This window comes from Bolinopsis microptera, chromosome 11 (genome assembly GCF_026151205.1).
Source record: "Bolinopsis microptera isolate Bmic1 chromosome 11, MBARI_Bmic_1.0, whole genome shotgun sequence".
NCBI classification, from domain to species: domain Eukaryota; kingdom Metazoa; phylum Ctenophora; class Tentaculata; order Lobata; family Bolinopsidae; genus Bolinopsis; species Bolinopsis microptera.
Window position 1 is genome coordinate 6,647,886 of NC_087082.1, and position 144,179 is coordinate 6,792,064.

Consider the following 144,179-nt stretch of genomic DNA (forward strand, 5'->3'; position numbering starts at 1 on the left):
TTCTAGTGATAATACAAAATTTTTAAAATTATTATATAAGAACTATTATAAGAGTTATATTTATAAAGAACAAATTTTATGCAAGATGGACAAGGAGAGTAACTTATATATTGAGGCACTTTCCTTGTTCATCGAGAATGACTCGGACCGAAATCTGGTTCAACATTTTTCTAGAAACTACTTTTGTTCATGTTTCATGCTGCTACTCTGATTATTATGAGCCGAAAATATTTGTTCGGTCTTCTCAAGTCCGTACCTACATTCGGAAGGCTGTGGATGTAATTGGTTCCATATAATTATAAAGAACGTGATATTTGGCCCTCGGATTGAAAGGAGAATGCGAAAATTTGGCATGGTATAAAGTCTATAAACCATCAAACATCCTGAGCAATAGCTCAGGATGTTTGATGGTTTATACCAACAACCCTGCTAGCTAACGGTCAGAGATTTAGTCTTATGGCAGCCTCAGCATGGTAGAGCACAGCAAGGCTGACCAAGACATAGCTAATTTTCTATGTTGATGAAGAAAGTTGGGACCAACTCGTTTTAGTTTTACACGTGACATGTGACTTCAACACGTGAATACAACACGTGATTGAAATCACGTGGAGTCAACATATGCTTACCTTTTCTGAACCTTCGGAGTCCATCTGCCCTTAATAGCTTAAAGTTAATGATGATCTTTATTTCTAACACCTACACGAAAAGACAGTAACTAGTACCTTGGACAATCGATATTCAGGATCACAAAAACACAGTCCACACTTATAGACTATAGACTTATAGAGTCTGACGAACTTTGTTTTATTGAGCCGTACTGTCTACCCTTTTAGGAAACTTCCACCGAAGTATCCACCATCGGTTGTACTGTCCTATTCCATACTGTCCTGAAATTCACAATTCAACAAAATAATTTTCAGTACGTTGTTTTAAATTTATAGTAATTAGCATGTCGTCAGTAAATATTATCATACAACAATGTATTGAAAATTATGATGCTGAATTATAATTCTTAAATATTATTAACAGACTCACTATTTCTTTTATTTTCTTACACCGCTTAAAAATTAGAATTATAATCTCCTAAAGCCGCTCACATTATAGGCCGTGTGCTATCGACAATGAGCCGCGCAAACTGACTGTAAGATGGTTTTTTAACGCTAATTTCAGCCAGCAAAATAGTGAATAGAATTACATATTTTGTAAACTTCCCTCAGTCTAATCTTAACAACATTTTTGAAAAAAGAAGCTTTTCGAAAAATGTGGAGCATATATACAATCATCAGACATTAAGTTATTGCTCAAATTAGCTGCTGTTTTGGCTCCAAAAACCGCGCATCATTAAATATGGCACTATGACGGAACTCGCTGATCATTCCAAATAAGTATAACAAATTTGATGGTACACAATTTTTTTAAATCCGACTAAGTTTAATTTTATCTCCTACTCACAACTCAGGCAGGACAATTATAGCCATATAACTGAAACCGGGGGACTCAGTGTTATTTGCTGAACTGTTCCCGAGTACACTTACATTGTGAGACACGATGCAAAAACATTATTTTAGTACGTTGTTTTACAAAAATAGCATAACTACAGTAAATTTGACAGGCAGGACAGCGAGCTACTTCGTCATCATAGTTGTTGAGTGCTTATGGATCTACCTCAAGGTTTCTCAGTAGACCAAACAGATAGTTGTTACTGTAGATAGGTTCCGACAAAATAGTAACCATAATAAAAGTATAAAGATAGTAAAAGAGGGACCGAAGAGTGTTCCTGTATGTTGGGTGTTCTTCTCTTCTTCTTTATTGAGGGTGGGGTGGATATCCAAAACAACGTGCCGGGCACTCGCTATCGTGTAATTTTCATTATACATGTACTGCATAAATGCAAAAAGAATTGAGTGATATATATAATCATGTGTTTATACACTCATTCGGTGTCCGAATACGGGAAAGTTAATCATCATGAAAATTTGTCAATCTTAGGCATCATGAAGAAGTGTCTGTTTAGAGTATGCTGCGAGCTTAACACTAATCAGTTAGTCAGTCCAATCATCCAGGCACCAAGTTGTAACGTTACAACTAGGCAACTTTTTGAACATCCTTTGCAGTTTTTTTATATTTTGTACTTTTTAATTCAATTTCAAACTCTTGTGCTGCAGGTTCATGATTTCTCAGCGTATGTTTGCCTATATCATAGAACATACAATCCTGCATGGTGTGCTTGTGGGCGATTCAGTTTCACAGGCGACCAAAAATCTATATTGGAATAATACCATAATAATATCGTGATATTTTCTATTTTCGAAAATATGTTTTCCGATTACAAAAAGAAATTTGACGCTGTGAAAATACTAACAGACGGAGAAAATAATTCTTTAAATTCGTAGAATACCGGGCCCGACGTCAAGTTCACTACAGTTGCGTTAACGTGACCAATTTGCTTTTGATAAAGGCCCTGAATCTGATGAATAACGATGGACTAGTCTTAGTAAGCCGAGCTTTGGAACATGTGTAGGCGTGAAAGGGCGTCAGATAAATTTAAAAAATGAGAAACATACGAGTATTTAACTTGCTCGAGCACTTTTTAAAATTAAAAGGTTAAAATCGGGGTATCGCGCAAACGGCAAAGCTGACCAAATAATGAACTAAACATGTAATTCAACAGTCATGGCTGTAACTACAGTAGTGCTCCTCGCTTTATTTGTGGCCCTGTTTGCTCCCGGCACAGCCAACAGTGAGGTGAGAGTTTAAATCAGTTTATGAATTTATTTCAACCAAAAACGAATCAGTGATATCATTTTTGTTTTTTTAAATCCATTATCCGTATCGGTATCTTTGTTATTTCAAAGTTATAATTTATGATAATTGCTTTAAAGATTTTAATCTTATCTGGAGTTTCTTTTAGAAATTAGTCACGATTTTTAAAAATACGCACATCCCGAATCCGACATACCTTGGCATAATGATGATCGTTGATTTTTTTCAGACGGAAGTAGCAGACCCCGAAAACGTAGCAAAAGCAGAACTAGTAAAGAAAGAGGTAAGAGTTTCAATTAAAATAAACTTTATCATCTGTTCAACACTAAATTAGTTTAACAGTTGAAAATAAAAACGTTGCACACGTGGGGATACGCCCAAATTGATGGAAAATTGTTCAAATGACTAAATATTGCAATTTTCACGATTTTTTCCTTTTCACCCTTTTGAAAAAAGGCAATAGTGAAAGGTTACGAATGGACGTTTTTGCAGAAAAACGTGGATTTTGGAGATAGCGTAATAAGCCCAACTTGAATGTGGCACGCGTAGTCTACTGATGTTTCAATATTATTATTATAAGGTGAGCTGATTAGAGCTTATATTAATAGTTATAGTGAAATGGAAATCTAGCGTCCGCCAAAACGAAACAACGGGCGCAATTCTTGTTATCAACTTTGGAGTCCCGTTTTAATGTAAGCTCTTATTGAAATCTTTTGAAACTTTGCATGCTTATTAAACTACATATAAAATACCAACATACAAAAATGTACGGGGATTCAATATTGAATGCGCACGCAACGTCCGCTCAAAATTTGCACGTGCGAAAGGTGAGAAATTTGCTCATTTTTGATTTCTATTCTGCTTTCCCACGACAGTAACATGGCATTGTTATACAGGGTGGGCCAAATGTCAGTACCCATACGTTGGCCTTATCAGCTCAGTCACTGAGTGCCCAATTGAAATAATTCTTTCTGGTATGACTTACTTAAAAAGGAAAAACTGCGGGACAAATCTAAAAGATCAGGCCTAGCAGAGGACTATGAAAAGTTCTCGCAATGTAGAAGAGATTTTCAAAATTTGGTCGACCAAAAATTTATCTCCAATTTTAATGATGATAATGATCCAGCTCTCATATCAAAGAAATTCTGGGCACATGTAAAATCGACGTCAAAATCTACTCGCATACCAGGTACAGTAAACTATAACGGCATATTTAGAAACAATCCCTTAGACCAAGCTGAAATGTTCAATGAATATTTTGCCGAACAGTTTTCTGAAGCGAGTAACTGTGATATTGATTTTGACTACAGTAATGATTCTGTAGACGACATTGAGTTCAGTACCAGCAGAATCCGAAAAATTCTAAAAGACGTCAATGTTAATAAAGCTGCTGGTCCAGATGGTATCCATGGCAAAATTTTAAAGAACTGTAGAGATAGTATTGCATATCCACTCTCAAGCCTTTTTAAAATTTCATATAACATAGGTCAGATACCAATTACCATCTGAGTGGAAATTGGCTAACGTAGTACCTGTGCATAAGAAAGGCCCCAAAACTCTAGTTGAAAATTATTGGCCAATCTCTCTCACCAGCCTTGTAATCAAAATTTTTGAGAAAATTGTGAGAGATGAACTGTTGGCAAAATGCCAGCATAAAATACATGACAACCAACATGGTTTTCTTCCTCAGAGGTCTTGTACTACACAAATAGTCGGGTATATAGACTGTCTCTTTCTGTCTATCAACGATAATGTCAGAACTGATGTGGTATACTTTGACTTTGCCAAGGCCTTTGACTCAGTTAACCATGATGTCATCATAAAGAAATTAAAATCGGAATTTGAAATTAATGGTACACTGTCGAAGTTCATTATGAACTATCTCAAAGACCTCAAACATTGTGTTATAATTGGGGGATCCCACTCAGAACTTAAGAATGTTGAATCAGGGGTTCCCCAAGGCTCCATTTTAGGACCTCTGTTCTTTGTACTCTTTATTAACGACATGTCAGAATGCGTAAGTGAAGGTACAAAGATAGCCCTATACGCTGATGACACCAAAATATGGCGTAAAATCACGGGCTGGAGAGACCATGAGATCCTACAAGCAGACATAGACGCCCTGCATTGCTGGGCAGTAAGAAACAAAATGAAGTTTCACCCAAATAAATGCAAGGTGCTCTCTATATCTAGCAAAATGAGCGAAAAGGGAATTTTGAGTTTTTCCCCCTTCCAGCTCTTTGTCTACACCCTAGATGGAATGGCACTAGATTTCGTCCAAAGCGAGAAAGACCTCGGGGTTTTTGTTAGAACAGACCTTAAGTGGGAGGAGAACATAGTCGCCCTCTGTACGAAAGCTAGTTCACGTCTGGGTCTAATGAAAAGAACTCTACGGTTTATTAAGGACCGTAAACAAAAAAGGGCATTCTATCTAGCGCTGGTTAGAAGCCCTTTCGAAAATTGCAGTGTTGTCTGGAGACCAACAAGTGTAGTTCTTAATAACAAAGTTGAAAACATCCAGCGCAGAGCAGTTAAATGGATCCTTGGCGAACATGATCATCACTATAATGACATAAAATATTTGGCTCGGTTAAGAGATCTAGACATGTTGCCAATGGAGCTGAAGTTTGAATACACAGACCTTCTATTATTTCAGCAGATATACAATGGCCAATCTGTACTGAAGCTCCCATCCTATTTAACCCCGATAACAACCAGTGAACAGGGTAGATTGCGTTCAAATATAAGGAAACCCTCGAGATATAATGAAGCTGATACATCTCAAATGCCTGATATCAACCAGAGGCGACAGAACAGACACGACAACTTCTCCCTGAAATGTACTGTGCAAGCAAAGGCACACCCCTTTAAGAGAAGCTTCTTCTTCAGAACACACAGTGTCTGGAATGATCTACCGACTGACCTTAAAGAGATAAGTGATGCCGGAACTTTCAAGGCAAACCTGGCAAAACACTTATAGTTCTGGGACAAAATGACAAACCCCGACTAATAAGTCCTTACTGGGCCGCGCTCAGCCTGTCATTCCGCCGAATTATGAACATAACAGCCTGAGGTCCCCAGGTAACTAAGTCCAGGAATGCAAATGATATTTACAGGTGGGCCCCCGCCACTGATAGATCGGTCACGATGCTGAATATAACAATATAACAAGTATAATAGAACTATATCTATTAAATCACATTTACATTCTGTCGCCAGGATGTGGCCCTCGCGTGGTCCTCAGTGAATATACGAAATTGGATTACGCGAAATTAAATCAGTATCTAGCCATGCTTTTCAGCGCTGTGTTACGAATTCCGCGCAATTATGCATTATTGCTCATTACTGCCACATCTTCGGTCGCATCGTGGTGACATTATCTATCATTATATTATTTATTTTGACAATTCTATTTTTGTGTGTTCTAGATTAATTTTGTGTGTTTAGATGGAGGTGGTGTTAGTGAGTCTGGGGGTAGAAATATTATTTGTAATACGTATATCCCCAGAACTTGTACCACTTACCCATGCTTTTAGTATTTCTACAATATGGTCTACGACTTTTACACAGCATAATACCCCATGATGTCGTTTATTTTAAATTCTCTTTGCTGTATTGTATATGTACTATTTGTAAAAGTTTCAAATCAAATCAAATCAAAACTATACCACCACTGGTTCGAGGAATTTGTCAAATCGAAAAATATTCGAGTTCATTTTTTTCAAATTAACGTTCATTTTTGCATTTATTTGATAGTTTTGATAGCCGGATTGAGCTAAATTTTATTGAATTGTGTTCGGCCATTCAAATTACGTTTGTCCTGAAAAAAAATTAGAACTATAGCTTCTCAGATAACCGAGATATGAAGCATAACGAGTTTATTCATTACGTGTGATCAGGTGATTGGTTTACCTAATCACGTGATTAGGTCACCCCGTTAACCACCCCATTGAACATTATGGGAATTGTTAAGGCTGCCCAATTAAGGTGTCGTGTCAAGGTGTCACATAATCAACCAGTCAATTTTGTTAACGAGATACAGAAAATGCTTGATAACTTTGTCATTTCTCATCCGTTTTGCCATGTTATCAGATCATTTGCAACATTTAATAATCATGTTCAGATAACACAATATAGGTGTTTTAATATTGAATAGGCGTGGTCTAAAATTTTCGAATTTTCAAATTTTGACGACGGAATCCTCGATCCAGTAAATACAGTATCAGAGGTCAACCGGGATCGGAATTTTCAATAAAGGGGAATTCGTAAGCCGTGATAATGGGAAAAGCGAGCGAGCAATTTCATTCTCGGTATCATTTTGCATTTGTAAACGGTTATTCAAATTAATATCATTTACTTTTGTTTGGGAAAGAGTCCACTCTACCCATGATTATTAAATTGATTTATATGATGATTTTGATATCTTAATCTGTTATATAAAAGTATAAAGTGCAACAAATAATCCTCACCACTTTCAGAACCACCACATCAGAATTTCATTACATCTATTATAATAGGAGTCCTAAAATCAGAAGTGTTTCTGGTTTCTAATATGCTTTACACTTCCTCCTTTACACTACCAAGGAGGTGTCATCAATAGATTGAGGCACAAGCAATAGAGTTTTATTTGATCGTGGAATCTAGACCATGCTCAACCATGAGTCATAGACCAAAATACAATATGTATAACAACTCACATGTTGGCAAGAACTTTTATATTCTATAATCGTGGAACTTTATATTTTAATCAAAATAATGTGACCATATCTTATCTTAAAACATTACAGTGATAGTAATATAATAACGTATATTTTAAAGTTATTACAGTGATTTATATGATGATTTAATATTTTTGATCTTAGTCTATTCTATGAAATACCAGCAACAAATAATGCTCACCACTTTCAGAACACACTACTAGAGACGAGAGGAAAGAGAAACAAAAATAAAAAAGATAAGGCCGGTCCAAGAAAAAACAGAAAAAACAGAAAGAGAAAGCCACTACCGGAGGAAGATCCGGTAAGGGTTACATTTCATTACATTTATAGGAGTCCTAAAAGTAAAACCAGAACGGTTTCTGGCTTACAATGTGATCTTAATATGCTTCACATGTCATCCTTTATACTTTTATATTACTAAGAAGGTATCATTAATAGATTATTAGGCACAACCAATTGAATTTAGGTGGATCTATAGACCATTCGAGTACTGATCAACCAGCTGCATTGACAAAAATATCAGTATCAGTATCAAATCACATCACGCTTTGGCTCCAATTTTATATTTTATCTATGGAAATGATTTTATGGATTATAAGAAGTGAATGTTCTCATCATACAAAACATTATTACCATGTTTTATCCTAAAATTTCGCAAGAGTAGTAATAACGTGTATTTTCAAGTTATTTTATTGATTAATATGATAATTTTGATATCTTAATCTATTATATAAAGTGTGATAACAACAAATAATCCTCAACACTTTCAGAACACATTCCTTGAACATGTAGCCGATTGCTTTTTCGAACCAGGAGATCGCATAGAGAGTGACATTTTTAATCTTTCCGGAGAAGAAGAACTAGAGACGAGAGGGAGGAGGGGAAACAATAAGAAAAATAAATCTGCTCCAAAAAAAAACAGAAAAAACAGAAGGAGAAAGCCAGTACCGGAGGAAGATCCGGTAAGGGTTACATTGCATTACATCTATAGGAGTCCTAAAAGTAAAACCAGAACGGTTTCTGGCTTACAATATGATCTTAATATGCTTCACACGTCATCCTTTATACTTTTATATTACTAAGAAGGTATCATTAATAGATTATTAGGCACAACCAATTGAATTTAAGTGGATCTCTAGACCATTCGAGTACTGATTAACCAGCCATTGACCAAAATATTAGTATCAGTATCAAATCACGCTTTGGCTCCAATTTTATATTTTATCTATGGAAATGATTTTATAGATTTTAAGAAGTGAATGCTCTCATCATACAAAACATTATTACCATGTTTTATCCTATCAATCCTATTTTTGCTCTATCAAGTTCTTAGAGGTTTGCGAAAGGTGTTGTTCTTTAACCTTCCGGGGACGCTTTCCAAGCACTTCCATCGAGACGTCAGTGACTGTCTGCTTGAAATTATCCCACATGTCCTCAAGGTTGACCTCATTAACCAGACAATCAAAACGGTTCTGAAGAGCCACGTTGTACTCTTGAACCTTAGACGAGTTTCGCAAATGTTCGATAGCAGGCACATCGTGCCTTTTAGCAGTGATCTTAGCTACCGACTGCAGTTTGATTTGCAGCCGTCCACGAACAAGATAGTGATCTGAACCAATGTCCGCCCCACGACATACCTTAACATTGAGTAGCGAGTGTTGGAATCGTCCACTAATACAAATATGATCTATTTGATTAACAGTTAACCCGTTGGGAGACCGCCATGTACCCTTGTTGTCTCTATGCTGAAACAGAGTTCCACCAATAACAAGTTGATTAGCTGCACAGAAATCCATGAGCCTGGTCCCATTGTCGCTTGATGAACTATAGAGAGATTCTCCACCAATAACTCCCTCGAACAATTTCGCAAGGGTAGTAATAACGTATGTTTTCAAGTTATTTCATTGATTAATATGATAATTTTGATATCGTAATCTGTTATATAAAGTGTGATAACAACCAATAATCCTCAACACTTTCAGAACACAATCGTTGACCATGCAGCCGATTTCATTGGAACCGGTGCAAATGCCGTTGCTGATTTAGCGAATGGCATTTTAGGTGGTATTTTCGGAGAAGAAGAACTAGAGACGAGAGGGAGGAGGGGAAACAATAAGAAAAATAAATCTGCTCCAAAAAAAAACAGAAAAAACAGAAGGAGAAAGCCAGTACCGGAGGAAGATCCGGTAAGGGTTACATTGCATTACATCTATAGGAGTCATAAAAGTAAAACCAAAACGGTTTCTGGCTTACAATATGATCTTAATATGCTTCGCACGTCATCCTTTATACTTTTATATTACTAAGAAGGTATCATTAATAGATTATTAGGCACAACCAATTGAATTTAAGTGGATCTCTAGACCATTCGAGTACTGATTAACCAGCCATTGACCAAAATATCAGTATCAGTATCAAATCACGCTTTGGCTCCAATTTTATATTTTATCTATGGAAATGATTTTATGGATTTTAAGAAGTGAATGCTCTCATCATACAAAACATTATTACCATGTTTTATCCTATCAATCCTATTTTTGCTCTATCAAGTTCTTAGAGGTTTGCGAAAGGTGTTGTTCTTTAACCTTCCGGGGACGCTTTCCAAGCACTTCCATCGAGACGTCAGTGACTGTCTGCTTGAAATTATCCCACATGTCCTCAAGGTTGACCTCATTAACCAGACAATCAAAACGGTTCTGAAGAGCCACGTTGTACTCTTGAACCTTAGACGAGTTTCGCAAATGTTCGATAGCAGGCACATCGTGCCTTTTAGCAGTGATCTTAGCTACCGACTGCAGTTTGATTTGCAGCCGTACACGAACAAGATAGTGATCTGAACCAATTTCCGCCCCACGACATACCTTAACATTGAATAGCGAGTGTTGGAATCGTCCACTAATACAAATATGATCTATTTGATTAACAGTTAACCCGTTGGGAGACCGCCATGTACCCTTAAGTTGTCTCTATGCTGGAACAGAGTTCCACCAATAACAAGTTGATTAGCTGTACAGATATCCATGAGCCTGGTCCCATTGTCGCTTGATGAACTATGGAGAGATTCTCCACCAATAACTCCCTCGAACAATTTCGCAAGAGTAGTAATAACGAATATTTTCAAGTTATTTCATTGATTAATATGATAATTTTGATATCTTAATCTGTTATATAAAGTGTGATAACAACAAATAATCCTCAACACTTTCAGAACACAATCGTTGACCATGCAGCCGATTTCATTGGAACCGGAGCAAATGCCGTTGCTGATTTAGCGAATGGCATTTTAGGTGGTATTTTCGGAGAAGAAGAACTAGAGACGAGAGGGAGGAGGGGAAACAATAAGAAAAATAAATCTGCTCCAAAAAAAAACAGAAAAAACAGAAGGAGAAAGCCAGTACCGGAGGAAGATCCGGTAAGGGTTACATTGCATTACATCTATAGGAGTCATAAAAGTAAAACCAAAACGGTTTCTGGCCTACAATATGATCTTAATATGCTTCACACGTCATCCTTTATACTTTTATATTACTAAGAAGGTATCATTAATAGATTATTAGGCACAACCAATTGAATTTAAGTGGATCTCTAGACCATTCGAGTACTGATTAACCAGCCATTGACCAAAATATCAGTATCAGTATCAAATCACGCTTTGGCTCCAATTTTATATTTTATCTATGGAAATGATTTTATGGATTTTAAGAAGTGAATGCTCTCATCATACAAAACATTATTACCATGTTTTATCCTATCAATCCTATTTTTGCTCTATCAAGTTCTTAGAGGTTTGCGAAAGGTGTTGTTCTTTAACCTTCCGGGGACGCTTTCCAAGCACTTCCATCGAGACGTCAGTGACTGTCTGCTTGAAATTATCCCACATGTCCTCAAGGTTGACCTCATTAACCAGACAATCAAAACGGTTCTGAAGAGCCACGTTGTACTCTTGAACCTTAGACGAGTTTCGCAAATGTTCGATAGCAGGCACATCGTGCCTTTTAGCAGTGATCTTAGCTACCGACTGCAGTTTGATTTGCAGCCGTCCACGAACAAGATAGTGATCTGAACCAATGTCCGCCCCACTACATACCTTAACATTGAGTAGCGAGTGTTGGAATCGTCCATTAATACAAATATGATCTATTTGATTAACAGTTAACCCGTTGGGAGACCGCCATGTACCCTTGTTGTCTCTATGCTAAAACAGAGTTCCACCAATAACAAGTTGATTAGCTGCACAGAAATCCATGAGCCTGGTCCCATTGTCGCTTGATGAACTATAGAGAGATTTTCCACCAATAACTCCCTCGAACAATTTCGCAAGGGTAGTAATAACGTATGTTTTCAAGTTATTTCATTGATTAATATGATAATTTTGATATCTTAATCTGTTATATAAAGTGTGATAACAACAAATAATCCTCAACACTTTCAGAACACAATCGTTGACCATGCAGCCGATTTCATTGGAAACAGTGCAAATGCCGTTGCTGATGTAGCGAATGGCATTTTAGGTATTTTCGGAGAAGAAGAACTAGAGACGAGAGGGAGGAGGGGAAACAATAAGAAAAATAAATCTGCTCCAAAAAAAAACAGAAAAAACAGAAGGAGAAAGCCAGTACCGGAGGAAGATCCGGTAAGGGTTACATTGCATTACATCTATAGGAGTCCTAAAAGTAAAACCAGAACGGTTTCTGGCTTACAATATGATCTTAATATGCTTCACACGTCATCCTTTATACTTTTATATTACTAAGAAGGTATCATTAATAGATTATTAGGCACAACCAATTGAATTTAAGTGGATCTCTAGACCATTCGAGTACTGATTAACCAGCCATTGACCAAAATATCAGTATCAGTATCAAATCACGCTTTGGCTCCAATTTTATATTTTATCTATGGAAATGATTTTATTGATTTATTATTGATATTTATTATTTTATGATTTCGTATATACTTTGGGAGTCCTGGCGTGCAGCTAGCAGGAGTTGCATTCTGTGGGCACGGTGAGAAGGCCTCCATCTTTTAGTAAGAGGCCAGAAACCGTTGACCAGAACAGAGAGAGAGAGAGATTTTATAGATTTTAAGAAGTGAATGCTCTCATCATACAAAACATTATTACCATGTTTTATCCTATCAATCCTATTTTTGCTCTATCAAGTTCTTAGAGGTTTGCGAAAGGTGTTGTTCTTTAACCTTCCGGGGACGCTTTCCAAGCACTTCCATCGAGACGTCAGTGACTGTCTGCTTGAAATTATCCCACATGTCCTCAAGGTTGACCTCATTAACCAGACAATCAAAACGGTTCTGAAGAGCCACGTTGTACTCTTGAACCTTAGACGAGTTTCGCAAATGTTCGATAGCAGGCACATCGTGCCTTTTAGCAGTGATCTTAGCTACCGACTGCAGTTTGATTTGCAGCCGTCCACGAACAAGATAGTGATCTGAACCAATGTCCGCCCCACGACATACCTTAACATTGAATAGCGAGTGTTGGAATCGTCCACTAATACAAATATGATCTATTTGATTAACAGTTAACCCGTTGGGAGACCACCATGTACCCTTGTTGTCTCTATGCTGGAACAGAGTTCCACCAATAACAAGTTGATTAGCTGCACAAATATCCATGAGCCTGGTCCCATTGTCGCTTGATGAACTATGAGAGATTCTCCACCAATAACTCCCTCGAACAATTTCGCAAGAGTAGTAATAACGAATATTTTCAAGTTATTTCATTGATTAATATGATAATTTTGATATCTTAATCTGTTATATAAAGTGTGATAACAACAAATAATCCTCAACACTTTCAGAACACAATCGTTGACCATGCAGCCGATTTCATTGGAACCGGAGCAAATGCCGTTGCTGATTTAGCGAATGGCATTTTAGGTGGTATTTTCGGAGAAGAAGAACTAGAGACGAGAGGGAGGAGGGGAAACAATAAGAAAAATAAATCTGCTCCAAAAAAAAACAGAAAAAACAGAAGGAGAAAGCCAGTACCGGAGGAAGATCCGGTAAGGGTTACATTGCATTACATCTATAGGAGTCCTAAAAGTAAAACCAGAACGGTTTCTGGCTTACAATATGATCTTAATATGCTTCACACGTCATCCTTTATACTTTTATATTACTAAGAAGGTATCATTAATAGATTATTAGGCACAACCAATTGAATTTAAGTGGATCTCTAGACCATTCGAGTACTGATTAACCAGCCATTGACCAAAATATCAGTATCAGTATCAAATCACGCTTTGGCTCCAATTTTATATTTTATCTATGGAAATGATTTTATTGATTTATTATTGATATTTATTATTTTATGATTTCGTATATACTTTGGGAGTCCTGGCGTGCAGCTAGCAGGAGTTGCATTCTGTGGGCACGGTGAGAAGGCCTCCATCTTTTAGTAAGAGGCCAGAAACCGTTGACCAGAACAGAGAGAGAGAGAGATTTTATAGATTTTAAGAAGTGAATGCTCTCATCATACAAAACATTATTACCATGTTTTATCCTATCAATCCTATTTTTGCTCTATCAAGTTCTTAGAGGTTTGCGAAAGGTGTTGTTCTTTAACCTTCCGGGGACGCTTTCCAAGCACTTCCATCGAGACGTCAGTGACTGTCTGCTTGAAATTATCCCACATGTCCTCAAGGTTGACCTCATTAACCAGACAATCAAAACGGTTCTGAAGAGCCACGTTGTACTCTTGAACCTTAGACGAGTTTCGCAAATGTTCGATAGCAGGTTTTAATTCAATAAAGTGAGACAGTAACACTAGTGGATGATAGAAACATAAACTTCAAACGAGGAATACAAATCAAGTCAGACAAAGCCTCCTGGAGTTTCTGCCATCCTGTAAATGGTATATAAGATTAACAGCAGGCACATCGTGCCTTTTAGCAGTGATCTTAGCTACCGACTGCAGTTTGATTTGCAGCCGTCCACGAACAAGATAGTGATCTGAACCAATGTCCGCCCCACGACATACCTTAACATTGAATAGCGAGTGTTGGAATCGTCCACTAATACAAATATGATCTATTTGATTAACAGTTAACCCGTTGGGAGACCACCATGTACCCTTGTTGTCTCTATGCTGGAACAGAGTTCCACCAATAACAAGTTGATTAGCTGCACAAATATCCATGAGCCTGGTCCCATTGTCGCTTGATGAACTATGAAGAGATTCTCCACCAATAACTCCCTCGAACAATTTCGCAAGAGTAGTAATAACGAATATTTTCAAGTTATTTCATTGATTAATATGATAATTTTGATATCTTAATCTGTTATATAAAGTGTGATAACAACAAATAATCCTCAACACTTTCAGAACACAATCGTTGACCATGCAGCCGATTTCATTGGAACCGGAGCAAATGCCGTTGCTGATTTAGCGAATGGCATTTTAGGTGGTATTTTCGGAGAAGAAGAACTAGAGACGAGAGGGGCAGGCCGCGTAAAGGCAGGAATGGCCCTGTCGGTGTTCTCGGAGTAGAATAAATTAAGCGGTAACTATAATTACTAACTGTAGCTTTTGATATAAGTATAACTAACCGCCTTTTTAAAGATCTTAAAATCTATAAATTGGAAATGCTAAATTAAAGATCTATTGACCATGTCCATATCACATAGCCCATATTAGTTTTCGTTTAAAACCATTATAAATCCCTATATAGGGTAGGTTTCAATCATTTTTGATTTTGAAATTTTAACAAGAATTGTAAAATTATTTTTTTAGGAGGTAACGGAAAATCACCTTTACTTGGCTAATTGGACACCATTGACCATCGTGCTGATGGGATGATTCAAAAAGGACTGCATCGCGATACCGGACATTATTACAAATAATACATTAAAAACTAAACCACATTTCAAGGGCTCAAATTAACTTAAATATACATATTTTGGATGAACATAATATATATATATATCAGGTTTTTTTAAATATGGGTTCATTATTTTATCAAGCATGCCTGGCTGCAAGTTCTTTTTAATGTTTTTGAAAATATGATTTATCAACATTTGTTATTACTTTTAGCTTCATTATAACCGTAAAAATGTATAATATTGTTTCGACTATCGATCACAATTCCGTTGCTGGCGATGGCTGATCACAGAATCAAATTAGTTGGTCCTTTGTCAGTAGGGGTCGTTCACATAGTTCGTAATCACTGAAGGGGAGGGATGGGTTTCTTATATGATATATATATATATATATATATATATTACTGTTTCACTGAATGTCTCAAATATATATATATATATATATTATTCACATCTATATCAAGGTGTGTGTAAAATCTTGATATTGTATCTAAAAAGGCTGGTGTGTTATGAATTTTTAAAGTCAAAAAGCTAAAATTGTCCTTTTCAGGCTTATTTTAACAAAAAGTCAGTCAGGGAAGATCGGATTGATTTGATGCTTGACATCAAATTGTTCTCTGAATTCTGGCGCAGTTTTTTATGTCCTCAAAAATGTTTTTACTCATTTATTTTCAGATCTATTGGACCTCAAAGCCAAACAACAAATTTAGGCACATTTTTCGTTTTTAATATTTACTGATTTTTCTAAAATTTTGATAGGAATGTGCTAGTAATTTTTTGAAGGGTGCAAAATAACTGCAACTAGCACATTTATATATGAGTTATGAACAACAAAACACCCTAAAATGCTTCCCTTTGAAGTTATGGGAGGAAATGTGATTTTTTATCTGCAAAGCCAAAAAATCACATTTTCTCTCAAAATTGCACTCTTAACCAGGAAATGCTCGATTACAAAAATAGATATTCTCAAAATAATTTTTTTTGATGTGGAAACGGCCTTTGAGGTCGGGGGTCAATTGTCGTTGATGAATTTTTGAACGCTGATTCCGAATCACCCCTCATGACATAGGGTTAAGGGGACATACACCAAAACCTTTTTTGCCGGGACCCGGGATTTGACTTCATATTATGAAAGTATAGATTACAACTGTAAGATTTGAGGCATTGAAAATTTTTTTTGAGAGTACGCACATTCGAAAAAAAAATTATTTTCTTTTTCGAAAGTTTTGGAAATTTTGAGAAGTCTGTCACTGTAATACCGATATTTCAGTCATTTTAAACGTTTTTTGGCTGATTTTTTAACTGAACATTATTTACAATGCGTACAAGAAGCCCTTTAAAGGATTTTATAATTAAAGAATAGATGACGAAGTTACAGACCAAACAAGGTCGAGAGAAGCAAAATTGAAATTTTTGTAAAAATCAAAGTTGTATATTTTACCATTCACCCAGGTCATAAGATATCGCTTCACAAATTCTTGTGAGTGTAGCTGATGATCATATCCAACTTTTTGGAACAGGATTTCTCTCAATTTTGAGTTTTAAGGTATGAAATGTGGCCTCAAACGACTTAGTAAAATTCATCGTAAAAAAGGGCCAAACATGGCAGATTTAAGGCTTAAAATGCCTATAACTCAAAAAGCATCAATTTTTTTGAAATAATTTTTACAGAATCGTAATCAGCTTGAGAAGACGAATCTTTTAGTACCAAATAGGTTATTTTAGAAGACAAATTGTCTTAAATAATTTTCTAGCTTGAACACTAGGGTCCCCCCTTGTATAAATTTTGTACAAATTGTACACATTTTTTTACAAATTTTGTGTCTTAAACTATTATAAATTTGGTACTCAAAGATTCGTCTTCTCAAGCTGATTACGATTCTGTAAAAATTATTTCAAAAAAATTGATGCTTTTTGAGTTATAGGCATTTTAAGCCTTAAATCTGCCATGTTTGGCCCTTTTTTACGATGAATTTTACTAAGTCGTTTGAGGCCACATTTCATACCTTAAAACTCAAAATTGAGAGAAATCCTGTTCCAAAAAGTTGGATATGATCATCAGCTACACTCACAAGAATTTGTGAAGCGATATCTTATGACCTGGGTGAATGGTAAAATATACAACTTTGATTTTTACAAAAATTTCAATTTTGCTTCTCTCGACCTTGTTTGGTCTGTAACTTCGTCATCTATTCTTTATGCTTTAATTATAAAATCCTTTAAAGGGCTTCTTGTACGCATTGTAAATAATGTTCAGTTAAAAAATCAGCCAAAAAACGTTTAAAATGACTGAAATATCGGTATTACAGTGACAGACTTCTCAAAATTTCCAAAACTTTCGAAAAAGAAAATAATTTTTTTTTCGAATATGCGTACTCTCAAAAAAATTTTTCAATACCTCAAATCTTACAGTTGTAATCTATACTTTCATAATATAAAGTCAAATCCCGGGTCCCGGCAAAAAATGTTTTGGTGTATGTCCCCTTAAAATGCTCCCCTGACGAGATATCTTTGGTCTTAAACATAGTAGATTAGGTCCATTTAACAATTTTGATATTACATCGGTTAAAGGGCACGGATCGAGAGGATATTTGGATTCCGCAGGGGTAATGGAAGTCACTGAAATAGCTTCTTTCAGAAGATTAGGTAGGACTTCACTCAGTTGTCTCTTAATTATGTTTTCTAAAGTTTGGCTGTCCTGTTCCGGAAGGGGGACAAGTGAGGTCGGTATCGCGACAATTGACCCCCGACAACTGACCCCCGACAATTGACCCCCGACAAGTGACCCCCCGACAATTGACACCCCGACAATTGACCCCCTATGTTATTACACTGGGGTCAATTGTCTTGTAGGTTTACAACCTACCAGGACGCGCGCCGAGTTGGACTCGTCGACGGTACAGATATTTTACGAGTATCACCCGTTAATCAATTGTCGCTAAATCTAGGGTTTAGTACGACAACTGACCCCCCCCCACAATTGTCAGGGTCAGGGTCAGGGTCAGGGTCAGGGTCAGGGTCAGGGTCAGGGTCAGGGTCAGGGTCAGGGTCAGGGTCAGGGTCAGGGTCAGGGTCAGGGTCAGGGTCAGGGTCAGGGTCAGGGTCAGGGTCAGGGTCAGGGTCAGGGTCAGGGTCAGGGTCAGGGTCAGGGTCAGGGTCAGGGTCAGGGTCAGGGTCAGGGTCAGGGTCAGGGTCAGGGTCAGGGTCAGGGTCAGGGTCAGGGTCAGGGTCAGGGTCAGGGTCAGGGTCAGGGTCAGGGTCAGGGTCAGGGTCAGGGTCAGGGTCAGGGTCAGGGTCAGGGTCAGGGTCAGGGTCAGGGTCAGGGTCAGGGTCAGGGTCAGGGTCAGGGTCAGGGTCAGGGTCAGGGTCAGGGTCAGGGTCAGGGTCAGGGTCAGGGTCAGGGTCAGGGTCAGGGTCAGGGTCAGGGTTAATTGTATTAAATCATATTGTCGGGGGGTCAATTGTCGGGGGGTCAATTGTCGGGGGGTCAATTGTCGGGGGGTCAATTGTCGGGGGTCAATTGTCGGTTGGTCAATTGTCGGGGGGTCAATTGTCGCCCACCCGTGAGGTCTTTGCTCACAGGGAGACTAAAGTGCAAAGAAACTGCTGCTAACTGCTGTTAACTGCCGCTAACTGCCGCTAACCGCTGCTAACTGCTGCTAACTGCTGCTGTCGCCCGCACACCATTTGCAGCAGTTAGCAGCAGTTAGCAGCAGTTAGCAGCAGTTAGCAGCAGTCAGCAGCAGTCAGCAGCAGTTAGCAGCAGTCAGCAGCAGTCAGCAGCAGTTAGCAGCAGTTCTTTTGCACTTTAGTCTCCCTGTGTATAGACTATAGAGTCTATGTTGTTGTATAGTAATTAGCATGTTTTCAGTAGGTATTATCATACGATACAACAACGTATAGAAAATTGTGATGCTGAATTATAATTCTAAAATATTATCAATAGAGTCACTATTTCTTTTATTTTCTTACACCGCTTAGAAAATAGAATTATAACCTCCGCTCACAACTTAGGCAGGACAATTATAGCCATATTATAACTGAAACCAGGGAACTCCCTCGGTGTTATCTGCCGAACTGGGCACGCGCGCTACAGCAGCAGTTAGCAGCAGTCAGCAGCACTTAGCAGCACTTAGCAGCAGTAAGCAGCAGTTTCTTTGCACTATAGTCCTCCAGGAGGACTCCTCCTGTGTACCGATTCCACTAACATTGTGAGACACGATTCGAAAGTACTTGTGCACGTACTAGGCCTATAGGACACCAGAAACTTGACCAACAATTTTTCATAAAAGAGCACACCAAACCTATATTCAAGCATAATGATAGTCTAGCTATACAAAATCTCTATACATACCACAGCTCTACAAGATAATGAAATTCCGTGCTCCAATATCCTTACATGAGGGTTACACATGTTCGTCAAGGAAACCCTGCCTTCTAATCTGTCAGGCAGACCCACCTGACAACTACACCACTAGATCAACCAAAATTTTTAACATTTTAACCCCAAAGTTCAGAATGACTGACTTTACTACTTGTGTAATGTGCTTGCGAGGAAAGCTAAAACGTGCGCTATTAGCCAATCAACATAACCACGCCCTGCTTGATTGGACCATAAAAGATTTTGACTGCACAAATGTTATTTTCCAAACATTATAACTGGCTGGTCACACACATCTCAATTAAATTCCCTAGGCTACTGTTTTCCAAGTCTTGTCCTGTGAGTAAAGTATGTGTGAGAAAGTTTTAATAAAATAAATGTATATTTTTGAATTTTTTAAATTTAATCTGAGAATGAAGTTATAAAGAAATTTTTAATTAGCACTGTATAGTTTAAGATATTTATAGCTTATTATAACCATTGACACAAAGGCCATAATCTTTCGCTAGCTCTCCAATATCCACCATGAAGCTGCATTTTATATCCTTGAACTACACAATATAAACTTAAGCATGTTTTAGTGTAGACTTTTTGTCACAGCAAGACTGCAACCTATAGTAACAACTATTATAAACAGAACCCCTAATGTCTACTAAAAAATTTCTTCTAGTCCTAATATGAGCCTTGTCTCTAAAAACCTAACTGAACTAGCGTTTCGGTGTGTGCAAAAGCTTTCAGGCACGCGCATTCCTTGCCCCGTTAGTTACCTGTCCTTCCAAACCCAAACTAGCAGTCAAGGACAAAAAGTCATACACCAAATGGGCATTATATTTTATGAATTGTTTTACATCTTTTTATTCTGTAAAATGTGCTAAAATTAAATTTCTTGTTTCATTGAATTTCTTGTTTCATTGAAAAAGATTATTTCAGTACGTTGTTTTACAAACTGTGTCTACCGAACGTTTGTGATATACAGCTTAAGAAGGTCAATAACGGGCAAACCATGGGGCCTCTAATCTGATCCAATCCCTAACCCTGATCCAAACCCTAACCCTAACCCTAACCCTAACCCTAACCCTAACCGTAACCCAAACCCTAACCCTAACCTTAACCTTAACCCTAACCCTAACCCTAACCCTAACCCTAATCCTAACCCTAACCCTAACCCTAACCCTAACCCTAACCCTAACCCTAACCCTAACCCTAACCCTAACCCTAACCCTAACCCTAACCCTAACCCTAACCCTAACCCTAACCCTAACCCTAACCCTAACCCTAACCCTAACCCTAACCCTAACCCTAACCCTAACCCTAACCCTAACCCTAACCCTAACCCTAACCCTAACCCTAACCCTAACCCTAACCCTAACCCTAACCCTAACCCTAACCCTAACCCTAACCCTAACCCTAACCCTAACCCTAACCCTAACCCTAACCCTAACCCTAACCCTAACCCTAACCCTAACCCTAACCCTAACCCTAACCCTAACCCTAACCCTAACCCTAACCCTAACCCTAACCCTAACCCTAACCCTAACCCTAACCCTAACCCTAACCCTAACCCTAACCCTAACCCTAACCCTAACCCTAACCCTAACCCTAACCCTAACCCTAACCCTAACCCTAACCCTAACCCTAACCCTAACCCTAACCCTAACCCTAACCCTAACCCTAACCCTAACCCTAACCCTAACCCTAACCCTAACCCTAACCCTAACCCTAACCCTAACCCTAACCCTAACCCTAACCCTAACCCTAACCCTAACCCTAACCCTAACCCTAACCCTAACCCTAACCCTAACCCTAACCCTAACCCTAACCCTAACCCTAACCCTAACCCTAACCCTAACCCTAACCCTAACCCTAACCCTAACCCTAACCCTAACCCTAACCCTAACCCTAACCCTAACCCTAACCCTAACCCTAACCCTAACCCTAACCCTAACCCTAACCCTAACCCTAACCCTAACCCTAACCCTAACCCTTTAACCCTAACTCAACCCTAACTCAACCCTAACCCTAACTCAATCCCTAACTGAAGCATATGCTAAAACCCTTACCTTAAGGAGAAATTCGACCAACTTCCTTGGCCTTATAGTTATATGGTCACATAACATGATCAAGACAGTTTTTCGCCGATATCTCGTCAGGGGAGCATTTTAACCCTATGGCTATACTATGTCATGAAGGGTGATTGTTGAACTTCAGATTATTGTTGAACTTCTCTGGCTCTTTTGAACAAATTGAAACAAGAATTGGTAGAATAACTCTCGAATGGAAGTGTCTAAAAATGAAGAAAGAACAGCTATTTATATTGATATCTGGCATCACGAGAAAGGGGTTAAGGTCACGTGATGTTATGTATTTGAAGGCTGCCATGGAAACTAGCTAAAGAAGCCAGTTTAATTGTGTTTGCCAGCGAATTTTTATCAGAGCTAAATCATTTATGTGCTGGCAGCCAATGGGCTTATGACTGAACTATCACGTGAGTAGGGTCTGACCAATACTCGTACAGTTGTGATGGAACTAGCAAATGCGTGGGAGGCCAACTTAATTAGGATAAGTTTGGGCAGCTTTATATTAGGACTATTCCAGAACTTTCTGGAACAATCCAATAATGAACTGGATCATTATACTTAACATGATTCGGAATCAGCGTTCAAAAAAACATCCATCCTAGTTGGTTTCATGGGGCCCTTTTAGAAAACTCTCGAAGATCGAATGTTGAGTGATTTAGCACGCTCGAAGGACAATAGTGGGCAAACCAGGAGGCGCCTTTGGTCTCCATCTCCTGGTACTGCAGTTATTAAACAACGTAATATATATATATATATATATATATATATGTATTAAACACATACTGGGCACTCTATCGTGTTATGTTCATTAGACATATACCGCATAAATACAAAGAAGAATTGGGTGTTTTATACAATCATATAGTTATACACCCATTCGGTGTGGGAATACGGGAAAGCTCATCATGTTGATGAATCTTTCAATCTTAGGCATCATGAAGAAGAGTCTGTTTAGAGTTTGCTGCGAGCAGTTTACAGCTTCAGCTTAACACTAATTAGTTAGTCAGTACACGCTCAATCATCCAGGCAACAAGTTGTAACTTTAAAAGTTACAACTTTTTGATCATCCTTTGCATTTTGTTATATTTTGTCCTTTTTAATTCAATTTCTAACTCTTGTGCTGCAGGAATCATTGCTTAATGTACAAGATTTCTTTGCGTATTTTTCCGATATCATTGAACATTATACAGGTGACCAGAAACCTATTTTTGTAATAATATCATACTCATAGTAATGTCGTGATTTTTTATATTTTCGAAAATACGTTTTCCGATTACAAAAAATAAAATTTACGCTGTGAAAATACTAATATACGGAGAATAGAAGTATCTTAATTCATAGAATACCGCGCCCGACTTCAAGTTCACTAGTTGCGTGACCGATTTGCTTTTGATAAAGGCCATGCCTTAGGGACGGCTAATCAGTTTAAAATTTGTAATGCCCGAATCAGCGGAATTCTGTTAAAATACTTATCAGAGGAGTAACGATAGACTAGTCTTAGTGAGCCGAGCTTTGAAACATGTGTTGGCGTGAAAACGGCGTCAAATAAATTTCAAAAATGAGAACCATACGAGTAAATTTAACTTGCTCGAGCAAATAATGACTTAGACATGTAATTCAGCAGTCATGGCTGTAACGAGAGTAATGCTTTTCACTTTATTTGTGGCCCTGTTTGCTCCCGGCACAGCCAACAGTGAGGTAGGAGTTTAAACCAGTTTATGATTTTATTTCAACCAAAAAAATCGAAAACAGATCAGTGATATCAACTTTATTTTTTAATTCATTATCGGTATCGGTATCTTTGTTATTTCAGAATTATAATTTATGATAATTGCTTTAAAGTTTTTAATCTCATCTGGAGTTTCTTTTAGAAATTAGTCACGATTTTTTTAAATACGCACATCCCGAATCCGACATACCTTGGCATAATGATGATCGTTGATTTTTTTCAGACGGAAGTAGCAGACTCCAAAAACGTAGCAAAAGCAGAACTAGTAAAGAAAGAGGTAAGAGTTTCAAATTAAAATCAACTTTATCATTTAAATCAGCTTATGATTTTATTTTGCCCAACAACAAAATTACCAATTTAGTGATATTAATTTAATTTTTCTAAATTATAATTGTTACTCGCGTGTAACCACATAAGGGCGTGGTAACATAACTCATTAACCCTAAGTGTAAGGACTTTGAATCCATGTTCTACCCCTCTAAATGTGATGATTCTGACCATTTTCTCATTTTCATATCCAAGTTGATCTCCTTTCTCCAATCAGAACTGGGGATATGTGGGTTTAGATATCGCAAAAGCGTTAAAAAAGGGCGTGGTACCCATTTTGTATCGCTAGTCCCAGTCCTCAGGCGCAAATTTGGGATTTCTGTATCTCGGCTTCTAAAGCCAAAGGACTTAGAGACTTGGTTATTTCCCCTACTCTTTGCGAAGGCAAAAAGATCGCAGGGAATAAGTAATCGGGTTTGGATATATGAGGTGGCCTGATGGACCTGCGGTGATGACACAAGTCTGCTCCTTCGCGGCGAAATTATTGTTGACTTAATATAACTGCAATAGCCTTATTTATATACAAGTTATGCAATATAATGTCTCAAGTGCCTAGGTTTTAAGGAATTCATGATTAACTGTTTTTTGGCTCATCGCAGCCTGAATTTCCGGATTACTTTTATATCTCGAGCTAGATAGGTCGTAGAAACTTTTCTGATATTGAAAAGTATTCGCAATGAGCATACTTATGTTAGACTTATGAATCATTATATTATGCTCATTGCTCTAAGATATTGGCAAAAATCAGTAATTTTGGCTACACGAAATACAAATTTGGTAATTTGTTTTGTCTTTTTGTTGCAAATTTTCACGTTACAATTTTCAAAATGCGGTTTGTGGCTATCGATAGGGCTTTATAGGCCATTGTATGGTTTTGGTACAATCCTTCAGCACCTGACATAGGCAATAGTGGTCACAAACCTTGAAATTTCAGGAACTGGGCAGTAGCCGAGTTAAATATTTGATAATTAATTGGACTCTTATAACTCTTTATAACTCACATATATCTTTTCAACGGTTAGTTAGACATCTTAAAACAGTATTAAACGTGGAGTAAAACATCTGATCCATTTGTAGCTCAGGTGATGTGCCCCAGAACTTCACGCCTGTGTGACAGTGGGCCTTATTGATCATGAGCCGCAAATCACAATAACTTTGGGCCTCAGAGACAAGGTCATTCGTACTCTTGCCTTAAATTGTCTCTTCGTTAGTATCATCGATCAGGTTTCTAACTTCTATATCATCTGCCTGTCCAGTGTCCATCCGTCTATTTGAGATTCATTATTACTTTAAGTTCAGTCATTTCGCATCTTTTTTCATTCAAACCACGAATTTTAGTTGTCGAACTTTAGTACGTAAATCGTCCGATAGTTAGTGAGAAGAGAAGCAATTGGTTTACAATAGCTCAAAGCTATCAAAATAAGCCCGAAGTGATTCGACTTCGAATGAAATCTACTGGAAATCCATTCTTCACGGCCGTGAATCAAGATAGGATTTCCATCGTGGGAATAGCTACCAGAGGTATGGAACTATGATCATTATGAAGTTATGAGAAACCCCGGCACCGGGCATATCCGGCGGTTTTTAATTTACGAGCCGACTAGCTCTTAGGCAGCTATTGACAGCCTGACAGGGCGGCTCACTCAAATTTGAACGGTTAATTAGGGTTTTTATAATGTATTAACCAGATTCATTATAAATAACATTTATGTCATGATAATCAATATGCCCATCATCAGCTGGTAAGGATAGTGTGTAATAAATATGCAATAAATTGTAGATGTGCCGACTAGCTCTATGAGGCTGGTCAACAAACCAGCAGGACAATAAGAAAATGTAAAACATGCCCCGTCAATAGGTCTCAGCGAACCTTAACATTAGTTGAAATATTCTCCTTAGCAGCGCGAGGCTATTGTTAACAAAAAAAGCTTACAGTTGTGTATAACCGAATAACTTGATGAACGTGTGTATAATAAACGCTTCAAACCACTTTATATTTGCCGTACGGATGCTAATTATGGATCGCTTCCCCCTGGTTTAAAGTCCTGACTGAAGATTGATTAAAAATGGAATTGTCAACTAAGACGATAAATGGGGAAGGAATTTAAACAGGCAACTAAGAATTTTCTTCACGGGTCATGTGCTGACTATGCACCCTGTTAAAGTTCACGTGCACCCTCTCAGTTTCTCATTGATTTCAAATCCAATTAATGATAATTGCTTCATTTTTATGTCATTTTGTAACTATATAATGATGATGTTACAATGTAACGTAGCATAGGAGCATAATTCAAGTATACAGAGTGCATACAAATATTACTTCAATTATATTGCAAAATTTATCGCCGATAACCGATATTATCGCGATAATTTTTTTCAAAATTATCGATTATCACGATAACAAATTTTGTACCGATAATGGCAACACTAGTTCCTTTTTCAGCAGTCTTCCCTATCATACTGGAAGAACTAGAATGAACACCGATGCAACATTAAGACAACAATAAGACAACAATAAGACAACATTAAGACAACATTAAGACAACAATAAGACAACATTAAGACAACATTAACTCAACAAACACCAATAAGACAACAAACGATAAGACAACATTAAAGCAACAAATTCGTGGCATAACAATAGATTCACCTCCATTATCTCTGAATATTATCTTGAACCTGGGCTCTACAGGTTATCGAATGTCCACCAACCTCGTGCCCCAATTATTGTCAGCCACAGGACCTCTGGCACCTGCAACTTTGGGTCTCAGAACTTCGGGAATATCTGTCCCTCAGTGATTCTGTTCCCCACATAATTCTAATTTATGAATTAATGTAAATTGTAAATGCTGAGATGGACATTCGATAACCTGTAAAGCTAAGGTTCAAGATAATATTTAGAGATAAAGGAAGTGAATCTGTTGTTATGCCAGTATGATAGGGAAAACTACTGAAAAGGGAACTAAAAAATGAGCTAAGTTAAGCAAAAATCAGCATTACCCCAGCATCTGCAAAACTTATGTACTTCAATATTAGTAGTTGCCTCTGAGACCCAAAGCTCCTGATCGATAATGCAGCTACTGTCACTCATGTGCGAGGTTTAGGGGCACATCACCTGAGTGTTAAATCATTGGGGCACGAGGTTGGTGGATTAAGTGCTCTGGGGGCCAATACTTTGGAGCAGTAGGGCTGCAATTGTGGCGTAAGGGATTCAGTTGCTGCATGACGGTTACCAAACTTTTAAAACTTACAAACTTGCTTGCTGAACTCAATTACCTTTATAAAGTTATAAGTAGCAAAAACCAGATATTGCTCAATCTAGAGATATTGACTTTATAGCTGGACTGAAGTCCCTCATTACGCCTACAGTTGAACAGAAGCGAATTGAACTTGAAGAAATAATGAATCTCAAAGAGATGGATGGACACTGGACAGGCAGATGATATAGAAGTTAGAAACCTGATTGATGATACTAACGAAGAGACAATTTAAGCCAAGAGTACAAATGCCCTTGTCTCTGAGGCCCAAAGTCATTGTGATTTGCGGCCTATGATCGATAAAGCCCACTGTCACTCAGGTGTGAGGTTCTGGGGCACATCACCTGAGCTTCAAATGGCTCAGAAGTTTTACTCCACGTTCAATACTGATTTTATTTGTTTAACTAACCGTTGAAAAGATACATGTGAGTCAAGAGTCCAATTAATTATCAAATATTTATCTCGGCCACTGCCCAGTTCATGAGTCCTGACATTTCAAGGTTTGTGACCCCCATTGCCTATGTCAGGTGCTGAAGGATTGTATCATTATCAAAACCATACAATGGCATATAAAGCCCTATTGATAGCCACAAACCGCATCTTGAAAATTGTAACGTGAAAATTAGCAACAAAAAGACAAAACAAATTACTAAATTTGTATTGCGTGTAGCCAAAATTACCGATTTTTGCCAATATCTCTACAAATAAAACAGTTTTCGTGAATATCTTAAAACCTAGACACCTGAGACCTTATATTGCTTCATAAGGCTATTGCGGTTATTTTGAGTCAAAAATCTATCGTTGTCCTGAAACAAACCATATGATAAGATGATAGACCGGAATGGTGGCAAAATTTGGGACACAAGAAAACATTATTTAGTACTCATTAACAATAAAGGCTTGCAATTTTAACGATGATTCTTTCTTTTCTCCAAGCTCGATTGAATACTAAACATTTACCATCTACTATTTTAGTCAGATTCAAGTCCATTTGGAACGACAATTAACAGGTTATCGATTGGGCAAGTAACAAATTACAACTACGCCGGGGAAGCCAGCCTCCAAAAAAAGGAGCCTTCAGGAAAACAGGCGTTACAGTTAAAGAAAAAAGAAGAGGTTAGCATTACAACTTTTGCATGACATACCTTATATAATATGTAGTCTATATATCATAGGCGCCGTGAGACGTGAGTGGCACACAATCGTGGCACACAATTTGTTTCCTTCGATTTTGATAAATTTGGCAACCAAAAGTTGTCTAAAAATGTGAATAAAATAATTTCACCATACGAAGTTTGTTTGGGGACCGGTTTTTGGTACACCGGCCAATGTTTACAAAATCATATGATACATAACAATATAATTGTATTTAATATACGTGAATATTAGAATAGAAATGAAATCTTAAATTTCTATTTATTCCCTGAAATTGTTACTAAGTTCAAAATAAATGTATATGATGAAGTCTACTATAAGAATTTATATGAAAGTCAGACCTGCTTCGCGAAAACTAACAGTTCTGTGTGCTAACAGATCCCGACTGATACTAATTTACATTAACTAACTAAGTAACTAATACTCTTAACTATCTAAAAACCAACTAGCTAGCGTGTGTGCTCGTAGAGCAGCTTAAATAATAAAATATGAGCCACAGTTCATGCTGCCTAAATCTCCTCACAAAATACTGCATCGTAAAAAAACTCGTTAAAAACGGTTTATAGAATACAACGGCCACCACTTACACCAAATTAAAATACATACTATGTAAAAACTACACTGTATCACCACGTAGATAACGAAAGTGAACATAACATACTAAAGTTCATAAATTCTGATAACAAGTCAGTGTACTTGTTGATAAGGCTCTAGCTCTCACTAACACAATTAACTTTATTGTCTCTGATAAAATAACGCTTGCTATTGTCCTGCTTTATTAGTTCTTTCATCTGTTTGACAAGTCCACTGTGTAGTATTCTCTGTTCCCTTGTCCTATCCGGTGCAAGATAAACTGACTTAAAATCATCATTTGTTTTAAGTTTGTGTGCATTCCTTAGTATAATGTCCACATCGCTAGAGCTTTGTAACTGAACTTTGACTGGTCGCGTTTTCTCAGGAACTTTCTTCCCAATCCTGCATATCTCATCCGTGTCAGGAAAATGACAGCCGGCCTCAGCAAAAACTGACTTGAAAAAGTCCGGGAGAGGGTCCATCTCTAATACGTCCTCCCACTCCCCTTCTTCCGTCTCCTTCAAACCGTAGATAATCAAGTTTCTCGATCTTTCTTCTTCTTTATTCACTGATCGCACGGCTTCTTTCACAGTTTTTGTTGTCAGCTGATTGTTTTGGACGCTGTTCTTCTTGACGACATCTGCCCAACTTTTCATTTCATTCTTTACAGTTTTCTGCACCGATTCGATCTGATTCTGCTGTCTGTTTATCAGCTGCTTTTGCATGTCTATCTGTTCTGTTTTCATCTGATCTATCTTGCTGGCTGCAGACCTGCATAGCTTCATATTGCTGTCCATTAAATTTACTATGCTGCTGAGGAAATTTACAAGCGGACCCTTAAGCAGTTTTTGTAGAACACCCTGGTTGATATCAGAGAAGGACGAGACATTCACGGCTTTCATGAGCTTTCCAATCTCCGATTGCATATCCTTTTCCACTGTGTGTAGTAAGTCCACAGAGAAATTCATCAGGTTAGAGTGGTGTGTAACACTTGCAGATAACGACTGCTGATAACAAGCTAAAAACGATACAAATGCTAAGTGGTTTACTGCGAACTGTGAGGAGATTTAAACGTATACTCAGCTTACAACTTTACCAATGAGACGAGACGTCATGAGCCTCAAAATTCCTTAAAATATATAGCATATACCCAGTTAGCAAACACTATACACTACATACATACATACATACGATACCAAACAATGTATATGGGTTTTTAAACGTGGTTTTAAACGTGGCATTACTTTACTTAAAGGAAAATATATCTGCTATCTAATTTTTTTTTAATTAAAGAATAAACCTGAAGAAAGGAGAAGGAGAGGGGGGTTTGAGTAAGGTTTGAGTAAGGTAGGATAGGAAAACAACAGGATCCAGTGCCGCAGGATTTAACAATTTTTTGTATGATTCGTTTAGTTCGTCTCTTAGGTCAGATACCCTTGTCATGGTTTTTTGCAATAACACCGTGGTTAATGGTTTACTCATATTATGATTATGATTACTAAATTAACCTATTTAATATACAAACGAGGAAACGGGCAGAGCCAATAAAATGCTGATAATTGATAATACTTGTAATTATGCCAACACAATTTGGGTCGATAGACTGGCCACTATTAAAACTTTGAGTTCACTTCTCATCAAATAAAACTTGGACCGGTTTTGGTGGGTGTTGTGATGGAATATTATCGATAATGTTGCCAAATTTGTCGGTAAATCCTTAGAAAGTTAGAAAGAGTGTTCATTAATGCTTTTCATAAAAGTTAAAACGAATTCTTCATGTACTTTTTTGCGATTTTACCCGGGGAAACTCATGATTCATATAGTGAAGTTACCATGGTAACGTATCATATTCATATAGTTAAAAATATCCGCAGTTAAAACTTGCGAGTCAAAAATCAATTAAAAAACCGGTTAACTCGATGACGTCATCAACGGGTGTTGGACACCGCTTAAATAATAAAGACACTGGCAGCGGTCCACTCTACCTAATTATGGATTTTGTTCAAATATACATATTCATATAGTATCCGCAGTTAAAACTTGCGAGCGGTTCCAATTTGGACCAAAAAAGGGATAAGGAAAATTCCAACCTCCAGCAGAATACTTACAATAATTTGTTACTTTAAAAATGATATTTTTACTGACACCGCACCTTATTCTTGAAGGTCGCTCTGAAGGAGAGGAGAAGGAAAGGAAATAAGAAAGGTAAAAGAAGGAAGTCGGGAAAGTCGGGAGTCGTTCAGCAGGTTTATTTTTAGTTCAAAACATTTTCATTCAATGTCAAAGGTGACAGGAATAAAAAAAGGTATGTAGAGATTTTTAAGAATTTTGCATAAAATGTTTTGCGACAGATTGTCGTTAAGTATATATTAATGCTTTTCATACGTCTTCATGTTATGTATCCTGGGTTAAGACAGGATATTGCCCGCTTAAAATATCATTATAATATGTTAATGTATCTAGTATGTATATATATATAGATACCTTACCGGACCTTATTTGGACGGACATTACTTGAACACTGGAGGCCCTAGCGTTCATCTTAATGTCCGTTCAAACAAAGTCCGTTCATTTAATGTCCGTCCAAGTTAAAGTCCGTTGAATTTTTTTCAAAAAGTTTTCCATTTCGAACTTTTTGTCCAAAATATGACAATTTTTAATTTCAGTCAATTTCAATAGCTATCATTAGACTGAACTAGTAAACTATATCGTTGAATCAATGAAAACAAGTTATTATAAAATTTTAACGATCTAAATTGTAAATATCACATTATGGCATGATCACTATCTTGATCTAAATTTGTTTGCCCATGCAGTTGATCTACAAGGGAAAAACAGAGCAATCTCTTCCTAAATAAACATTTCCGAAAGACTTTGAGGTTATTTTTAACGAGAAACATTGGGCAAATGAATCTACAACAATAAGTTTTATCAAGAACATCATAGTGCCGTATGTTAACGACGAAAAGGTTCTCCTTGGACCTTGGTCTGCCGGAGGCACAGAAAACTTTTCTAGTATATGATGTTTTCAAGGGTCACTTGACGGGAAAAGTCAACGAAATTATGGCACTCAACAACATAGTTCATGAGCTAGTCCCCGCCAACATGACAAACTTGTTTCACATTTCAGCCTCTAGATATTACGGTAAATCGTGTTGCCAAGGACATTGTCCGACGTTGTTTTAGTTCATATTACTCAGGGGAGGTAATGAAACAAATAAGTGCTGGGAAAGCTTTACCGTCCACGTGATGTTAAGGTTAACCTAGAGTTGTCTAAGATAAAATTAAAACCACTTCACACCGAATGGCTTGTAAAAGTTTACACTGAAATGCAGGACCCAGGTAGTTTGATAAAAAAAGGTTTCCAAAAAGCGGGTACTATCACTGATGCTTTAAGCATGGAATATTTAATGCACGAAAACCAATTTGATGAAGATGATATGTGATATTAGACAATAATCGTGTACACATATTTTGATGGTTTTGATTGCCTTCTTATAGCGTTCATATTAATGTCCGTTCATAATTATGTCCGTTCAAGTAATGTCCGTCCAGATAAGGTCCGATAAGGTAGACGCTTGGCAGTCAATTATAGGTTACATTCAATTGTGTCCGTAGATTCAAAAGCTTTAAAGATACAGCCATTTCGGACCACAAATCTTGAAGTTGAAGATAATTATTTAGACTTCAGTTTATATTATATGAAAAAAAGTAACTTAATAACTTTTAAAATCAATTTTACGCCATTAAGAAGCAATTTAGTTAAAAATTTGAGGTCTTATTGAAGTTTGATAATTGTTCAAGCATTCTGAAAATTTACCGGAAAGTTTTATTTGTTCGGTCCTTCATAAGGATATTCGCTATTGAAGTTTATAGTGCTTTTTTGAAGAATAATTTTATAAAAGCACCCATTTTGTGATTTAGTATTCTCTGGTGTTGGGCCATCCCTTAGGTTGTGGAGCTCAGTTCTCCTTCCTATAGGTCTATATTGTGCATTAGGCTAGTTTTAAAGTTGAAAATCAAAAAGTTGCACACGTGGGTAAAGATTGATAGAAAATTTCTAAAATCACTGAAAATTGCTAATTTCACGATTTTCATCAACTTTGAAGTCCCGTTGTGATGTAAGTTCTTTATGAAATCTTTTGAAACTCTGCATGCTTATCGATCTATATAAAAATAATCAATATGCAAAAATATTTACGGTGATTCAATATTGTATGAGCACGCAACTAACGTTCGCTCAACGTTTGCACGTGCGAAAGGTGAGAATGTTGCTCACTCGTGACTTCGAATAGATTATGCTTTCCAACTTGAATGATTATAAAGTGGCATATTCAGTCAATCAGTCAGTGATCGACAAATATACTAACCTAAACAGTAAACACAAGGAAATGTTTTCAAAGGTAAAATTTCGAAATTGTTGAAATTACCTCCTTATTAATGAAGTTATCGGTTTATATTTCGACTTTGTAAAGTACCCTGACATTAATCAAAAAGAGATGATATTTGACCAAAACCCATAATCATGGGTAATCAGTGAAATTGGTCGCTCACTCGTCGCTCATAGTTGCACAGCATAAAATTTTGTATGACATACATTTATTTTTATTTTCCGTCAGTTCGCGCTATAGTTAGTGTTTCCAATTACCATGTCAAATTTTCACGTCCAATTGTAGCCATAGATGAGCGTTATTAACGAAATTGAGTTCCTTTTTTAACATTTGTCCTAATCTGAAATATATATGGATTTTATAATTACCAGGATGTCATACTGCACAAATTAAGAAATAAATTACTTGGAACTATGTACACCAAAAGAAACCAGTTAATTGCGAAAAATGTCCAGTATAAAGTTTCTCTCGTTTTTCTTTGAAACCTATCCCAGGTTTAATGATACCAAGCCATGGTCCAAGCCATCACGCTATGAAAATCACAGATTAATAAACGGTGCATTGATAATTGATAAACATCATGATTTATTATCTTACAGTCTTACGTAGAGACAGAGTTCTTTCAATGTCCTGTTGTGCGTAGTGTTTTCTTCCTTCTCCCTTAGTATATAATATCAGCGATAATTATGAGCGCTGAGTGCTTTATTTTAAGATGCTACAAGAGTAACCAAAACATAAATTGTTCTGCTCTTATTGCAAAACTTAACAATTAACATGATATTTACTTTAACTTAGTGCTATAAACTGGTCAACATTGAATATTTGTATATCTTTCAATATAATTATTATAAAGCTCTAGCAACAAATAATCCTCACCAATTTCAGAACACAACCGATGGCCTTGCTGATTTAGGAAACGACGTTCTTGCTTTAGTAGGAAGAAGGGAAGAACTAGAGACAAGAGGGAGAAACAAGGGAGAATAAATAATGCGGTAACTATAATTACTAACTATAGCTTTTGAGTATAACTAACGGGCTTTTTAAAGATCTTGAAATCTAAAACTTGGAAATGCTCTATTAAAGATTTATTAACCATACCACAGGGTAGGTTTCATTTCATCCGTTTCAATAATTCTTAATTTTGAGATTTTAACAAGAATTGTAAAACTATATTTTTAGGAGGTAACGAAAAGTCAGAATAAAAAAATATTTTTCAGAATACAAGTTACCTTTATTTGGCTAATTGGACACCATTGTGCTGATGGGACGATTCAAAAAGGACTGTATAGCGATACCGGACATTATAACAAAATAATACATTAAAAACTAGACCACATTTGAATTATCTTAAATATACATATTTTGGATGAACATAATATATGTATATCAGGTTTAAACGAGAATTGCGCCGGTTAGCGGACGCTAGATTTCCATCGACCGTACTCGTAGGCATTGCCTTTTAAAATTTAAAATTACAATTTACAAAATCCATGTGAAGAAATGGTTGTTTACAAGTCTACCTAAGTTGTTAGATTAAATAAAATGGTAGTCGTGAAATCCGTAGTAGGTTACCGTTATGTAACTCATAATAACATTTATGGTCCCCGTCCATTTCGTATAACAAATCAATCAGAGCCTAACAATGTTTGACATGACTTTAACATTTAACACTAAACATTAAACCTACGTAAAACGGGAATGAATTTATATGTAAATCTGTTTTAAAACAACATATCAAAAATAAATCATTGAAATTACATACGCTGACCGTAACTTCCAGTCAGCTTGGCGCCGCGCATTTGAAAATTTAATTCAATCGTCGATTCGTGCAAATGTATGCGGAGGGTAACCGTGGCGACGATACCATTACTGACCTGCGCGTGGAGGATATGCATTAAAATGGCTATGCAGAGGGTAATGCATGTTTTCCTTTGTGACACGACTCACCTGACACGAAAAACCTACCTACCTACTATACCCATTCTCAAATCCTACCACTTCTAACCATCTTATGATTTTTTGAAAAGTCGATGGAAAAAATATGGGTTCATAATTTTATTAGGCATGCCTGTGAGTTCCTTTCAATGTTTTTGAAGATATGATTTATTAACATTTATTATTAGTATTACTTTTAGCTTCATTATAATCGTAATGTATAATATTGTTTCGACTATCGATCACAATTCCGGTGCTGGCGATCGCTGATCACTCCACAAAATCAAATTTGTTGGTCCTTGGTCAGTACTCAGTAGGGGTCGTTCACATATTACGTAATCACTGAAGGGAAGGGAGGGGGTTTTTATATGCTATTGCTACCTTATCGGACCTTATTTGGACGGACATTACTTGAACCTTAATGTCCGTTCAAATAAAGTCCGTTCAATTAATGTACGTCCAAATTAAAGTCCGTTGAATTTTTCTCAACAATTTTCCCATTTCGAACTATCGGTCCAAAATATGACAACTTTTTAATTTCAGTCAATTTCAATAGCTATCATTAAACTAAACTATATCGTTGAATCAATAAAAACAAGGTATTATAAAATTTTAACAATCTGAATTGTAAATATCACATTATTGCATGATCACTATCTTGAAGTTGATCTTCGGCTTCTTCTACCTCCACATTTTCTCTTACAACTGGTTATCTGTCCAACTCGTAGTCGTACCGGGCAATGAACGATCCCAACTGCTCTACTAGAGAGATACTTGAATGCCTAAAGTACAGCTTAAGCTTTATCTCTAGCTCCCCACTTGGTATAGGCGACCTTCGGGGCTTCGGTGGCTTATATATTATGTCAGCTACGATACCTTCTACCATACCACCCATCTGATCGATAAAGTAGAAGACAAACCGGGATATCTCCCTGCACGAAAACCCATTTGATAAAGATGATATCTGATATTAGATAATGATCATGTACACATATTTTAACATTTTTTCCGTTCACCCTTTTGTAAAAAGGCAATAGTGAAAGGTTACAAATGGACGTTTTTGCACAAAAACGTGGATTTTGGAGATTGCGGTAGGTGGGTCAAGCATATGTCGTGTTCCTTACTTACTTTCGTTCGTTACCATGACAACTAGCGCGCAGTGCAGCGCGCGAGTATTGCTTGCGGAGATTTGATGTATATAGCTAGCCTGTCAATGAATTTTATTTCAAAATTCAAATAAACTTTACATCAATGTATTACAGTTATATTCAATAGAAAAGACCACAATATCTCCTGTGAGGCAAAAAAATGGAAAAAGAGAGCTAGAAAAATATTCATGAGACTCAACACTACCAGACTGCAGCTGGAGTGAGAAACATTATGTAAACATCAAAGTAAAATGTATTTCGGCTGAACCAAAACACGGTGGTAAAACCATAATTACATTGGTGCCGACACTGCATAAAATCATTAATAAATAATCAAGAGAACAAATTAAAATGTATACGATACCTTCTTGCTACTACTCCACAAACTTACACGACATAACAACTGAACAACATAACATAATTATATATTATAATATACCAATCTATCTAACCACTCAATGGACCTTCACGTACGTACTGCGTGACGCGCTTGTTTCATAGAAGAAAAAACGGCGCGTTCTACTGCAGGTGCGAATAAATTTAAATAAAATATATAATATTCCAAGATGGGCCGTCTAATCAGGTCAGCATACGTCAGAAGACCAGAGAAATTCAGTTAGCTTTGTTTTGAAAATAGAAATTTTCTCAGTCTGTCTAACATAGGCTGGCAATGCATTCCACAGAAGCATTGTTCTATAAAAGAAGCTGTTTCTGAAACTATCGCAGTTCGGTACAATAGAGCAGGTATATGTGCTGGTGTCAAGTCCTTCAATTACTGACACCGTGCTCCTTGTGTACCTCATTGTTCCAGCTTTAACAACAGTAATATATTCAGGTAGAGATATACTTACCAAATCATTTACTATTTTATAGAAGAGCGTAATTGAATTATGGATGAACTTAGATCTAATCGGTAAAATTTTAAGCTCCTTCTGCTTCTCATAGAATACAATATCACTATAATGATCAAACTGTTGTCCATTGATCCATTTGATCGCTCTTTTCTGGATTGCCTCAAACTTCGACATGTGTGTCGATCGCTGAGGACACCATATAACTGAGCAATGTTCAAAGATTGATCTTACAATGGTAAGGTAGAAAGCCCTCTTTTGGCGTTTATCAATGGTAAAATGACAGGTTCTCTTTAAGAGCCCAAGCTTCGAGCTTGCTTTAGATATCAATTGATCACAATGTGCACCCCACAGAAACCTGTTGGTCATCATTACACCAAGATCTGTATGGGATGCCACATTATCAATTATGAATTCTTTAAGAATATAACAATAAATATTAAAAGAAAGATTGTCTAATACATTTTTTTGCAGAGTTACAGATAACACCTTACACTTTGAAGGGTGAAAAGTCATTTTGTTATCGATTGACCAGGCAAACAACCTGTCCATATCTCCTTGGAGAATATAGTGGTCTTCAAAGCATTCGATGACCCTCCAAATTTTGGTGTCATCTGCATACAATGCTACATTTGCATCCTCCGAAACACACGAGAACATGTCGTTGATGAATAGAACAAACAGAAGTGGTCCCAGAATAGATCCCTGGGGCACTCCTGATTGCACGGGAAGCGTGCTTGAGACAGCTCCGCCTACAACAACCTGCTGTCGTCTGTCTTGTAAATACGACTTCAAAAATCTAAGCATCAGACCATCAATAGCATATAAATTTTTTAGCTTGCGAAGGATTAAGTCATGTGATACACTGTCAAATGCCTTAGCAAAATCAAAATAAACAATGTCGGATCTTGACTTATTGTTCAGGGGCCAGTGCAAGGTTTCTGTGAATGGGACCATCTGGGTAGTCCAACTCCAAGACATTTCCATTCACAAAACCGTGTTGTCTACAGTCGACCCACTGGACTTGAGATTTTAAACTGTCTCAAAAAATTGAAGAACCACAAAAGTGCTGGGATTGACGAAATCTCTAATGAGCAGTTAAAGTATGGGGCAAGCGGTCTTGTGGATAGGATGGAGAAATTGTTCTCTAAAGTTTGGAATTCAGAAGCAGTGCCTGACGACTGGTTGAAAGGCATCGTGATAATTGTACCAAAGAAGGGTGATACCTCTCATTGCTCCAATAATAGGGGGATCACTTTAAGATCTACAGCATCGAAACTGTATCAAATCATCATTTTACAACGCATGAGTGACGGTTTAGAAAGTTTGCTACGAGACAATCAGTGTGGGTTCAGAAAGAACAGATCATGCATTGATCAGATTTATTCACTCCGCACTATTATACATAACTGCATTGAATATAATCTCCCCCTGTATGTAAATTTTGTGGACTTCAAGGCAGCTTTTGATTCTATCGACAGGAATTATATTTGGAAAGCTTTCAGTCATTATGGCCTGCCATGTAAATACATTCGAATAATACAGGCATTCTTTAATGGAACTGTCAGTGCTGTTAGACACAATGGTGAACTATCAGAATGGTTTGAAGTAAGTTCAGGCAGTGGCCAAGGAGACATTCAGGGTCCCCCACTTTTTAATGTCTGCCTCAATGTGGCTGCTGAGAGAACAGAAAGCAACAAAGTGGTGTCCCACGTAGCGGTTCTTCAAAGATCTATCAGTCCGCTTGTTGATGATATCACTGTGTTAGATACAGACTATGCAGATGACATGGCTGTACTGGATAACAGCGAGGAAGGTCTTCAAGAAACAACTGACCTTTTGTGTATGTATGGTGCCCAGGGAGGTCTCAGAATCAATGGTAAAAAGACTGAGGCTATGGTCATTGGTAAAGCAACCTCTCAACGGCCATACACGAAAGAAGCCACAGTGAACATCACTGTTAAAGACACGCCAGTGCAGCAAGTTAGTGACTTTACGTACTTAGGTACAATTATTTCCAGCGACGGTTCTATCGACCGTGAGCTGTCAGCTAGGATTCAGAAAGCTTCCGGAGCCTTCAATCAACTGAGTAATATATGGAAAAACCGCAACATCCAGTCTTATACAAAGATCAGGATTTATAAGGCAGCAGTTTTGACAATATTGTTATATGGTAGTGAGGTTTGGAACACAACCAAAAAGCAGCTACATCGCTTTGAGGTGTTCCATCAGCGTTGCTTGAGGAGAATACTTAGGATAAGATGGCTCGATCGGGTTAGAAACACTGAAGTGCTGGAGCGTGCAAAGATAAATCCAGTAGAGACGTTCATAGGAGCAAACCGCCTGCGTTGGTTTGGCCATGTCACCAGAATGCCAGACACTAGGCTTCCTAAGTACCTGCTTAACTGGACCCCTGCGCATGGGAGAAGATCTAGGGGCCGTCCAAGAAAGAACTGGATGAAATGTTTGCTGGAAGATGCTGCAGCGTTTACAGGAAACACTGACATAGACCTAGAAGGAGCGAGCGAGATGGCTAGTGACCGAAAACTTTGGAGGGAGATGATACGTCACAAACGGGAGTTCATTGGTGCAGGCCACTCGAATGATTGAGGAGACCTAATCAAGTACAAGTAAGTAGTAAGTACTTATACCGATCTCAGTAACCCAACGGATTAAACCATGTTGAGATCCATTGAGGATAGCTTTACAAAGAAGAGGATCAGTAGATAAAATTGTAGATAAAAAAGTGTTTCTCTCACTCACTTTCGATAAGACAAAAAGTGAGTCGGCGATTAGAACAATATAAATGGAAAAGACAACTACTTTTCATAATAATATAATGATTTATTTTATAAGGTTACTTATGAATTTATTCGAGAAATAATCTGGAAGTATTATCGGCATCTTTTCACACATATATGACCGACGAGCACGTACACAGTAGCCAAGCTCATGAGAACTGATAAAATGTTGAAATTAGGGAATAGTTAAACACCATTGCGAGTAGGTAAATTTGCTAGGGGCCTGGAGGGGGTTATTTAAAACATATAAGTGATACGAAAAGATTGTATTAGCAGGAGCTATCAAAATACATGTGTAAATCGTCTTCAGCTAGTTTGCTAGTTTAAACATGATATAGTTGCTTTTATTAGCAATTTGTGTCCAACTGCAACAGCTTATACTACTGATTCACGGTCCTTGGAAACTTTTCTGACTCGTTACCTGACCCGAGGTTTGTAATACTCACTCCCATTCTATATTAGAGTCTTAAAGTAATTTCCGGACAGAAAATTTATTTATGCGTCGTAATATTGTTATGATGAGTCTGTAAAAAGGACGGGGAACTGCTCTTTTCAGGCAAAGATAACTGTTCAATGTAGCTACAATATTATATTTATGTCAAAATTCGTGATAATGTCACGAACACATGAAATGAACATGAAATACATGGTATGCAGCGGTTATGAATAGGAATAATGATGTGAAGTGTGTCGGGGTGTATGCAAGGTGCAATAAATAATTAAATGTCGACGATGATGACGATACATAGAGGCCGAAGAATTATGAGGAATACCAGATCCTGGTGGAAGTGTGGAACCTAAGCGATCCATGATATCACGATAGGCCCTACATTTACAATTTAGTTTTACATTGAGTCATAAATTAGAATTACTAGCAAAACTGCGTGTTTTGATCTAGAAAAACATTTTCACATTCATATTACAGAAACGTCAACTGAGGTGATGAAGATGACTTGGATGTCACTTTATGTGGATTGCACTCCAATTTCTAGTATTGGCGAAGTTCGACTACATTTGCACTTCATTCCGGCGATGTTACCCGCAGCATGGCGATTTTACCCTCGCGACCAAATTGCCCATTGTAACACGTAGGCTAGAGCTAGATAAGTAAAATTGGCAGGTATATCAAAGAAATATAATTAAGTTTCGAGTGGTATGGTGCTGAGTGGAAGATTTATACCGTAATCTACAAGGGTGGATCGAATCTGTACTTAGATAAACCTAGGGTGGAGTGCTTATTTTAGGCTCCACAAGAGCGCCCATAAAGCTCTTGAAACATGATCATGCCTGGCTAGCCAGAGTAACGAGTTCGACTTACCTACATCATGTCCTCCTTCAGGTCCACCAGGATCCCGAGTTCGTAACGTCCCACTAATATAGTGGTACCCAACCACGGATACTCGGGAGTATTATTCCCGCAAGTGGCGGGAAGGAACTTAGTAATTTCAATCACAGTTTATAGCTCAGGACCTTTTCCTGGCTGGTGACTCATTAGTCACATACTTCAGTGTAGAGACTAGTAACATACGCCTACGTAAATACGCCTATTTAAGGGGGCCGGAATGGAACTTCCGACATCAAGGTAATTAGAAGGGAACATACAATAGTTTTCAATAGAATAATTTAACACGTAACCTATTAGCCCTCCCTAGGAGTACTCACCTCAGTATTATAGGAAAGGAGTTGGTTACAGGAAAGGAGTTCCGCGAGGTTGGACTCTAGAGATGTGACGATCCTCCGGTCGCTGTTCCACGATAGTACGTTATCAGTGTCCCTCCGTGAGTAGTATTCCTTACCATCCAGGCGTAGGAGAGTCCGTGGTAGAGGGAACCAAGGTTGGTGCGGGCAGGACCAGAGAGAGCCGTGAGTACCAGAGATCAGAGAGCCGTGGGTCCCAGAGAGAGCCGTGGGTACCAGAGAGAGCCGTGGGTACCAGAGAGAGCCGTGGGTACCAGAGAGAGCCGAAACTGAGCTTTGTATAGTGTATTTATACTCCCTCCATTACTCGGTCGTGTTGGTCTTTAATGGAAATTGTGTTATCTTGATTAGTCCTTGATTGACTGATCCGGTTTCCCGCTCTGTAATTGCTCCCGAGAGCGCTATCTTAATTGTCCCCGAATCCGCTCTTTGTCCCTGTCTAATCTTTAGGATTAAGTCAGTTAATCTTATACCAATGTATAGAGAACTAATATCCAAGAGATTACGGTAGGGTGAATGGCGAAGTTACCCCATATTACAGTAACTTCGCCCTGATTTCAATGGCACCATGAATCTAGATGACTATTTATGCGTGGCTGGTGTGTTTCATACGAAAACATTTGCTTTACCAATCCTGTTGATATGAGCTATATACTCGTGTCACATTTTCTAAATAACATGAAATAGCTGTAAAACATGGCGAAGTTCCCCCATTTTACGGTACTGTACGGCATAATTGCACTTATTGGCATGGTGCGTACTGTGAAAAATAGCCACTGAGAGATTCGGAGTAAGCTCAACAGTGTACAATTCATCATTGAAATCTGGGCGAAACACTCTGCTCAGGGATTACCCAACCCAAACAATGGTGAATGGAGTAAGCCCGCAACAATAGACTACATGTATATAAACTTGGTATCAACATAATGGATTCGTTGGGCATCATCGGAATTAGGCATTTAAGCTCTTTGTCCCTGTCTAATCTTTAGGATTAAGTCAGTTAATCTTATACCAAATGTATAGAGAACTAATATCCAAGAGATTACGGTAGGGTGATAGAGGCCTGAACGGTAACGTACCGTGTTGGACACACACTGGTATGCTGAACCATCCGGGGGTATATGATAATTATAACCAGTTTAATCTTGTTCAGCGTCCTCGAAAACTTTGGGTTACAAAGTTTTCGCTTCGATTTTCATCAATAAAAAACCTTTTTATTTTCGGTTTCTGGGCCAGCTGTCTCAGAAGGTGATAGCAGATGCTGCGAAATACTGCGACATTCGTGTGACAAACGGGCAATTCGGTAATCTAGCTAGGCACACTTGGGGAACAGTTGGGGCACACTTGGGGCACAAAATTGTATTCCATGGGCACAGTTGGGGCACAGTTGGGGCATACTTGGGGCATAAACTTAAAGTTACTTGGGCCTGGGGCACATTTGGGGCACACTTGGGGCACAGTTGAGGCAAAAATGACCTGAAGCAGAGTTTTAGTAACCTAAACACACTTGGGGCACACTTGGGGCACAAAGATACTTGGGGCGTCTGCTCAAAAGTTATATAGTTATATAGTGTAGATTTCACTCTTCTTATGACTTATACCGACCCCTGCATGTTCTACATACTTCCAAATTTTAAATTCATCCCAAAGTTTTGTACAATGCACTGGAATGTTAGTGCTACAAATAAAGTAATATATTCACTTTATCCTACCCTTACTCGGGAATATTATAGCGGGTTAATTTATGACTGGGAAAATTAATGACCGGGAAAAATATGGCGGAATTTTCCAAAACCCACCAAGCATCAAAATGTATTACTATTAGTTTACCTTACTCGGGAACATTATAAATCAAGAGGCTTGCATATAATGAACATATTGACACGGGTGCAGAGTTGAGTCTGTACGGAACCTAGTAGTTTCAGATCCTTGTTTAACTTGCCGTACAGCAAGGTCATCCACTACTTTAGCCCGGCGAGGCACATAACTCCCTCTACAACTCCATGACAAATGTTTCATATATACTAGCCGAGTTCACAAGTTATATCCTTGTGTTTGAGAAGAGCTCGTTAGAACTGCTTCCTTTCCCTTCAGTATCCCACAGTCTCTCGAGTTTCGTAACTGCCAGAGAACTCTCTTAAACAATTACTAGACTCGGTGATTATAAATCAAGAGGCTTGCATATAATGAACATATTGACACGGGTGCAGAGTTGAGTCTGTACGGAACCTAGTAGTTTCAGATCCTTGTTTAACTTGCCGTACAGCAAGGTCATCCACTACTTTAGCCCGGCGAGGCACATAACTCCCTCTACAACTCCATGACAAATGTTTCATATATACTAGCCGAGTTCACAAGTTATATCCTTGTGTTTGAGAAGAGCTCGTTAGAACTGCTTCCTTTCCCTTCAGTATCCCACAGTCTCTCTTATAGCGGGTTAATTTATGACTGGGAAAATTAATGACCGGGAAAAATATGGCGGAATTTTCCAAAACCCACCACTTTATCCCAGTCATAATATTCCCGAGTAAGGTAGATACAACTTCAAAATATAAAACGGAAAATTTTATCTTGCAAAATGTCAATTTAATGGTTGTTTTAGCTTATCTTACTTTAGAAAAAAGGAAATTATTTGGACGCTGGAGGCCCTAGCGGTCATTTTACTATTTTTTTTTTTTTTTTTTTTTTTTTTTCATTTTACTATTTAAATGTCCATTCAAACAAAGCCCGCCAAGGTAGTTAAATTAAATACATTAAACTATTAAATACATTAAACTATTAAATACATCAAATGAATAACGCATGTTTTATTATACATTACGGCAGGGATATTTCTCAGTTGTTATGTTAGGTTAAATAATCTCAATAAGCTCGATCTAGTTGAAACACTAATGATATGCGTCTAGACCCCCACCAAATCTAGTGCCCCACTTGGCGAGATGTCGGGCTAGTAAAACAACTAAAATATCCAACAAAATTTGAAACTATATCTATCAAATTCAATAAAGTTCCTGAAAGATGGTTATATTTCTAATCACAGCGTCACGTTTCGCAACTCCATATTCAAAACAGTAGAACCCACGATGAATGATCTGCCTAATGATTGTAAATCCTCTGGACTGAGTAGTGATTCCAAGCGGGAGCCTATACTAGGTAGTCCGAGCAAGTTTATTTTTATCGTGCACCCCCTACCTATACAGAGGACCGTTTCTCAGTATTGAGTTCACATCAATTCTGAAGTCAGATCCGAACCATTGTGTAACTAAACTTTAACTAAACTTTAACTAAACTTTAACTTGCGTTCTGTGTTACGTCCACTGAGGAGTTTTTCGCACTGACTTTTATTATTTCTAAAATGAGAAATAAAACGTTTTTACAACCCCATATTTAACTAGCTCGCACACTCATTTAAGGTTTTCACTTTTCCGTAAAAACCGGGATGGCGCGCAGAACTGACCAAATAATAAATTAAACACGTAATTCAGCAGTCATGGCTGTAACTACAGTGGTGCTCTTCACTTTATTTGTGGCCCTGTTTGCTCCCGGCACACCCAATGAAGAAGATACAAGAAATGACATTGGGTCCTTGGTCCTGAATAAAGCAGAAGAAGTAGCGCTAGCAAAAAGAAAGGTAAGAGTTTCAAATAAAGAATTAAAATCAAGTTTACAGTTTAAACTAGTATTTTTTTCACCCAAAAACAAAATAAAATGGTGACATCAAATTTTTTTTATTTATCTATTATCGGAATTTGTTAGTTTGCAGTTGAAAAGAGAGGAAGGAGAAACAAAAACAAGAAGCAAAAACAGCCGGAGGAAGATCCGGTAAGGGTTAAATTTCATTACATTTCATTACATTTCATTACATTTCATTACATTTCATTACATTTCATTACATTTCATTACATTTCATTACATTTCATTACATTTCATTACATTTCATTACATTTCATTACATTTCATTACATTTCATTACATTTCATTACATTTCATTACATTTCATTACATTTCATTACATTTCATTACATTTCATTACATTTCATTACATTTCATTACATTTCATTACATTTCATTACATTTCATTACATTTCATTACATTTCATTACATTTCATTACATTTCATTACATTTCATTACATTTCATTACATTTCATTACATTTCATTACATTTCATTACATTTCATTACATTTCATTACATTTCATTACATTTCATTACATTTCATTACATTTCATTACATTTCATTACATTTCATTACATTTCATTACATTTCATTACATTTCATTACATTTCATTACATTTCATTACATTTCATTACATTTCATTACATTTCATTACATTTCATTACATTTCATTACATTTCATTACATTTCATTACATTTCATTACATTTCATTACATTTCATTACATTTCATTACATTTCATTACATTTCATTACATTTCATTACATTTCATTACATTTCATTACATTTCATTACATTTCATTACATTTCATTACATTTCATTACATTTCATTACATTTCATTACATTTCATTACATTTCATTACATTTCATTACATTTCATTACATTTCATTACATTTCATTACATTTCATTACATTTCATTACATTTCATTACATTTCATTACATTTCATTACATTTCATTACATTTCATTACATTTCATTACATTTCATTACATTTCATTACATTTCATTACATTTCATTACATTTCATTACATTTCATTACATTTCATTACATTTCATTACATTTCATTACATTTCATTACATTTCATTACATTTCATTACATTTCATTACATTTCATTACATTTCATTACATTTCATTACATTTCATTACATTTCATTACATTTCATTACATTTCATTACATTTCATTACATTTCATTACATTTCATTACATTTCATTACATTTCATTACATTTCATTACATTTCATTACATTTCATTACATTTCATTACATTTCATTACATTTCATTACATTTCATTACATTTCATTACATTTCATTACATTTCATTACATTTCATTACATTTCATTACATTTCATTACATTTCATTACATTTCATTACATTTCATTACATTTCATTACATTTCATTACATTTCATTACATTTCATTACATTTCATTACATTTCATTACATTTCATTACATTTCATTACATTTCATTACATTTCATTACATTTCATTACATTTCATTACATTTCATTACATTTCATTACATTTCATTACATTTCATTACATTTCATTACATTTCATTACATTTCATTACATTTCATTACATTTCATTACATTTCATTTTATGTTTTTTTCTAATATGCTTTACACTCCCTCCTTTACACTACCAACGAGGTGTCATCAATAGATTGAAGCACAAGCAATAGAATTTTATTTGATCGTGGAATCTAGACCATGCTCAACCATGAGTCATAGACCAAAATACAATAAGTATAACAACTCACATGTTGGCAAGAACTTTTATATTCTATAATCGTGGAATCTAGATTATTTGAGTTTAGCCATGCTCAACCAGTCAACTTTATATTTTAATCAAAATAATGTGACCATGTCTTATCTTAAAACGTTACAATGATAGTAATATAATAACGTATATTTTAAAGTTATTACAGTGATTTATATGATGATTTAATATCTTTGATCTTAGTCTATTCTATGAAATGCCAGCAACAAATAATGCTCACCACTTTCAGAACACAATCCTTGACCATGCAGCCGATTTCCTTGGAAACGGAGCAGATGCCGTTGCCGATTTAGCGAATGGAATTTTTGGTGTTCTCGGAGAAGAAGAAAAAGAATAAATCAAGCGGTAACTATAATTAATAACTATAACTTTGAACTTATGATAGACATGATCGGTTTTTAAAGATCTTGAAATTTTTAAAAAATTGTTGTTATTCTATATCATTGTTTAGTTATTATCATTTATAATATATTCTCTTTCAAAAGTATTCCAAGTGATTTATATAAGTATAACACACATACAACATAACGCCGGGACGCACAATACAATGATTATATTTTAATTTTTTCCGCGATGCGCGGGAAAAGTTGATAATAATTTCAAGTGCGAAGCGCAAGGGATTATTATTATAACAAGAATTGCGCCCGTTGTTTCGTTTTGGCGGACACTAGATTTCCATTTCACATTTACTATAAATTTAAGGATAAGCTCCAATCAGCTCACTTCAATCTTCATGATAATAATATAGATAAATTATGCATCAAATACGGGAAAAAATTCAGTACAATTGCCGTAGAACTTAACTTGTATCTGTAATTCAAGAAATTATCAGCAAAGGTAAACTATACTCGTGTACACATCAATACACTACGCGTGCCACGTACAAATTGGGCGTATTACCTAATAGTAATATTATACATTACATGCATCGTATACAATAAAACACAGTCGCGCCGCGCATTCATAGATCACAGGCTATCTATACATCACATCTCCGCAAACAATCCTCGCGCGCGCGCAACTTTTTCGTTGCTTGGTAACGAACGGAAGTAAGCAAGGAACACGACATATATTTGACCCACCTACTGCAATCTCCAAAATCCACGTTTTTCTGCAAAAACCTCCATTCGTAACCTTTCACTATTGCCTTTTTTCAAAAGGGTGAAAAGGAAAAAATAACACCGACGTGCTTTAGCACGAGGGGTTATTTTAATGTAACCTTATATCAAGCGTGCCGGCGTTTTGTGTTATAAACTCCTCCGGGGTGTTGCTAAGTGCTACTAGGTGCTAAGTGCTACTAAGTGCTACTAGGGCTAATTCGTTTTGATAATTACCCTTCATTCTAGCTATTTTGAGATCAGTATGGAAATATGAAATGGAATTGGGAAGTATATTATACTACTAAATAAATAAAACTAAGGTACTATGACACGACAGTTGAAATTGGCGTTCTATTTATACAAAGTTCCTTAGTTATAGTCCAAACGTTGAATGAATATCAATAATGAATAAGGGATGTCGAGTTAAGCCTGGTAAGCGAAAAAAGGTGGAGTTGATATTTATATCGTGTCATGAAGATCATCAAAGTAGACGACTATATAGTAATACATGGCTCATATCAAACAGTGCAATTGTAGGGTGAGAATCCCTGCCACGTTTTTGGTCAGCTTCGCCGGGGCTCATGTCTTTCCTCGAGGGAGCATTAGTGTCTACAGAAAAACTGACAAATCCTAGCGAAGTCCAATCCGAACCACATCTTCCATCAGAGGTGGTGCTGGGTCAGCTGGTTACTGAACAGATTGGCCTGGAGAAAAGCATAGTCCTGTCATTCTAAAGTTAACCATAGAGGGGGTCAGGCGCTGTTCGCTCACGGCTGGTTCTTGGAGCCAACACCCTCGGCCCCACAGAAGTGGGAGCACTGTCGGTGGTGGCACACCCAGATAACGGACAGTGTCTCTCCTTCTTTCTTCTTGGACTTGCATTGTTGCTGGTGAGTCAGCTGGCAACAGTGTACCATACTTTCATATTCATGTTTTCTTCCCCACTTCTCCTACACCTCACTTTATTACTCACTCATTCACTCACATGCCGCCTTAGGGCCGCTACCAGTTAGAGGGGATATAACAATCAGACAAACTGCCAGCCTTAGGGCCGCTACCAGTTAGAGGGGATCTAACAATCAGACAAACTGCCAGTTATTGGAGATATAGCACTTAGATTATTACCAGCAAACTTAAAATTAGCAATAATTACGTGAACAAAGAAATTGCCAAATTGCGACAAAAAAGGGTCTACTCAAAATTCAAATATCGCATGTAAATTCGTGAATCAGCACTTTAGTATAGCGCGGAAATTGAGCCGCGCAAAGACAAAGATATAACACAAAAACAACAAAGATATGGGTAAATTCCATCGGAGGCTCAGGCATGCCTGGTAGGTTCCTGTCAGCCCACTAGAATGACAGGGGGCAGCCTGTTCTATCGAGTACCCGGGAGAACATCTAGGCATGGGTGGTGTTCTCCCGTGAACGAGCATTATGACAGTTTCCCTAACGGGAAACGTCGCTCACCAGGCTTTATCCTCTGGAGGGGCGGGATCACTAGCCCATGCCAAGTGACCCAAACCTACTGACACCTACAACCAGAGGAACCCCAATAGACGTTAGTCACTAATGACGGACGTAGCCTCCCAATAGGGAGGTAAAGTGGGTGCCCCAACATAAAACAAAAAAATAAAACAGTGCAATTGCTACGACAAAATTTACCGGACAAAATTTACTGCACGGGACGATTTTAACCGTCATGACAAGTTCTGGAACTGGCTAGTAATGTAAAAGTTTGAGTAATGTAAGCAGTGTGCTGGAACTTTGCAAGCGCCTGCAATTCGCAACTATAAGTGAGTATATATTGATTCTAAATACATTTGACAATGACATTGCGAAAGATTTGATCTCAATTCATAAATTTTGAAAGAATTTATTACAATTCGGGGATCGTGTTTTCGCGGGAAATATAAAGTAGACTAAATTTTGGTTTTTATTAATTCTTAATTTTGAAATTGTAACACACATTGTAATAAAATGCCGCAACAGCAAAAGTGACTAATGACTTACTTTTTAGGAGGTAACGGAAAGTCTAATTAGCTAATTGGACACAATTAATTGTGCTGATCGGATGATTAAAAAAGGACTGTATCCCGATATATATATAATACACGGATACACCATATCGGACATTAATACTAAATATAATACATTGAGAAGCTAAACCGCATTTCAAGGATTTTCTTTTTTATTTCATGTTCAAATAATGGTTTTCGTTTTGCTGCATTTAATAAATCAATTAAACAATTAAAAGAGGTGAAATATTTGTTTTTCAAAGTTATTAAAAGATGTAAAACTGCAGGATGTGATGATTTGAACATTAAATTATTTAAAAATAGATAAACATTTATTTTTTAAATAACTATATTTCTCCAAATTAAAATATCGTAAACCTTCATTTCAATTGTTTACAAATTATTTAATAATTGATAATATCAAATCTAAAATGTAAATTGTTTTAGTTAAATTTATATAATACTAATAGCACCCTTCGGGCTCAGGTTAGGGTCAGGGTTGTTACATACACATGTTACATGGTAAGGTCTCCTCCTAGTCGTTGGAGTGGCCTGCATCACACACATCGCGTTGGCGGCGTAACATATGTCTCCACTGTACTCGGTTGGTAGCCAAAGCTTCTGTTGTGTCGTTGTCGATGTTTTCAACACCTGTAAACTTAGCAGCATCTTCGAGTACGCAGGACTTCCAGTTCTTACGGGGTCTGCCCCTTGATCTCTTTCCATAGTTTGGCTTCCAGTTCAACAGAAACCTCGGTAGTCTAGAGTCTGGCATTCTAACTACATGTCCATACCAACGTAGCCTGGCAGCACTGATGAAAGTCTCAACTGACTTGATGCCAGCCCTCCTAAGAACTTCGTCGTTGGTTACATGAAAGAACCATTTAATCCTAAGGATCCTTCTCAAGGAGGTTTGATGAAAAACCTCGAAACGTTTCATCTGCTTTTTGGTGGTGTTCCAGACTTCAGCTCCATACAACAAGATGGTGAGGACAGCAGCCCTATAGATCCTGATCTTGGTTGGAGTCTTTATAGTTCTGCTATTCCAAATGTTCCAGAGCTGATGAAAGGCGCCATTAGCCTTCTGGATACGAACATCCAGGTCTCTGTTGATTGTCCCATCCCCACTAATAGTTGCACCCAGGTAGACAAAGTTGCTAACCTGCTCGACGGGTTCACCCTCAACCGACAGCTCAATACAATCATCCTTGATGAAAGGTCGCTGGGAGGCGCACTTGCTTACAGCCATGCATTGGGTCTTCTTTGCATTTATTCTGAGCCCAGCGTAGGAGCTGTAATGAACTAATAGATCAGTTGATTCCTGTAGGCCTTCCCCTGAGTTGTCCATAATAGCCATGTCATCAGCATAATCGGTGTCCAGAATGACCTTTTCCTCGACCGTCTTCATCTCTTTCTGCAGCACTGCGCCTTGACTGATGATCTTGTTGGTCTCAGCCAGAAATGCAGAAAAGTTTAGGCAGAAATTAAAGACAGGAGGTGCTTGAATGTCACCCTGACCTGTGCCTGAGTTAACATCAAACCAGTCTGTCAGCTCCCCATTAACCCTCACGGCACTCATGGTACCCTCAAAAAATGACTGAAATATTCTGACATATTTTTCAGGCAGCCCATAGTGTCTCATACTGCACCAAATAAAGTCCCTTCTGATAGAATCGAACGCTGCCTTGAAATCCACAAAATTAATGTAAAGAGGAATGTTAAACTCAAGACAGTTATGAATAATAGTTCGGAGAGAATAAATCTGATCAATACATGAGCGGTTCTGTCTAAATCCGCACTGATTCTCCCTGAGGAGACACTCCATACCAGCATGTAACCGCTTAAGAAGAATCATCTGAAAAAGCTTGGATGCTGTAGACCTTAAGGTGATCCCTCTGTTGTTCCCGCAGACTGAAGTGTCTCCTTTCTTCCCAATAACAATGATCACACCCTTTAACCAATCTTCAGGAACAGTCTCTTCTTCCCACACTTTCTTGAATAGACACTCTAGTTGATCAACTAGAGCACTCGCACCATACTTCAGTTGCTCGTTAGTTATCCCGTCCACTCCTGGGCTTTTGTTGTTCTTAAGCTTTGTCAGGGAATAACTAATCTCGTCTCTGGTGGGTGGTCCATCCGAACAAGAGAGAGAGTTAAAGTGGGGTTGGGGTGGTACTGTATCAAGGTCGGCAAGGTTGACACTTGATGATGGGGGGTTCAGAAGTTCAGTAAAGTGCTCCTTCCACCTATCCCTCTGCTGTTGGGGATCCGTGATCTTCCTACCGTCCTTGTCCCGGACACAAGATGCTTGAGGCTTCTTGTTCTTACCAGAGATCTTCTTGATCTTTGCCCATACCTCACGCTGCTGACCTTTGCTCGCTGCTTCCTCAAGATCAGTAGCTACTCTAACTGCCCAGTTATTGTCGTCTAGCTTGCTGCTTTTCTTGACTAACTTATTAAGTTTAGAATACTCTGACCTGTTAGTGTCCGAGTTTGGGTCTTTGCGCTTAAACTGTGCCCGCTGAGTCAATAAATCCTTGGTCTTCCGTGACAGGTGTTGCTCCTTTGCCTTCCGGGGTCTTTTGCCTAGTACCTCCAGTGAGACATCAGTGACGGTCTGACTGAGATTACGCCACATATCCTCGAGGTCGACCTCACTATCCAGACTTGCAAATCGGTTTTGAAGAGCCACATTGTACTCTAAAACCGTAGTACTATCCCTCAGGCGCTCAATGGCAGGCACATTGGGCCTGTTGGCGTTGATCTTTGTCACTGACTGAAGTTTGATTTTCAGCAGTCCTAGAACCAGATAATGATCGGAGCCGATGTCTGCCCCGCGACATACCCTAACATCAAAAAGTGACTGACGAAACCGCTTTCCAATGCAGATATGATCTATCTGATTGACGGTGAGCCCGTTGGGGGACCGCCATGTTCCCTTGTGAATGTTCTTGTGCTCGAAGAGAGTTCCCCCGATGACAAGCTGGTTCGTCGCACAGAAATCCACAAGTCTTGTCCCGTTGTCATTTGATGAGCTATGGAGTGATTCCCCACCGATGACCGCTTCACTTCCATATCTGCCTGATGTTACTTTTGCATTAAAATCGCCGAGCAGTAACTTGATATCGTGACGAGGTAGCCCATCAAATGTATCTGTGAGTGTCCTATAAAACTTATCTTTCTCACTCTCCTCTGCACCCTCAGTTGGAGCATAGGCCACAACAACAGAGATGTTGATTTGCTTACTATGCAGCCTAGCAGTTAAAACCCGCTCCGATGTGGGAGTGAACGATATCAGGGAGTTTCTGATTCGTTTTGAAAGACTGAGACCGACTCCCTGTCTCTTGATCCCGTCGACTCTACCGGAATAGATGAGTAGACTGCCATTGTCCAGTAGAGTGGTGCCAGATCCAGGCATGTGAGTCTCGGTGATCCCCAAAAGATCCAATCTGTACTGATCAATGTTTTTACTAAGTTGGTAGAGCTGTGTAGATGAGCTGACAAGAGATAGAACGTTCCATGTTCCAAAACGTAAAAACTGTTTGCAATAATTTACTGGATTGGATTTGTTGGAAGCAGGGTCAACATGGATGATCTGTTGACTAATAAATCTGGTCGGATGACGAGTACCCCCTCTTCTCATCAGGCGACTGGGGTCCCGTAGGCTTTGCCCAGCCTCCGTCATGCTGGAACCATCCGTCCTTGAATTGGAAGTAGCACTCCGTCCATTTGATGTGTGTGTTGTTTCAGTACCGTTGTTAGTTAGGGTTAAAGATAGCTTTGAAGTTTTGGTTATGGTACACAGCTAGGGGGGGGCAGGGGGCTGAAACCATATTTTCGATCAAACGCTGCCATTTGTAGTCAAACGTCGCCAACAGTTGCTCTCGTCCAATGAAATCGCTGCATTTTGCCTGCCAAGATGCATAATTGAATTACATATATTCGTATGCAAAGCTTGGCTTTCATAATGCAGCGATTTCATTGGACGAGAGCAACTGTTGGCGACGTTTGACTACAAGTACAAATGGCAATGTTTGATCGAAAACCTGGTTTCAGCTCCCCCTGTGGATAAGGGTTGGGATCATTATTGACCATTATTAATGGTCTGGACCGGCGCGCGCTACTTCGTAGCACTTGCCACTTGCCATCATAACATTTCGAGAAGAAAGCTGCGCGCGCTACTTCGAAGAAATGTAAACCGAAACGAGTAACATCCGTCAAGATCATTAGGGCTTATAATTATGTTTAAAAAATTTGTTCGGGTGAAAAAAAGAACAGTAATAATTTTAAGGCTAGCGAATTGGTAAAAGCTATTAATTGAAGATGTCAATTCTTCGTAGCTCGGCGAGGCCGGCCCATGAGTGCAGCGCATTTTGCCGATTAGATATAACGAAGATTGCGAGAAACATTGTTGAATGCCAAAGGCTGTTTCTGATACGTAACATGTATCAAAAAATGGGTAATTTATTGCTTAAAATACCTATAACTCCTTATAAAATGTTGGATATTTTGATACAATTCTTACAGGATCGTAATAAGGTTAGTCAGACGTAACTTTTGGTACCAAAATTACAATATTTGAAGCACCAAATGTTTCAAAAATTTGTTCAAAATTTCACACACCTTTTGTTCAGATTTTAAAATGTTGAAAATAATCTTCCTTTAAATCTTTAAACATTCATACTAAAAGTTTCGTCTCGATGAGCTGATAACGATGCCATAATAATCTCTACTATAATTCAGAGAATTATTTATGCTGTCTGTACGACCGCCCACGTGCAAATTAGATGAAAAATAGGTAGTTGCGTAGTAACCATAGTAACGAGGATTGTTACACGCACGTGCACGTGCAATGATTGTTTTAACGTCATTTTAATCGGTTTTGTTGATATTACGCTGTGTTTAGTACGAGCAACATTTTATTTGGCTGTATCTTCGGTTGTGTAGGATATTTTTGACGCGATTTAAACTTACTAACAAAAAATAATATTAGCGTCCTCCCTGTGACCACGGGTTTTCTAGTTATGTTATAATAACTGAAAATGTAAAAGTTATAGGCCAAAAACTAAAAATTTGCGCGAAAAAAGCACGGTGGATTAATTTTATTTACATTTTAAGACAACTTTTGGTACCAAATTTATTGAAATCGGAGAAAAAATTTCTGTGCTCGCGCTTGGCGCATATTACACTGACTATAAAACTTATTACTTAGCATGAAAATCATTTCTTAACGAGTTATGTCCAAATAATTACCAATGACAATTTTTGTCGGATGATGATTAATCACTCTACACTCGACTGTCACGTGACTTTTTCAACCCCTTCTGTAGCTGGTCCTGAACGACTATTCGAAACCCTAACCCTCTAATCTGATCCCATCCCTAACCCTAACCCAATCCTTAACAAAAGCATATGCTGAAACCCTAACCTTCATTCTCCAGCTGATTAATGTACAACAATTGTCTATTCATAATTTTAACGCAGCCTCAAGACTCCTAGACATGACTTCCCTTTTCGTTACTGTCACCAAGATGTAACTAGGTCGAACGGAGAAATTAGGTCTCACGAAGGAATTAGGTCTCACGCAGGCACGTGATATATATACATATATATAAATATCTCCGGGATTTCGACGCGGGATCATATTATCACTCAGCCCGGCCCGCTGTTAGATAAACCTCTCAAGGTGATATCATCCCGCCCCGGAAATTTGTATAAACCCGGCCCGCTTTTTAGTCGTAACTGATGTTTATCATTCAATTCTCCGACTTACAATAATCAATGATACTGCTGATTAGAACTCGATAATAGTAGAACAGTTAGACGCGCGATCACGTGGGCGCGTCACGTGCGTACCACGTGCCACCAATAGCATACGCCGAGTCTATACCACGTGACACGAAAGCGCACCACGTGATATGAAACATCGTAACCGTCCACTTCTTTTAGACGCAAATTCCTGGGAACGTTGCCAAAGCAGCTAATTCTTGGAATTTCTCCAACGCGTGGCGTGAGAAGTTGGCGACTAGCCAGCTACCCTTGTCCGTGCCCTAAAAATAGTATTGTTTTGCTTGCTCTCCTTCCAGCTCTTGTTCCTGCTAACGTTCAAGCTATTGCTCCACTATGACAGATCGGTTTGACATTCAGATTGATAAACTGCTTTCCAATCGTGTTCCGGACAGTACAGTTAGAGTCAACAACTGGGCTCTAAACAAATTTAATTCTTGGCTTCAGTCATCCAGATTTGCTCGTGACTTCAATGACCTTGACCAAATTCCTGTTCAACGACTCAACTACATTTTAGAGTGCTTTCTTGTTTCTGTTGATATAGCTTGCTTTTCATCGTAAATATATTTTCTATTGCTTGTTTAACCGGTATAACTTCAATTGTGCTACTTAATCTTAATTTACTACTGTTAGTACGTTATCGTATCACTTGTTATCACCATCACAAATAGAAATGAAAATATTACTAAAATCAGACCCGTATTCCGAAATAAAAACTATTTTATCACTCTCTTATAAAGTATAAATCCCTTGTCGAAATCGCCGGAGATAATTATAATCCATAAACACTTCACGCTCAGGGCTAAATAAATGTAATCCCTCAGCTGGCGCTTCGGGATTACATATTAACACAAAACTCGTGCGCTGCGCGCACTCGTATGTGTTTATCAGATCATCCCGCTAGCGCGGGATGATCTGTTATATAAACCCTTTGCGTGGCGGGTTTATGTTATTATAAATACCTTTAAAAGCTGCGCTTGCGTGAGACCTAATTCCTGCGTGAGACCTAATTTGTCCGTTCGACCTAGTTACATCTTGGTGACAGTTAACCATTGAAGCTCTTAACTAGTACATGCGTTAACATGTTCTGCTTTAGCAAGCCTGAGAGTATCCCGGATCCATTCAGCTCCATCATCTACCACTTCATCAAGCCTATAATTTTGTATTTCTCCGATTCATACATCATACAACCATGGCACCGGTTAAACAAGCAAGTATTATCATGTAAATGTAATTGTAATGATAAGTAACTGATAAGCGAGCACAAACGTATATAACACACATAACCCCGGCATGCGCAGGGATTATATTTCAATTTTTCCCGCAACGCGCGGGAAAAGTTTGTAATAATTTCGAGTGCGAAGCACGAGGGATTATTATGAAAATAACCCCGACGTGCTTTAGCACGAGGGGTTATTTTAATATAACTTAAGCGTGCCGGTGTTATGTGTTATAAACCCCTCCGGGTTAGTGCTAGGACCAACAAATTTGACATTTTACTCTTAAATATAGCTATATGATTATGAGATCATTATGGAAAATATGAAATGGAATTGGGGACTACCAAATAAATACAACTAAGGTACTATGACTTTTGAAATTGGCGTTATATCTAAACATTATTCCTCAGTCAGAACGTTGAATGAATATGAATATCGATAAGGGGCGTCGAGTTAAGCCTGGCAAGCGATAAAAGCTAATAATGATATCGTGTCATGAAGTTTATCAAAGTAGACGACTATAATACATGGCTTATATCAAACACGACAAAATTAACCGAACCGGACAAAATCAAATGTAACCGTCGAGACAAGTTTTGGAACTGGTCCAATTAATGTAAGAGTTTAAGTAATGTAAGCAGTGTGCTGGAGTTTTGCCAGCGCCTGCAATTAGACCGATACGTAGATCGAGTGTATTTATAGTTCTTACGTTAAGCCATAGGTCACGTGACATTTTTTACCAATGCGCGTCGTAGTAGTTAGTCACGTGATACACGTCATCAAAACACGTGACAGTACGCGGTTGAAATTCTCATCGAATGTCAAAACAAAACAAATCTTGTTGAGCCAAATTAGCGGGGCGGGATTATAAAAGCTGTGCCGGGGTTATTTATTCAGCGGGAAAAAACTAACAGCGGGAGCCGGGATTATCAGAATCTATTTAGCGGGAGCCGGGATTATCAGAATCTTATTCTATCCCGGAGGGGTTTATAAAAGTGTAATTACTGAACTCCCTGTTAAAAGGCTCGCGCTATATCTCCACCAAAAGCACATCCAATTTAATATGTATGAAATATGTCTATAACTTGCTTGACTCTGCACTAAGTTGACGTGTCTAGACCAAAATTGAACTGCAAATCGTTTGAAATCACTTTCGAGGCACATCAACAAAAGCTACTCACGCTATTGTGCTTTTCACGGAGAAATTAGTGTTTAATTTGTTCCTATTCTAACTATTGACCGTGAAACGATGGTTTGATCAAATAATAAATATAAACATTAATTAGACAAATAGTTCTTGTGTCTTGCAAACACACGAACTGAGACCAGGTCACTGATGTCTGATTGATGTTGAGTAGCTGACGATGTTGAGTAGCGGGTGTAATTCTCACAAAGGTACTAAATAAACATGCCTATTAGGAATACAGGTTTTGGTTAGTTAACAGTAAACAACAATTACCTTACAAGACTTTTTTGTGGCGGACCAATTTGCGACGACCGAAATTTTGGCGGTCCGAAAATATGGCGAAATTGAACAAAAACCGTCACATTTCGGACGTCACAGAAAATAAGGGTATTTTTCATCATTTTGTTTTCTGACACAAAGGAAATTCAAAATTTTCTAAAAATCGGTAAAATCATGTTGAAACAAAATGAAACTTATAAATCGATTTCTTCATCTTCCTCTATACTTAAGGGGTCCGGCTCGACTCTTTCAGTTTCACGCTGTTCTCCAGTATACTCCCAGGAGTAAGATTCTCGGATAAGCGTATTACTTGACATTAAATTCATCATGGAATATTGTGTTTATTTGTCCCACCATCATATCACTAACTTTTCAAGAACAAAATGAATTGATGAAGCCACAATTATTGGAATGAGCTAAAAATAATGCGACGGATTCTATTACGACGACCGAAATTTTGGCGGTCCGAAAATATGGCGAAATTTCGGGAAAACCGTCGCATTTCGTACGTTATGAAAAAGTCTTGTAAGGTAGACAGTAGCATTTTTGATCATTTTATTTACGGGCACAAAGAAGCGTTACTAGCAATTGTGCTGTACACTGTAGTTAGTAAATGTGAAATGTAAACCAAACTTTTTTGATCGGCCGCGCGCTGAACCAGTGTTGCAAAGTAAAAAGTGTGTATTTTTTGTACATTTTTTAGTGAAAATTGAGTTATTAATTTATCACTTTTTATTATTAAATCTTAGATAGCTAATAATTTATTTAATTATTAACAGGCCCCTTAACGTGGGCAATAACATACGCTTTATAAATTATATAAACAAATTCAAGTCTATTTTTCTGATTTTGCTAACTGTTTCTTTAGATCTGTTTCGGTCTTTTGTGGGAGTTCCCACATCTGCTGGTTGAGAATGCTCAACATAACATACATGATGCATGACTGCTTTATTGACCCGGGCAGGCCCCGGGGGCAGACATCCCAACACCAGTGCGTTGGGACATAGTGTTGGTCTGTTTCAGGATGAGTTAGATCCCAGAGAAGCCGCCATCTCCTCTACTGCTTTAGCTCAGCGGCAGCATGAGCCCTGGTTTCCTGCCACATTGGTACTTCTGAAAGTACAGAAAGGTGGTGGATTTCGGGGTCCAGGATCCTCCCTCTTTATTCTTTAAGGTGTTATCATTTCTCTGAGATGTTTGCAGAGTCTTTGTTTTATAGTCTTTCTAGTTGGCTAAGTCCTGGAGAGATTCATTTTGTTCCCAAAGAAATTCTACTCTCCTAATGAATGCTTTTTGGGTGCTGCTTTTTGTTGATATCAGAACTTCTTCTAGATAGGAATATGGTTCAGTTCCATTTAGTTCTTGTTTAAGTTGAAGGTGACTGGTATCATGGACTTCTAGACATAGCAGAAGCTGGTGTTCAGGAGAATCATCGAAGTTGTTACAGAAACGACAGGTTTCACCACTGTTTTCACCCATGATCTTCTGGATACCTGCAAAGAATGGTGAGCTGCCGTGAATATTATTTTATTTTATTCTGCTGTCTAGATCTTTACCTGTGTTGTGTCCGAATATGAAGTTATTCTTGTCTAGGAGCAGCCCACTGTTCTTCATCTTGGTGATGATACCAAGTATCTTGGTCTCCTTGCTGATTCCTATAGTTTTGCATAGGAGATTTGTCTCAATGGTATCAAACCAGACCTTTTGTTCTAGGTCAATCATCCTAGTTCCGTGAGACTTATTTTCTTTCCAAAGGAGGTACTTTTTAAGTGACATGGTCAAAGCATGAAAGCTTGGTGTTCTGCTTTCATCAACTTGGTAGAGGGTAGCTGAAAGATTGTCACCTTGTGTGAGTATTTTGCACATGAATTTAACCGAGAGAGCTTCGAGTTGCACATTCAGTGGTGGGAGGTGGAGAGCAAGTTCGGTTAATTCCCTTTGTGGGTTCAGGACTGATCCAGATATTTTTAGAATTATTTTATTCCAGAAGCTTTTAAATTGATTGAGACACTTGTGAAGCCAAATAGGTGCTGCGTAGAACAGTTTAGTGAGGACCATTGTCTTAAGGAGGAGAGTGAGGCTGTAAACGTTTAGACCGTAGTTGTGGTTAGTTGATTTTGTTATTAATCTTCACTTTCTTTTGCATTCTTTAAGTTTTTGAGACGCATGTTTCTTGAAATTGAGGTCTTCATCTACTATTACCCCAAGGACCTTCGTACTTTGAACGTAGTTGATGCTTTTCCCATTAATACATAATTCTGCAGGTTTCTGTTCTTCATTATAGGCTGCAGTTTTCAAGATTATTGCCTTCGTTTTATTTGTATCACAGTTCACTACTAGCTTGTTCTTGATTCACCACTTGCTGAGGTGGTCACATACCATCTGCATGGCATCCGGAGATGTTCTCAAAGGAAATCATAAGTGTACCGTCATCAGCAAATTTGTAGCAGCTTAGATGTTGTGCGTCATGTCTGCTATGTATAGGATAAAGAGGAGAGGTGAAAGTACAGCCCCCTGAGGTAGTCCAAATATTGTACATTTTCTTTTTTCTCCTTTATAGTTGTTCACTTTTAGACATATCGTCCGGTTGAACAGGAAACTTCTCAGCACGTTAAGAATATTTCCTTGAATACCGAGAGTTGATAGTTTGACACATAGTGATGGAAGATGAACACTATCAAATGCCTTTTCGAAGTCAAGGAAAAGCACTATACATGCCAGCTTCTGTCGTTTAACTTCCTCAAGGTTAGCCAGCATTCTGAAAAGATATCGCATTGTTGATCTCCCTCCAATAAAACCTTCCTGATCTTCATCAAGAGTTCCTTCAATGTCCAGGAAGAGTCTCAATCTTTTATCTAGCACTCTTTCACAAATCTTTCCAAAGTAGGATGATATGGAAATCAGTCTATAAGCACCAGGTAACATGTAGCTGGATTTTCCTTCTTTCCTTATGAATGTTACGTCGGAAGTTTTCCACAGCCATTTTCCTGTGCTCATACACCAGTTAAATATGATCTGCAAAACGTGAAGACAATTTGTTTTTATGTGTTTGAGGATGGTAGGGTGAATATTGTCTGCATCACATGATTTGTCATTTGTTTCTTGCCTTTCTATAGCTGCTTTTATCTCGTCTATGAAAATAGGGTTGTTCAGCGGATCATCTTCATTGTAACTACTTGCAGATTTGCTGCTAACATTCTTTAATTTACTGAACTCATTATTTACATGCATTTCGTGCTCTTGGTCATTGGGTTGGTTTTGAAGGTGTTTTCCTGTGAAGAAAGTATTAAATAACAATTCTTCCTTATCTTTTTCAGATGTGACCAGCAACTGGGAGTTGATCTTTGCTTAAATCTTTCTAAAGCTTCTAAAGCTTCATTAGATAGAGTTGTAAGTGTAGGACACCAATTTATCACTAATTGTACACATATCACAAATTATTTTATTATAATAAAACCACTTCTGTGAAATGGTTATTTAACTAAATATGAATTGATTGTCAGATTGTGGGTCTAAAATACAATTTTGTTTTACTAAAATTTTGTTTTACTATTCTCTTTCAAAAGTATTCCAAGTGATTTGTATCAGTGCATATTTTGATTTTGAACACATTGCGAAAGATTTGATTTCGATTTATGAAGTTTGAAAAAAGTTACTGCAATGCATGAAATTTGGGAAGTGTGCTTTCGTTGGAGATATAAGCTGCGCCTTGTAAAATAGCTCACATTCCCAAAATACAATAATATAATTTTTTAAATCTGGGCAAGTTGAATTTTATCATGCATCCTTTACTTGCAGTAGCCCGTGACCGCCATACGTCATGTAATACGCTTAGGCACATGACGTGTAAGTGAACATTTGGGGTGAAAAATAATAAACTTCAACAAGGTATATTATATCCAAAATTTAAGCACAGAATTTGAGCAAAAATGGGTAAGTTTTTATATTCACTAATTTGGATGTTTGACCGTGTAAATCTTCATATAATTGTTAAATTTTGATTGTTGTTTCATGTGTTATAGCCCTCATGTAGGGATTTTGGAGCACGAAATTTCTTATCTTATATAGCTCGGAGTAGCTGCCAGTGGTATGACTAGGATATTATTATTATTTTGAATAGCGATTTATAGTGTGTTCTTTTATGAAAAACTTGTTCACAATTTGTTGGTGCCCTATGCTACTGGTATGTGCACCAAAAAAGTCTTAAACTTATCAAGGTAGGCCACCCTATCACTGAGGACCCTAAGACTTCCTAAACAGAGAGCTTATATGTTGCTTTGTCGCCCCACTCTAGACAGATATACAGTAAGAGAGATGGGATTCAAACAAAATAATAGTATATTATATTGCTCCTAATGTTCATTGTTCCATCTGATGAAAGTGGACCATCTAATATTTTGGCTTTAAGTTTAATATTCATAGAAAATGTTGAGTAAGTAGCCCAATACACTGTCATTCACTGCCCCTTCTAAATGTCAAAAATTGAAATACACCTCAGCCCCCCTGTATAGAACAAAGAAGTAAAATAAAACTCCATTTAAAATTGGGAAATGTATTTCATTACATCAAATCTGATAATATCAAAAACTGTAACTAAAGTGCCCCTCTTAAGTATTCTAATGTATGCAACGAATCAGCCTACAAACATTTGCATAACCTCTATTTCAAGCACTTAACCCCTAAATGTTTACAATTAAGATTTTGTAATATCGTGATGCCCTTAATGTCTCCAACATTTTCAAAAATGAACAGTTATTATTTTTAAATGTTTACTATTATTCTAGTACATGAATATATTGGATAAGTAACAACTAGCAATATAAATTGCTTCAATACAAGTTCTAACATGATGTGAGCTCATGCCAAGTCACGATTCATATAATCAATTACACTGCATGGTAGATCATCTTGATTTGGAGTATTATCAATGTCTTGATCAAGATTTCTCATTTGCTCTCTCATATTGAAATACAGCTCTTCATCAGTATCAAAGTTTTCCTCATTATATCCGTCCTCATAGATCGGAGACGTTGCTGTCGTTGATATAGATTCTGAACGCTCTGTGTCTGTTTCCACTGTGAGAAATATGGCTGTTTTGCTACCCTCCATCATATTTGAAGGTTTACTTATTGACCAATTTCCATTCTCCTTCATTATTTTAAGAGAATTATCTGGGGTTGAGGATCCTACCCTCTGTCTGCAGATGAATACTTTTTTGATTTTCTGCTTGTACTCTGGAGTCCACAAAACGATTCTTCCTGTGAGAATCTTGTTTTCGGAACCACTTTCACACACCATTTCAACTGATTCCACTCCCTCAGAGAAAATCTTCTCCAAACTCTCACAGTCACCTTGACATGGTGATATTACAAGCTCGGTGCTCTCATCCGATGCTGGTTCATTTGGAAGGGACCATTCTGTAAGAATCCTTTTTATGTCCCCTCTCGACATACAAGATCCTGAAGAACTTGACCTTGATGTTGATGGTAAACAGCTTTGGCTTTCTGCTCTTTTTGTATTAATGAAGGGTTCGTCAGAATCACTGTCAGAGAATTCCAAGTATTGTGTTTGTGCATGGTAGACATCTCTAGCTGTCTTGAGAGGTATTTTAGGTTTGCATGGGAATTTTCCAAAAAACAACTCAGGTTTATCTTCATATTCATCATCAGAAACATCTATTAAAGCAGGTAGCATTGCTTCACATGTCAAAAGAGAGTTTGGGCTATTAATTTCTCTAAATTGAAACTCATCATTGCCAGCTGACTTGGACACTTCGTGATATAATGTGAGGGGTACTGCACACTTTTTCCTTCTGACACTTTGAGAAAGGACTGAACTTGTACAACTCTCAAATCCACTATCAGCAGTCTCAAACTTTGATCTTGAGCGACAGGGAAACGTATGGTTAAGTCCTGATTTTCTACTCATATTGAATTTAGTATGGTAATCACCACTGTTGAATGTTATAGGTCCTGGCTCTGATCTTCTTAACAGCCCATGTGCAGACCTGCAGATTTCCTCAAAATCTGAATACGATCGACTCTGTGCAATATCTTTTTCAGGCAATTCTATGGTGGTGTCAGCTTCTATTTCAACTTTTTTACTTTGATTTTGAGCAACATGATTCTCTTGCAAATCCTCCTTTTTCTTTGTATCGTCCTTGACTTCTTTGTTCAGGTTCCTTTTGAAACGAAGACTGTTGGTTCTAATAAAACTGACAAAATGTGTAAGAGGATTTGAATCAGGCTTAAGTTTGTCATGAATAGTAGTCGATGATGCTTCTTTTGCACCAACACATTTGTCAGGTTCTTTGATCACAGAGGTTTGCAAATCGTTATTTGTTGTTGCTAATTCAAGTTCCTGCTGCAATCCATCTATCAAGGTACAGTCAGAGCCCTGTTTGTGGTGACCACGGGTCTTACCTTTGAATCCCTGGTTTACATTCTGGCTTGAAGTCTGATCTGATTGTAGCAGATTATTATCAGCAGTGGGTTCATCCTTCGAGTCTTTGGATAGGAGTATATTATATTCAATTTGGTCTAGAACTAAATTGTTATTGACAGAATTTTTGATGGGTCCAATGTCATCATCTGGGATGTAATCAAGACTTCGCTGCTGGTTGATTAAAACTTCCGGGCATTGGCTGTCAATATCTGAAATGTTTTGATTATTGTTAAGAGTTTGTTGTTTTTGGCTTTTTGGTTCTAAAAACTTAGAAGGACTTTTTTACCCATATATCAAATAAATCTGTCGATATTTTAATTGCATAGTCCACAGATCTTACTCTTAACTCGGTATGATTGAGTCAAGCATTATATATACTACTCCTCCCCTGCCGAAATAAAATGTACAGGACTACGTCATGTGCTTTTGATAAAAAAAGGGCCAAACAAGGACCACTAGACTTAGCATGTTACTTACTTTCTGAAAATGTGCGATTGAGTAATTTCTGAACATTATCTATAATCTCCGAAAGACTTGTACTTAGTATATCAGTTTGAATGATACCATCTTTGCTTGCTTCAGTGGCATTGCTGAAATATGTTTGGTCATTAAGTTTTTGCTAGTTCGTTGTCTTAGTCTGTTAAAATAACTTTAGCTTGACCATTAATCAGGGTATCACCGATTATTTTACTGAGTGAAACACGAGGGCTATATTATATATAGATCCGATGACACCATTGGCTCACTCAGAGACAATATTGAAGGTTGGTATATTATATAGTGGCATCTAACAGTTCAACATATATTTCCGACTTGTCTTTGAGTTTACTATAATACTGATCTTGTGCTAATGTGCTATATAACAAGTCAAACCTGATGTAAGATCTAAGATGATATTGTTCCTGGTCACTCAATCCGTCTGAGACTCTATTATCTTCAACTGTAAATTTTATTTATAATATTTGGTTACCTGTTAATGGTGCTTTGGTAAGGTGACACAATTATCTTATCTACATATTATTATAAAATTATAATGATACTGCTATGTTATATAATGTATCTTTACATTGAAATAATTATAAATCATGTCACCTTTACATGGAAATATTTGTTCAAATTTGCTAATTCCTATCTTCAAATACTTACGCCAATAGTTCAAAGATATCAGACAGTCATCAAGACTGTGTTGTGTCGAGGGCTCGTGCCCACAGGGAGGATGCTGTTAAATCAAGATATGATTACAATGATTTGCATGAGCAGTATGTATAGATTTTAAACTCTAGGTTTTATATCAAATCATTGAAGATTTTAGTACATCTACCTTGGGTACAACAATATAAATGTATAGTACCTCAAAACGAGCAAAGCTGTCCGAGATGTCACAAAGGTTAGTCTTGATTTGAATTAATGTCAGTATAGCTTTCTCACTTGATGTCGAGGAGCTCCTGGTCACTGATATCTCTGGTTTTTCCTAAAAAATTGAGGCTTTATTTAGAGAACTCTCCAACATGCCAGGATGTCATAGCGGATTTGCCAAATTGATAGGCATTCAGTGGTTTTCGAGATGTGAAGGTAACTGGTAATTTGCATCGGTCACCAACCATGGGTGAATTTCCTTATTGCCAAATTAATCAAATATCAGCAGTGTTAGCCTTAAAATAGTGTACGTGTACTACATTATATGGACCTTTACTGATAGTTGAAATTCGACATATGACGTCATCTAGCGTCATCTAGCGTCATCTAGCGTGAAATATCGCCAGATGATGATAGATGACGCTAGATGACGCTAGATGACGCTAGATGACGCCAATTAGCGACATTGTCGCTAATTGCACGGCACCTTTCGGATGTCGCTATCTGACGCTTTCTGGCGCTATCTAGCGCTACATGACGCTATATGACGCTAGATGACGCTAGATGACGCTAGTCGCTAGATGACGCTAGATGACGCTAGATGACGCTAGATGACGCTAGATGACGCTAGATGACGCTAGATGACGCTAGATGACGCTAGATGACGCTAGGCACGCAGCACTGACGCCAGGCGACAGATAGCGCTATTTTCATAAAAATTCTAGGGACGACATCTAGCGTCATCTAGCGTCATATGTTGCCGCGACATCTGACGCTATCTGACGCCATCTAGCGACATCTGACGACATCTGACGACATCTGACGCGACGACATCTGATGCAGGCGACATCAAGCGCTGGATAGCGGGATAAGTCAGTTTACGACAGTTCACGCTATCTAGCGCTATATAGCGCCAGATAGCGCTATATAGCGTCAGATGTCGTTGCGACATATAGCGCTAGATAGCGCTAGATAGCGTTAGATAGCGCTAAATAGCGTTAGATAGCGCTAAATAGCGAATAATTTCGGGTCGTGACAGTCCAGGCTATTTAGCGCTAGATGTCACTATCTAGCGCTATATGTCGCTGCATCAGATGTCGTTGCGTCATATAGCGCTAGATAGCGTTAGATAGCGCTGCGTCAGATGTCGTCGCTACATATAGCACAAGATATCATTTACTGGGACCGTAAGCGCAGCTTGTATTTTCCCACCCAATCTTTTTTGTTATTTTTATTTTGTATGAAAATTAATTTTTACTGTGTATGAAAATTAATTATAATTTAAGTGAGAATGATATAACTATAAGCTTGCGCGTCGAAGTCACCCAACTATTACACTCGATTTATTAAATATTCGGCTGAGTACTGGAACAAAATATTAAATATCACTTAATCAAGGGGTCGTTTACATATTATAATTATATAAGGGGCCTGATGCCGCCGGCCGGGGTTTTCCAAATTATTAATAGTGCTTACTAGTCTGATTGTGACATGATACTAATAGCTTAATAATAATAACTATGTATGGAATTGGAGGACTTCGCCGCTTCGACGCGCCGCGCGAATTGTCATTCTTGCTTCGCATCGAATCGAGCAACGATCGTTGCTCTGCTTCGCAGAGCACCGAACTTGATGGGTTGACATCGTCAATCAATTACTATATCAACTCCAATATCCACTAAATTTTTGGACAGTTGTGAAAGCCTTAATTGACAATGTCAATTCATGGCAGCTCGGTGCGGCACAGTAGCGCATTTCGCCGATCTAGCCTGTGAGAAGCCTTATTGAGTGCGCGGCGCGGCACAGTAACGCATCGCGCTACAATGAAAGCCTTATTGGAAGGTTTTTATGTTTTACAAATTTTCAGAATAATCTCATTCAAGGAACCAAAAATATATCCAAATATACGTCAAAAATCCTCGAATTTCGATAAAGTACGCGAGTTTTAGACTAACTTTTGCTCCCAAAGCCACGCATCACCAATTTAGGCACCTAATATGCGAAACTCACTGATGATTCCAAAAACGTATAACAAAATTTGTATTGTGAAAAGGCTCACACTCTCCAAAAAAAAGTGAACAAAAATTTTGAAAATCCGAGCAACTTTATTTTTATCGTGCACCTCCAACTGGAAATACGAAAGGTATGACACCGTCAACATTCGCTAAACCATCAAATCATTAATTTTCTATCACGCGCCGCTTTTTCTCAAAATATTAGTCCAAGCCAAGAAGTACGAATAGTAGAGGCTCTTACGGGCAAAAAGACGTGTTTTCTGCTACGAGTTTAGAAACCTAACCGCTAATTGGACACAATAGTATGATGTCTAAGGATCGATAATATGTTAAGAAGTATAAATTTGGCCTTATTAGTCACGTGCTATACCAATGCGCGTTTTAAACTTTGACAGTCTATTTCTCTAAGCACTAAGGCAAATAGAGTAATTATATTCATATTTTGTCAGCAATAAGATCACATTATTTTCTATTTGGTGTGAAAATATGAGCTAGAACGGACATAATCTCGCTGAGTTATAGCTGTTTGAAATTTATGATGAACGCGCGGGTACCAATTGATAACAACTAAATGCTTTTGCGCGTAGTGCGCGTCGAAAATTTGTCAAAAACGCTTGCGGAGTGACAATATTCAAACTTCGATAAAGTATATGAAGTGGGTACTTCTCGGAAAGGAAAAATTTAGGCAAACACGATGTGACTATTTTTGGGTTGATTTAATACAACTGCAAAAAATTATTCAAACTTCAAGCAAAAAAGTCAAAATGTTTACCACTTTTTTGGATTTTTACCCGCGTAAAAACAGAGGGATTTTTAAAATTTTTAAACCATCTTGTGCGGCTGTGTTTTAGCTATTTCCATGCAAGTTTTGCCGACATGCCAATAAAATTAACTTGTTCAAAATATCAAAAAACATGGTTTTTTGGCCTATTTTTGGCCCAAAAATCGGTTTTTTGCGATTTTACCCGCGTAAACTCAGTCCAATCATCTCGAAACCACTTTTAATCGATTCTACGGTCAAAAATACGTCTAGAAAGACGTATTTGACATACGTTGCATGCCACTTTTCGCGCGCGACAATGCCCGTAAGAGCCTCTACTAAAAGTAGCGCGCGTCGGGCTAGTCCATTAACAATGATCAAATTATTTACTTGTTCATAAAAAATTTAGCACATATTATACGTTATAAATTGCAAGTTATTCTGTTTGCCAAAAATGGAAACACGATGTAGTCGTATTTATATTATACTTTTCATTTTCACATAGCCACGAGTCTACAGTTTAGTGCTCGCTATTGCTTGAATATCTTAAATTTGATCCTTCGAACAGCTGTTGAGCAATGAAACGCAAACATGGTTTTAGGAAAATGAATATATTTCTTTTATCTTCAGCATTTAATCAGTCACATAATCTGAGAATATCAATGGTTAGTTTGAAAATGTCAAAAATACTCATCAAAAATGTAGTAAAGTCTCAAAAAATTAATTTAGCATCTCGTCAAAGCTATTGCTTGAAGCTATTATATAAGCGTTACTGTGCCGCGCCGCTCATCCAATTATGCTTCTCGCTAGATCTGCGAGATGCTCTTCTGTGCCTCGCCGAGCTGCGATGAATTGACATCGTCAATTAAGGCTCAGGTTATAGATAACTTTGATAGCTTTCGGGTGAGGGTTTGGATTCACATATGACATGATAGCCATGTGTCTACGCGTACTGCGCGCGTGGACTGTCGCAAACCGACATTTTTCATTAGCTAGCGCTAGTTTACGCTAAATAGCGCTAGATGGCGCCGCGATATCTAGCGCTAGCTGTCGCCGCGATATCTAGCGCTAGCTGTCGCCGCAATATCTAGCGTAAACTGTCACAAACCAACATTCTCATCTAGCGTCATCTAGCGTCATATAGCGTCATATAGCGTCATATAGCGTCATATAGCGTCATGTAGCGCTAGATAGCGCCAGAAAGCGTCAGTTAGCGACATTCGAAAGGTGCCGTGCAATTAGCGACAATGTCGCTAATTGGCGTCATCTAGCGTCACCTATCATCATCTGGCGATATTTCACGCTAGATGACGCTAGATGACGATAGATGACGTCATATGTCGAATTTCAACTATCACTATCAGTAAAGGTCCCATTATATTTGTAATTGTAATGTTATATCAGATACACAATAATCAAATGTCAGAAGTGTTAGCCATAATAGACTACTGAACATTACCACTGACAAGTACACAAGATAAGAAACTACTGAACATTACCACTGACAAGTACACAAGATAAGAAACTACTGAACATTACCACTGACAAGTACCCAAGATAAGAAACTACTGAACATTACCACTGACAAGTACACAAGATAAGAAACTACTGAACATTACCAATGACAAGTACACAAGATAAGAAACTACTGAACATTACCACTGACAAGTACACAAGATAAGAAACTACTGAACATTACCACTGACAAGTACACAAGATAAGAAACTACTGAACATTACCACTGACAAGTACACAAGATAAGAAACTACTGAACATTACCACTGACAAGTACACAAGATAAGAAACTACTGAACATTACCACTGACAAGTACACAAGATAAAAAACTACTGAACATTACCACTGACAAGTACACAAGATAAGATTATAATCTCACCTGCAACTGTTTTGCCTGCTGAAACACCTCTTCCCCACCCTGCTTACTATTAAAACCACCAATCTTGCCCTGTTATTACCAAGATTGAGCTAAAATATACTAGATTATATTGGAATATATACCAGAATATACAACATATTACCCTATTAATCCCTGATAGCAATTGCAAACAATCCAAAACGAATACACTGCATTTAACGTTCACACACAAGCACCGGAAACAACGTTACATCATACTATGTAAAACAACACACAAACGAGAGAGAGAGAGAGAGAGAAAGAGAAGTTGAGAATATTATATAATCAATGGAACAGAATAGTGTACATTGTATACCCTCACCACACCCCTGAATCACACCATCTCATTGTATATCTAGTTACAAAACAGCACCTGCCTATAATGAGGCACTATAAGTATATATTATATTGATCATCATCATCATGACAACAAAACAAAGCTAATGTTTTGTAACGAGGTGGCTGTATACAGTTATACTGTATAGTGGTATGTTGTCTCGGTGTGTGTTGTTAAGGTGATCTTACATCAGATAACTCAAAACTATGTAAATGTTCATTGGAACCTTCTAGAATAAAAGTTTTAAAAAACAGGTTATTTTCTAGAAACACGGGTGGGGCAGACCACGATAAAATCATCATGATGTAACCACAGACAAACAGAGGGATAGTGAGCTGAAGCAGTTATAATGATATCTGAAGCGGTAATTCCATGAGCCAGAGAGTCCACATCTGGTGCACAGTGTGATTACTGGACACTCGGCCCAAACACTCCTTATTTGGGCATCATGTGAGTCACGTGATGCCCATATTAGGAGTGGCGTGACCATTTTGCAGGCCGGTGTGAGAAAACACTTTTTTTTCTCTGTTAGCTTACAATTAGTGGACATGCGGTTCAAAGTTTGTAAGTTTTAATAGCACGCAATTTATTCTTATTATGTGATCACAATACGAGTTTGCGGAGTGCATCAACCAATAATTTACAAGTTCTGACGAAACTGTCTAGACTCATAATCAGAATATCGAGTGTTAAGGACAATGGTTATAACATCTGTTTTTACTTTAAAGCTACTGATTATTATATTCCTCTCACTTCGTGCACTAACTCTTAGATTTTATATAGCTTAAACAGAAGGAGTGACATTAAATTAAGGAGTGACATTAAATTAAGGAGTGATATTAATTTGAGACATTAACTCGATGAGTAACATTAAATAGAAGAATGACATTAACAAGACAGGAGAGCTGCATTAAGAAGTTAGCAGGTGCCGTATTACCTTGGCACTGAGAAGGGTGGTATAGCTAGGTTCTGTATTACCTTGGCACTGAGAAGGTTGGTATAGCTAGGTTCTGTATTACCTTGGTACAGAGAAGGGTGGTAGGTAAGTCCTGTATTACCTTGGTACAGAGAAGGGTGGTAGCTAGGAGCTGTATTACCTTGGTACAGAGAAGGGTGGTAGCTAGGTTCTGTATTACCTTGGCACTAAGAAGGTTGGTAGCTAGGTTCTGTATTACCTTGGCACTAAGAAGGGTGGTATAGCTAGGTCCTGTATTACCTTGGTACAGAGAAAGTGGTAGCTAGGTTCTGTATTACCTTGGTACAGAGAAGATTGGTAGCTAGGTGCTGTATTACCTTGTTACAGAGAAAGTGGTAGCTAGGTTCTGTATTACCTTGTTACAGAGAAGGTTGGTAGCTAGGTTCTGTATTACCTTGGCACTGAGAAGGTTGGTATAGCTAGGTTCTGTATTACCTTGGTACAGAGAAGGGTGGTAGCTAGGTGCTGTATTACCTTGGTACAGAGAAGGGTGGTAGCTAGGTTATGTATTACCTTGGTACAGAGAAAGGTGGTAGCTAGGTCCTGTATTACCTTGTTACAGAGAAGGGTGGTAGCTAGGTGCTGTATTACCTTGGTACAGAGAAGGGTGGTAGCTAGGTGCTGTATTACCTTGGTACAGAGAAAGGTGGTAGCTAGGTCCTGTATTACCTTGTTACAGAGAAGGGTGGTAGCTAGGTTATGTATTACCTTGGTACAGAGAAAGGTGGTAGCTAGGTTCTGTATTAACTTGGCACTGAGAAAGGTGGTAGCTAGGTGCTGTATTACCTTGGTACAGAGAAAGGTGGTAGCTAGGTTCTGTATTACCTTGGTACAGAGAAGGGTGGTAGCTAGGTTCTGTATTACCTTGGTACAGAGAAGGGTGGTAGCTAGGTTATGTATTACCTTGGTACAGAGAAGGGTGGTAGCTAGGTTCTGTATTACCTTGGTACAGAGAAGGGTGGTAGCTAGGTTCTGTATTACCTTGGTACAGAGAAGGGTGGTAGCTAGGTTCTGTATTACCTTGGTACAGAGAAGGGTGGTAGCTAGGTCCTGTATTACCTTGGTACAGAGAAGGGTGGTAGCTAGGTTCTGTATTACCTTGGTACAGAGAAGGGTGGTAGCTAGGTTCTGTATTACCTTGGTACAGAGAAGGGTGGTAGCTAGGTTCTGTATTACCTTGGTACAGAGAAGGGTGGTAGCTAGGTTCTGTATTACCTTGGTACAGAGAAGGGTGGTAGCTAGGTGCTGTATTACCTTGGTACAGAGAAGGGTGGTAGCTAGGTGCTGTATTACCTTGGTACAGAGAAGGGTGGTAGCTAGGTTCTGTATTACCTTGGTACAGAGAAGGGTGGTAGCTAGGTTATGTATTACCTTGGTACAGAGAAGGGTGGTAGCTAGGTTCTGTATTACCTTGGTACAGAGAAGGGTGGTAGCTAGGTGCTGTATTACCTTGGTACAGAGAAGGGTGGTAGCTAGGTTCTGTATTACCTTGGTACAGAGAAGGGTGGTAGCTAGGTTCTGTATTACCTTGGTACAGAGAAGGGTGGTAGCTAGGTTCTGTATTACCTTGGTACAGAGAAGGGTGGTAGCTAGGTTCTGTATTACCTTGGTACAGAGAAGGGTGGTAGCTAGGTGCTGTATTACCTTGGTACAGAGAAGGGTGGTAGCTAGGTTCTGTATTACCTTGGTACAGAGAAGGGTGGTAGCTAGGTGCTGTATTACCTTGGTACAGAGAAGGGTGGTAGCTAGGTTCTGTATTACCTTGGTACAGAGAAGGGTGGTAGCTAGGTTCTGTATTACCTTGGTACAGAGAAGGGTGGTAGCTAGGTTCTGTATTACCTTGGTACAGAGAAGGGTGGTAGCTAGGTTCTGTATTACCTTGGTACAGAGAAGGGTGGTAGCTAGGTCCTGTATTACCTTGGTACAGAGAAGGTTGGTAGCTAGGTCCTGTATTACCTTGGTACAGAGAAAGGTGGTAGCTAGGTGCTGTATTACCTTGGTACAGAGAAGGGTGGTAGCTAGGTGCTGTATTACCTTGGTACAGAGAAGGGTGGTAGCTAGGTTATGTATTACCTTGGTACAGAGAAGGGTGGTAGCTAGGTTATGTATTACCTTGGTACAGAGAAAGGTGGTAGCTAGGTTCTGTATTAACTTGGCACTGAGAAAGGTGGTAGCTAGGTGCTGTATTACCTTGGTACAGAGAAGGTTGGTAGCTAGGTTATGTATTACCTTGGTACAGAGAAGGGTGGTAGCTAGGTTATGTATTACCTTGGTACAGAGAAGGGTGGTAGCTAGGTTCTGTATTACCTTGGTACAGAGAAGGGTGGTAGCTAGGTTCTGTATTACCTTGGTACAGAGAAGGGTGGTAGCTAGGTTATGTATTACCTTGGTACAGAGAAGGGTGGTAGCTAGGTTATGTATTACCTTGGTACAGAGAAGGGTGGTAGCTAGGTTCTGTATTACCTTGGTACAGAGAAGGGTGGTAGCTAGGTTCTGTATTACCTTGGTACAGAGAAGGGTGGTAGCTAGGTTCTGTATTACCTTGGTACAGAGAAGGGTGGTAGCTAGGTTCTGTATTACCTTGGTACAGAGAAGGGTGGTAGCTAGGTTCTGTATTACCTTGGTACAGAGAAAGGTGGTAGCTAGGTTCTGTATTACCTTGGTACAGAGAAAGGTGGTAGCTAGGTCTGTATTACCTTGGTACAGAGAAGGGTGGTAGCTAGGTCTGTATTACCTTGGTACAGAGAAGGTGGTAGCTAGGTGCTGTATTACCTTGGTACAGAGAAGGGTGGTAGCTAGGTTCTGTATTACCTTGGTACAGAGAAGGGTGGTAGCTAGGTTCTGTATTACCTTGGTACAGAGAAGGGTGGTAGCTAGGTTCTGTATTACCTTGGTACAGAGAAGGTGGTAGCTAGGTTCTGTATTACCTTGGTACAGAGAAGGGTGGTAGCTAGGTTCTGTATTACCTTGGTACAGAGAAGGTGGTAGCTAGGTTCTGTATTACCTTGGTACAGAGAAGGGTGGTAGCTAGGTTCTGTATTACCTTGGTACAGAGAAGGGTGGTAGCTAGGTTCTGTATTACCTTGGTACAGAGAAGGTGGTAGCTAGGTTCTGTATTACCTTGGTACAGAGAAAGTGGTAGCTAGGTTCTGTATTACCTTGGTACAGAGAAAGGTGGTAGCTAGGTCCTGTATTACCTTGGTACAGAGAAGGTGGTAGCTAGGTTCTGTATTACCTTGGTACAGAGAAGGGTGGTAGCTAGGTTCTGTATTACCTTGGTACAGAGAAGGGTGATAGCTAGGTTCTGTATTACCTTGGTACAGAGAAGGGTGGTAGCTAGGTTCTGTATTACCTTGGTACAGAGAAAGGTGGTAGCTAGGTTCTGTATTACCTTGGTACAGAGAAAGGTGGTAGCTAGGTGCTGTATTACCTTGGTACAGAGAAGGGTGGTAGCTAGGTGCTGTATTACCTTGGTACAGAGAAGGGTGGTAGCTAGGTTCTGTATTACCTTGGTACAGAGAAAGGTGGTAGCTAGGTCCTGTATTACCTTGTTACAGAGAAGGGTGGTAGCTAGGTTATGTATTACCTTGGTACAGAGAAGGGTGGTAGCTAGGTGCTGTATTACCTTGGTACAGAGAAGGGTGGTAGCTAGGTTATGTATTACCTTGGTACAGAGAAAGGTGGTAGCTAGGTCCTGTATTACCTTGGTACAGAGAAGGGTGGTAGCTAGGTTCTGTATTACCTTGGTACAGAGAAGGGTGGTAGCTAGGTTCTGTATTACCTTGTTACAGAGAAAGGTGGTAGCTAGGTTATGTATTACCTTGTTACAGAGAAAGGTGGTAGCTAGGTGCTGTATTACCTTGGTACAGAGAAGGGTGGTAGCTAGGTTCTGTATTACCTTGGTACAGAGAAAGGTGGTAGCTAGGTTCTGTATTACCTTGTTACAGAGAAGGGTGATAGCTAGGTCCTGTATTACCTTGGTACAGAGAAAGGTGGTAGCTAGGTTCTGTATTACCTTGGTACAGAGAAGGGTGGTAGCTAGGTTCTGTATTACCTTGGTACAGAGAAGGGTGGTAGCTAGGTCCTGTATTACCTTGGTACAGAGAAAGTGGTAGCTAGGTCTGTATTACCTTGGTACAGAGAAAGGTGGTAGCTAGGTTCTGTATTACCTTGGTACAGAGAAGGTGGTAGCTAGGTCCTGTATTACCTTGGTACAGAGAAGGTGGTAGCTAGGTTCTGTATTACCTTGGTACAGAGAAGGGTGGTAGCTAGGTCCTGTATTACCTTGGTACAGAGAAAGTGGTAGCTAGGTTCTGTATTACCTTGGTACAGAGAAAGTGGTAGCTAGGTCTGTATTACCTTGGTACAGAGAAAGTGGTAGCTAGGTTCTGTATTACCTTGGTACAGAGAAGGGTGGTAGCTAGGTTCTGTATTACCTTGGTACAGAGAAGGTTGGTAGCTAGGTCCTGTATTACCTTGGTACAGAGAAGGGTGGTAGCTAGGTTCTGTATTACCTTGGTACAGAGAAGGGTGGTAGCTAGGTTCTGTATTACCTTGGTACAGAGAAGGGTGGTAGCTAGGTCTGTATTACCTTGGTACAGAGAAAGGTGGTAGCTAGGTCTGTATTACCTTGGTACAGAGAAGGTGGTAGCTAGGTCCTGTATTACCTTGGTACAGAGAAGGTGGTAGCTAGGTCTGTATTACCTTGGTACAGAGAAGGGTGGTAGCTAGGTCTGTATTACCTTGGTACAGAGAAGGTGGTAGCTAGGTCCTGTATTACCTTGGTACAGAGAAAGGTGGTAGCTAGGTTCTGTATTACCTTGGTACAGAGAAAGTGGTAGCTAGGTTCTGTATTACCTTGGTACAGAGAAAGTGGTAGCTAGGTTCTGTATTACCTTGGTACAGAGAAGGGTGGTAGCTAGGTTCTGTATTACCTTGGTACAGAGAAGGTGGTAGCTAGGTTCTGTATTACCTTGGTACAGAGAAGGGTGGTAGCTAGGTTCTGTATTACTTGGTACAGAAAAGGGGGTGGTAGTGGGGCCTGTTTCCCTTGGTACAGAGAAGGTTGGTGTAGGCCCTGTATTACCTGGTACAGAAAAAGGGGGTAGCTAGGTTCTGTATTACCTTGTTACAGAGAAGGTTGGTAGCTGGGTCCGTTTTACCTTGGTACAGAAAAAGGGGGGTATAGCTGGGTTCTGATCCCTTGGTACAGAAAAAGTGGTAGCTAGGTTTTGTATTATTGCATAAGAAGGGGGGTAGCTAGGTTCTGTTTCCCCTTTGGTACAAGAAAGGGGTAGCTAGGGCTGTATTCCCTTGTTACAGAAAAGGGTTTGGGTTTAAAGCTGGGTCTGTATAACCTGGTACAAGGGAAGGGTGGTTAGCTAGGTTCGTATTACCGGGGTACGGGAAAAGGGGTGGTAGCTAGGTGCTGTATTACCTTGGTGCAGAAAAAAGGTGGTAGCTAGGTTTTTGCCACCCCCCAGAAATAGTCGTTTAAATTGCTTCCACCTGGTGCCGGTCAGGTCTTACTTTAAAGAGTGGGTCTGGTGTGCTTGTTCCCGTGGTGGTATCTACTGTGTGATAACAGGGCTGGTGTACTGATGTGCGGTTGAATAGGGAATGCTGGCCGATATTAGGGCCGTAGAACTGTATGTCTAACATCCAGGAGCCCTTTAGGAAGTAGCAACAGTCTTTGATCCGGGCTATCTGTAAATTAAGTTATTTTAAAGTCTTTATTTAGAGTATTTATCGTTCACAGAATGCTATTAATTGAAGGTTGTGAGATCTACGAAATTTGATGAAATTAAAGTAAGAAATCAACATTATATGTTTGAAAGGGGAATCAGGTTTTAAATTTACCGATTCGTAGCCATAAGCTATCGGCCATTTATCTTCAGCTCGTAGCATTTTGAAATGTTTCTTTCTACCCAAGATAGCTTCAAGATGCTGTCGAAGCTTGATAACCGTAAAGTTCTCAAGAATAACCATTTCTGAATCATCAAATTAGAAAGGTTGTAAATTATTGTTGTCATTGCCTCAGCGAAACCCAACGGGAAACGATTCTTAGGAAACGGCTGAAACAGCAGAAAAATATAATCTACAACTATAAAGCTATAAATAATATAATACTGAAGGGTAAAATATTGAGTTTGATAGTGACCTGCTAAAAGTTGTAAAATATAATCTACAACTATTATACTGAAGGGTCAAATATTGAGTTTGATAGTGACCTGCTAAAAGTTGTCGTGCAGTGTACTCAAATACCCTCACCTCCGCTGGCCAGGATATCATTTCACCTTGAACTGAAGTGGGAGTTGAAGATATGGAAACGCTGCACCCATTCTCGTCTTTATCTTCAAGTAGTGACCAAACACTACTCCCGCTCTGAGAAAGATAGTTTGAGGTATTTATGGTGGTTTGGTGGACCACTGAACAAAGAAACGGATAAGAATCCGGAATCTTCAGTTTTACTGTCTTCCATCACAAACTAAAGCAGTTTGAGAAAAACACTCATCTGAAAGAAATGATTATTGGTACCTGGATTTGTTTAAAACATATAATAAGTGATCTTCAGCTAAGGATGTTATTGGTATCAAAACAACAAATTACTTGGAGCAGCGTAATATCTTCATCTGAAACTTGTGAGGAACTTGTGGAGTAGGTTAGAGTTGGTTTTCTGGAGTAAGTCAGAGTTTTTATCATTTCCCTGAACCTCCCCATCCCTCCTCATGATTATATAACAAACTATTTGTAAACTTTCAAAACAAACAAACAAGCAACCTGTAGAAAAGCACCTCAAATTACCATGGAGCACACACTATCTCTGAAAGCTTTGTCAGTAAATCTTACATTAAACTAGTTTACACAGAGAGAACTCAAGATTCACACAAAGGCACTCAATACTTAGCAAAGTAAGAAACTTCTTAAAATGGTAACAAGCACGTTTTATTGAAGGTGTGATGGGGTCCGATTATCCCAAGTAATTGCTCTTTATTTTATTTAAAATTATCTTATAGCGGTTTAATTCATGATAAAAAGGTTCAATAATTAACTAACAAAAATTAAAATCAACTTTAAAAGTTCCTCGTATTTTTATCTAATGGTATTTTATGGTTCCATGTATCTGCAAAGTGCTGAATAAAATATGACTTCATTCATTTATCTATATTGTACTTTATTTATAACTTATATTAATTGTATTTATATAGGGGACTGAGGGTTGGTATTGTTTTGTACATATTATCATGAAACGGATCGTTTGTCCGCCATTTTGATTGATTCAATTTGTTCGAATCATAAGTTATATTACATATTTATAACTTATATTATAACTTATATTATTATTATAACTTATATTATTATTATAACTTATATTATTATTATAACTTAACCAATATACCACAATAGGTCATGTCATGCTGTAGCCACGAGGCTCACCAACACGAAGATCCAGAACGAGGGAGGGAGTACAGCTTGTACACAAAAATAGATTTCCAGACTTTGGACTGTCTCAATGAAACTGTAGAGGGGGCAGGAGCAAGCGTTTTTAAACCCTGGGATTTGAGGAAGGATAAATCAAAGGTTTGTAGCGCGAGATGTTTTGGGTAGTTTCTATGAGGTTGTTGTAGGCTCACGTCCAAAGGTCTTATCGGGAACAAAATTAATTACATACATGTTACATACATGTAGATTGTAGAGAGTGACTTGGATATTTTCAGCTTGTAGAGAGTGATTTGGATGAGGAGTTACTGTTCAACTTCTCTTTTACTGGAAGTGTCAAATTAAAACTTTAAAGGGATTATAGTTATAGGTGGCGGTGGCGAGAGTGACCCTTCTCATCTCAAAGTGTGAGTTTACACTTTCTCCCAACATTCACTTTTTACATCAATGAAACTTCGAGATTAGCAAAATAATCTAAAAAACAACGTAGAATTGCCACACCGAACTGTATCGCGTTGTGTCACGTGTATATCATGTGTATACAATGTGTATATCATGTGTATGTCACATGTATATCATGTGTATAAGTGTATATCATGTGTATATCATGTGTATACTTCGTGTATGTCATACTGGAATGCACGTGTAGGTTTAAGAACGCAGTACCGGTTAGTTTTGATGACGCTGGTAGACACGCTGAACGGGAGTTTGATTTACAGCACGACAAGGACGGTGTAGTGGAGTACCAGACCAAGTAATTATGTGATTAATTATGTAATTATGTGATTTATTATTTACTGTTTACTGTTTAACACATGATGTGAAGATGTACATTACCTATTATTTGATTGATACTGTAACAGTGTTAATTGTAATGATTACACTCAATCTTGAGACCAGTTTCAGTGTCACAACATTATTTTATTTCTGTCTCTACTTAAACAAGTTTTTGCCGGACCGTTTTTAACAAAATTATTCGTAAGGGTAGCAAGATTCAACAACTGTGACAGTTTGTCACTCTATTTTGACAAGAACTTTGGAGCAGATGAAACTAAAATCTGTCACATCGGGCTGCGAGGTGACTTTTCGGAGGTAAATATGCTGATTAGTTGCTTGATAATTGATATATTTTATTCATCTATCTCCTAAAATTCTAAACTTTTTACTGTGATGTACTTTTTCTATGATTGTAAAATCCACTTCTCTAGTAATTCATTGCTTATATTCACTGTCAATAAGTCAATACCCCGGCAGGCTCAGAAACGTGGCGTTGTGATATGTACCTACGAATCGTCCGCACAGCTCAAAGACCACAAAACTCCGGGGGCGTCAGACTATTCCGCTCATGGGGTTTCTTAGAATTACAGTTTAGTGGCTAATTAGGAGTTAATTAGTGGCTAATTAGTAGTTAATTAAGAGTTATTGTTTTCCTTCCGTATAGAGACAGGTTGTGAGGTTGTTCGGATTCTTGCCTTGAAATTTTAAATTGCGATGAATTGTATGAAAATTTGGTGTATTTCATTAAAATATGTTTATTTGAGTATTGATATTTTGTATGTACGTAATGTTTAATTGTTTCAATTTACTTTTTAGCGTAAATACTAAACAATCAGGGAAAAAAACGCTTTAGACCTTCACCATATTATTATGTACAGACACTATTTTATTCGTCAAATGAAAATAAATCATAATATTATACAGTACAATAGTTAACAATAATAACAATTATTTTCCTCCAGATGGCAACAGCAAGGTTTAAAACCCACTCACCCTACTCCACCCCCACTACAACCACACCACGTGACAGCATCACACCACGTGACAGCATCACACCACGTGACAGCATCACACCACGTGACAGCATCACACCACGTGACAGCATCACACCACGTGACAGCATCACACCACGTGACAGCATCACACCACGTGACAGCACCACACCACGTGACAGCATCACACCACGTGACAGCACCACACCACGTGACAGCATCACACCACGTGACAGCATCGCACCACGTGACAGCATCACACCACGTGACAGCATTGCACCACTAGCAGTAGCTCTCATTGGTCTAGGTCGTATCGGTGTCATGTACCTGTCCAACATCAGAGCTAACACACAGTTGAGGCTTTGCTGCGTGGTGCTGTCTCCCCGGCAGGACCCTGGTGATATTCGCGCGCAGCATAGGATACCAGCCCACGTGACAGTGTCATGTGATCCACAGAGCGCGTTCTCTGATCCGGGTATTGAGGCTGTTATCATAGCGTCCTCCACTGCTACCCATGAAGATCTCATATTATCAGCTGTAGTTGCTAATAAGGCGGTGTATTGTGAGAAGCCTATATCAGATAGTCTAGAGAGAACAGGACAATGTTACCAGGCAGCAGCTCAGGCTGACCTACCTTTATTCTGTGCTTTCAACAGGAGATTTGATCTGAGTTACTCGCACATCCAGTCTCAAGTAAGGGCCGGTGCTATTGGTAAAGTTCAGACTATAAAGTCAGTCAGCAGAGACTCTCCAGTCATTCCCCTGTCTTATATCGAACCCTTCCTGTACAAGTGTTTGTGGCTGGAAACGCTCAAATACCTGAGTTCTCCGACTACAAGGACTACGACAACATGATAATCCTCCTGACCTTCAAGCACGGTACTCTGGGTACGATAGACCTGAGCAGGTACGATCAGAGGCTGGAAGTGTTTGGACCTCTTGGTATGTTGCACTGTGAACATTCCAGACCCAACCACCTGGTGACAAGTGACCCATCAGGTTCCACCAGCACTCCGTTACATTACTCCTTCCCATCTCATTACTACCAAGCGTTTAAGAACCAGCTGGGTTATTTTGTAGACTTGGTAAGGGGTAAGGTGGAGTTGTCAGTGACAGATAGAATGACCAGGCCTGTGAGCAAGGTATAAGTCGAGGCTTGTAAGGAGTCTGCGGTTAGTGGGTTACCGGTTAAGATAGCCTGGTCCGAGGAGGAAATCCCAGAATATTGAAAACTTAAAAAGGACATTTTTCATCGCTTTATTTTGCATGATATATGAGCTTGAGAGGGAATCTCTAATCTGAAAGAAAATTTCACGAATTTGATTTCATATTTTGCATCTTTTTTGTCACTAAGACTAAAACTTTTTACCATTTTGTTTACGACTTTTTAATTTTATCGTAGTTTTCTGGATGGATATAGATTATAATTCTTTAATCTCTAAGATAAATAAAATTTGACGATATGTATTGTATTCCGTTTTGTTATAAGAATTATTTCCGTCAATTATGATAATAATCTCTCTGTCTAGGCATGTCTTATCAAGAAAGTTCAACCTTGACTGAAATAAAAATTACCATCAACATTTATTTTCATTTCGTTATGAATTAAGTCAAATTATGTACAAACATTAGTTGTTAAATGACAAACTAACTTTAGCCAGGAATCAAGAAATGTCACAATGGATTGCGATGGTTGCACTTAAATATTAAGTATTGTTATAATATACAAAAATGAACGAATTGAAGACCAGAGTTGAATTTCAAAGTTTTATTTTTAAAACTTTTAAAAATTGTAAACAATTAACTTACTCTCCGTATCTTACATTTTTGATAAACTAGGTCCATTTTTGCCCACATTTTTGGTTGAATAAATTATTAAGTTTGCTCACCATGTTTTTAAGATTTATTAATTAATTAATTTCCTTTATTTTTGAGCAATTATGCTAACGCTATTAACTGTCGATCTTCGATTTGTGAAAGTTTCGTTTTACTACTCGAACATGATATTTAACCCAATTATTTTTATTTCAACTGCTTGTAAAATGCAGAAGATGGTAAATATCCCTGGTTATAATCCCATGGTATGTAATATGGGACATCAGAATTAGGATAGCTTCCATCGACTGAAGGAAGCTGGCATTGCAATGGTCTCTGTTCCTTTAAGTAGTCAGTAACATCATAGACCATATCCGTCACAATATCGGGATTACCCGACGATATATCGTCAGCTTCATTTGGATCAGCAGTTATATTGAAGAGTTGAACGACATCAAAATCAATTGAATCGATGTTAAGGGGATAAAACTTAGTGCTTGAGCAACTGTTAGTACTGTCCTGATCTCCTAGCAGTAATTTGAAATCATTCTTATAGTACCCAGCAACTCTTTTAACCGGATCAATGTGAAGCATTATTTGTGTCCGGGGACATGTTCCACTGCTGTCGTGCAGTAAGTAGTAAGACTGATCTATACTGTCCAAATCAGATGGCATCTTATTTCCTGTCGCTGTTTCATATTTACCCCAGCCACCAGACAACGAAACAATTGTTTGGAACCAGTCAGAGACATGAAAATAGCAATCAGTCGATGTACCCCGAACTGTATCTGAAAGAAGAGATTCATTTGGACTATACACAAAAGAGGGTGTCCTCACGCCACCTTCCCACAATGTTCCTTTGTATCCTTTCAGTGGGCCGTTAGAATGATAACTCGACCTTGGGCCCCCGTTATCAGAGCCATACAGCAGTATTGTGTCCTCCCACAACCCTGCATCTTTAAAATAAGTTATGACATTGCCGATGTAATCCTCTGCTGAGTCCAGCATAGCCTGCATGGTACATCGCTTATCGTCCGAGCAGGTGTAGAATTTGTCAGGTGCATAGTACGGTGAGTGTACAGACTGCATCGGCAAGTAAAGGAATAATGGAGTTTCCGCTTTGTGATTGGCTATGATTTTCTTCACCCTATTCTTGTACAGAAAATTGCTGTAAATGCCTTTATATTTAGTTAAAACATCCCAAGTGAGCCCTTGTTCAGGGGAGGTTGCACACTGATAAAAATCATAATATCCACCCACTTTATGAGTAATCCATCCAGTTGATCCGCTCACGTACCCGTAGGCAGAGTCAAAACCTCTCATACAAGGCATGCACGACCACCGAGCGTAGCCTAAGTGCCATTTTCCAACCAAATGGGTTGCATATCCATTGTGCCTCACCACTTCAGGCATGAGGATCTCTCTTTCATTCAAGCACTCTTCAGTGTTATCGCTGAATACATCATGTTGTATACCAAGTTCAATAGGATACCGACCTGACATAATACTGGCCCGTGTAGGAGTGCATAGCCAGGATGTGTAGTGGCGATTAAGCTTCCGACCTTGAGCAGCTAGTTTATCCAGAAGAGGGCTGTGGACGTCATTAGTGGGATATGTGTATCCTATGTCTCCGTACCCTTGATCATCCATCAGTATGAACAGGATGTGTGGACGTTTTGCGATACATGATGATATTAGTGCCAAACTTATCAACCATCTCAACATAGTATCAACACTAACAGAGAACAGTTGATAAAGTCAGCATGAAATATGTGTATTGTGAAAGATTGCTACAGACAAAACAAAACGTTCTAACTAAAGTAAGTTATGACATGATTGTGTGGGCGCTATTGTTGTTAGAGCAGTTGTTATGTGTACTACATTTCTGACAAAGACAGAAGTGTAAAGTTAAACATGTAAACATAATTCATGCCTAGTGTGAGCTGGTCACTCATCACCAATTTCGAATTGTCCATTTTCACTGTGGCAATGTTTAATGTGGCAAGTTTCCATAACTAATTTTTTGTGATCAGCGGTAATAACCGCTTTTTTTACGCTAAAAAAGCGCTTATTGATAAAACCCACCGTTATTTGGCGATTATAAAGCGATTATAAACGGTCCCGTTAATAAACGATTAAAAACGATTATAATCGCTTTTTCCATAAAATATTTTTGCAAAAGCGATTATTAGCGCTTTAAAAGCGACAATAAATCGCGAATTAAAATTATTAGTGATAAAAAAACGCTTTTATTTTAGGGTTGTCGATTATTATCGCTCCGTAAGCGCTTTTCAAAAAAACGCTTATAAACCGTTTTTTGGACCGTTTTTAAAACGCTTTTAATCGACTATAAGCGATTATATTCACTAGGGAAAGTTCCAAATTAAAAAGCGCCTACTAATCGTTAAAAAAACGCTTTTTTATTTTAAGTTAATAAGCGGTTTAAATCGATTATAAAACGATTATAAGCGACAATAAGCGATTTTTTGAAATCTGCTAAAAAGCGATATTTTCACTATGATCAGCGCTTATAACCGCTTTTCTTGAAATTTTCCTACTGAAAAGCGTTTATTAGCGCTTATTTATTTGCTGTCCATAAGCGATTATAAACGATTATAAGCGCTTTTTTACGTATTTGAAACGAGGAAAAAATTGTCAGGTACGAGGTATTATAAGCGATTATAAGTGATTATAAAATATCGTAAATGTTATTGTCTTCAATTGACGCTTATAAGCGATTATAAACGATGAAAAGCGCTTTTTGACGCATTTTAAAACTATGATCAAAATATGTTTTGATTTGATTTATTTGGGGTATATAAGCGATTATGTAAGCGGGGTATATAAGCGATTATAAACGATTATGAGCACTTAATTTTTTACGTATTTGGAACGAGGACACAATTAACAACAAAATTACGCGATATTATAATAATAGTCTGGAGTTATTAATGGACATTTATGGAAATGAACCTGCAAATTTTCAGATACTCACGAAACTTTGCACAGACCTTCCAAAAGGTATGAATAAACGATTTTCGGTTGGAGACATTTTTTTTACCATGGGGAAAACCCAGGAGGGCCACGCCCATATTGATCCAATAATGTAACTGACCCTTTTCTTCTGAAAGTCGTAGAGACTTAAAAATAGGCTTAAACGAAGCCGCATATGCATGTTTATATAGAAGTTATTGATCAACACATGGCCTAAAATCCTTACTTTTCGAGAAATTCGCCAAAAACCATTTTGGGCGTGGCGCTGAGCCCATTTTACTAACTTTTGATATGATCGTGATAGAGTCTTCGGATAGAGTGCAAAAGAACCGCAATTGGCATATTTATATATGACTTATGAAAAAGCAAAGGGTCGGTTACGTTATTGGGTCAATATGTGCGTGGCCCTCCTGGGTTTTCCCCATGGTAAAAAATGTCTCCAACCGAAAATCGTTTATTCATACCTTTGGGAAGGTCTGTGCAAAGTTTCGTGAGTATCTGAAAATTTGCAGGTTCATTTCCATAAATGACTGGACTATAAGCGATTATAAGGTATTATAAATGACATAGCTCGGCGCGCTCATACTAAATCGCTCGCCCAAATTTTAAGAAAATTCTTGTGAAAAGGCCCTTTGGGTATGAAATTGATCTGAATCGATGTATTTTTGGACGTTAATTCCGAATCACCCCCCATGACGTAGGGTAAAAATGCTTCCCTGGAGAGTTATAAGCAAAAAAACCGTTTTGGTCACGTGACAGGCTAGTAAAACATGAATTCTAGGGAAGCTTGAGATTTTTTGCACATCTGCCAATATTTTCGCAGCAAATTGGAAATAAAAGATATATCTTTTGCCGTCATGACGGTAATTTGCGTTTTGATTTTTAATAATTTGCGTTTTGATAAATTACAACCGCTTCTTAATCTTGAGTTAATTACATTTGTTTCACTATATGTTATATGAAAATATATGGTTACACTGTACACATTGACATAATATTTAGCGATCTATCTTAATCCTTGTTGCCAGAGAACTGAAAGTTTGCAACCACAAAAATTGTACAACGATAATAAGATGTTGGTAATAAGGAGAAGGAGAAGGAGAAGGAGAAGGAGAAGGAGAAGGAGAAGGAGAAGGAGAAGGAGAAGGAGAAGGAGAAGGAGAAGGAGAAGGAGAAGGAGAAGGAGAAGGAGAAGGAGAAGGAGAAGGAGAAGGAGAAGGAGAAGGAGAAGGAGAAGGAGAAGGAGAAGGAGAAGGAGAAGGAGAAGGAGAAGGAGAAGGAGAAGGAGAAGGAGAAGGAGAAGGAGAAGGAGAAGGAGAAGGAGAAGGAGAAGGAGAAGGAGAAGGAGAAGGAGAAGGAGAAGGAGAAGGAGAAGGAGAAGGAGAAGGAGAAGGAGAAGGAGAAGGAGAAGGAGAAGGAGAAGGAGAAGGAGAAGGAGAAGGAGAAGGAGAAGGAGAAGGAGAAGGAGAAGGAGAAGGAGAAGGAGAAGGAGAAGGAGAAGGAGAAGGAGAAGGAGAAGGAGAAGGAGAAGGAGAAGGAGAAGGAGAAGGAGAAGGAGAAGGAGAAGGAGAAGGAGAAGGAGAAGGAGAAGGAGAAGGAGAAGGAGAAGGAGAAGGAGAAGGAGAAGGAGAAGGAGAAGGAGAAGGAGAAGGAGAAGGAGAAGGAGAAGGAGAAGGAGAAGGAGAAGGAGAAGGAGAAGGAGAAGGAGAAGGAGAAGGAGAAGGAGAAGGAGAAGGAGAAGGAGAAGGAGAAGGAGAAGGAGAAGGAGAAGGAGAAGGAGAAGGAGAAGGAGAAGGAGAAGGAGAAGGAGAAGGAGAAGGAGAAGGAGAAGGAGAAGGAGAAGGAGAAGGAGAAGGAGAAGGAGAAGGAGAAGGAGAAGGAGAAGGAGAAGGAGAAGGAGAAGGAGAAGGAGAAGGAGAAGGAGAAGGAGAAGGAGAAGGAGAAGGAGAAAGACAAGAACAAAGACAAGGAGACAAGGACAAGGAGACAAGGACAAGGACAAGGAGACAAGGACAAGGAGACAAGGAAAAAGAGACAAGGAGACAAGGAGACAAGGACAAGGAGACAAGGACAAGGAGACAAGGACAAGGAGACAAAGACAAGGAGACAACGACAAGGAGACAAGGACAAGGAGACAAGGACAATGAGACTAGGACAAAGACAAGGACAAGGACAAGGACAAGGACAAGGACAAGGACAAGGACAAGGACAAGGACAAGGACAAGGACAAGGACAAGGACAAGGACAAGGACAAGGACAAGGACAAGGACAAGGACAAGGACAAGGACAAGGACAAGGACAAGGACAAGGACAAGGACAAGGACAAGGACAAGGACAAGGACAAGGACAAGGACAAGGACAAGGACAAGGACAAGGACAAGGACAAGGACAAGGACAAGGACAAGGACAAGGACAAGGACAAGGACAAGGACAAGGACAAGGACAAGGACAAGGACAAGGACAAGGACAAGGACAAGGACAAGGACAAGGACAAGGACAAGGACAAGGACAAGGACAAGGACAAGGACAAGGACAAGGACAAGGACAAGGACAAGGACAAGGACAAGGACAAGGACAAGGAAAAGGAGACAAGGAAAAGGAGACAAGGACAAGGAGACAAAGACAAGGAGACAAGGACAAGGAGACAAGGAGACAAGGAGACAAGGAGACAAGGAGACAAGGAGACAAGAAGACAAGGAGACAAGGAGACAAGGAGACAAGGAAACAAGGAGACAATGAAACAAGGACAATGACAAGGAGACAAGGTGACAAGGACAAGGAGAAAAGGACAAATAGACAAGGGCAAGGACACAAGGAGACAAGGACACAAGGAGACAAGGACACAAGGACACAAGACACAAGGACACAAGGACACAAGGACACATGGACACAAGGACACAAGGACACAAGGACACAAGGACACAAGGACACAAGGACACAAGGACACAAGGACACAAGGACACAATGAGACAAGGAGACACGGAGACAAGGAGACAAGGAGACAAGGACACAAGGACACAAGGAGACAAGGAGACGAAGAGACAATGAGACAAGAACACAAGGAGACAAGAACACAAGGAGACAAGGACACAAGGAGACAAGGACACAAGGAGACAAGGACACAAGGAGACAAGGAGACAAGGAGACAAGGAGACAAGGAGAAGGAAAAGGAGATCAAATGAGGTTATTCTCTTGCCGACACATGAACACAAAGTGCACATCTCTCAGTAACACTTCTACTAATACTTATAGCTATAATCTATATAGAACTGTATAGTAACATGGTCGCCTTTCATCCGTTTACGAATACGTTTATGATACCGCGTGTTTCGGGATTTTCCGTGAGGCCGGGATTGAAACTGATTACGCGTACGATTTATTTAACTAGCAAGCCGTCGGCTAGAGAATAACAACAATTTGATACTCCGTCTCCGTCTCCGTCTCCGTCTCCGTCTCCGTCTCCGTCTCCGTCTCCGTCTCCGTCTCCGTCTCCGTCTCCGTCTCCGTCTCCGTCTCCGTCTCCGTCTCCGTCTCCGTCTCCGTCTCCGTCTCCGTCTCCGTCTCCGTCTCCGTCTCCGTCTCCGTCTCCGTCTCCGTCTCCGTCTCTGTCTCCGTCTCCGTCTCCGCCCGGCGCCCCCGTCTCCGTCTCCTCCTCCTTTTCCTTTTTTGAATTCGATTGTTTAGGGCTAGGGCTCGGGTTAGGGTTGTGGTAAGGGTATCGGATAGCTTCGGGATTATATATTATGGTTGTTAGGGTTGGGATTAGGGTTTATGTAAAACCGTTTTGTACGGCTGCAAAACTATAAAAACCTTGTATCACGTCGTGACCTCCATCGTTACCTGGGGACCCCAGGCTATTATGTTTCATAAAGAATAAAGATTCGGCGGAATGACAGGCTGAGCGCCGCCCAGTAACCCCCATGACCGTTTCACTATACCCCTGTAGAGTTTCTACGATACAGGGGAGCCGCGCACCTGTGCGCGGCGGGTCATACAACGTATGACAATAAAAACCAATAGTAGAGGCTCTTACGGGCATTGTCTGCTCGATACGCTAGGGGCCCCAGATACACCTTACTAGACGTATTTTTGACCGTAGAATCGATTAAAAGTGGTTTCAAGATGATTGGACTGAGTTAGCGCGGTTAAAATCGCAAAAAACCGATTTTTGGGCCAAAAATAGGCCAAAAACCATGTTTTTTGATAATTTGAGCAAGCTAATTTTGTTGGCATGTCGGCAAAACTTGTATGAAGATAGCTAAAAGACAGCCGCACAAGATGGTATAAAAATAAAACAAATCCCTCTATTTTAGCGCAGGTAAAAATCCAAAAAAGTGGTAAAAAGTTTGACTTTTTTGCTTGAAGTTTGAATAATTTTTTGCAGTTGTATTAAATCAACCCAAAAATAGTCACATCGTGTTTGCCTAAATTTTTCCTTTCCGAGAAGTACCCACTTCATATACTTTATCGAAGTTTGAATATTGTCACTCCGCAAGCGTTTTTGCCAAATTTTCGACGCGCACTACGCGCAAAAGCATTTAGTTGTTATCAATTGGCACCCGCGCGTTCATCATAAATTTCAAACAGCTATAACTCAGCGAGATTATGTCCGTTCTAGCTCATATTTTCACACCAAATAGAAAATAATGTGATCCTATTGCTGACAAAATATGAATATAATTACTCTATTTGCCTTAGAGAAATAGACTGTCAAAGTTTAAAACGCGCATTGGTATAGTATGTGACTAATAAGGCCAAATTTATACTTCTTAACATATTATCGATCCTTCGACATCATACTATTGTATCTAATTAGCGGTTAGGTCTCTAAACTCGTAGCAGAATACACGTCTTTTTGCCCGTAAGAGCCTCTACTACAAAGTCGCATGAAATTTTTGGCTCTTACTAATTCGCTCGCCCAAAAATTTCACGTGACTTTGATTTTTATGGTTTTGCAGCCGTACAAAACGGTTTTAGTTTACGGTTAGGGTTAGGGTTGGGATAAGGGTTTATGTAAAACTTTTACATAAACCCTTATCCCAACCCTAACCCTAACCGTAACCCCGAAGCTAACCATAACCCTTACCACAACCCTAACCCTAACCCGAGCCCTAAACAATCGAATTTGTATTTTACTAGCCTGTCATGTGACCAAGAGAGAGCGGAAATTTTTGGGCGAGCAAATCAGCGAATTAGTAAAAGCCAGTTTGGCAAGGCCCAATAGTGCATTTTGCTGCGATCTACGTGGTTGCGAGAAGAATTATTTGATGCGTGGCGCAGTCCAGTCTAGTAGTGCATCGCTCTACAAGTAATTGTTCTACTTTATTGTATATCCCAGAGTGGTGTTTGGCAATTAGAAAAATTGATCGTGCGTGGTTTAACCGCGGCAAAATTTTTGTTGAAATTCTTGTTAAAATTCTGCACGCCTAATATTGAATATAAACAATTATAACTTGCGCGGCGTCTTACCTGGGGACCTCAGGCTGTTATGTTCATAATATAATAGAGATTCGGCGGAATGACAGGCTGAGCGCCGCCCAGTAACGTGCGTCAAATACCACTCTGGGATACAATAAAGTAGAACAATTACTTGTAGCGCGATGCACTACTGCCACTGGGCTGCACCGCGCATCAAATAATCCTTCTCGCAACCACGTAGATTGCGGCAAAATGCCGAGCTGGCTTTTACTATTTCGCTCGCCCAAAAATTTCATGTGACTTTGGTTTTTATTGTCATACGTTGTATGACCCGCCGCGCACAATTGCGCAGCTCCCCCTGTATCGTAGAAACTCTACAGGGGTATAATGAAACAACGATGGGGGTACAAGGTTTTTTTAGTTTTTCAGCCGTAAAAAACGGTTTTACATAAACCCTAATCACAGGAGGAGCAATGCGTGGGCGCGATTGCAGCAGTTAGTGCCCGTTTGTAGCAGTCAGTGCCCGTTTGTAGCAGTTAGTGCCAGTTTGTTGCAGTTAGTGCCAGTTTGTAGCAGTTAGTAGCAGTTTGTAGCAGTTTGTGGCAGTTTCTTTGCACTTTGCTCCTAGCCTCCTGCGTAATCCCAACCCTAACGACCATAATATATAACCCCGAAGCTATCCGATACCCTTACCACAACCCTAACCCGAGCCCTAGCCCTAAACAATCGAATTCAAAAAGGAAAAGGAGACGGAGACGGAGACGGAGACGGAGACGGAGAAGGAGACGGAGACGGAGACGGAGACGGAGAAGGAGAAGGAGACGGAGACGGAGACGGAGACGGAGATGGAGACGGAGACGGAGACGGAGACGGAGACGGAGAAGGAAACGGAGACGGAGACGGAGACGGAGACGGAGACGGAGACGGAGACGGAGACGGAGACGGAGACGGAGACGGAGACGGAGACGGAGACGGAGACGGAGACGGAGACGGAGACGGTACCTGGGGACCTCCGGCTATCGCGTAATTTTTGTTGTTAATTGTGTCCTCGTTCCAAATACGTAAAGAATTAAGCGCTTATAATCGTTTATAATCGCTTATATACCCCGCTTACATAATCGCTTATATACCCCGGCCAGTTGGTAGATCACCGACTGGCTATAAGCCGGCTACTAACCGGCTATAAGCCGGCTTATAGCCGGCTACAATTTTTATAGCCGGCTATAAGCCGGCTTATAGCCGGTTAGTAGCCGCTTACATTTGTTGTTGAGCGACGGCTATTAGCCGGTTATAAGCCTGCTATTAGCCGTTTTGGTATTAAAAGTGGTTATAAGCCGGCTATAAGCCGGTTATAAGATATTAACTCAACTACATCGTACTGAACGATAGTCAGGAGCCGGCTATAAGAAATTCAGTGAAAACGGCTATTAGCCGGTTATAAGCCGGCTATTAGCCGTTTAGGTATCGAAAGTGGTTATAAGCCGGCTATAAGCCGGTTATAAGATATTAACTCAACTACATCGTACTGAACGATAGTCAGGAGCCGGCTATAAGAAATTCAGTGAAAACGGCTATTAGCCGGTTATAAGCCGGTTATTAGCCGTTTAGGTATCGAAAGTGGTTATAAGCCGGCTATAAGCCGGCTATAAGCCGGTTATAAGATATTAACTCAGTTCAGTACGATGAAGTTAAGTTAATATCTTATAACCGGCTTATAGCCGGCTTATAACCACTTTCGATACCTAAACGGCTAATAGCCGGCTTATAACCGGCTAATAGCCGTTTTCGCTGAATTTCTTATAGCCGGCTCCTGACTATCGTTCAGTACGATGAAGTTGAGTTAATATCTTATAACCGGCTTATAGCCGGCTTATAACCACTTTCGATACCTAAACGGCTAATAGCCGGCTTATAACCGGCTAATAGCCGTTTTCACTGAATTTCTTATAGCCGATACCTAAACGGCTAATAGCCGGCTTATAACCGGCTAATAGCCGTCGCTCAACAACAAATGTAAGCGGCTACTAACCGGCTATAAGCCGGCTTATAGCCGGCTATAAAAATTGTAGCCGGCTATAAGCCGGTTTATAGCCAGCTTATAACCGGCTTATAGCCGGTCGGTGATCTACCAATTTCCCTATACCCCAAATAAATCAAATCAAAACATATTTTGATCATAGTTTTAAAATGCGTCAAAAAGCGCTTTTCATCGTTTATAATCGCTTATAAGCGACAATTGAAGACAATAACATTTACGATATTTTATAATCACTTATAATCGCTTATAATATCTCGTACCTGACAATTTTTTCCTCGTTTCAAATACGTAAAAAAGCGCTTATAATCGTTTATAATCGCTTATGGACAGCAAATAAATAAGCGCTTATAAACGCTTTTCAGTAGGAAAATTTCAAGAAAAGCGGTTATAAGCGCTGATCATAGTGAAAATATCGCTTTTTAGCAGATTTCAAAAAATCGCTTATTGTCGCTTATAATCGTTTTATAATCGATTTAAACCGCTTATTAACTTAAAATAAAAAAGCGTTTTTTTAACGATTAGTAGGCGCTTTTTAATTTGGAACTTTCCCTAGTGAATATAATCGCTTATAGTCGATTAAAAGCGTTTTAAAAACGGTCCAAAAAACGGTTTATAAGCGTTTTTTTTGAAAAGCGCTTACGGAGCGATAATAATCGACAACCCTAAAATAAAAGCGTTTTTTTATCACTAATAATTTTAATTCGCGATTTATTGTCGCTTTTAAAGCGCTAATAATCGCTTTTGCAAAAATATTTTATGGAAAAAGCGATTATAATCGTTTTTAATCGTTTATTAACGGGACCGTTTATAATCGCTTTATAATCGCCAAATAACGGTGGGTTTTATCAATAAGCGCTTTTTTAGCGTAAAAAAAGCGGTTATTACCGCTGATCACAAAAAATTAGTTATGGAAACTTGCCTTTAATGTATTTAATTCTCAAATGTAATTTAGGATATGTCTGGAAAGCCGCACAATGTTTTGAGTATTAGTAGAGGCTCTTACGGGCAAAAAGACGTGTTTTCTGCTACGAGTTTAGAGACCTAACCGCTAATTGGACACAATAGTATGATGTCTAAGGATCGATAATATGTTAAGAAGTATAAATTTGGACTTATTAGTCACGTGCTATACCAATGCGCGTTTTAAACTTTGACAGTCTATTACTCTAAGGCAAATAGAGTAATTATATTCATATTTTGTCAGCAATAAGATCACATTATTTTCTATTTAGTGTGGAAATATGAGCTAGAACGGACATAATCTCGCTGAGTTATAGCTGTTTGAAATTTATGATGAACGCGCGGGTGCCAATTGATAACAACTAAATGCTTTTGCGCGTAGTGCGCGTCGAAAATTTGGCAAAAACGCTTGCGGAGTGACAATATTCAAACTTCGATAAAGTATATGAAGTGGGTACTTCTCGGAAAGGAAAAATTTAGGCAAACACGATGTGACTATTTTTGGGTTGATTTAATACAACTGCAAAAAATTATTCAAACTTCAAGCAAAAAAGTCAAAATTTTTACCACTTTTTTGGATTTTTACCTCAGAACAAATAGAGGGATTTGTTTTATTTTTATACAATCTTGTGCGGCTGTCTTTTAGCTATCTTTATGCAAGTTTTGCCGACATGCCAACAAAATTAACTTGCTCAAAATATCAAAAAACATGGTTTTTTGGCCTATTTTTGGCCCAAAAATCGGTTTTTTTGCGATTTTACCCCAGAACAATCAGTCCAATCATCTTGAAACCACTTTCAATCGATTCTACGGTCAAAAATACGTCTAGTAAGGTGTATCTGGGGTCCCTAACGTATCGAGCAGACAATGCCCGTAAGAGCCTCTACTATATTGTAGAAGGTTTATTCTAGTTGTACAAAAAATAACTGCTTTTCATAAGATAAAAGTATGGATATTGACATTTGTTTTTATAACATTTAAATTTGATATTATATTAGTACGATATTTAAATTTTGTCATCATATTATTAACAAACTACATTTAGCCAGGAATCAAGAAATATCATTATGTTACCTAAAGTGAGTGTACCGATGGATTTTGGAAGGCACCTGATAGGATCCCCGACTCACAGCAATCTAAAACTGAACACAAGTGAGGGAGGTGAGGTACTAGCCAGCTCAGTGATCCTCTCCTTCAACAGTCCCGTCATTGATCACATGACCACCACCCTTCACATGACCAGTGTGGACATGTTGGAGTTCAGTAAACCTGCTGTTCAGCTGCTTGTTGATGCAGCTTATTCTGGAACTGCAGAGGGGATAACCAGAGGACTATTCAGGCACATTAACAAGATAGCTAATGTGTTTGTAATGTCTTGGTTAGCTGAAAAGTGGGTTCTTTTGCGATAGTCAAAACGCGAAAACTAGCGCTGGATGGCGACAACTAGCGCTATCCAGCGCTAGTTGTCGCCATCCAGCGCTAGTTGTCGCTATCCAGCGCTAGTTGTCGCTGGCTATGCGACAATGTCGCACCCGATAGTTTGTGATGGCCAGCGCAACTGGCCATCGCAGAAATCAGTTCGATAACTACTACTAGCGCTGGATAGCGACAACTAGCGCTGGATAGCCAAGTAACGTGTTACTTGGCAACACGTTACTTGGCAACACGTTACTTGGCAACACGTTACTTGGCAACACGTTACTTGGCAACACGTTACTTTGCAACACGTTACTTGGCAACACGTTACTTGGCAACACGTTACTTGGCAACACGTTACTTGGGAACACGTGACTTGGCAACACGTTACTTGGCAACACGTTACTTGGCAACGCACTACTTGGCAACGCGTTACTTGGCAACGCGTTACTTGGCAACGCGTTACTTGACAAAGCGTTACTTGGCAACGCGTTACTTGGCAACACGTTACTTGGCAACACGTTACTTGGCAACACGTTACTTGGGAACACGTGACTTGGCAACACGTTACTTGGCAACACGTTACTTGGCAACGCACTACTTGGCAACGCGTTACTTGGCAACGCGTTACTTGGCAACGCGTTACTTGACAAAGCGTTACTTGGCAACGCGTTACTTGGCAACACGTTACTTGGCAACACGTTACTTGGCAACACCGCTTTTATCACCTTGATGTGAATTTAGTACCAACTACCAACGTCAATTATCAAGATTTCATTTAAATTGCTGGCACCAATCAATAAATATTTTATCCGTTCCATCAAGCTACCATCGCCACTAAAAAATGGTGCTGCTTTTAACAATATATGTAATGGTTAGAACCTTGAAAATGAAAAACACCAGAAAGTTTAACACACAAAAAACCAGGTATAATAAAGAGGGAGTCGCCGAAGGAGCGGAAGAACAGTAAAGCTGACAACTTACTACAGCAGAATATCTCTAGGTGGCACAATTGTTACCAGCGAGCTGTAAATACTTCTCCAGGTGGGAAAATAACCCTGCTTTTAGAATATAATTATGAATTTTTCATGATAATTTGGGCTTTTACGTTTACAGCGCACTACAGCTATTATTAGCGAGCAAGCTGTCTCCAGCTTCAGCTTCTCACTCTGTGTTATTTGGAATTAATTTGGCATATTACTCATCTAAAGCAGGCATATAACCCATCTAAAGCAGGCATACTACCCATCTAAAGCAGGCATATTACCCATCTAAAGCAGGCATATTACCCATTTGTCGCCTGTTTATGAACCGTACTTTTAAAAGTACCGCGGAATCGAATATGGGTTAAATCCAATTAATCTGTACGCTCACCAAAAACAACCCCCTTCAGGCTCGAATGAATCCCTAAAAATGAACAAAGCCTTAGATAGGAGCAGAAAAACGGGCTACACAGCAGATATGAACTGGTCCTACAGTTGCGACCTGCCCCGGATTGAGGGAATTATAGGGCCCCCTCCAGACCCTCGCGTCGGTCTGAACCCGTTATAGCGCTAAACAAGTACAGTCCTCATCATGATGTGTAGGCGTGTACTTACCTAATATTGGGAAGTGAGGAGCATATTATTAGAAATAGGATTATAGTTTATAGTTGTACAGTGTTGTGTTTAACTAGGTTTAGTTTGAAATATTTGTGCCTGCTTAATAATAATTAGAGTTTGAAGAACTTTAAGAGTTTGGTTTAATCCAGATATAGCTTTAGCTATATTATTATGATAGTTTTTAGGATGTATTCTAGTAATGTGGATTAAAAACTGTATTCAAATTTCTAACCGCTCTAAAATTTGCATGTGGGTACCGCTCTAGAGTCCTCATAGTATGGGTCCGATAAGGGAGCTCCGCTCTAGAGTCCTACCCTGGCGATTTGACCCCGCTCTAGGGTCCTACTTTCGACTAAGTACTCCCTACAGTCCCCCGCTCTAGAGGCCCCCGCTCTACAGTCCTGATCCTATTTAAGTATTAATATAGCTTTAGAACGTGTTTTATATGAATGATGATTACATGGAATTGGAATTTGACCAGATAGACCCTTTGGCCCGGGTCCTATTTGCTATAATGGCCCGCAAACGAAGAGTCAGTCTTTTTGTGAACCGGAAGTGTAGCAACGTGTGTATGTAAGTATGTGTGTATTTATACCTGTGTCTCTGCGAAGTTTCTTTGTCCTGAGTATTACAAGCAGGAACCCGTCTAACGTCCTAAAGTGGTGTGACAACAATACAAGGAGCCGTAATTTTGAATGAGCTAGCCTTGGTCACGTGACAGGCATGTTAAATTTAAACATATAATCAGGCCTAGAAATACATCTTTTGACAATGATAAATTTACATGACAGCTGAATGTCATTAGACGCGGGCTCCTAGTAGGTATTAGTAGGTATTCATTACTGAGTGTCTACCACCACTCTATAGATGTGAATTCTAGCGAGGCGACGCAAATTTTTACACCTGACTGTGATTTTAGCCTTTTGGGGTTTGATTCAGATTGGTCAATAGTCAAAGCTGATCGGTTACATTTTGTCACGCGACGTGTCAAAAAAATGGTGCCCTTAAAACTGACTGTACCTTTAGGCGACAATGGCTTGATTTGCTTGAATAGCGATATTGGAATCATTTAATTATGACACCAGTGGCACAATGATTTGGATCATTGATGCCACCAATTATCTATGGCGATTTAAAAATGTTTGACTAGGGAATGGTCAATGGCGATGATTTGCGGTCAAGACAACCCTACATTTTACAATGAAATTTCATTACACTTAAAAAGCGATCGGAACTCTCGGAAAAAGCGATCGGAACTCTCGAATGACCAAGTGACATGAAATTTCAAGCTCATATGCATTTAATATAGCAAAACGTCTTTTGAAGCAATTAAGTTTTTTGTGACGGTTGTCGAAGTTATTCAAAGAGTTAATTCGTGTTTTACATTCCAATGTTGTTTGTACATTTTATGGTTGTGAACTGACCTGCTCGATTCAGTAAATGATTCTTTGATAAAAATTGAGATTTGAAGTATTAATTCGATCATGTTTATGTAAAATTAACAACTATCCATTGAAGCAATTAATCCATTTCTAAGTGAGAAATATTGCTTCATATTGCTTTACTTTTATGGTAAAATCATTAGGTATTGGAGCTACTTCCCCATTTTATTTCCCTTGCATATATATCTGGTTTCGACCTACTAATAATGTTAATCGTAACCCCCGTTCTGTCGTAATATTCGGTTTACTGGGAGATTTTGTTAATATTTTCCCCAAACTCCCGACGAATCGGGGATATTTTGCTGTAAAATAATTCTAATATTAATGTATGTAATTAAATTATTTCAACTTAGAATACAACTTACAATCAATTGTTGCTGTGATGGCCGGCTCCTCGTGTAGAAATGCATGAATATCTTCCTCTTTGCTTACACTTGTGTGAGCTTGGAGAAGCATCATGCGCGGGCATTGCCAGGTTACTGGCTATCCCGTAAATGGAAGCTTAGTAAAAATAAAATAAAAAATTATTTAAGTTTTCTTCTGATTATGTTTTTATTGATTTCACTAAAAATGTTTGATTTTCTCAAAGATAATTGTACTTAAAAATTCAAAATAAAAATGAGTAGCATTTTAAGTCCTGCCTTGTTTTTTTGAGTATGAGTATGAATGAGTGAACACGGTGAAATTAGATAAGTAAAATCGTTTTAACAGCTTGGTAAAGTCATATTCAGCAATATTATTTAATCAAAATTCTTTATGCACTACCAAAATGAAAGTTTATTTTTAAATCGTACGATGGTTTGCAGTAAAATTAGTTTAATGTACATTAATGGTGGCTCATTTTATTGGCCTTAACCCAACTTTAACTAGAAATCTGAAATCGTGGGTAATAGGTATATGATTGTTCCATCAAATTATCCGTGTACCAAACTGTTGCTGGACATGTGTCATGTTATTGAACTTTAAGGGGGGGGGGGGGGGGGGGGGGGGGGCCAATGGATATTTTTTTGTGAAACTTGATTTCGAGATAGCAGTTGACCAACAAACTAAGACCAGTGACCGAACTTTTGAGGGGGTCCCGGACCCCAACCGCCAAACGGTGCGCGCAGGGCAGCCACGCCCATATTTGGTCCAAATTAGGCCCAATTTAGCCAAATACCCTTAACATGCCCAAAACCCAGGTTTATGGTGCTTTACTTGTAGCTAGTGGTATCCTGAACTCGTATATGAAATTTCATCAAGATTAGACAAAAAATGACTGAGTTATGAGCCAAAAACCATATGCCCATATTTGGGCATACGCACCAAATTTGGTAGATTTCGTCCCATAAATTGGTCAAATATCAATATTTTTGAATGAAACTTACTTTATATGAAAGGTAAGCTTAAACTACATATTCTCTGTAAGTTATAGCTTTATATCTGTTTAAATGTGGATACTAAGGCAAAAAAACCACAAAAAATGTACTAAATTGCCCATATCTCGGTTCGCGATATTCGCGGAATTGATCTCATTAAAATTGTGTCAACTCAATCAGTTTTCAAAATTTTTGCATGAAATTTTCGGAATCGACTCGAAATCGCATTTCCACCTTATTTTAAATACGGATTTTTGATTTAGGCCTCCAAAAAAATTTGGCGGCCAAATTCCAAAATTATCTCACAAAAATTCAGAATTTGGCTGCCAAATTTTTTTGGAGGCCTAAATCAAAAATCCGTATTTAAAATAAGGTGGAAATGCGATTTCGAGTCGATTCCGAAAATTTCATGCAAAAATTTTGAAAACTGATTGAGTTGTTACAATTTTAATGAGATCAATTCCGCGAATATCGCGAACCGAGATATGGGCAATTTAGTACATTTTTTGTGGTTTTTTGCCTTAGTATCCACATTTAAACAGATATAAAGCTATAACTTACAGATAATATGTAGTTTAGGCTTACCTTTCAAATAAAGTAAGTTTCATTCAAAAATATTGATATTTGACCAATTTATGGGACGAAATCTACCAAATTTGGTGCGTATGCCCAAATATGGGCATATGGTTTTTGGCTCATAACTCAGTCATTTTTTGTCCAATCTTGATGAAATTTCATATACGAGTTCAGGATACCACTAGCTACAAGTAAAGCACCATAAACCTGGGTTTTGGGCATGTTAAGGATATTTGGCTAAATTGGGCCTAATTTGGACCAAATATGGGCGTGGCTGCCCTGCGCGCACCGTTTGGCGGTTGGGGTCCGGGACCCCCTCAAAAGTTCGGTCACTGGTCTTAGTTTGTTGGTCAACTGCTATCTCGAAATCAAGTTTCACAAAAAATATCCATTGGCCCCCCCCCCCCCCCCCCCCCTTAATACACTTGTTAGTATAACACCTTCGTCAACATAAAATATAGCATATTCAGTATCGACCGTAAAAGATCAAATAATCACAATCAAATCGCCTGATAACGATTTAATTATGAGTATTTGTACACGCACGTGATCATGTTCAAGCTGTTTCATTATCCTACAAGAGCCTGTTTACAAGCAGCTGCATGACCGGGTACTCTGAGTAACTGACATGATGGTATGGAGATGATTGAGAATGCTATACCACTTTAATCAAGTTTCACAAAAAATATCCATTGGCCCCCCCCCCCCCCCCCCCCCCCTTAATACACTTGTTAGTATAACACCTTCGTCAACATAAAATATAGCATATTCAGTATCGACCGTAAAAGATCAAATAATCACAATCAAATCGCCTGATAACGATTTAATTATGAGTATTTGTACACGCACGTGATCATGTTCAAGCTGTTTCATTATCCTACAAGGGCCTGTTTACACGCAAGTCATGTTCAAGCTGTTTCATTATCCTACAAGGGCCTGTTTACACGCAAGTCATGTTCAAGCTGTTTCATTATCCTACAAGAGCCTGTTTACACGCACGTCATGTTCAACCTGTTTCATTATCCTACAAGAGCCTGTTTACACGCACGTCATGTTCAAGCTGTTTAATTATCCTACAAGAGCCTGTTTACACGCACGTCATGTTCAAGCTGTTTCATTATCCTACAAGAGCCTGTTTACACGCAAGTCATGTTCAAGCTGTTTCATTATCCTACAAGAGCCTATTTACACGCACGTCATGTTCAAGCTGTTTCATTATCCTACAAGAGCCTGTTTACACGCAAGTCATGTTCAAGCTGTTTCATTATCCTACAAGAGCCTATTTACACGCACGTCATGTTCAAGCTGTTTCATTATCTTACAAGAGCCTGTTTACACGCACGTCATGTTCAACCTGTTTCATTATCCTACAAGAGCCTGTTTACACGCACGTCATGTTCAACCTGTTTCATTATCCTACAAGAGCCTGTTTACACGCACGTCATGTTCAAGCTGTTTCATTATCCTACAAGAGCTTGTTTACACGCACGTCATGTTCAAGCTGTTTCATTATCCTACAAGAGCCTGTTTACACGCACGTCATGTTCAAGCTGTTTCATTATCCTACAAGAGCCTGTTTACACGCACGTCATGTTCAAGCTGTTTCATTATCCTACAAGAGCCTGTTTACACGCACGTCATGTTCAAGCTGTTTCATTATCCTACAAGAGCCTGTTTACAAGCAGCTGCATGACCGGGTACTCTGAGTAACTGACATGATGGTATGGAGATGATTGAGAATGCTATACCACTTTAATCTTCGGGAACCAGTGATGTTTAACTTTAAAAGCTATTTCGACCTGCTTCCAGATTTAAACCTTTACCGGTTTAATTGTAAACTCTGCATCTTGGGGCGTGTCTGACTCCAATACCAATTTATAGGTTATAAATCCACAATTTGTAACTTTAAAGATCTAACGTTCGTCCGCAGCTTGATTGAGCGTAACAGGACCGGCATCTTGTGACTCTAGAGAGTAGTGCAAAGAATTGTAGTTACAGTTGGAGTCATTAAACAATCATTGGACAATCATTGAACAATCATTGCACAATCATTCAACAATCATTGAACAATCATTGAACAATCATTGAACAATCATTGAACAATCACTGAGCAATTATTGAACAATTATTGAACAATTGTTCAACAATCATTGAACAATCATTGAATAAAGTCACCTCATTTGATAGATGCGCCAGCAATTTAACCAAAGTAATTCATACCAATTTGATATTAAACAGATACTGCATGAAAGTCGAGCTCATACCTTATACAGAAGTTGCTATTCCGAATTGTTACTGTATAGCGTATAAGTACATGAAGTAGACATTCCTTTACATCATTCATGTTACAGCATTCATGTTACAGCTGTTACATACCACTACCAACTTAACTAAAGTCCTTTATCCAGTTAGTATGTGATTTCATAGCTCCTTTCCCGGTTCACACTCAACTTGACAGCCACTCCAACACTATTGCAATATTGTGTTATATTGAGAGTTGTGAATATGTCGAGAGAGAGCAACTCCAACACTGTTGCAATATTGTGTTAGGTTGAGAGTTGTGGATATGTCGAGAGAGAGAGCCACTCCAACACTGTTGCAATATTGTGTTAGATTGAGAGTTGTGAATATGTCGAGAGAGAGCCACTCCAACACTGTTGCAATATTGTGTTAGATTGAGAGTTGTGAATATGTCGAGAGAGAGCCACTCCAACACTGTTGCAATATTGTGTTAGATTGAGAGTTGTGAATATGTCGAGAGAGAGACATTCCAACACTGTTGCAATATTGTGTTAGATTGAGAGTTGTGAATATGTCGAGAGAGAGAGCTACTCCAACACTGTTGCAATATTGTGTTAGATTGAGAGTTGTGAATATGTCGAGAGAGAGACATTCCAACACTGTTGCAATATTGTGTTAGATTGAGAGTTGTGAATATGTCGAGAGAGAGAGCTACTCCAACACTGTTGCAATATTGTGTTAGATTGAGAGTTGTGAATAAATTCCACTCCAACACTATTGCAATATTGTGTTAGATTGAGATTTGTGAATAAATGCCACTCCAACACTGTTGCAATATTGTGTTAGATTGAGAGTTGTGAATTTGTCGAGAGAGAGAGCAACTCCAACACTGTTGCAATATTGTGTTAGATTGAGAGTTGTGAATAAATTCCACTCCAACACTGTTGCAATATTGTGTTAGATTGAGAGTTGTGAATATTTCGAGAGAGAGAGCTACTCCAACACTGTTGCAATATTGTGTTAGATTGAGATTTGTGAATAAATGCCACTCCAACACTGTTGCAATATTGTGTTAGATTGAGAGTTGTGAATATGTCGAGAGAGAGAGAGCTACTCCAACACTGTTGCAATATTGTGTTAGATTGAGATTTGTGAATAAATGCCACTCCAACACTGTTGCAATATTGTGTTAGATTGAGAGTTGTGAATATGTCGAGAGAGAGAGCTACTCCAACACTGTTGCAATATTGTGTTAGATTGAGATTTGTGAATAAATGCCACTCCAACACTGTTGCAATATTGTGTTAGATCGAGAGTTGTGAATATGTCGAGAGAGAGCCACTCCAACACTGTTGCAATATTGTGTTAGATTGAGAGTTGTGAATATGTCGAGAGAGAGAGCTACTCCAACACTGTTGCAATATTGTGTTAGATTGAGATTTGTGAATAAATGCCACTCCAACACTGTTGCAATATTGTGTTAGATTGAGATTTGTGAATAAATGCCACTCCAACACTGTTGCAATATTGTGTTAGATTGAGAGTTGTGAATATGTCGAGAGAGAGCCACTCCAATACTGTCGCAATATTGTGTTAGATTGAGAGTTGTGAATATGTCGAGAGAGAGCCACTCCAACACTGTTGCAATATTGTGTTAGATTGAGAGTTGTGAATATTATGTCGATTTTCACTTTGATTCGATTTAACCACTCGTGATCTTATTATTAGATGTTTTGCCCCCTGCCATCTAGCATACAAACAGGGTTAACCATCAAGGGAGTTCCCCGTAAGATTAGATGTACATTGTACTGTAAGTAGCAGTTTAACAGAACCAACTGTAACTATATAACGATATAACTACTTGATTGACGATTTCAACCCTGGCCCTTCCAGATCGTTGCTCTGCGAATTAACAGCAACGATCTCGATGCGAAGTAAGAATGTCAATGATAGTTTGCGCGGCGCGTCGAAGCGGCGAAGTCCTCCAATATAACTTCCTAAATTTAAATTTAAAATAGGAGGTCATGCCGTTTTAGTTTCACTTTTACAGTTAGTTCATATTCCGATAGCTACTAATACTATACACTTTAGTTTAGTTTCCAGGAACCATCCACATTGATCGCAAAGCCTTGTCTGATTTGGTCATGTCGCATATAGGGCAGTCGGGTATTTTAACTTAATATCAATATGCTGAATTGCATTTGTCATACCATTTGGTAATTGGTATTCATTATTTTACTATCGCGTGACTTACATAAACACGTTTGATAGCCTTGAGGGGCTATTTAAAACCCTAGCCATCTACTCTGACCCCAACCCTAACCGGTAGTAACCAACCCTAACCGGTAGTAACCCTAACCCAATCAATTACTCATACTGATGCATAATGCATATGATAAAACCCTACCCCTAACAAGAAATTAGAATTATAGGAACATCTCGAAGTTCGAGTATAAAGTGATTTAGCACGCTCGATAATTATAACTATTGACGTGCATATAACTGGTCCCCTACAATATTGCGGTACCTAGCGAGCTGAATATTGCCGCTATTTAAGTCAAAGTTGTGCTAATCCTAGTCTGTGGTTACTCCAGGCATATAACCTAACCTCGTGACCTGCATAACGAGCTTAAATGTTTTCTGACCAGAGCGCCAGTTTTTACTCCGTCTCAGTTTGTCTAAATCAATTTTCAGTGGAGACAGCTGGTAGGTTAAAGTGACTGAACTTATAGTTGAGACAGCTGGTGGGTTAAAGTAGTTGAACTATAGTTGAGACAGCTGGTGGGTTAAAGTGGTTGAACTATAGTTGAGACAGCTGGTGGGTTAAAGTGGTTGAACTTATAGTTGAGACAGCTGGTGGGTTAAAGTGGTTGAACCTATAGTTGACACGGCTGATGGGTTAAAGTGGTTGAACTTATATTTGAGACAGCTGGTGGGTTAAAGTGGTTGAACTTATATTTGAGACAGCTGGTGGGTTAAAGTGGTTGAACTTATATTTGAGACAGCTGGTGGGTTAAAGTGGTTGAACTTATATTTGAGACAGCTGGTGGGTTAAAGTGGTTGAACTTATATTTGAGACAGCTGGTGGGTTAAAGTGGTTGAACTTATAGTTGACACGTCAATCTTCCAGAAATTTGTCCTGAAGCGTTGTTGCAGGAGTTTCCATATAATTACGTAATGATGATCGTCTAACGCACCCCTTTACCTAGCTTGCTAATCTATTTCTTGCTTCTTTAACGGATACAACTTGACAAGAGCGCCACGCACAGGGATTGGCGTGCCAGGCAACGCTCCCTACTCCCTAGTCCCTTTACAGTGACATTATATTTTGCTTATTACTAAACGTACAAAGACGGCCAGGTAGAAATAATTCTACCCACTTAAAAAGCTTCTCATTCTGATTAATTATTTTCCAATTTACAGATCAGCAGGCCATGTTCCACTTTGTCGAGGATAATTTAGTGTAGTCATGGTAAAACGGGTCGGTTATATCTGCGCCACTTATATTATGGGCGTATGGTGTAAGGTGTTGTCAAAGTGGCATTGAACTTGAATTGGCAACCTCTCCCAAGAAGTAGAACGTACCCCATATAATACTGAATGATAGATACTTGCATTGATGTAGCCGTGCAAATATTTGGAGTGCAGTCTTGTCCTTAATCTTTTCACGGCTTGCCTAAATACATTTTGCTTTAAGACGAGTAAAGAATGGACGTACCTTATAGTTATCGGACCTTATTTGACCGGACGTTAAATGACCAGACATAATTATGAACGGACATTAAAATAAAATGAACGCTCGAAGGAATTCAAAACCATCAAAAACTCCAAATTTTGTCATCCTTTTTTTGTCGTTTTTAAAATTTTAGCAGATAATCTGTAAACTAATTTTTCATACAATAAGCAAGAAAGGCAGTCGTTAAGCAGTAAAAAATATCAAAATATTTGTAGATCAGTGTCTAGAATGAACTTGTTATCGGTTTTAAGAAGTGATTTAAGTAATAGAAATTTGCAAATGGACAACTTGCATGAATTGAACGAAATTAGAGATATAGCTGCATGCAACAGATGTTGGGAAAATCTTTTTCAAGGGTACAGTTTACCGCATTAAGGTATTTTTAAGAATCATTTTTGTCGGTAAGATCCTGTTTTATAATAATAATAGTGTCTATGATTATAAAAGTTGTGTAGAAACAACAGATACGAAATATTACCAGATTTGATGATCATATCACAGGTGATCTTTCTCAAATGGGTTATCGTGCATTAAATATTCCATGCTTAAAGCATCATATCAGTAATACCTGCTTTTTGAAAACAATTTTGTATTTTACCACCTCGGTGCTGCATTTCAGTGTAAACTTTTAAAAGATGTGGAGGTAAATAATAACTCCGAAGAAGTGAACGAGGAAGCCGAAGATCAAGAAAGTGATCATGCCTTAATGTAATACTTATGACATGATAAATTGTATAATAACTCGTTTTTCATTCATCCAATGATATAGTTCAGTCCGAATCCGATGATAGAAATTACGATTGACTGAAATTAAAAAGTTGTCATATCCTAAACATGATTTCGCAGTGGAATAATTTTGGAAAAATCTCAACGGACTTTAACTTGGACGGACCTTAAACGGACGGACTTTAACTTGGACGGACATTAAGATGAACGCTAGAACCTCCAGCGTTCAATTAATGTCCGTTTAAATAAGGTCCGATAAGGAAAATCTGCAGATGGCCAACTCATCTAGGTACTTCTCACTTATTGAGTCGTGTATTATTACTTTATTATATTATTATTGAGTTTAATGATTACATGTTTCTTTAATTCAAATTTCTGATTGTTTCTGAATAGACTCAGTGAAGACAGATAACCTTACGAGAAATATTAAAAAGGTACGAAAGTCGGTGGTTTTCCGAAAAAAAAACACCATATTTTCGGACTACCATTACCAAAATTTGGGTCACCATAATTTTTTCCCCCAAATTATTTTTCACGTATTTTCTTTAATCATGACTTTGTCGATTTACTATCTATGTATATACTTATATAGTAAGCTATCAATATGATTCATCTAACAAATGAACACTAGTAGTAGTATTATATTACACCTGGGACTGCACTGGAGAGAAGAATGTCCCTGAACCAGAAGATCATGAAGATCAAGAAGAAATTTATTTGTAATTTTTCAAATTTCATATTTTATTTTATTGATTTTCTCATATTGGGTTTTATGTTTGTAAAATATTAAGAAATGAAAAAATCCCCAAATACCATGATTTAATTTGGGGTATGAAATAAGTTGGTTTTCGGCAAAAAATCCCATATTTTCGTTCCCAGATCATTTAGGTCGCCGGAATTTCGTCGAGTATGTCTCGTAAGGTATATAACTATTTCTTTAACTATTTATTTCCACTATAATCTGTATTCACTGAGTCTAAAGAAGTACCTCCTACGTTAAGATAGAGCCAATAAAATATCTGATTCCAGATAGTTACCCAACAGTAAGTTAATGCAGCTGTCTCAACTGAAACTATAAGTCCTCCTGAGATTTATATTTTGTTTTCCCAGTCTCTATAACGTTGAATAAGAATATTTCGATTTTTTTATAAACATTCACGAGCTTGAAATATATTTTATTTAACGTTATTAGTTTAAAAAGCTGTAATTGTAGCAAGGTTTGAAATTGGTGGTCGCATTTAAGCTACCTTAAATGTTATTTGACCGGACATTTTTTGAACGGACATAATTTTGAACGGACATTAAAATGAACGCTTAAATTTCAAAGGCATTCATTTAATATATCGAATTTAACTACCTTGTCGGATTTTATTTAAACGGACAATAAAATGAACATTAGGGCTTCCAGGGTCCAATTAATGACAGTTCAAATAAAGTCCGATAAGGTAAATTAACTCATTAAATATGAGTTTAATCGGTAATTTAACATTAAATCAAATCAATTTAAGTTCCTCTTCATTCGTTTAAGTTTATGATCAAATTGACAAACAAATTTAAGATAATTTTTCAAAATGTTGAGGTCAGTTATTTCGTATTCCAAAAAGGCATCGATGCAGGGATAAATATCCTGAAACATCTTCGCTTTCATAAATATTAATGACAGGTTTGCCCAAAAGTCGACGTAAATGTTATTGTTAATAACATAATTAACATAATTATAATATAGCCCACGTACCGGCTCCCTATAAAAGTATTACAAGTGAAAAGTCAACTTGGCAGCTACCAGTACCATGGTTTATGCAACCAAATTTAGCTTTAACAATCGAATGTTGTTAATAACATAATTAACATAATTATAATATAGCCCCCGTACCGGATCCCTATAAAAGTATTACAAGTGAAAAGTCAACTTGGCAGCTACCAGTACCATGGTTTATGCAACCAAATTTAGCTTTAACAATCGAACTGCCAAACATATAGCACTCATTTGACGTTCCAATCACACCTCACGTTACCAGGGCGACACGTTACCAGGGTGACACGTTACCAGGGTGACACGTTACCTTACGTGATTAACTGTCCACCGTTTAGCCGCCATGAGTCACCGCATAAATTCAGAGTTGCGACGCACCTGATTTGGATTGCCGCTGTCGGTTTGTTTTCTGAAGCACCAATCGGGGATTCAGCCTACTCTCTTTGGTGATCTTCTTTTGTGACCCTGCAATAATTTGAGACATTTATTTTCCACTTTTGTTTTTTTATATGGCGACTCATTAGATAAATACATTGTCATAATAATTTCAATTCATCATTTATATGCGCGGTTAATTTCCAGACAGTCAAGATAAAAATGAGTGTTCCAAAAAAAAAACATTTTTTGACTTTAAAAAACCATTTAAAGTAATTTAAAGCAATTGCAATTTAGATGAAAAATACTAATTGGCATCTGACCCCAGTAACCCATGTGGGTTTAGCACTCCTGTATGTTAACAAGCACCGCACATGGCCGACAGTATCTGTATCTACGCATGATTTGCAATGGTGGCTGCACCAGAACTTCCAGGGATGATGATAGTGATACTTGGGGGAAACGTGCTCACATGGGTAAAATTGGTTAAAGTATACCTAGATCTGGTACTTAGCCGGAACCCCCTGTTTACAAGGGAGATCAAAGGAGGTCATGCCGTTTTCTCTAGAGCAGTTGCAATTACACTCTTCGTTATCAGGTACATCTATAGACCAATGGGTACCTTGTAACTGGGGTTCAATTGCTGCATAGTATCTAGAGATTGTGACCTTAAGTTCCTTGAAGTTTAATTGGTCTATCCCTGAAGTTAAGGTTCGATTTAAGTCTATCATAATCCAGCAACATAGCTATAGCGGCTAATACTTCATCATCCAAACAAATGTCCTGGCTATTCGATCAGCTCAAAATGCTCTCCAGCTTTTCCGTGTTACAATCAATAATTGTGACTATGCGAATGGAATGTCCTTCGTCAGCACTCAGCAAGAGTATAAAAATAGTTGTCTTCAATCTCTAAAGATCCCTCCATTTTAAATATCTCGAACTATTTAATTCCATAAATGTGTACCCAAAATTCACGCTCGTGTGTGGTACTGATCATGACTGGACAAAATAGCCAAATTAATTTATATTTGAATAGAGTTTCGCTACCTTCATTATGCTTGCAAAGTTGAATAGTCCTTCATCCTCAATTTTCAAAATTACCTTAGTGCAAGAAATATAGGCGGCAAGAAATTAAGGCGATTCTGACAAAATCGCCTTAATTTCTTGCCGCCTTAATATCTGACCACCGTAATTTCTAACCGCCTTAATTTTTTTTCTTGCGATTTTTTCATAAGAAATTTTCGTGTGATTTTATTATTTTAAATTTACATGTCGATTTCGTTATTTGCTAGAATTCAATGAAATACATATTTAAAATAAATTAACTTGAGTCTAAATACATTAATATATCAATTAATATTCTCGTCTTCTCCTTCTTCATCAGAGTCATATATCTCCAGCAGCTGCAATCCATAACCAAGATAGTCGTCGTCATCTTGCTCCGTCGTGTCTGGAAATAGCTTCTTGATAATATCAGCTGATTCATCCTCCAAACGTTTGTCGAAGCTGTACTTTTCGTACAATGAATATACCAATTGACTTGCAGTTTGCTGATGTAGTGGATGTCTACCTAATTTAAAATTATAAACTTAGACGACAGAACAGCAATCACTATAAATATAATGTGCATGCACCATTTAGTTTTTATGTGACCAATGTCCAATATATCGTATTTTTAAACAGATTTCTATGCTTTATAGACTGATAAAAGAATAAAATTGACACTATTTCGACCAAAACTATAACCAAATTTGCGATCAAAAATCGTATTTTTTCCGAAAAAAAATATCGCCTTAATTTCTTGCCGCCTTAATTTCTAGCGCCTTATATTCTTGCCGCCTATATTTCTTGCACTAAGGTACATCACGAATAAAGCGGTAAATTGAATTTTGCAGAAATCGTTTAAAACTGATAAGTATCACGCTCGTGCGTGATACTGATCATGACTGGATAAAATAACCTAATTAATTTATATTTGAATAGAGTTTCGCTACCTTCATTATGCTTGCAAAGTTGAATAGTCCTTCATCCTCAATTTTCAAAATTACATCATGAATAAAGCGGTAAATTGAATTTTGCAGAAATCGTTTAAAACTGATAAGTATCACGCTCGTGCGTGATACTGATCATGACTGGATAAAATAACCTAATTAATTTATATTTGAATAGAGTTTCGCTACCTTCATTAGGTATGCTTGCAAAGTTCAATAGTCCTTCATCCTCAATTTTCAAAATTACATCATGAATAAAGCGGTAAATTGAATTTTGCAGAAATCGCTCAAAGCTAAAACTAGACAATAGTCTAACCTGCGCTTTTGCACCTTTTTATATCCGGTAAAACAGAGTGTGACGTCATTTTCTCTCCCACGCCCACTTTCTTCAGTATATCCTGAAACTGTTTCTCCTGATCCAACAGCTTCTTTGCTTTGCACTTGTCGCACGTTAAGCAGGACGCCGGAAGTAGTGACTTGACAAATGGTCGGAACTGTGTCAGCAGTTTTATCTGAGTGTTGATGATTTCCTCGTCTCGGTCACGTGTCAGGAGCCGCGCACGTCCCCGGTGAGTTAACATGATATAAGAAGCAGCTCCGCGTTAAACGCTAATATGTCTTACTGGGTTGCTCCTCTTTTTATGATTTTAATGGGAGGGGTTTATGGTGTGTTTCTATTATGTCTGCTATTCGTCAGATTGCTTAACGTCTGGTGTTGAAATTGTACGTCATTGGGTTGCTAAACCTGCGACAAAATGGTTTAGATTTTCAGTTTTCAAGTCATGAAGTCTTGAAATCTCGAAATATTGAATATAAATATCGGAATTCAGAATCACAAAATATTGAAAACTTTAAACCTTACGTATCGAAAATTTTCCAAACAATTTCGCAATGAGTGAATGAGTGCTGTACGATGTTCAATGTTAAAATGGAAAATTAAACTGATAGTAGTGAATTATTCCATTCTTTGACTGTCTAACTGATTAGCTTCATACGATGAGATCATTGAGATCGAGCTGAGAGAAAGAATATTCACCTATCAGTTTTGTAAATGAGCCTTTAAATTTAATGCACTTCTCTCATTCACAAAAGATTCGATCTCAATGCCCTCATTTTCTTTTATGCTATAAGTGTTATTAATCTGGGTTATACTTATTTAGACATATTTGAACGTCTAAAATAAATCAGTTTAATGGTAAAATTATTCGGCGAATCAAATTTTAAAATAATCGGTAGAACCTATATAATGCCGAATACTGAATTACCAATCGATACACTTAATTGAAAATTAGAGTACCAGGATTACATTTAATGGATTGATTCGGTTATCTGAAATACTCGGTTATATTCGACTATTCATTTCATGACCGTCATTCGGCGACCTTATCTTACCGAACTGAAGGTTTTAATTTACACTCAGCCCTGCAAACTTCAGCGAGTGACTGTGAATCAATTCTCGTTAAATCAGGGCAAGAAATATTGACTTTGAGGTACATCAACATGGGGCTAAGACCGCAAGGAAAATTTGTTGATTCTTTTCACGTAAATACAAAACTAATTTCAAGTATAATGTTTGCATATTTGCAAGTTTGCATGACAAAAATAGTTATTTTTCCATTAGTTCTATTAGTACTGTAGTCTATAATGGTATCGTTACGAATCACGCACTTTTTTATTGAAATCTTTCAATTATTATCATCATAATTTATTACAATATCAATGTTGTATAGAATTTCTAAAAATGGACTAGAGAAACCAAAAAATGCCTTGACAAGTGTACAGCGATGATAACAATCAGGGGACACCAATACACCCAAATAACCAAACAAAAGGCCTCGAGAGACCTGATGAAAAGTCGAGCAATTACATTGGGCCCCAAGTGCAGAAGGAGAAAAATGGGCAAATAATATGAGCTGTGAACTTAGGAGGCATTTCTAGGTTTTTAAGAATAATTGCCACAACCCAAAAATTCTCAATTACAATTGGCTGATTTGTAATATTTCCAATGGAATGAAGTTTTAACGATAAAATTTAAATAATTGAATATAAAAGACTAAATCAAAATTGTATCCGAATAAAGCAAAAATGCGTGATGAGTACCTCAAAAAAATAAAAACAAAAATAATAGAGAAATACACTACCCGTAGTCAGGAGAAAAAGAATTGTCAGGATCTGAACTAGGGTCATTATCTACAGATGCAGTACAAACATGTTCCTTCCAGATGTGTTTAATAAGTTCTGTTTTAAACACACCTGGTCTGATAATCTCTCGAAGGGAAAGAGGAAGTCGGTTCCAAGTGAGATGAGCTCGATAAAAGTAAGATTTAGATATAGCTGAGCCAGGTGGAATTGAAGATATTACTGATAAGTGATAAAGATGTGAGCTTCTCAGTCGGCTTGACCCGGAGAAGAAAGTAAGGTAATGAGGCAGAGTGGTGCATGGGTGGTATTGATGCACTAGGGAATGAAAGAACTTGAGATCATGGTAATCAAACCTGTACTTTAGGGGCAGAATATTTAACTGTTTACAATGGGCATTATAGATTTCCTCTACACTATAGCTTACACCGTAATCATTACGAATCCATTTGAGGGCCCTTTTCTGCAATCCTTCAAGCATATTGATAGTGCTACTGGACGCTGGTCGCCAAATGATGGGACAGTGTTCGAATATTGAGCGTACAAGAGTAAGATACAAGACTCTTCTCTTGTTCAGATCATTAATAAAATGACAATTTCTCTTAAGCATGCCAAATTTTTGGTTAGCTTTACCATATAGAGCATCGGCCTGGCTATTAAAATTTAGATTAGACGTCATGATTATGCCTAAATCTTTTTCAGAATCTGTATAATCAAGAAGAGTTTGGCCCATAGAGTAAGTGTAACGTGTAAATGGTAAAATGCCATCTAAGGGAGACCACCTCTTAAGTATAGCTAAGACCTTACATTTATCAGGATGAAACTTCATCTTATTAGTTCTTGCCCATGTCATGAGATAATTAATAATTAATTAACAATATGTAGAGTGGCAATATCGCTGAATAATGAATATCGGGTGGTAAATACTTCTCCAATCTAATAGGCAGCTGACGTGATCGGCTCATATTGTCCTCTTTACTGTTTAGGTTTAAAATCTGCACGATCCTTGGTATTAAATAAAATGGGAAAAAAACAACTTTGCACACAATGATTTTGAATTCCGAGTGTTGAACAGCATGGACGTATATCTATTTTCTGCCTCTAGTGAACCAAAAATAAAATGTAATCGATTAAAATGGAAAAATAAAATGTAATCGATTAAAATGTAAAAGTAAAATTGTAATCGAAACAAAGTTTCGAAAGTTGTCTAATAGACTTTTTTCAGCCGGACTACATAACCAATCTATAAATTTGCGCTCCTACTAAATCGCTCGCCCAAATTTTAAGAAAATTCTTGTGAAAAGGCCCTTTAGGCATGAGAGTGATCTGGATCGGTGTATTTTTGGACACTGATTCCGAATCACCCCCCATGACGTAGGGTTAAAATGCTTCCCTGGAGAGTTATGGGCAAAAAACCGTTTTGGTCACGTGACAGGCTAGTAAAACGTGAATTCGATTATTTAGGGCTCGGGTTAGGGTTAGGGTTGTGGTTAAGATTATGGATAGCTTCGGGGTTACGGTTAGGGTTAGGGTTGGGATTAGGGTTTATGTAAAACCGTTTTGTACGGCTGCAAAACCAAAAAAACCAAAGTCACGTGAAATTTTTGGGCGAGCGATTTAGTAAAAGCCATAAATTTGACTACTGCATGACGTACACTACTATATATAAATATATATTGAATAAAAGGCAATTAGTACGTGTATGGGTGGGGTTCCATAATCTGTCACTTGACGACATCATCATGAATCATGGTGATTGCAAGCGAGTAAAGACTAACAAGTACTATGAGACTGCTCAGACTGTGTGGTTGGGAATTTGAATTTCTTTTCATATCATTTTTGGTCGTTTTTTACTTTTTAGGGCTTAGGAGTTAAGCTGTTTGATACTTTTTTGTCACTTTTTTACCTTTTTTTGCCGCTTGAAACCATTTTCTTAAACAAAGACAAAAAGTCGCTGAATTGCATAAAGCCAAAAATGCCAAATTTTGAGAATTGTCTAAACGCTGATCAGCTAATATCCGATATTTTGTTGAAACCAGACCGGATTTAAATCATCAGATTTATGGTTTAGTTCGATTGAACTAGATTGATCGACCAAGCAGCAAAACTAATGTCACGTGCAGTGTTGTCCAATGTCCATTAAGATCATATCCCACCGGCCACGCATGTATAACATAAATTTAATAGCTGGATATGAGGATATTGTAGGCGTTGCCAACTTGCATTCATGCAAGTGCATTGTGTTCCGGGTAATGTATTTTTCCTTTCTTCGTCGAGTAAGATAACGTCATTCTGAGCATTTTTATCATCATCTTGGCTAGCATACTATAGTTCGGCTAAAATCAACGACTTGAACAATGGACGTACATCCTGTATGCTCAATTTAAAGGTGGACCCTTTTATAGTCCTCTAAAGCCTACTTTCAGGTTCATACGCCAAACCAACTTGAAGGCAGACCCCCGGTATGATCAGTGTGGGAATGGTCGATAGTCCCCGGCTCTCGAAGCTGTACAGTCCCCATGTATAATAGAACATTCATTAATCCCCATTGTGCGTCCTAGATCAGGAACCATGGTTCAGAGTCACGTGTTACATTGTGTCGTGAACTATTATAGCGTCCGTCCGTTCCCGCGAGAGTGCATTTGCTTGCTCGCACTTTGTCTTTACATGTTCCGACAATATGTGTCATACTGTTAATACACTACTACTAGATTATATATATATATATATTATATTAATGCTTTTCATACAATTTACAACAAAGTCTTTATGTTATGTAGCCTGGGTTTAGACAGGCTTTTACCCGCTTAAAATATTTCCATCACGATACATAATACTCAATTTTACTGTATATATAAACTGGTTGTATATATAAAGCGAGACGATATATATGTATATATCCGAACCATTTTACTGACACCACGGCATCAACTTTAACACGACTTTCCGCAGAAACTGTCAACAACTTAAACCGTACACAACTTAATGGCCTTCAAATCAGCATGAAAAAAATAAAAAATTTGCCAAGGAATAAGAATTTTAGTGCCCAAAATTTGGACCCCCAAGTGGTGTCAAAAACGCGAATTAAATAGATAATAATTATTTTAGTCTCTTGAGTTTTGACTCTTGACACCATTTTAGGGTTATACAAGTAAATTTAATAGATATAGCACCCACCAATTGCCTCACTAGGAAGCAGGATATACGAAAGGGGGCTGATTCGGGCGAGCGATTTAGTGGGAGCAATATTCAACTTCTTCACTGTTCATCGGATCGCTTTTTAATTTCATTTATATTCCTGCATTAGATGACCTTATAGAGTTAAAATACACTTTATATGATCACATTTCACAATGGTCATGCTTAAATGATGAATTTCTGTTTTTGATTAAATTTGTCTTTTAGCTTCTGCTATACCTGGAATCCAAGTCTTTCACCAAATGTGGTGAGTAAGGACTATATTATAACCGTTCATAAAAATCAAATGTACCTAAATTGTTTAGGCAAATCTTTACTTTTGGCATGATTCACACTACAATATTGATATACCTATAAAGAACGTGTGTATATATATAAATATATACATTATACGTGTATATTGCAGTCCGATAGTTTCACTGCATCTAAATATACATATGCAATATGAATATTCACACTGAGTATATACATTATACACTCATATTGTAGTCTCCATAGCTTGATCGAAAGATTGGTTGAGAAATCGAACTGTTGAGCAACACTATAATTGGCAAATAACGCTATGCATTTTTCTACCTCATTTTGTTAAACGAGTAGTTGTAAATCCTAACTTTTCGTAGCGTCCACAACTTGCAATAACCGAATACGGTATTGTTCAATCGCCAAATTGTCGACCAATCGTTCAATCGACTGATGATTTGACACAACGCAGACATGATTGCTTTACTTTTTCGGATTGATTAATATTCTTGGACTAAGGCTGGATACTCAGAACACCCAATTTGTCGGACTTATGTTGGAATATTAAAGTTTAGGTATATCAAATAAGACCGATTTGTAGAAATATGATCAGAAGATCAAGAGTCTCTGATATAAAGCAGCCTTATGCAAAATTCAATATTTTTTTCTATCCACGACAATCTATAAGTTGATTTATGCAAGAAAATACTCTTGATCTGTATTATCTCCGTAGTCTAACTTATTTCAGGAAATGCTGGGAGCCACCGAATTAATTAAAAATCCACTAATATAATGAACGGCTAAAAATTAAAATCAGGAACTATTCTTGCCCACCAACGGTGATTGGTTCAGTTAGCAATAAAACATATTTTAAGGTATTAACTCTGAAATATGTTACGGCTAGCACTACTTTTCTAACTATTATTTTATTTTTCGTCACATTGTAATAACCTGGACTACACTTCCAATTCAATCACCCTGTGAAAACTTAGGAAGAATACACGAATAAATTATTATTCACCATAAACCACTAAACCACCTATACAATATATTCAAAATGCAAAAACTAAAAATCATGCTTATAGTTCAGTGACAGTAGTACCACACCACATGACTCATGACTAGTTATAGTAGTACTTCACTCAGCCCGAATGAATGAGATAAAAATGTAAGTCAAAAACATGCAGACCTATTTATATTACCTCTGAATCATGTGCTTCATTCGAAATTGACCGCGCGTTGGTACATGAATAGTACATGTATATGACGCTCAGGAAAGATCCTAAAATATCTGCTTGCAACGCACAACCCCCCAACCACCCATAAACACACTGCAATCTATTCCCCTATGTAATTACATATTCATTATTCATATGGCGTCCCTACCGCCTTCCTTTTGTTCTTTGATTTGATTGAGACTGTTGGATCGCTCACGAAGCCGTGCCTGCATTTACGTTGCACGTGTCATTTATCATTTGTTATTTAAGTACTCATGGTTTCATAAAATTTTTAGATTCTAGGAATAATTTGGTTTCGTAGAAATTGACCCGTCATTTATAACCATAAATTTAAGTGGTCACAAAATCCTTTGATTACGTATGCTGCTTTAATATTTTGATTTTGTTCTTTCGTCAAAGAGACTAGTTCATGAAAGTGTGCAGATAGATGATAATTTCAGATTGCTATTTATCTGTGCTTAATTATGCTACCTTGCCGCCTGCCGGCTGCCGGTCATCACCGTAAATCAGTAATTATATAATTTGTTATCTCTGTTTGTAGTAATTCAGAGAGAAATTTTCCTTTCACGACTAACATGCGCAGCATCGTGGGCTGTACTTTCTGATCATATACTGATTACTGATTGACCCACGTACAAATAACTATAAAAGTATAAATGGTTTAGAAATAGATTAATCTTTGTAACGCTAAAAACATGTACTGTAGGTTATGCCAATAATTTTAGGGGAGCAATGTCGGTTCCTATAAATAACGCTAAGGTCATTTACTGTCATACTCATCTGGCGTTAGATGTCGAATTTCAATTATCCCCAGGAAAATCTCCGAAAGTAAAAAAGATAGAGACTTCCAGTTTTCAATAAAATTTTCGTCTCGTAAATCTTAAGTTAGCTCCCCAGGAGCACAATTTGGGACAACTTAGATTCGAGTTATCCCGAAAAAGTCTAATTTTGAGCCGAATAAAAGTTCGCAGTTTTAACTTTGCAGATTCCTTTGCTCTGATTGGCAGAATCGTGTCACTTGGAACCAGTGTACAATTAATGTCGCGCGTGCGAGCTCAAACCGTAATAAAGGTCCGCGATATCTTATGTGGCGTTATTTATATCTCAGCATATTTGGAGAACTTTGGAACGTTAACCATAGGTCAAGCCGTTGTCATGGCAATATTAAAACCTTGTTCAATTTATAAATATAAGCCTCTTTGATCCTTATACAACTGTTTAAAGCTTTTAGCTTATACCTGGGGAGTGGGGACCCCAGGCTATTATGTTCATAAACATATAGAGATTCGGCGGAATGACAGGCTGAGCGCCGCCCAGTAAGTTAAAGCTGGTTATAGTAAGTTATAGCTGGTTCTTTACCGATGGTTGAAATTCGATATTAACCGCTTGTTCAAATGGCGCTCTTTATCGCTCAATATGGGACTATCAGTACCTAAACACTAAAGAGCTTTAATTTTATGGAATGTTTGTAGTTTCAATCAGCGATTCGATAGTTAACTGTTCGTTTTGGTGGTAAATTGGTAGTGAGTGACTATAACTGATGGTTGGTGGGTGGTACTGCTCCTCACCCTGGAAACCTTATGGTAAAATTGTTAGACGAGAGCCTGTAGATTGATAGTTTCAGTATATACAACAAATTATTTAGTTTGATTGATTCAAAGGGAGAACAAATTGTTATATCAATTGCAAGCTTGGTGGTAATGGTACATTAAGTAGAATAATCGTACTACAAAGTCACAACAGTATAAGCTGTGGGTGTCTAGACTCTACTGGGCCCTGAATTCCATATGGAACTAAACCACTACCCGTTTAATTAAAGTGGGAGTGGACCGATAATCCCAAAATAGAATAGTCACCTAATTGCGACTATGATCTCGAGATATTACAGCGAAATTAAATTATAAATACAATTGCAGGCGTTATTTGTGGTTTGTAAATTATTTTATCCCGGACGGCTGGACTGTATAAGCTTATAAGGTCCTTGCAAATAAAAACATTTGTACGTAAGATTTAAGTTATGCACCAGATTCCACAATGGTTGGCTTGAATTGGTTGAGGGCAGAATACCGCTAGAAGTAGAGTGTGTCCACGATAAGGATCACTGGTAGCTGAGAGTGTCGCCTCAAGGAGATCTTGAGGAGATGTTCACTACTATAGATGATAACGGCTAGTGTCGCCTCTCACTGCAGGGTTAGATTGTTTCACACGGAGTGTTCCTTTAATGAAGTGGATTCAGTGTTATTGGAAGGTTTCTGACATGAATATTGCCATTATTATTGTCCTTAGGACTTTAGGAGTAAAACTGACGGTCATATGAACAGTTTCGCAGGTCGGACAGGCTTTCTAGGGAAAAGAGAAATTTCTGCCATAGTTTATTCTGAGCAACTTTCATGGAATCTGGCAATGATAATGATACTGTTAAATTCCAAGAAACTTAATTCATCAAGAGATCAAAGGGATTCCACAGTCTCACAGTGGAAGCAAGTCAAATCTATTGAACATCATAACTACTAACTTTGTGAAGTTTGCGTTCCTATAGTAAGAGAGTACCATTATCCTCGTAACACATGTAATGACCCTTTTGCCACCTTCTGCCGCCTTCTGCCACCTTCTGCCACCTTCTGCCACCTCCTACCACCTTCTACCATCTTCTACCGCATTATACCATCTTCTACCGCCTTCTACCACCTTTTACCACCTCCTACCACCTTCTACCATCTTCTACCGCATTATACCATCTTCTACCGCCTTCTACCACCTTTTACCACCTTCTGCCACCTTCTGCCACCTTCTGCTGCCTTCTACCACCTTCTGCCACCTTCTGCAACCTTCTACTACCTTCAGGATCACAACAACACAGAAGATATTGTCAGTAATACTTATAGGGTCTGGCGAACTCTATCCACAGATCAGTAAGGCAGTGGCTCACACTCTGTTGAAATCTCTTTAGGGAGATTTCTGAACTCTATTGTTAAAGTTTTCTAAGGTACAGGGACGGTAGGTGAGTGTGTCCCATATCCTAATAACCTGCCTAATTGTCCGGTATACAGGGTGGTAATTTACTCTGGGTCACCCTGTAATCTGTATACTCAGATCTTGGACCTAGGTGGCAAGTTTGCTCCATAAGCCAAAACCAAAACCAAAACCAAAAATAGTAAGAGAGTATAACGTCATAATATGAACAAAGAGGTTATTGAAGTTCAAATGTTCAATGTTATTGAGTATAGCCGCGTTTACATTTTCTATCAAAATGGTACCTCCAAGAACATCAATAGTGTCTTAAAGCTTAGTGTACAGCTTTACTGAAGCCTGTTATTGATTATGAAGGGGTACATCTTCCCGACAGATTGTAGTTGTCTAATATTGAATTGTTCTGGCCTGCTTCCAATGTTGGTCACCCCAAGCTGTTTGGTCCGACCTATTTGGTTAGATCTAGTAATTATACCGTTAAGCTAGTGAATTACTAAAATTGTATAATACCAATAAAGCAACTATACCACTGTAGCAGCACCATGGCAACACTTTCCTCTTCCACTAGCCACTGACCAGTACAGCAGTATCGTTCCATTTTCAACAGAACCAGACATATTATATTTATTAGTTCCTTATACTGAAATGTTTCTTTAATGTAACTCGTACTATTAGTTCCTCACCAATCCGCACTGTTTGTTAGGAGTAAGTGGATTATCGGGTTAGGCACAGGGTTATAAGACGGATTCGTAAATTAATAAGAGCGATTTATTGACCCTCTGGATATTTATTTTACTTAGAGTTGGTCTTTGTATTTATTAAATTGCAGAGCGAACACGGTCAGATACGCCATTCTTTTTATGAGCAGTGATGATCACCAGCTGGGATAGCTGGTTATATTGAAGAAATATTTCATTCTACAGTATAAGAACTCGATCGACTGAGTCTCAATTTATCGGTCATCCATTGTCATTTCACGGACACAAATTTCCAGAGCCAGGAGCCTTACTAAGTTCTAATTTTAAACAAGTGCTTTTATTTGCAGGTGCTTTTATTTACAGGTCTAAATTTTTTAAGCCTCGATCAAATGAAATTATAATCAATTATCCGTCCTCACCTCAAATGTACTTAGTCGAACAATTATATTTGAGCAATTTAAATTGTGCGGAAATATTTGTTCATGAAAATTTTAACAGGTGCAAAATTTAGATCCTAAATAGTTGCTGTTATTAAAGACTATATTAAAATATGGCAAATAAAGCAACAATTATACCCCGAAAAGCAGCCCGCTACACTGCTACAGTTATAGCTTTTAGTGTCCCGTTATACTCCGTCACCATAGCTTTAAAATCGCTCAGTCAATCACTTGACCATTTAATGACTAAGTTTGAAGTTAGAAGATTTTAATTTCGGAGCATGGGGGCCCATTATTTTTTGTTTAACCTCCGTTTTATTAACCTAGTAACCACTAGTAACCACTAGTAACCACTAGTAACCACTAGTAACCACTAGTAACCACTAGTAACCACTAGTATTCTTTGTTTAACCTCCGTTTTATTAACCTTTTAAAAACATTTCCAAATACATGTTAACGTTATCTTCTGTACTTCTGAAACTTCACAAAAATCAGATTATATTCTGGGGCAGTAACAATAACTATCCAAGATAAGACAGACACAGTACACTCGACCCTCTTCTAAAAAAGAGGGTACCTCGCCACTATAAATGTAAAGTAACAAATGTGGAGTACTTAATACTCTATCCCGTTAATGTCCTGTGTTTCTTGGAGACGTTGCTAGGTTACCTGGACCCTGGTTTCTTGGAGATAGACTAATCGCTAAACGGATCTCTTTTGCTTTTATTCATCATCATGCGACCTGCAGGTCTTGGAGTCAAAAATTTTACCATATTTTATGGTAATTTAAAATTGAGGTCAAAATTAGCATATCTCTTTGTAGTATTACAATTTGACTTATACAGAGAGTCTCCAAGTTTGAAGTTAGGAAATTTTAATATCGGAGCATTGGGGCCGGTTATTATTTGAAGGTTTTGACTTTAAGGTGCAAATTTACGATTCAAAAAGTGGTTGTAGAACTTTTATTATAGTGGAAAGAGGCTTTGCACGCTGACATTTGGTCACTTTTTATTTTAAAGATCCTGGGCAATTATATAAGATCTTTGTAACTTAAACTGTAAGACATGAAGTGCAATTAGGATTGCTGAGGCGATCCCAATAAACTAGTAGTAGTACATTTATGGCGATTAAGGTGAGTCAATAAAATTTCATGATCAATGACTCCTTCACGATAATTCACTTTTGAACTGAACATATTGATCGGTTATATACGGCGAATATAAGCGGCTATAAAACGCGACGATCATTTATAATTACCCGCACGTTTTAATTGAACAAATTGAGGCCGACAGCCGACTGGAGCATCTAATCTTAATGTGAAGTGGAATTTGTTTCTGTTTTGACAGATATAGATAAAGATTGGGCACCCACTCTGTTCCTATATGACAACCGTCTAGCGAGAGGTACTTATATATTTACAAAACTAACACTCACAATATCACGCGTGACTGTTAGTTGTCTGATGGTTGGATATGCTTAAAACTTTTCGGACACTTTCCTTGTAAGTCTATGAGTAAGCTTACCAATTTTTGTTGCAATCGGAGGTTGGGAAGGATACTCAATATCTATTTGTTTGAAGAAAATTGTGCTGGCCGAAATTAGCGCTAAAAAACCATCCTACAGTCGGCACGCGCGGCTCACTGTCGATGGCGCACTACCTACTGTTAGTTTTGTGTCCAGTTACCGCGGTGCGTGAGGTGGAAGTCTTTGTTTTGACAGTCATTAAGCGCACTGTAGCTAGAAAGTTTAGCTTGTCAAGTTTTAGTTATCAGTTTATCAGTTTATCACGTCACGCGTGATTTAAGCTTTAAGCACCTTTGTGTCACTTTGTGTGTCACGTGACAGCGGGATGCTGAAAGGTCTCATACTGCTCCGGCATTATAAGAGGCACTGCCGCCAATAGTTCCTACTTTCTTAACATCTTGTACGATCGATCAGTCAGCTTGAGACAGGAATTTTGTGAAATATAGCAATACGATACGATCAGTCAGCTTGAGCTAGGAATTTTGTGAAATATAGCAGAACGATCGATCAGTCAGCTTGAGCTAGGAATTTTGTGAAATATAGCAATACGATACGATCAGTCAGCTTGAGCTAGGAATTTTGTGAAATTTAGCAATACGATACGATCAGTCAGTTTGAGCTGGGAATTTTGTGAAATATAGCAATACGATATCGCCCGACTTATGACAATGATCGGAATCCTTTGATTCCTGTCACGAATGCTTGATGTTCTAGTTCTAGTACCATTGTTGCCCTTTTATTCTGAGTGTGATAAAGAATGATCAGGCTTATTACGTTGATTTATCGTTCTAAAGATTCTTTGAAATTTGTCAATTCTCCTGATGAACACAAACCATTTTGTGTTTGTGCAGACAGTTTGATGTAATGAAATTTTGTGTTCAGAATTTAGAGAAATTTTCATGCCTCACGAAGGGTTCGTCCTTTTTGTATAGGGCCAATTACAATTAAAAAAGGAACATTATTTCCACAATTAGTGAGAAATTTTAAATTTTGAATAACTCGTAAACTGGCGTATTTTAACTTTACCTCTGTAAGGTTGCTCATGCAAAACGGTACGTGAATCTGCTGCAAGTTTTAACTGTCTATCAATTAATCAATCCTAAGATCCGTCATCTCTACTATAATTCAGAGAATTCTTTTTGTACAATGTTTGTACGTACACTGTACGACCGCCCACGTGCAAATCAGACGAAAAATATAAACTTGCGTAGTAACCATGGTAACGAGAGTTATTACACAGTTACACGCACGTGCACGTGCTATGATTGTTCAAACGGCATTTTTTATCGGTTTTGTTGATATTACGCTATGTTTAGTACGAGCAACATTTTAATTGGCTGTATCTTCGTTGGTGTAGGATATTTTTTGACGCGATCTAAACTTACTAACAAAAAATACTATTATTTTCCTCCCTGTGACCACGGGTTTTCTAGTCTTACTTATAATTCAGAGAATTCTTTTTGTCTGTACGGCCGCCAACGTGCAAATTAGACGAGAAATAGGAAGTTGCGTAGTTACCATGGTAACGGTGTTTGAAGTGCACTTGCACGTGCAAGGATTTGAGAGGGGCATTTTGATCTTTTTTTTTTTGTTATTACTTTATTAGGTCTTTAGGTGGTGATCAGTGCGAGTTATATTTCAATTGGCTGTATCTTCGGTTGTGATGGATCAGGATACCAAAGAATATTATTAGCTTCCTCCCTGTGACCGTAGGCCGGGGCTTTCTAGTCAATATTATAATTCAGAGAATTCTTTTTGTATGTACGACCGCCCACGTGCAAATTAGATGAAAAATAGGAATTTGCACAGTAACCGTAGTAACTGGGGTTGTTACACGTACGTGCGCGTGCAATTATTTGCGAGTGACTTTTTGATCTGTTTTGTGGCAATTCATGCGTTCTGTTTAATGCGCGCTACATTTCAATTGGCAGTATCTTCGGTTGGGATGGATATTTCTTGATACGATAAAAACTTACCATCAAAGAATACTATTAGCATTCTCCCTGTGACCACGGGCTTTCTAGTATTCCATAATATGAGCATGAAATAACGGGTTGTATTATGACTTTATGAATATTTTTTGCGGCAATATAGGGAATTGACTTGATCCACCATGCACCATTGGATCGAGCCTTGACAATTATGATATCAGTTTTATATTAGGGTTGTTTCAATATCTTACTTCGCTGAGTGATAGTAGGAATCATAAAGGCGGAGGCCTGTATCAGTATACGCTTTCCTGTATACGCTTTCCTGCAATTTACTTGTGTCGCGATATCTAATTCCTGAAACTATTGCAATTACAAAGTAAAACTGTCGGGCTTCATTAAATCGCATTTGTCATATATACGGTACACGTTGGTAACACGTTGGTAACTTCAATCCTGAAAGGAGAGAGGGAAGTGTTTTTGGGTTCCAACGCCATGCTTCGTTCAGCGATCTGCATCATGAAATTTAATAAATAATGGTTTCAAGAATATCCCTCAAGAAATCTGTTGACAGAATTTTGATTCTAGCTACAATTCATGTTTTTATTCCCTTAATTTATAAAAACGCTCACCACGCTCTTAGTCTTTACTATAAGAAGATTTGTCCATCATTTCTTTATCTCGTTTGTCTCATTTAGACGGGCTAATTGGGATTGTGATTTTGTCCAAAATCTCTCTCTAACCGGCTGGAAATCAAGGATGATGATTAATCACTGACACTCTACACTCGACTGTCACGTGACTTCTTAAACACGTTCTCTTGGTGGCCCTGAATGACTATTCGAAATCATAGCCCTCTAATCTGATCCCAACCCTAACCCTAACCAAATCTCTAACAAAAGCATATGCTGAAACCCTAACCCTAACGAGAAATTAGACTAACTTCCGTATATGGTCATATCACGTGATCGAGTCAGTTTTTCGCCAATATCTCGCTAGGGGAGCATTTTAACCCTATACTATGTCATGGGGGGTGATTCGGAATCAGCGTCCGAAAATACATCGATCGAAGTTGGTCTCAACTGTTGGGGGCCCTTTTAGAAAAATTTCGAAGATCGACTGTAGAGTGATTTAGCACATGGAAATTAAGCAGGTTGAGCCTGACAAAAAAGTATTTCACCCAACACTTGACGACCATTTTTTGTGGGAACCGGACACGAAGGTGGAGGGCACAAGAGCGTAGGGTGCAAGGTCGGTACTTTCTTAAAAAGTTGGACACGAGGGAGAATCACATAAATCACTTTAACATGGACAAACGGGTTTTTTGATGTTCTCAACAGTCTGGTTGACGTTAAGCTTATGCTCGAAGAATTCGGTCTACTCACATATAAATTCGAAACGAAACATAGTGATGTGACAAATAATCACCCAGATTTACGCGAGCCAAAAATTGAGAAATTTTCCTTAAATATCTCAGACAACTCAGCAGCAGATTTGGTAACGTGCTTAGACCAATTAATCACTGCCTAGATGTTCATTCGACAAACTTGGTTCCGCATTCGTGTCGATGTTTAAATTAATCATGTGATTCGCCCTTGTGCCCACCCTTTTGGAGTTTTGGGAAGGTAACTCCCTTGTGTCCACTGTCCTACGCCCTCGTGTCGTCAGTTCTTGCGTCCTTGTGTCATACTCCCTAGTGTCCTATACCCTTTTTTGTCACTATTCTCTATATGTATTTCTAACATAATATATTTAATTAAGCGTATTATGAGCCTTGCCAGCGTGTAAATCATGGATTGATGATACATTCAAAAAAATGATACATTTGATCGTTATCCGTCCAGCGTATTATGGATTGTCATAGGCTTAATGCTAATAACTAGTTTTCTGATCGGTCATCTTTTAATAGCTTAGCCGCACAAATTCCAATAATATTTTCAAAATAAAATTTGGCGTCCCATTGCTACATTATTTGCAACATTTTGCGGTACCGCATAATTTGCAACGTTCTTCCGAGCAAGTTTTCTCTGAGAATAGTATACCTAGATAGTTAGAGAACACCGAGCTGAGCTTGTCACAATATACTTATACCTCCCTCTTGTATTTTAGTTTTAGTTTTAGTTATACTCCATTACTGTTCTGTTATTATTATATTATTCTGTTAGCGTACTGTGCTCCTTAAAACGTATATTAATATATATTATCATATATACTATTACTATGATATAGTACTGGTATACTATATATAACATATATTATATTATATAGTACTGCCACTGGTAAAACACTCGAATTTCAAATTAATTGGGTCCATATAGTGTGTTCAAATGTGTGGCTCACATGGTGATGTAGGTGCTGCTGGCACTCACTATGACGTGTGTGTGCCACGTACTCCACGTATACTTTGTGGTACGTGGTGGGCCACAAACGTGATGCTTGAACCAGTTCATCATATAATTATATCGTAACGTTCGTTTACTTTTGTGTTAAGGTCTCGTATATAAACATTTGGTTAATCAAAACCATGCACGGAGACACATTTTTCCGCATATTATTATTCGAATATAAATGTGGCCAATTCGTTCATTTTGCATATTTTGTTATCCATTCGAGCTCAACAAATATCTCGCTCAATTATTAACTTTTGAAGGCACTTACTAAGTCAGGTACTTCACCTCCCCACAAAAACGCTGTGCGTGGCCACTGGCCACTCTTTAATATTGAGAGGCAGTAAACTATAAAACTCTTGGGCTGCGTTAAATGGGGACTTGCCAAACCCTTGGTAATGGCAATATTAAAATATGTTGACTCTGTTACATCGCTTCCTCAAGTCATTTGTCATATATAAGCGTTGAAAGTATTAAAAAAGAAAGGTTTATATTTTTATATTGAGTAGTTAATTTAACAATGCACGAATTTTTAAATTCGTGCATTGTTAAATTGTTTAACCACTCAATAACTACTTGTTTAACTACTCGTTTAACTACTCAATTGGTTTAAAAACCAATTTAAAACCGTTGGAAATATTAAATAAAGCTGAGGCTTGCTCAGTCTTTTTTACGCCATTAAGATTTTTTAAGTTTAACTTCAAAAGGAGGGCTTAAAAATTAGAGGGCAAACGTTTGGGCTTATTATTCAGTCACTGTGTCTTCGAATGAAATAATTCTTTCTGATTTGAAATTGATTCAAAGTATACATAAAGATTATAATGACTAGCAGGAACCCGTCTAACCCTTAAGTGGTGTCAAGACTCAAGAGACTAAATAAATTATTACCTATTTAATTCGCGTTTTTGACACCACTAATTGGGGGTCCAAATTTTGTGCACTCAAATTTTTTTTTTTTTTTCATGCTGATTTGAAGGACATTAAGACATTAGACCCAGTCAAAAAAGTTTCAGTTTTATATCTTTTACGGTTTTTGCGGAAAATCGTGTTAAAGTTGATGCCGTGGTGTCAGTAAAATGGTACGGATATATATCGTCTCGCTTTATATATAGTAAGATGTTCATTTTTTCGAATAAAGGTTAATTTTTTCGCACCGTAAATGATCACTCAATCAATTTTGCTGACGAGATGATAAAAATGCTTGATATAATCATAACTCAGTCCACAGTCATCATTTCATATTTGTTTCGCGCATATTTCAGATCATATGCCATTGCCACATTCAATGACCTATTACAATATGTAAAAATATTTTTCTAGCATATTCACGAAGATCTTCCACGCACCAGAGACTTGCACCGCCACGAAATTTTGAACCAGACCGCCGCCGCGAAATTTTGACCCAGACCGCCGCCGCGAAATTTTGACCCAGACCGCAGTCTTTGAGGTATTGGGCATTGGCGTTATATTTACTAGCAGGAACCCGTCTAACCCTAAAATGGTGTCAAGACTCAAGAGACTAAAACAATTATTACCTATTTAATTCGCATTTTTGACACCACTTGGGGTACCAAATTTTGGGCTCTAAAACTCCTATTTCTTGGCCAATTTTTTATTTTTTCATGCTGATTTGGAGGCCATTAAAGCATTTGACCCAGTCAAAAAATTTTCAGTTGTATATCTTTTACGGTTTTTGCAGAAATTCGCGTTAAATTTGATGCCGTGGTGTCAGTAAAATGGCACAGATAAATATATATATATTTCATGGCTGGACTTCTACACAATAAAAGAAAGCGGTTGTGATTAGATCATCGAAAGTCTTTGCATCATTTATTTACATCAATTCTCAAATTATTTGTTATATAGTAGTGTTGAAAGTATTAAAACTATATAAAAAATATCGTCTCGCTTTATATATAGTAAGATAACCTATCAGTATCATCTTTAACTTTTTCTTTCAGGTTTTTTCTTATTGTCATGTAAAATTGTGTACTTAAATCATAGTTTTATTTTTATATCAACCTTGAATCAAAACATGGTTTCAAGCTTCATTAGTTTGAAATTCTGACATCGCTTTAGGACTACAAAATGTCCCTTTCTGTCAAATTATGTGTGCACCATTGGACCTATTTGAGCTGAGCGCCCTATTGAATTTGATATTTCGACTGAATAAATGAATCTATCCACTTAGATTGATCATGACAAATAGTAATACCACTATTGAATATAGGGACCTGACTTGACAAATTATAGCATACTATGATAGGTCGGATGCTAATCAAATAGATTAATGCAACTGGCAACAACACCTGAGATTAATCTTTAGGTATTCTGTAGAGAGTATAAATAAATTCTACAGAATACCTCACGATTAAAAAGCAATTTATATTCGATTCAAATAGTATAATTTTAAATGGGCAAGGGCATATCCCCCTGCTATAAGAGTATAAGTATACCCCTCCAAAATTTATATGACTTTTTGAATATTTTATCGTTTTTGTGGCTTGGCGACATGCGATATTAACATTAAGATATAACATTAACAGCGATACTCGGGATATGAGTCAAATAAACCCATCCCTTTTCGACTTATTAGTTTCGTCATTTGCTTTGTTCATGGTCTGGGAAATGGATACCCAGATGTGGATACTGGCGGGGAGGTGATAATTGTTTTTTTACATTAATAGTGAGTACATGTTCGGCAGGCTGAGGAGGTGATAATTGTTTGTTTGTAACGCCTTCTTGTTACCCCCCTTTGAGGGCCCCGAATTATTTTCTGAACGAAAGCTCAAAAATAACCGAGAAATCGACCTTCTTATTAACTCATTTTGATGACCGTTTCTAACCTAAAATTGCACGAAAATCGATTAAGCTAGGTTTCAGAACCTATAAACACTTCCTTTTCCCTCAAAATCGATGTTTTATAGTTTAGAATGCGAGCAACAAGCAATATATATTTTGATCCTTCGGTTCTACAGCTCTTGACCTAGGGCTGAAACCGAAAGATCGGGGCAATCCTCACCTTAACTGATCGAACTTGAGCGAAGAGCAGAGTAAGACAAAACACAGCAGGTAAGCAACTCATTTTTGTGACTGTTCCTCACCTGTGCAACGTTGCACGAGAAATCGATTTAAGTTGGTTTTACAGCCCAATAACACTTCCTTATTCCTCAAAATTGTTGTGTTACTCAAACAAAGAACATGTTTGAGCAACGAAAGAACAAGGAGATCGTCTCGTTAACAACTCGAACAGGTTCTATCACAATTTTCAGAGCAGAGCACGATATAGCAAAAGTCAAAAGAAACACAATAAAGGTAGGTAACCAACACCATGATATAACAATCATAATAACAACTGAATTATATTTATTCTGAACGGTACGTTGATCCTGACCGTGATCCTGACCAATTGTAATAGAGGTGTTATGTCACGTGACGCTGATCCGTCCAATCACAAACAGGAAGAGTCAGCAGATGGATATTATATTTTTTGTTTACCTTTCTTATCTGTATTTTACCCTTTGTTCATATTGTTATTTCAAGGTGCTCCTATCTGCACCTCGGTACACACGCCATGATTACGTCATGCATAACTAGAAATTGTGTGATCCGTGGGCACGGTTACATTATAACGATCACGGGTCACACAATTTCTAGTTCTGCATGACGTAATCATGGCGTGTGTACCGAGGTGCAGATAGGAGCACCTTGAAATAACAATATGAACAAAGGGTAAAATACAGATAAGAAAGGTAAACAAAAAATATAATATCCATCTGCTGACTCTTCCTGTTTGTGATTGGACGGATCAGCGTCACGTGACATAACACCTCTATTACAATTGGTCAGGATCACGGTCAGGATCAACGTACCGTTCAGAATAAATATAATTCAGTTGTTATTATGATTGTTATATCATGGTGTTGGTTACCTACTTTTATTGTGTTTCTTTTGACTTTTGCTATATCGTGCTCTGCTCTGAAAATTGTGATAGAACCTGTTCGAGTTGTTAACGAGACGATCTCCTTGTTCTTTCGTTGCTCAAACATGTTCTTTGTTTGAGTAACACAACAATTTTGAGGAATAAGGAAGTGTTATTGGGCTGTAAAACCAACTTAAATCGATTTCTCGTGCAACGTTGCACAGGTGAGGAACAGTCACAAAAATGAGTTGCTTACCTGCTGTGTTTTGTCTTACTCTGCTCTTCGCTCAAGTTCGATCAGTTAAGGTGAGGATTGCCCCGATCTTTCGGTTTCAGCCCTAGGTCAAGAGCTGTAGAACCGAAGGATCAAAATATATGTTGCTTGTTGCTCGCATTCTAAACTATAAAACATCGATTTTGAGGGATAAGGAAGTGTTTATAGGTTCTGAAACCTAGCTAAATCGATTTTTCGTGCAATTTTAGGTTGGAAACGGTCATTAAAATGAGTTTATAAGAAGGTCGATTTCTCGGTTATTTTTGAGCTTTCGTTCAGAAAATAATTCTGGGCCCTCAAAGGGGGGTAACAAGAAGGCGTTACAAGTGTTACAAGCGTCTCTTCAGCCTGCCGAACATGTACTCACCATAAAAATGTAAACAAACAATTATCACCTCCTCAGCCTGCCGAACATGTACTCACCATAAAAATGTAAACAAACAATTATCACCTCCTCAGCCTGCCGAACATGTACTCACTATTAATGTAAAAAAACAATTATCACCTCCCCGCCAGTATCCACATCTATTAAACCGAGTTACTAACCAGTTTTTAAACAAATTCCACTGATTATGTAACACTAATTTAAGTGCAGGTGGCTCTAATATTTGGCCATATTTGGAGAGTACTGAATCGTAAATCGTAGGTATCTCTGCCAACTCCAAATAATAGAAAACATAAAGTTTTAGCTATTCCTCAGAAATCCTCAGAATTCCTCAGAAATCCTCGGTTCTACCTTTTGTTTACGGTCGTTTGTTGTAGGCTTTTATTAATAATTAATATATGTGTCATCACTAGTAATTTTTACAAGTAACATTTGATCTTCCCCACGGACTTATTTACAAAGTCTCTCATTTTTGGTGGTAATTTTAGAGACGTCGTTACTCGTTAACATCAGGTTAGCTGATGATATTTACAACAATTTTAAGGATCCATAACGATAGAACTTTAGTCAGCTCAGTATTAATGTTATAATGTGACTTAACTTAACTTTTTAACTGTCCTTCCTTGACCGTTCGTTTACTAAACTTACTTAAAAATGACAAATAACTTATTTAGAAATTGTCCTCCGTTTTATTCGAGCCTTTGGATGAAAATTGTATTTTACAATCACAATTCCCCGATTTTTGCACCTTATTATTCACCACCCCAATATAAATCCCGCAGTTTAAAATTTCAATGCTTTAGAACTAAACCTGTAGATGGGGAATGGGGATGATACTAACCAAAGGTGTTAACTTTAATAGCATTTTGTCGATATCAGTACCTGGCGAGACATTGACCCGGCCCGGTCCTGAAGGAACCAGTTACAGCCGTCAACGGAGGATGGGAGGTATAGAGTGGTCGATATTTGTGCAATAAAACTCAATAAGTTACTTATAATAACCGAGTCTATAGTTCTCGTGGGTGTGAATAATCCCAAAATATTCAAAGCCATTATAGTATGGGCACGTGGGTCCTGATATTTGCACGTGGGTACTGATATTTGCACGTGGGTACTGGTAATTGCACGTGGGTACTGGTATTTACACGTGGGTACTGGTATTTGCACGTGGGTACTAGTATTTACACGTGGGTACTGGTATTTACACGTGGGTACTGGTATTTACACGTGGGTATTGGTATGGGCACGTGGGTACTGGTATTTGCACGTGGGTACTAGTATTTGCTCGTGGGTACTGGTATTTGCACGTGGGTACTAGTATTTGCACGTGGGTACTGGTATTTGCACGTGGGTACAGGTATTTGCACGTGGGTACTGGTATGGGCTGAAATATGGATTTATAGTAGAATGTCTGGTCGTAGGCACTCGCACATGTATTTAAGTATTTATTGAGCGTTTAAGCTCTGTTTGTTAGACTTTGTATGAGTCTGAGTTTTGGATTAAACGGGGTAAAAGTGAAATAGTCCTTTTAAATTAAAATTGAATTCTAACTAAAGTTTAAATTTTCAGAGGTCACTTTCCTTGACAAGACTAAATTCTTTATTCTTTTACTTGAGGATTTCAGGCTTTGTTTTTACACAACGATCGAAGATTCAGCGGAGGGCACCGCCCATAAAGTAACCGCTTACCACCTGCTCAATACTGTTATAGTCAGTAGTCGTTTAAACTTTAAGAGGGGGGGGCCTTATTAATTTCAGGCATTCCTCAAAGAAAAAACGTCTTATTTTGTGTACAATGAACAATCCCGTCGACTTTAACGCGAAAAATATTTGGGGTACAAAATGGGGTGGGGGACACATAAATACGTTTCACCACTGATTATAGCTTATTAAGACTTTAAGATATGAAAGTATGGAGCACTCAAGCAGGTGGGCTTCTATAGTGAACACAGCTCCAACCATGATAGGAAGACTTGTCACATGCTGGTTAGTAGGTTATATCGTGTCACGTGACGATCACGTGGATTTAATAGCGTGATCAACTATAAGTGAGCTTTTAGCTTCCCAAACAAACCGGAACTTATAGTTTTAAATGACTATCTTAGTTTCAGTGTTAAGTTCTGTGTTAAGTGCCATTATTTGCAACCCATTGGCACATAAGGATCGAATTTGCAAAATGACAAAGAACCAAAAGAACAAAAAATAATGACTTCATCATCACGTTATCCAAGGTAACCTAGCAACCATCACGTTATCCAAGGTTGCTAAAAGCCACGTGATATGGCTTAATTCATTGTTCATGCGTGCTTATGTTCTCAATCGATCAATGAGGGTACAGTGAAACCTTTACTCATACATTAAGTGCCTTTCAATTTCGACAACAGTAGTATGTAATATGGTACCGCTGTACCACCTAAAAGTGAGGCACCAGTTTCGACAAGAGGGGGGGGAGAGAGAGTGTGTGTGTGTGTGTGTGTGTGTGTGTGTGTGGGTGTGTGTGTGTGTGTGTGTTTGTGTGTGTGTGTGTGTGTGTGTTTGTGTGTGTGCGTGTGTGTGTGTGTGTGTGTGTATATATACTGTTACTTTTATGGCATGCCACCGAGTGATACGGGTGATATCACCGGGTGATACGGGTGATATCACCGGGTGACATCACCGGGTGATATGGGTGATATCACCGGGTTTATGGTTTTTGCATCTATATTGTGGAATTATCTATATGTTTTAACGGGTGATATCACCGGGTGATACGGGTGATATCACCGGGTGATATGGGTGATATCACTGATATCACCGGGTGATATGGGTGATATCACCGGGTTTATGGTTTTTGCATCTATATTGTGGAATTATCTATATGTTTTACTTATTTGCAAATTGAAATTGATTTATGAAGTTTGTTTAGTCTTTTGCGTATTTCATGACAATATTAATAAAAGAAATAGTTTTTTTTTTTAAATACTAAAAAGAATTGAATATATCGAATAACAATTTTAAAAAATCCCTCGCTACAATATTTTTAAATTAATACGTAATTCTAAATTTTAAAAAAAAAAGAAAGAAAAGTCGAATATTGAGTAATCAATTATCCATAGTCCCTTTCTTCAATTCGAATCTTCAATGTCTGAATTATCACTAGTATAATATTCTGTCTGAGTCTCATCAGCTGAATTTTCTTCCTCTATTTCGTCGCTTGAACCTTCTGAATCATCGTTTTCAGTTTGACCTGTAGTCTCATCATTTTGAGATTCTTCGTTTTCGTCCGATTCATCTTCATTTTCAAAATTAGGTTTTTGCTCAAACGAGACAGAAGTAAAAGCTTTTTGTAGAGCAAAGAAATTTTTGTGCACGATTTCTTGAGCCTCTTTAAATGAAGCATCATATATTCGTCGCAACAGGTTTTCTATTTCAGGACTATGATCAAAATTGTCAAGAAGTAAAAGAACTCCATTCTTTAGAGCTACTATTTGTTTCTGGATTGCTCCCACGTCATTGCTTTGGAATAATTGCTGAACGTTGGTTGCATCCTCCACTGTTTTGACAAACGATTGATCCATTTCATCTTCACAAGATTGCTCTAATCTTTTTATTTTTCTTTCAAGATCTCCTATTCGTTCAGATTGTCTTTTAGTCTCCCACTTTATCTCATTGGTGTTGTCGTGATTGTAATTGATTGGTGTAGGAAGATCATCACGTTTACTATACTCCAGCGAGAATATCTTAGCATCCAATTCCCTCAATTTGTCCTCTTGTTTGTCGTTTCTTTGTTGTACAATTTTCATGAGATCTTTCAATTCACGTAGAGCTAATGAAACTGATGTCTCACTTGTTACAGAGACTGATTCAATATCACTATTGATAGAAAAATTATCAAGATTTCTGCAGTCTTTATTAACTGAACGTGTGTCAGAATGAAATTTGTATTTGTGTGACGCCAAGCTTCGTGAAGTTTTAAAAGACTTGTAACAATGGTTACATTTGTGGGAGTACACCATCTTTGACATAAGAGCACAGAAAATCAAACGTAACTGAAACAGCAGTTTGAGAAATGAGCTTTAAGTCCACTGGTTCTCCTTTTATAGCCGTTTTCAGAGGAAACACAAAATTTGGTGCTTTCCTGTAAAACTTGATGTGTGTCTTGAACTTGTAGCAGAGCACAAAAAATCAAACGTAACTGAAACAGCAGTTTGAGGAATGAGCTAAAAGTCCACTGGTTCTCCTTTTATAGCCGTTTTCAGAGGAAACACAAAATTTGGTGCTTTCCTGTAAAACTTGATGTGTGTCTTGAACTTGTAGCAGAGCACAAAAAATCAAACGTAACGTAAAAAGTAGTTTGAGAAATGAGCTATAAGTCCACTGGTTCTCCTTTTATAGGCAAATGAACATGTTGTAGTGCAAGCAAAAACACGAGTTGGACACAACTGTAACGCTATAAACTATCATAAAGTAGACAATAGTGATGGTTTATATCGATATTAAACGCATTGTAATATCAAAATTCGTTATTTTTCTTTACCTAATCGGCGTCTCTTTTTAAATCAGTAGCTTTAGGTAGTCGGATAACTAGATTTTTCAAGTACTTGAGTTATTTTCCTGCTACTTTTGATCATTCAAAAAGATAAAATTTAAGAAAAAGCTGCCCGGACGAGCTCAGTGTACATGCTTTGTTAGTTATTACAGCGTGGTTACTATGTTCATATATATTGGAACAGTGCATATAATCGAAAGTATGCATCCAGACATGTGTATGTGTTCGACCAGAGTTCGTTTCAAAGTCTACAGCTCACACATAACTCGGTTTAGTGGGCATTCCCACAATTATTTGAGATGGAAATGAGTGGAGAGAATGCTCTCCTGATTCCGTATTTTCTCGGGAGCCAACCCCGAACAGTGATATAGCTGACTCATGGTACTGGAGATAGGCTAAGATCTCTCTAACCGAACCGTCAGCATCAGCCATATCACAGAAATTTTTGTGTGTTTTTGAGTTTTGTAAGAGCTGCAGACCCTGGATTCGAACCTGGGACCTTCAGATATTTTTATTCATTTCAAGCTTTCAAGGTGGGAAATTAGTGCTCTGAGCTAATTCCAGGCCATCCCAGTTAGAATTCATGTGTACTTATAGAGTGAAATAACGACACAATGAGCAATGTTTGTCTAATGACTGGCCCTCAGTAAGGCTCGAACACTCTACCTCGAGGCTAATCAGTAGAGATCACAGCTGCACGCCACGGGAGGGCCGTATGAACTAAATAACATTGCTTTATATACGCCATGTATAGCTTCCATCTTTGTGAGGCACTACGTGTGTTGCATACAAATATATACAATAGTTATTGTCATAAGCTTTTAAGCACACCTGTTCATATTATATATAAGGGAGTAAGTGCTGAGGGAGCATTGTGTACATCTAATTACAACATGTTTATATGTTGACTGATGGAAAAGCCCTTATTTGTAACACAGGAGTATCATGTGGGTGCTATGTTGTAACACACATTTGTCGTCAAAAAATTATTTCGAGATGGCAATCAATACTGAAAACCAAAGAGTTTTTTGTTGTTGTCGTGAGCGTGTTAATTTTGTATGTGCTAGCTAAATTTAACTAAAGTGTACAGTTTAGGACAACACCTGGTTGATATGGTAACGTAATGAGAAAACACTTTTCAGGACGGTTACTCAGTAGTACCAAGATTGTACCGTCATTGTAAAGTAAAGTTACGGCAACAGCTGTGTTTGTAATTGACAGATATTTACTTAATTTAAGAACCAAATAAAACTAAAGTGAATTGATAAAAATGTAACTTTCTTAAAAGAAATACGTGTCAACAAAATGTAGAAGCTGATAAATATATAGTGTACTCGATCACGTATTACACTGACTGTTTGATATGAAATGTAATTTATAGAGAGTACTTACAGGACGGTTACTTTACGCCTCAAGAAAAATATGCCATTGTATAATAGCCATAGACCTAGTACAGAATAGTCACGGTAGCAGCTGTGCAATGTATTTGACTCAAATCTCTTGTCAGGACTGGTCTAGATATTTTATATTTTCTACAATTATATCAGAAGATCTCAACAAATTGAACAGTGTGCGAAGAATTTTTAAATATAATAACCAATGAAAGATGGTGTTAATTCTTACCTCAATTAGTGGACTGTCCCTTTACATTAGAACTCAGTGTTTGTCTTTGTTAAATATCTTGATTAGGTATAATTACGAACAGGTGCGTGTTTTACTGGACAGTCTCTATCTTCTTCATATCTTGAGGTCTTAGCTTTAGGTAAGCGACAACTGGATCAAAGTTAATTCCTACCCTCCCTCCCTACCCTACCCCCCTCCATAATAATATAATTGTAGAAAATATAAAATATCTAGACCAGTCCTGACAAGAGATTTGAGTCAAATACATTGCACAGCTGCTACCGTGACTATTCTGTACTAGGTCTATGGCTATTATACAATGACATATTTTTCTTGAGGCGTAAAGTAACCGTCCTGTAAGTACTCTCTATAAATTACATTTCATATCAAACAGTCAGTGTAATACGTGATCGAGTACACTATATATTTATCAGCTTCTACATTTTGTTGACACGTATTTCTTTTAAGAAAGTTACATTTTTATCAATTCACTTTAGTTTTATTTGGTTCTTAAATTAAGTAAATATCTGTCAATTACAAACACAGCTGTTGCCGTAACTTTACTTTACAATGACGGTACAATCTTGGTACTACTGAGTAACCGTCCTGAAAAGTGTTTTCTCATTACGTTACCATATCAACCAGGTGTTGTCCTAAACTGTACACTTTAGTTAAATTTAGCTAGCACATACAAAATTAACACGCTCACGACAACAACAAAAAACTCTTTGGTTTTCAGTATTGATTGCCATCTCGAAATAATTTTTTGACGACAAATGTGTGTTACAACATAGCACCCACATGATACTCCTGTGTTACAAATAAGGGCTTTTCCATCAGTCAACATATAAACATGTTGTAATTAGATGTACACAATGCTCCCTCAGCACTTACTCCCTTATATATAATATGAACAGGTGTGCTTAAAAGCTTATGACAATAACTATTGTATATATTTGTATGCAACACACGTAGTGCCTCACAAAGATGGAAGCTATACATGGCGTATATAAAGCAATGTTATTTAGTTCATACGGCCCTCCCGTGGCGTGCAGCTGTGATCTCTACTGATTAGCCTCGAGGTAGAGTGTTCGAGCCTTACTGAGGGCCAGTCATTAGACAAACATTGCTCATTGTGTCGTTATTTCACTCTATAAGTACACATGAATTCTAACTGGGATGGCCTGGAATTAGCTCAGAGCACTAATTTCCCACCTTGAAAGCTTGAAATGAATAAAAATATCTGAAGGTCCCAGGTTCGAATCCAGGGTCTGCAGCTCTTACAAAACTCAAAAACACACAAAAATTTCTGTGATATGGCTGATGCTGACGGTTCGGTTAGAGAGATCTTAGCCTATCTCCAGTACCATGAGTCAGCTATATCACTGTTCGGGGTTGGCTCCCGAGAAAATACGGAATCAGGAGAGCATTCTCTCCACTCATTTCCATCTCAAATAATTGTGGGAATGCCCACTAAACCGAGTTATGTGTGAGCTGTAGACTTTGAAACGAACTCTGGTCGAACACATACACATGTCTGGATGCATACTTTCGATTATATGCACTGTTCCAATATATATGAACATAGTAACCACGCTGTAATAACTAACAAAGCATGTACACTGAGCTCGTCCGGGCAGCTTTTTCTTAAATTTTATCTTTTTGAATGATCAAAAGTAGCAGGAAAATAACTCAAGTACTTGAAAAATCTAGTTATCCGACTACCTAAAGCTACTGATTTAAAAAGAGACGCCGATTAGGTAAAGAAAAATAACGAATTTTGATATTACAATGCGTTTAATATCGATATAAACCATCACTATTGTCTACTTTATGATAGTTTATAGCGTTACAGTTGTGTCCAACTCGTGTTTTTGCTTGCACTACAACATGTTCATTTGCCTATAAAAGGAGAACCAGTGGACTTATAGCTCATTTCTCAAACTACTTTTTACGTTACGTTTGATTTTTTGTGCTCTGCTACAAGTTCAAGACACACATCAAGTTTTACAGGAAAGCACCAAATTTTGTGTTTCCTCTGAAAACGGCTATAAAAGGAGAACCAGTGGACTTTTAGCTCATTCCTCAAACTGCTGTTTCAGTTACGTTTGATTTTTTGTGCTCTGCTACAAGTTCAAGACACACATCAAGTTTTACAGGAAAGCACCAAATTTTGTGTTTCCTCTGAAAACGGCTATAAAAGGAGAACCAGTGGACTTAAAGCTCATTTCTCAAACTGCTGTTTCAGTTACGTTTGATTTTCTGTGCTCTTATGTCAAAGATGGTGTACTCCCACAAATGTAACCATTGTTACAAGTCTTTTAAAACTTCACGAAGCTTGGCGTCACACAAATACAAATTTCATTCTGACACACGTTCAGTTAATAAAGACTGCAGAAATCTTGATAATTTTTCTATCAATAGTGATATTGAATCAGTCTCTGTAACAAGTGAGACATCAGTTTCATTAGCTCTACGTGAATTGAAAGATCTCATGAAAATTGTACAACAAAGAAACGACAAACAAGAGGACAAATTGAGGGAATTGGATGCTAAGATATTCTCGCTGGAGTATAGTAAACGTGATGATCTTCCTACACCAATCAATTACAATCACGACAACACCAATGAGATAAAGTGGGAGACTAAAAGACAATCTGAACGAATAGGAGATCTTGAAAGAAAAATAAAAAGATTAGAGCAATCTTGTGAAGATGAAATGGATCAATCGTTTGTCAAAACAGTGGAGGATGCAACCAACGTTCAGCAATTATTCCAAAGCAATGACGTGGGAGCAATCCAGAAACAAATAGTAGCTCTAAAGAATGGAGTTCTTTTACTTCTTGACAATTTTGATCATAGTCCTGAAATAGAAAACCTGTTGCGACGAATATATGATGCTTCATTTAAAGAGGCTCAAGAAATCGTGCACAAAAATTTCTTTGCTCTACAAAAAGCTTTTACTTCTGTCTCGTTTGAGCAAAAACCTAATTTTGAAAATGAAGATGAATCGGACGAAAACGAAGAATCTCAAAATGATGAGACTACAGGTCAAACTGAAAACGATGATTCAGAAGGTTCAAGCGACGAAATAGAGGAAGAAAATTCAGCTGATGAGACTCAGACAGAATATTATACTAGTGATAATTCAGACATTGAAGATTCGAATTGAAGAAAGGGACTATGGATAATTGATTACTCAATATTCGACTTTTCTTTCTTTTTTTTTTTTAATTTAGAATTACGTATTAATTTAAAAATATTGTAGCGAGGGATTTTTTAAAATTGTTATTCGATATATTCAATTCTTTTTAGTATTTAAAAAAAAAACTATTTCTTTTATTAATATTGTCATGAAATACGCAAAAGACTAAACAAACTTCATAAATCAATTTCAATTTGCAAATAAGTAAAACATATAGATAATTCCACAATATAGATGCAAAAACCATAAACCCGGTGATATCACCCATATCACCCGGTGATATCAGTGATATCACCCATATCACCCGGTGATATCACCCGTATCACCCGGTGATATCACCCGTTAAAACATATAGATAATTCCACAATATAGATGCAAAAACCATAAACCCGGTGATATCACCCATATCACCCGGTGATGTCACCCGGTGATATCACCCGTATCACCCGGTGATATCACCCGTATCACTCGGTGGCATGCCATAAAAGTAACAGTATATATACACACACACACACACACACACACACACACGCACACACACAAACACACACACACACACACACAAACACACACACACACACACACCCACACACACACACACACACACACACACACTCTCTCTCTCCCCCCCCCCCTCTTGTCGAAACTGGTGCCTCACTTTTAGGTGGTACAGCGGTACCATATTACATACTACTGACAACAGTGCTTTTTATTATAAATTATATAAAATATGTTTGATATTAGATGTGTTTAGTAATGCCATCTGTGTTTCAGATTTTTTGTTGCGACTTGCCTGACATTATCGTTTTTAAACGTTTGACTAAACTGCACTGTTTGGAGTCTTTATGGTAATTCCTATTTTTATTTATTTTACGTATTCTAGACTAATGGGAACTGTATTATTTATTACATAAGTGAATAGCTTTTAGTGCTGCCAAGGTGTACCCTATCGCGCGAGGAAAGGTTATGATACGGCAACTATATAACGGTGAGTTTATATTAACGGTGAGTTTATATTGATAAAACAGTTGTGATAATATTAAAGTCTGAGTAACCAGTCTTTTCCTGGGAGCTAAAGTAGGTGATCTCAGGTTGGGATAAAATTCTTGGAAATTGTCATTTACTCATATTCAAAGAATTGTGATTCAAGTTTTTGCTATTATTGTTTTGATACTGGGACATTAGAGAAATTTTAGAATTTAATTATAAATAAAAAAGTAAAAACTCACAAGAACAGGTTTAGCTGCACTGCTATTTGTTACTATAAAGTATACCGTAACCTAATGTTACTACGTTTCTTCAATTATTATTAAGTAGAGCTCGCATCGGTA

The 144,179-nt window shown here is 38.0% G+C and overlaps 5 protein-coding genes and 1 long non-coding RNA gene across 8 annotated transcripts; 4 read left to right on the top strand and 2 right to left on the bottom strand.

Annotated features, from left to right (window-relative positions):
• The first annotated feature begins 2,636 nt into the window (after positions 1 to 2,636).
• Positions 2,637 to 50,608, top strand: LOC134822633 (uncharacterized). 3 transcript variants are annotated; one of them, XM_063833770.1, is made up of 10 exons: positions 2,637 to 2,745; positions 2,993 to 3,046; positions 7,672 to 7,782; positions 8,252 to 8,443; positions 9,464 to 9,667; positions 10,690 to 10,893; positions 11,914 to 12,114; positions 13,298 to 13,501; positions 47,344 to 47,459; positions 50,234 to 50,608. In XM_063833770.1, exons 1-9 carry the CDS (start codon positions 2,674 to 2,676, stop codon positions 47,449 to 47,451), a joined length of 1,350 nt encoding a protein of 449 aa, XP_063689840.1. In that variant the 5' UTR covers positions 2,637 to 2,673; the 3' UTR covers positions 47,452 to 47,459; positions 50,234 to 50,608. The 3 variants fall into 3 exon arrangements, with proteins under 3 accessions (XP_063689840.1, XP_063689839.1, XP_063689841.1); XM_063833769.1 differs by lacking the exons at positions 47,344 to 47,459; positions 50,234 to 50,608 and adding exons at positions 14,824 to 15,001; positions 15,232 to 15,551 and having other exon boundaries at positions 2,638 to 2,745; XM_063833771.1 differs by lacking the exons at positions 8,252 to 8,443; positions 47,344 to 47,459; positions 50,234 to 50,608 and adding exons at positions 14,824 to 15,001; positions 15,232 to 15,551 and having other exon boundaries at positions 2,638 to 2,745.
• LOC134822634 (uncharacterized) lies at positions 23,384 to 35,354 on the top strand. Its single transcript, XM_063833772.1, has 6 exons — positions 23,384 to 23,474; positions 23,729 to 23,782; positions 28,065 to 28,205; positions 30,983 to 31,063; positions 34,094 to 34,200; positions 34,426 to 35,354. Exons 1-5 carry the CDS (start codon positions 23,403 to 23,405, stop codon positions 34,190 to 34,192), a joined length of 447 nt encoding a protein of 148 aa, XP_063689842.1. The 5' UTR covers positions 23,384 to 23,402; the 3' UTR covers positions 34,193 to 34,200; positions 34,426 to 35,354.
• LOC134823589 (uncharacterized) lies at positions 48,982 to 60,425 on the bottom strand. The gene is made up of 4 exons (XM_063835124.1): positions 60,260 to 60,425; positions 54,278 to 54,293; positions 51,844 to 53,728; positions 48,982 to 49,113 (listed from the first exon to the last, which is right to left on the bottom strand). The coding sequence occupies exons 1-4, from the start codon at positions 60,423 to 60,425 to the stop codon at positions 48,982 to 48,984; spliced, it is 2,199 nt and encodes a 732-aa protein (XP_063691194.1).
• Positions 60,426 to 79,130: 18,705 nt separating this feature from the next.
• On the top strand, positions 79,131 to 81,398 carry LOC134822938 (PITH domain-containing protein 1-like). Its single transcript, XM_063834217.1, is given in 7 exon segments — positions 79,131 to 79,185; positions 79,912 to 80,085; positions 80,223 to 80,297; positions 80,299 to 80,351; positions 80,594 to 80,698; positions 80,928 to 81,036; positions 81,199 to 81,398. Coding segments are annotated over 6 exon segments (618 nt in total). The 5' UTR covers positions 79,131 to 79,185; positions 79,912 to 79,914; the 3' UTR covers positions 81,304 to 81,398.
• Positions 81,399 to 82,034: 636 nt separating this feature from the next.
• On the top strand, positions 82,035 to 82,568 carry LOC134823590 (myo-inositol 2-dehydrogenase-like). The gene has a single exon (XM_063835125.1). The coding sequence runs from the start codon at positions 82,035 to 82,037 to the stop codon at positions 82,566 to 82,568; it is 534 nt and encodes a 177-aa protein (XP_063691195.1).
• Positions 82,569 to 109,348: 26,780 nt separating this feature from the next.
• LOC134822972 (uncharacterized) lies at positions 109,349 to 113,463 on the bottom strand. The gene is made up of 2 exons (XR_010161243.1): positions 112,470 to 113,463; positions 109,349 to 110,252 (listed from the first exon to the last, which is right to left on the bottom strand). It is a non-coding gene; the product is annotated as an uncharacterized LOC134822972 (long non-coding RNA).
• Positions 113,464 to 144,179: the final 30,716 nt, after the last annotated feature.

What these genes read in the sequence shown, in the direction of transcription:
- LOC134822633 (XM_063833769.1), top strand. Translation starts at nt 2,674, where the DNA reads ATGGCTGTAACTACAGTAGTGCTCCTCGCTTTATTTGTGGCCCTGTTT. An exon ending in CCGGCACAGCCAACAGTGAG is followed by an intron (nt 2,746 to 2,992) that starts GTGAGAGTTTAA and finishes GATTTTTTTCAG; the next exon opens with ACGGAAGTAGCAGACCCCGA. An exon ending in CAGTACCGGAGGAAGATCCG is followed by an intron (nt 10,894 to 11,913) that starts GTAAGGGTTACA and finishes CAACACTTTCAG; the next exon opens with AACACAATCGTTGACCATGC.
- LOC134823589 (XM_063835124.1), bottom strand. Translation starts at nt 60,425, where the DNA reads ATGATTGACCTAGAACAAAAGGTCTGGTTTGATACCATTGAGACAAAT. An exon ending in ATGGGCTGCCTGAAAAATAT is followed by an intron (nt 49,114 to 51,843) that starts GTCAGAATATTT and finishes CACTGTTGCCAG; the next exon opens with CTGACTCACCAGCAACAATG.
- LOC134823590 (XM_063835125.1), top strand. Translation starts at nt 82,035, where the DNA reads ATGTACCTGTCCAACATCAGAGCTAACACACAGTTGAGGCTTTGCTGC.
- LOC134822634 (XM_063833772.1), top strand. Translation starts at nt 23,403, where the DNA reads ATGGCTGTAACGAGAGTAATGCTTTTCACTTTATTTGTGGCCCTGTTT. An exon ending in CAGAACTAGTAAAGAAAGAG is followed by an intron (nt 23,783 to 28,064) that starts GTAAGAGTTTCA and finishes CTACTATTTTAG; the next exon opens with TCAGATTCAAGTCCATTTGG. An exon ending in AGTCGGGAGTCGTTCAGCAG is followed by an intron (nt 31,064 to 34,093) that starts GTTTATTTTTAG and finishes CACCAATTTCAG; the next exon opens with AACACAACCGATGGCCTTGC.